This window comes from Haliotis asinina, chromosome 15 (assembly GCF_037392515.1).
Source record: "Haliotis asinina isolate JCU_RB_2024 chromosome 15, JCU_Hal_asi_v2, whole genome shotgun sequence".
NCBI lineage: Eukaryota > Metazoa > Mollusca > Gastropoda > Lepetellida > Haliotidae > Haliotis > Haliotis asinina.
Window position 1 is genome coordinate 30,898,270 of NC_090294.1, and position 119,285 is coordinate 31,017,554.

Consider the following 119,285-nt stretch of genomic DNA (forward strand, 5'->3'; position numbering starts at 1 on the left):
TCACCGGAATTAAACGGTTTATCCGCGAAATGAATAAGAAACTTGCTCCTGCTGACATTTAAACTGAATTGTCAATCATGATGGAAACATAACGAAAACGAAACCAAATATTCATCTTTTAGAGAAACCAGAAGTCAATGACTGGCGGGAGTCATACTTTTAATTTCAGATGTACTCAAGACTTTCTACAGTGGTAGAAACGGGTACGACCACCATTTGCGTGAAGCCCAGCTACACATCTTCGTTTCATTGATACGATGACCATGCTTATGGACGCTGGCAGTATCTGAAGCCAGACTTCGTTGCAGAACGAGTTCCAACTCATGGACGATTAGACCCCGCTGAAACCCTTCTCCCCACACCAGATCCAGAGACATAACAGGAAAGTTGTTTAGCTGAATCAAATTCATGCTATGTTCAGCCGATTAAGGGCGTGCGTTATCCAGTTGCAAAATGTGAAGACGTCTCTACATCTGCCAGCATATTGAAACCGACGGTTGATCTCAGTATCTCCGCTGCGTACGTTTGAGCTGTAACTCGACCACGACAGATGTGTAGATGTGTCTGCCATGACTACCAGTCCCTCTCCAAATCATGACGCTTCTACCAACCCTGCGGTTTAGCTGCTGAATGCAACAGTCAGCGTTGCGTTTTTCACTCCGGCACCAGACTCTGATTGTTCCATCTGCAGGACTGAGATGAAATCTGGCGAAAAGAGCACCGTCTGAAGATTCAACACATCTATGTAGACACCACATGTTATGGGTGTCTCGGTGTAAGTATCGGGTCGATATGGGCTTTGTGCGCACGCAGCCCTAGCTGACGGTGGCACTGTTTGGACCCTCTAAGTACTAGACAACTTACCCACATATAGTGGTGTCTGTTCTGGACGGTAACGTGAACCTGTTCCTTATATGAGTGATCTTGGGCCGGGATAAACGTGACTTTAGGTAAAGGCAAACAATAGAGTGCTGTTCAAACTTTAGGTGTGATTTTGGCACACAGCCGAATGATCTGTCAAGATGTTGAGGAACCGTCACATTTTCTCTATTTTTAGGCGATTTGGTGGTTCACGTGGTCACACATCAATGCACGTACTTCTCTGTGTGCATCGCGTTTATATGTCATAATCAGATTACTTCAAGCACAGTTGGGTTCAAATTCCGTTTTCCAAATTCCATTATCAGTGATAACAGAGTGGTGCCTTTCTAATACATTCCATTGTAAGTACATAAATGAGTACATATATAGTTAGAAATGGGTAAAAAAAACATAAGTGAGTGAGTCAGTTTTAGTTTTACGCCGCACTCAGCAATATTCCAGCTATATGGCGGCGGTCTCTAAATAATCGAGTCTGGATCAGACAATCCAGCGATCAACAACATGAGCATCGATCTGCGCAATTGGGAACCGATGATATGTGTCGACCAAGTCAGCGACCCTGACCACCCGATCCCGTTAGTCGCCTCTTACGACAAGCTGATTCACCTTATATGGCAAGCATGGGTTGCTGAAGGCCTATTCTACCCGGACGGGTCTAAAAATCATAAAAAGCGTAATACATAACATGCAACATCTCCAAACGGAAAACTCTAGTGACTTCCTTCAGTTTTTCTGTGTAAAGTAGAGATAAAGGTGGTTTATTGAAAGAGTGAGTGAGTGAGTTTAGTTTTACGCCGCACTCAGCAATACTCCATCTATATGGCGGCGGTCTGTAAATAATCGAGTCTAGACAATTCAGTGATCAACAACATGAGCATCGATCTGCGCAATTGGGAACCGATGACATGTGTCAACCAAGTCAGCGAATCTGACCACCCGATCCCGTCAGTCGCCTCTTCCGACAAGCATAGTCGCCTTTTATGGCAAGCATGGGTTGCTGAAGGCCTATTCTACCCCGGGACCTTCACGGGTCTTATTGAAAGACAAAGAGATGATGTGTAATTGCATCTCACTCCGAACCAATGGATATTCTCAGTATCTAGTAATTATCAGTACTTATGAATCATATAATATAATGAACCTAACTGGCCATAGTGAACTTGCTTGTGGCGTGTTTATGAAAATGAGAACAATAAGAATACTGATACTCAGGGTATAACGGCACCCGGGATCAACTTGTCGAGTCTGCTGTCTCGGCATTCACAGCTCTCGACCAGTATTGTCTGTATTTTTGAAAATTATTATAAGAATATCAGTGGAAAACTTTGATGAAGTTTGAAAGGATAATTTGATGTTTTATGTGTGCGTCGCGGGTCATAGCCGCTGATAATGTGGACTGTAAAATATGACATCAGTATGAGATGATGTATGGCCGAGGGGTGAAACAACTCACATCGTGGGGTGACATGAAGTCGCCAATATGAAGATGCCTACGTCACGGAGCAGGTAATGCATGAGATGTTACGGAACAGGTAAAGCACGAGATACTACTAGTACTACAACCAGAGAAGCACTGAGAGAAGAAGCGCTCATAAATGAGCACAGAGGAATGAAGTAAGGGATGCGTAACGGATTGGGAAATACATCCGGCGACATGTGGATGCTGTACATCCTGAAGATCAAATTCGTTCACACTCATTCATAAATATGACTTTGGACTTTGATTTCTCCATATACGTGTTGGACAGAGAAAGACAACTACAAAGTTGCTTCTTGATAAATGTTCTGAAAATGATAATTCTAAAACACATTCTTTTGGTTCTCAGTACTTGTATATGATCACAGCAATGGGCTTTAGTGTCTGTAGGGAAAAGGGATTAGCCTATTTGTCAGTACTTGTATATGATCACAGCAATGGGCTTTAGTGTCTGTAGGGAAAAGGGATTAGCCTATTTGTCAGTACTTGTATATCATCACAGCAATGGGCTTTAGTGTCTGTAGGGAAAAGGGATTAGCCTATTTGTCAGTACTTGTATATGATCACAGCAATGGGCTTTAGTGTCTGTAGGGAAAAGGGATTAGCCTATTTGTCAGTACTTGTATATCATCACAGCAATGGGCTTTAGTGTCTGTAGGGAAAAGGGATTAGCCTATTTGTCAGTACTTGTATATCATCACAGCAATGGGCTTTAGTGTCTGTAGGGAAAAGGGATTAGCCTATTTGTCAGTACTTGTATATGATCACAGCAATGGGCTTTAGTGTCTGTAGGGAAAAGGGATTAGCCTATTTGTCAGTACTTGTATATCATCACAGCAATGGGCTTTAGTGTCTGTAGGGAAAGGGATTAGCCTATTTGTCAGTACTTGTATATGATCACAGCAATGGGCTTTAGTGTCTGTAGGGAAAAGGGATTAGCCTCTTAGTCAGCACATTACTTTACCCATTTTAAACAGAATAAAAAATACAATGCTTGATCTGTAAGCTATCTCTTGTAAAATCTCAAGCAGTAATGAAAATGTTGTCTTTCTTATGAACATTATGAGGCAGTATAGCCCTTCTCTGAACTAGTATACCATGCACAACATGCCTGAATAGGTTATTGTGTATATTCTATAGTAAGGTATTCTCAGCTCCTCACAGAGGGAGGTATCGTATAGGAATGGAAGATTAGATTTAAACAACATTGTCATTATGTTGCTATAGTGACGGACATGGTAAGCAATTACATACTTAAATGCAGAAACATAGGTATACTTGATAAATATATACCAATAATCACCAGTATCATAAATCTGAGGTTAATCCCACTTAATAAGACGACAAATCGTAGGGATGTATTTCTTCCTCCAAGGCTGTATCGAATGCCGAGACTATGGATGCATGGTAATTCTGTCTTTCAAAGAAGCAAGTCTAGATAATCAGACAGTAAGGACTACATTCTATTATCTAATATTTTGTAGAGACATGCGCAAGTCTAGGATGTATTTTAAGTTTAAGAAAGTAGGAATGTGTTGAGTCACAGAATATACACGCCACTGTGGGACAATTTATGTTTCCTCAACGTGGAGTGGAGTGTTTGATTTTGTATTACTTTCACTACTTTTCTGAAGAGGACTTTTCTTGGGTCCATTATTCCGAGAGTAATTGCTTGCAAGGAATATAATCACCACCGTGTAATTCGTCCACTACACATGGTTTAGATTTAGGTTTAGACCACGAGTAACCAAGCACAGGTTGTAGGCGAACAGTACGTCCAAATAACTAACTGGGTTTTTCCACATTTATCTGTACAATTTATGTATTTGATTTGGGAAAGTGTGAAATATCTGTTAAAATAAGCTCGGCCTTACTACAGTTATGCAAATTAGTGTGCCATGATATCGTGTTATCAAGGACACTTTTTAAATTAAATTTTTAAATTAAACTTAGCTTCATTATTAACGATATCTGTCTTAAAAATAAGAATTTTCACGCTGAAACTATTAAGAATGTAGCTACCACGGAGTCTATCACTATATAAAAAAACAAACAAAAAACAAACAAAAAAACAGGTAGAAGGGGTCGTCTCAAAAGCCAAACCTGGACGGGTGAAGCAGACGATGGATGGGGTCGGACTGGGGGATAGAGATAACTGCTAAGATATAATAACCCTTTAGGGGAATTCAGGTACCATGCTCTTTTACATATCTTACATATGTAATAAATCATAAATATTTTACATAAACTTCATGAAAAAATCCAGGTAAGATGTTAATCAATAGATGAGACATAATCAACACACATAACAAAGCACACAATATCTTTGAGATAACCCCTGGCGCCAGTCGGCAGCACGTGCTTTCCATGCCAGTTGAGCCGACTCTCCGTCGTCATACCTGGCTGAGCGACCTAATTGCAATCTATAGTCTGATCTATTGTTTTCAGCAGCTACTTGTATTTTTTTGTCCGATTGTGCGAGTAAACATGCTTTTCTGGATGCTTTAATGGATAGAGTAAAAGCCGAAAAACACCTTTTCTTCTATTTCCGACAGTACTTTAGTATGATTACACAATGCCATTTAGAAAGTGGTCAAATGTAACATATGTTATATTTGGGATTACATTTTCTGGGTGAAGTGCAAATTCTAGTACTTGAGTCCCATCCGGGATTCGAACCCACACCCTCAGAGTCAGGCACATAATCGCACATTTGACCACTTTCTAAATGGCATTGTGTAATCATTATTGATAGCTTTCGGCCGTGGGAGCCGAATCAATTTAACACTTGTCCCGGATGGGACTCAAAAAGCATTAGAATTTGTATTTTACCAAGAAAGTCTAATCACAAATATAACATATTACAGTACATTAGAAGCGCTATATAAATACAGTCTCCATCAAACACACTGATATACCATTTGAAGTAAAGCTTCAAGAGTGAAGTAGTAGTATTAAAATGCGTTGACGTGTAAAGTTGTAGCATATACAACATAACATGTAAACTGTTCATACATCTACTTTTACTATTCTACCCCAAAACAAGCATAAAATAGTAACACCGTCTAAAGCACAGAACCACAGAAAAGCGTAACTTTAAAAATGCCGGTATTTGTGTTTCGTGTGATCACCCGTAAACTGCAACGTTGCTTAAATTGTCGACCAGTCTTTATTATCCTGAAGCGACCTGGTCGGTTAGGAATCAGGAAGGGATACCCATTCCCCTAACCCGGGAGACTATGTATACTATGTATATGTAGATTATCCCTGCCCTAACCCGATCAGTATCACGTACTCAGTTGAACGTCTCCTGTATTCAGTATGTGACATATGACCATCTTTCAGTTTACATCATTCTTTTTCATCGAGCGAATGTCACTGTATAAAACGCAAGCCTGATTTAGACAGCGGAGTAGATAAATAACAGACAAATATTCCTTATGAAATTGTAGGCTTACTACAATACCCAGCTGCATATTCCAGCTCTGTGGCAGCGGTCTTAGTGAACTTAGTCTCAGTAGTTTGTGTTACACTCCTCCACTGAGTCTAACCAGGGATAATCTACAACGTACGCTCCCTGGTCTAACAAAACCTAGTACCAAGAGGTCGCGTGCGACCTATGACTGTCCAATCAAACGCGAGAAGGCAGAACGGATTTAACCTATCAGGGTTTGTCGGGACTTTATAAAATCCCGTGTCACAAACACTGATCCCTCAGTACACGAATATTCGCATAAAACACTCGTAATTGCATTTGGCCTGAAGTATATATGATTAGGGTTTATTGATGACATGGTTACCATAAGCTAATATTTCCGCAAGCGTACACTCTTGAATATTGACAAACACGCTATTTTCAGTGACTGTTTACTCACCGCTGACAGCGTTGTATCGTGCTCCATGTGCATCACCTGGAAAGGATCGTATGGAAAATAGCATTCAGAATCGTTCGGGTACAAACCTTTCCGAGGTAAAAGTTCAGAAGGTAAGTGCGAATGTCCACTTTCGCGCAATTGGTAAGCTGAGCTCTGATCAATCTCAAAGGTTACCAGACGCGATCCCCTACTAGGTTTTGTTAGAAAAGTACTGAGACTATGTTTACTTAGACTGAGGTCTGTAATTAAGCGAATCTGGTCCAGACAATTGTCGAGAGTTTTTGTTAATATAATTGCGATGTCACGTTGATTACACTTTTCATTTTTTGAGTTTATACGTTGAGTTTGGTTGTAACTCCTATCTTGCTTAGGATTTGCAGTTCCACCTTTTCAGAGAATGGGCTGGTTTGTATTTACACTCGTCCGTCTGCTAACAGTCAACTGACCTCGTCAACTCATTCCTCAATCAGTACATGAATAAGAATCAAGACTGCGGTAACTGTAGACATTTAGTTGATATGTGAGTGAGTTTAGTTTTACGCCGCACTCAGCAATATTCCAGCTATATGGCGGCGGTCTGTAAATAATCGAGTCTGGACCAAACAATCCAGTGATCAACAACATGAGCATCGATCTGCGCAATTGGGAACCGATGACATGTGTCAACCAAGTCAGCGACCCTGACCACCCGATCCCGTTAGTCGCCTCTTACGACAAGCTGATTCGCCTTTTATGGCAAGTTGATATTTTAGATTTGTGCCTCCACAATATTGTATTGGAGATCTGTACTGTCATTCAATATATCATTGAATATTTAAGACTTGTCCGAGTTCTATTTCGCTGGTTTAAACGGGGCTCACAAATCTTACTGTCACGGCAATATTTTAAACCGTTAAACAATCCAGTGATCAACATCATGAACATCGATATGCGCTATTGGGATACAATGATACATGTCAACCAAGAGCCTGAACATCCCATCCCGTTGTTGCCTCTTACGACAAGCATGATTTCTGAAGAACTTGGATCTTTTCGGACTGCGTTTACCGAAACAGATTGGATATTTCATGAGTTTCTTGTCTAGTGACTGTACGTGTCACTTTTAAACTTATTAAAAAAACATATTGACACTTCCACAATGACACCCGTGGAAACAATGTTTACAGACGAACCAGCACATGGGACAGTGTTACGTGGTTTTGTGTGACCATTCAGTCAAGACTAAATATCTTCAACCCCTTCGAATTCAGACAGTTGATTTTGCGACACTGTTGAAGCGACGTAAAATCACAGCTGCAACAACATTGTCATTCATACTGTTTACAGACAATTTTCAGAAGACATGATCCACTTCTCAACAATGGTCGTGGCCTGCATGCTGAGATGGTGGAGCGCCTCTACGTAGCCAGGTCACGGAGACAAGTACACTTGATCTTGCATAGTAAAGTCAGACGTAGCGGTTCCGCAGATTGGAACCAGAACTCAAATCCGGTACCGCAAGTAAGTCTGGCCCTGACTCGCATATCGCAAGCTGGCATGAGCCGGAGAAACCAAAGGGAACCGGAAACCAGCTAAGTACCGGAAGTAGCGCCTCGCGAGACAATCCCTATTACTAATAAAGATTTTCCACCACAGTTTTGCCTTGTGTAGCAATGGAATTTGCTCCGCCAGATACCGGAGACTGGTTCTCCTCTGGCGGAGTTTTAAAGTCTGTAATATTAACTGCCGGGATAACGAAGCGTGTACCTAAGCATTGGATTTGACCTGAGAAACATTACTCTTGGCAAAACATTACGTGGAAAACCTTTTGTGTGATACTTATCGCCTGTCATGCCCTTAACAAATTACCAACCGCCGAGTGACCATTTCAAATTGGCTGAATTTATGTCCTGCGTGGAATACACGTGTATACTTTCTTTTGCCCGGTTGTTGAACTTCACTGACAACTATATGTACAAACGTAATAATAACTTTAAGGATCCTTGTATGTGTAGAGACTTTGATATATGACTACAAGGATACATACAGATGAATGACATCGAGGAGCCATGTTAACTCATATGTACATTCGTGAGCCATCGCATTAAGAAAATGACGAATGGGAAACATCGACAGGCTTTATGACACCATCACTGTTTGCTATAGTTAACTTACGTGCCCCATCGACGGCTCAAACTCTTGTTTGTTGTTGTTTTACGCCGCCCTCAGTGTTATTCCAGCCACCATACGCGAGCGGTCAGTAAATCATCGAGTCTGCACCAGACAATTCAGTGATTGACATGAGCAATGCTGCTGTACGGAATTTGGAAACGATAGCACATAGAGCGTCAACGACCACGACCACCCGTTAGTCGCCTCTTACGACAAGTATTGCTGAAGGCCAGTTCTGACCTGGTCGTCCTGGGTTAACGGCATGGGCAATGAAGATGAATCATGGACAATACGCATCTTACACGGACTCGTTGAACATACGCGGGTACATTTCGGTTCTATTACACCTTCACTGTCTTACAATTTCCCTATGATCGTTCTGCCTCCTCTGTAGAGGGCACATTGGCCGTCGCCTGTTGTCGGTCAGCCTGTCCACAACAGCACAACTGTCTGAACTCCTCCCGGAATCGGGTGTTGAAGTATCCGTAGATGATTGGATTCTGGCAAGTGTTGCCCATAGCCAGGATGATGGTTATCACAAAGTTCGATGACGTAATGGACTTCGTGTACACCCCAAAGAAGCCGATGACATAGAATGGCAACCACATCGTCACAAACATGAACACGATTAACACGCTCATCTTTATAAGTCGCACCTGAAGCTTGTTCCCACGTGTTGATCCACGGAGCTGACTCCTCCTAGTCGAAGTTCGCACCATGTGGAATATCTTGTAGTAGAATATAGTTAGAACTATCAGAGGAAGCATACAAAATAAAATCCCCATCGAAATCAAATACACATCCGCGTGAAACCCTTCCTGCCACTGGATTCCACAAAATATGTACACGTTCCCATTTTGATGGATACTTTGTTCAGACTGCGCAAGCGCAATAGGAAGCGGAAATGTTATAGAGATGGCCCACACTCCCGAAATAATCCAGCATGCAAGTTGCCCAGACATGCGCCTTCGGTGGGAGAAACAGATGTATGTGTAGCGCTCTATTGAGATCATCATCATTGTCAGTATGGAGCACGTCCCAGCGATGAACTGGATGTAGGTCACGAGTTTACAGATGACGTCACCAAACTCCCAGGAAGTTGTGACGCGCGTGGTGGCGATGAAGGGGATGCCAGACGCCAACAGGAGGTCTGTGAAGGCAAGGTTGGCGATGAAGAAATTGGTGGCACTGCGTAGTCTTCGACACTTTAGAATAACCAGCAAAACCTGCAAGGAAACAGACACGGTGGACTTAATTGTACTTTATACAAGTAAAATTATCATTTGCAATTCTCCCAAAAACATGCTTGGATGTTATGTTGAATAAAAGTCATACATGAAAAATAAACATCATCTACGTAATTGCCACAATCATTCAACATTCACAACATACCTGTGGACCACAACAACATACTACAGTTGTTGCCTGACATGGCGTGTGCTGGGCCCCTGACACATGTAGCTTTTATAGAGAGCGGTCATATGGGCTGCATGTGCCAAGTCCCAGGATGTACCTGTCAGACCACAAGTAAGGTGGGCTGTCTATGCCAACATCAGTGAGTGCTGAAAGTAAGGTGCAGTGTTAATGACAAAACATTTTATCCTGTGACACGTTATCACTGACATAAAGTACAGACCCGTGCAGCTATATTGGGACTCTTGACGTAATTTCCATAGACTTATAGAAAAACATATGTACAGTGCCGAGAACTCCTTTAACATGGCGGCCTATGGGATTGTGTATTGTGCAACCATACGTAAGCTGATAAATATGATGTCATTAGTTAAATAGTGGTCAGAAAACTGATGTGAAATGATTAGCAACCGTTTTATTCGTTTTTTTAGGCCATCGGCCCATGTACATCTGTGAACATGCGCAGAGAGGGAGGATTTCACATGCCTGCACACCCACTCTGGATCCGCCTATGCGGGTCTGTAGCTCTCCAGCAGTAATCCATAGAAAGCACTTTGTGTGAAACAGCGTAGATTCGTGCAGCAGCTCCCAGATACAATGCATGTGATGGCGATGTACTAGGAAATACGTACATTCAATACGTATAATAATCCAGCTTCAGCAATATCACGACCGGGGACTGCTGAAATGGGTTTAACACGATGTATCCATGTGGGCTATCGAACCTGAGTGTTCGGCGTGACGAGTGAACGCTTTAACCACTTGGCTACCTCACCGTCCCTGGGGCTGTGTTGAGAATCAGTACAGACTTGTGACCATTCTAAAATATATTCGAAAATTTGACAAATACTATCAAAGGTAAAGCATACCACAACTTCTTGAAGACATATGTCTACCTTTGAAGTAAAATATGTAATGCATATTGTACTCAATGGCAGCAAAGGCAAAAGTATTTTCAGAAGAGGAAGATTAAACCAGTCAATAATTGGTCATCATTTTCACGTATACGTACTGATCATTTAACCTTTGAAGATCTAGAAATGTGCATCATGTGTCATTTATAGCATTTCATTGTTAAACAAAATTATTGAAACTCTACAAACATTCTCTACATTGAAACTGATGGTCCCGTGTACCATCGTAGCTCTGTAGGTAATACTTTATCTAAAGGTATGTCTGACTATTCGACATATACACGGTCAAGCAGTGTAATTCTCGACTGCAAACTTGGTGTTTCTGGTTGATTTGTGCGTGGCAACATATACTTCAATGACAGCATATCTGTGATCACAAACACTCATTCAGTGTCCATTCGTTGGACGATACAAGGATGGTGGTGCATGGAAGTCTTTTGTCAGAGCCACAAGACTGTTTAATTACTGGCATTGACGACAGCGAAACCATGAATAATGGTACAAGAATAATGGCATTCTGGGATCGTCTTGTGAAGCTTAAGGGTGGAACACAATACCTATCAGCACCATGCCTGACACTGCGGGAAATTGGGTGTGTCAGAGAGTACACACGCACGGAATGGTCGTGACACGGGAAACAAACACTGAAGAAGGAAGTCAGCTGCTTGCCCCAAATATTGCAGAAATTACACATTATGCTGTTGTTTCTAAGGTGATACTGACACAAACTTACTTATCACACAGAGAAATGTATGGCCTGACTCAACACTTAGTTTGTTGTTGAACGCCGGACTGTAGAGACTTCGATATCAGACTGCCACGATATATACAGATGAAATGACATCAAGGAGCCATGATAACTCGTATGTCTATACACGAGCCATAACATAAAAAATAAATGACGAATGGAAAACATGGATAGGCTTTATGACACTATCACTGTTTTGGTTCAGTTAACATAGGTTTTACGGTAGCACACAAATGTTTGTGCCCCGTCGACGGCTCAAGTTTTTGTTTGCTTTGGTTTTACATTGCACTCGGCAATATTCCAGCTTTGTGGCGGCGGTCTGTAAATAATCGAAACTGAACCAGACAACCCAGTGATCAATACGAGTATCGTTCTACGGAGTTCGGATGCGATGACATGTGTGAACCAGGTCAGCGAGCCTGACCACCCGATCCCGTTAGTCGCATCTGATGCTACTGATCATGAAGACCAGTTCTAGCCGGGATCATCACGGGTAGACTCAAAACTATTATAACTTAAAGCAAAATTAACAGTTTCAGGTTTTTCTGTACTGTTTCACCTAAAAATGAACTAGTTTAAAAAGCGTGTGATTTTCAAGACGTAAGGACCTAATTTTATTCTTGTTTCTGTCAAATTATCATCGACGGGTTTTGAAAGTGTTATATTTACGAAAAATTAATTACAACTATTTCATAAACTTTCAAAACACATATCCTTGATATACGGATAAACTCATAGTTTTGCAATACATGTTTTGAAACATTATATCATTAACAAGTAAGAAACTATTACATATTGCTTGTAAATACGGGGCTGGTGTCATCCTTTCACCAAGTGTTGCTATGAAATCGTTTTGATTAACATGGGTCATGTTCCTTGCGTTCACAACCATATTTGTATGATATGGAAAATATATTTCAGCATTCAGTATGACATATGCGTTGTGGCATGTAATAATGCCTCGGCTTGGTGTGGTACATCAGGGGGCGTTGGGGTAGCCTAGTGGTTCAAGCGCTGGCTCGTCACGCCGTAGACCTGGGTTCGATTCCCCACATGGGTGAAGCCCATTTCTGGTGACACCGCCGTGATATTGTTAAAAGCGGAGTAAAACCACACTCACGCACTCACTCTGGTGAGATAGAGGTTATGCCTATGACGTACAACAGTGATCTGATAGGAGCATGAGTAACATGTCAAGTCAGAGTTGCATCTAAAATGTCACATGCCTAACATAAAAAGTGAAATGGCATAATCCCATTTGAATTTGGTGGTCTGCAAGAATTGAAATAACACAAAACACTTACTTACATATAATGATACGGTTTTGTTAAAACAAGCGTTCATCAGAATTACAGGTGTCTTGTAGTTAAACCTTGACAAACAAATTTTAAACCTTGTATTATTCGAATCTGCCAATCTCATAATTTTTTGCAGTAGGTATCTGAAGAGGCCTTCGTTAGAGATCTGTCGGCTGCCAAGTGTATTTTGGTACTCGTTCTGATAACAGGATGCGTTAGTTTGTAGAACGTTTGTGAATAATACTTGCCTGTACGCTGAGGTGTAAGAGTGTTGAGGGGAAATTAAGTGCCAAGTATAGAACTCTTACAGCAGAGAGGTCTTAATTGTACGTTGCCCGCTGTAATGACCCGTTATAAATCACACAGTGCCAGGGACGAAGATATACTATGGCTGTCAGACGCATCTCATTTGACTTCGTCCAGGCATAATAATCTGCTGCACGACACACTGACCACGTGACCTGCTTCCGCGCATATGTTCGACCGGAAGTACGATCACACTTATGATGTCACTTTTTAATACGAGAGGCCTGTTTAATACGAGAGGGCTCTTGTGTTTTGTCGCGATCTGCTAAGGGCGATTGCATTGTTTTCATAAAAGCCCTTAATTAAACTGGCTTCCTGATTGGAAGCATTACAAACCTTTCGTGTATTTGCCCTCGTAGGCCAGGATACGATCATGTTTTCGCGGACGCCTGGACATATCACTGTTACATGGCGGTTCATATTTCATATTCATTTAATATAATCGGAATAACAATGCGATAATAATCGTATAATGAGCTGTTTTGGTTTTGACACATTTGTCAGACATAATCATGTGTTACTGGTTCTGAATCCAGCACTAACTGATGGTAAGATTCATTCCGGGTTAGGAGAGAATGAATAGAAATTCGAAGATAAAATTTATTCAATATACTTGAGATCCCGTCATTTGGACCCTTGATCTGGTGCTCACACATATGATGTTTAGGTATGTAGTGGTTGTAGCTGATACTAGTATTGTAATTATTAATAAACTTATTAATCTAGATATGACTGTACATTCGGCACTAAGAAACCTCTTCCGCCACCTCTTGTTGACAGGATAACAATCGCGCAGGACCTTTATCAGCGATACCTGTACAACAAGTATCCTCTGGACTCACCAGGCCGTTCCCAGCTACTGCCGCAACAAATATAATGGTGAGGACAGTCACTTCAATCTCCGTTTGGCCTGAAAAAAGAAAAGGTTTAGCTTTAGCAACCGTGCAGGGATTTATCGTCGTTATGACATATTATTTTGGGGATTATACGTTCGCTGCAAAGGGTTTAAACCTTTTTAACCTAACCTAACCTATTGGAATCTGTACTTCAGCGAGAAAGCGTAATCCCAATGTAAGCTATACTACCGTCTGTTCCAGAGTTTCTTGATCAACCGTTACCAATGCTGCGGTGTCGTTTTATTTTCGCTGATAGCTAATTTGATAATGTTCAACGATAATCGGTTTATACTTTCTTTTTCTCTTAACACTGGCTATTACCATAAACGGCTTGGATAACTGTTTCCAATACGTGATGTTTCATATTAGATTCCCATAGCGACGTTCGTGCGTGACCAAAGACGACTGATGTCTACTGACTATGTGTTCCGTTGAGGTCACTGGACGTGATTTACATTCGAAGATCCCCTCTGACCCCAGTAGTCCTGGTGCAGGAGATATAGAGCACCTGCACACTTCTCAAATCACACGACTCTGTCTGCCAGACCACGCACCCCCACCCCCACATTAGCATTTACATTAGCAAGAACGGAGACTCTACAGGCTGCTCGCCCCTACAGACTTACAAATCTCCAAGTGTCTTTACAGTTGAGCCAATTACACTTGTGGAAAACTGCGATTAAAATCGCTGTGACAGGGAAGATGGTGTCAGTGTATTTTATGTGCACATATGAACCTAACGTCCCGCCAGCATCTGAATCCTAACACTATCACAAGCAAGCTGCATACCGTACATTCATCTTTCATTGTCATCCCACAGAAACCGACACGGCTTGTGTGCTAGTCCCTCTCACAGTTCCTGAACTATATCATTTCCACTACAGTTTAGCCGTCCATGTAATGTTAAAGCCCTGAACGAACTAGTATAGTATAGTTTCCTCAACTTCTGAATCTTTGGTCTCAATGTCTACTGCCAGCAGGAAGAGGAGTTGGGTCTTGGAGGTTCTGTAACTGTTATGACTTCATATCCCGTGGAGCACTTGCTTTGCACCAGGAGTCTGATAACTCGTAGTTGCCAAGAGAACGTCCTATTGACTCGTGTCGTATTTCAATGCACATTAAGCTTAAGAATTTATGAGAAGTTCCCCCACAATGACATCTATCAAAATGTTGCAAAGAGCCTTTGTGTGGTATTTTGTTACTGCCATATTTTTACTACATTATTCTATCGCCCAGTCGCTTTTTACGTGCTTAATAACGCGACAAAGGCAATGTGATATACGGATGACAACTTGTTAAATTATATTCTGATGCTTCGTTATAAAGTCTTATATTGTTGTGAAGCAACAGTGAAGTACTACGGCATAGGAGAGTCTTATAATGGATGTATATTAGACTGTAGGACTTCACTACTGTTTGACAGCGGTATCTGGATTCATACGCAAACGCCTAATCGTGAAATACAGACGTTGTCACCCAGAAAACATCTTGCTGTTGTTGTTGTTTTTCATCAACTTCTAAAATACCAACGAAACAGAATACTTGCTGTTTATGAGTTTTGTTACTGTTCTAGTACTGAGAATTCAATGCACAATGAACGAACGGTATCTAAAACAAGTATGTCGACCAACATTAGTCGAACAGTAATCTTACAGTAACACGCATTTGGTATCATTCCTAGGTGATCCATAAACATGATAGTCGGAATGCTGCAATAACATAGCCTGCTTTCATCTGGGATTTCTCATGCGGGAAACGTATTTTGTAAGTGTTAACTTAAGTCGAATTGTCAGCTTTCACCTGCGTTCTATTCCATATTTTAAATGGCATGCAAATGAATAAGAGAACACGCGAAAGGACAAGTGTTCTTTACTGTTCCATGTTTCCATGTTTTGCACTGTGTATGAAATTCTGGACATAAATAAAGCAACTCGTGTCCTTTCATATACTCCACTATTCGTTTCCATCATTGTATCAACAAACCCCATCCGCTTTTTTCCTCCTTTAATATGGGGTATCAGAAATTAATTTTGCTGTTAAATCTAACATAATTGAAAACCTCAGAACTAGAAAATGGAGCAGACAAAACCTCACCTTTCCATTTGCTGTTGAACTCGGACAGGAAGGTAAACACAGTCTGGTTATCGCTTGGGTCAATGAGAACAATATCCCCCATAGTGGTAATACTTCAGCAGAATGTCACATGTATATCTTCCACTGTGGTCATTCACGGACAGACTGACCAGCACACTGACGATCCCCAGGACATTCCCTGTCTGTGAGAAACATTACACAGCAGATTGGTTCGTGGGAGAGCGCGGTGGGGTCCTCGTCTCCGTCAGCACAACGGGCTGCGATGAGAGGTGTGTGCTACACAAGTTGATACACCGTCCTCCCACTCATGAGCTAGCATCGACAATGGGGGTTGGGCTTTAAATGTGTCTGAATTCCCAACTGCGGTTTACTCTTTCATGTATCACTTGCCCATCTAATTACGTTTATAACACTGAGAGACATTATCACAGACGTCACCTAGAGGTACTGATTAACATGGTGGTCTTAAGAGAGGCAACAGTATGATTCAGAAGCCAGAACAACATTATCGGCGTCAGTTTTTTGTTCGCATTATTATCTCTGTTCTGATATTTGAACTATATTGTTCTGAGACAGCTCCCCAGGACGTGTGTTTTGATAGGAATGTGGGTGGGGTGCTCTCAGTCAGGTCCATAACTATAATAATGTGGAAATTTGAACTTCATCGCCAAAGACCAGGACACATGGACACATCCTCTACCAATCACCTAGGTGACACCTTTATCTACAACTGCTATGTGTAAATGAATAAGGCAAAGTGTGTTCTCCATGGTAAACTATGGCACACCATCTCAGTGGGCTATTACCAGTGATTATTTTGGATTCGAACAAGCAGAAACACACAACAAGGAATAGTTAGAATTTTGGTGGCTGCGAGAATAAACACACACAAGCGCGCGCACGCACACACACAAATCTATTCGGAATGTCGGCAAAGTCGTAGAAAATATCCAAAATATCCCAGCCAACCAGTGTGATTAATTACGTCCTTGTTCATGTAGAGTGAAAGGGCGGCCACACTGAAGGGAGCGTTGCCTCTGGTATTGAGATGAGGCCGTTTGTTCATCGATATAATTACTATTACAAGAGGATATCTAGTGTTTCCTGAAATTTCAAACTGCAGTGGAAACGGTTCGTGTTCCAAAGGGCGTGAAACCATGCTACCATGATGTCATTCTACTTCCGTTCATCTTTAGTCTCCCGGAAGTGAAGTACCGCGGGGGATTTCAACATCCTTTCATATCCTTTAATACTCATACCTCGTATTTGCTATGTGCTTCACAAACCCATTAGCACAAGAGTGTAATGTTTGTGAAGTCACTAAAGCGTTATCACTTTCATGAAGACATCTAAAGAGCTGGCCTGTTGACTGACTAGGAATTCAGTGTTTAATTCAAACAAGGAACAAAGAAATCATTGTCCATAAAGAAATTGCGTTGAAAAGGTGATGCAAGTCAGTCGCTTTCTTATCTTGAACAATCAACATGGCGTGTAGGGAAGAAAATCTGTACATTAGTTTTGTCATTGCTCAACTTCACTGGGGGAGCGATGACTAAAATTAGAGAAAAAACAACATTCTATATGTCGTTACATGGTTTCTCTTTGAAGGTGCAGCACATTCTAGTGGGTTTTAATTGTTATTGGAATCGTGACCTTTAGATTTCAAAAACAGTCATCTCTGTGTAAGTTTTCAACACTTACTAGAGTGAAACGCGTATTTTTCAATGAATATCCCATGGATAAAATAAAGTGAAGATGTTCAAACAATACACTCACCTTTTCCACTTCGTCTAATGTATGCTGATATACATTGTAGCCGTTGCTATACCGACGAGGTTTACATCCACACAAACAGACGCTCTTAAATCTAATAAACCAACCGTATCTCCATAGATGGTTCTCAGCTTAATTTTAACAGTCATCAAAATTCTAAAGTTCATTTTCCGCATAGATTAGAGTTCCAACTTCAATGGGCAGTGGGGTAGCATAGTAAACGTAATATTGTTTAAATATTGCTAAAAGCGGCGTAAAACCATACTCACTCACTCGTTCAAAACTACTTTGTATGAATGGCCAATATTAGTAAGACTGCCGCAGCATAAATCCACAGAAATGTCATACCAAATACATTTAATAATATCCTCATTAGTATAGTGATATACGTACAATTCATAGATCTGTTCACGTCATGTACTTTGAAAACGTTTTCGTGGAACGTTTAATAAACTGGATTTGGTGCTAAACCCTCGTTTCCATGATTGTGTTTGACTTGGTCGACATAGATCTCCAAATGTATCGTATAAATCGTGAGACATAGTCGTATAACTAGCACGACGTGCCTATGGTCAGTGAGTATTAGCTGTGTATAAATCAAGTTTGGAAGACGGTCAATCACGCGACAGGTTGTGAGGGGTGTAAGCAGCACAAGAGGGGATGACGGGTGCTGTCCTGTGTCACGGCATGTGTGTAGACATGGCAAGTCATGTTTCGTTACTAAATTGCTTAAATGCTTGTATAATTCTGAAGACTTATTGAGGTTCTCTGCACATTACATGCCATTTAAAAGACTACAAAGAAATAATGCCATGACTTATACCTGAACCGTACGCATTTAATAAGCTACATAACCGTTGAAACAAAAGGTTCTAAAAATAAACTTGGTAACTGGCGTCATCTATATTGACAGGTCACATGCACGTACGGAGACACACTTGACAGTGTGACAGGTCACATGCACGTAAGAAGGCACACTTGACAGTCTGACACGAATGGAGGCACACTTGACAGTCTGATAGGTCACATGCACATAAAAAAAAAAAAATAAGAAAGCACACTTGACAGTCTGACAGGTCACATGCTGTTACCATTCTGTCCATACAACCCCGAAAATCTAACTGATCGAGAATTAATGGAGGAAATTCAGATGTTGCGCATATATACGACATTTGGGAACTCAGCAAATTGTGCACGGAATCAGTTTCCATACCCTAGTAGGTTGCCATACCTTGGTGCCTTTAGGTCTGAGACCATATAACATATGCGCCTTATCTCACGTTAAACAACAAGCCATGAAGGATATTCATCATGTGCCAAGAAGCGGCTGACGCAGTGACACAATAAACGTTTCACGAGCAATTAGGCAGAGCCGCGATTGTGTTTACTGCGTTGTTGGGCTGTTTCACGACCTCCCAGGGAAGATAGCACGTGCGGCCGTAGAGAAAGTCAGGGTTTGTGCAAACTGTTCAAGTGGCAATAGCCATCGTTAATCAAATCAGAGAAGTATTGCTGCCTCTGATTCTACTGAAAACAACGTCACGTACAGCCATAAAGAAGAACTGGTGACTCATGGTGGTATACGTCACTGGCGTGGTGCATATTACATGACAGGGTGACTTTCTTGCAGTTTAGCTGCTAATTAACAGTTACAGATTCCTACACGCCATGCCGTGTTATAAGTGACAGCTCTGCAAAATGTAAGGGACGACTTACAGGATCAGATGGTCCGGCTCAATATGACTAGTTTCCTCGTACCTGGCGTTGTAAATCACTGCACATAATGCCATGGAAGCATACAGCAATACATGTTCACCAACAGGAACTAGCTTGACTTCATGTTACAACACACTAGTAACTAATGGTTATGTGCTTGCGTGTGTGTATCGTGGGCAATTTTATTTTTCGAAACATGATGCATACGTCATATTGTTGTAGATGTAAATGAACTCAGGTATTTCCTTGAAGGTACTATACCATAATGTATATGTAAACTAAATATATCGTACGCTATAAACACTCTGTGGAGTAATGGTTACTTAATGTGGAAGTGTGAGTGTTCTATGTTTGATACGAGTTTGACACATCTAGGTAACTGTAGGTGTGTCGGTGCTGCGTGTTTGACACACATAGGTAACTGCAGGTGTGTTGGTGTTGTGTTCGATACATCTAGGTAACTGCGTGTCGGTGTTGTGTGTTTGATGTGATTAGGCAGCTAATTGTGAGTAGGCAGTCCTTGTGTGTCACGAAAAGCTACAACGTCTCGATTGGATCATCCCACTGGGGTGAAATGACGTCCGAGACAACTGTAACCCAGTGCTAACCATTGCTTACGTTTTCGACCTGTGCACCCCAGAATTATCTCACCGACACGAACTGAGGTGATGACAGAAGATGGACAGAAGATTATCTTCGACAGCTCTTTTGCCTCAGATTATGTCTAAATCATTTCCCCGCAGGACTATATCTCACAGTTAACTCATCTGGTCTTTTACCACGCCTTGCTATAATTGATAACATTTCCAACAGGCGTAAAACGTCTCTCGCTAACTCCCATTGCGAAGACATGTAAGGTAAGGTAGCTACTTAGGTACAAGTGTGCCCTGTCTATTGTTAGCTGCAGTGCACCATGTTGCTTACCTGTACAACACGGCAGGCTGTTGTCGCCTGACTGGTGTATACCATTCACATGCATTCTAATTAACCACTGAAGTGGCCCACTTAATCCCTGAACCTGTGTTATTCGATGTCTTCAGTTGTATTCTATTGTTCTTTGCAGAACTAATTGTATTTACCTCGCAACCATCCTCAAGTACATGCCTCTGGTTTGATGCCTGCTTGTTGCTGACGTCTATGGAGGTGAACGTGACATGTGTCTTCCGGGCAATCCCAAGAACTTGTCTAAATTCGATGGTTTGTGATTTAGATAAGGTATTTTGAGTTTGAAAGGCAAATACCCGATCCATTCCACTGACAGTAACAGGGCTGGCACTTACTCCAGAACACAATTCCGTTTGTATTAGGGCCGAAAGTCCGTTTTATTGTAAAACAGAATCAGTGTTAACAACAATGTGAAATAATGCACCTAATTTTGTTGTGCAGTTCCAGTCTTTAACACGAAAATATTCATGTAGTTAAAGTTTTTAATAGTAAAAGTAATTGAAAACCTTATACTTTGTCATATGCTATTGACAAAATATGCTGTATGTTCGCCAAATGTTAATTAAACTAAACATAAGCAGATATCACAAAAGATAATTAGTATAGCTCTTTAAAGGTAACTATTACTCCATTTCAGTCAAAGGAAATGCGCATGGGTAGAAGCACCTTTCCTGAGATACAATATGTTGCCTCGTCATATGTCGCCTCGTCATATATTGTGTTGCAACCACCACCGTCTTATGGGCCTGTATAAAAATAGGCATGCCCTATTTAAAATGGAAATGCTAATTATAACTCATGAAGTAAAAGTACAGACTGTGTCAGATACTATATCGGAACCAGCTGTAAGGGAAAGTATGGTCAACGACAACTAAAACCATGACTCAAAATTATACAGTTACCAAATGAATACATTCAGATGAAATGAGATCTGAAAATATCACTGTTGAAAATGTACTTCGACTAAAATGAATGTTGAAATACACTTTCAACAATAATATTTTTTGTTCCCTTTCTACAACAAACAATGCCACCAAACTCCCTCCATCAAACGTAACTGACCTCCCAAGCCGTCTTGTCATACTGGGAGAAAGGCAGCAAGTGATCAGTATTCTCACTTTCCCTATTCAACATCCAGTTATAATGTTCCTGATCTCCAAAACATGAAACTTAGAGACAAGGACACATACCTGCCATTTGCACTTGTTTACTGTGTTTAAGAACTTTTGACTAAGTCTTGGTTGTAAACAGATAATGGAGACAAGTGCCAGCATCTGAGACACGGCTTGTTAAAGGAGTGTATTTTTTCCAGATCCGTTTACAACACGTATTAATATTCTGTACTTGAAACATGAAATTATAATTATGACAAACGCAACCGCAATACAACAGGGTGTTTTCTGGGTACCCTTCCACCCTGATCTCTAAAGGAAGTAGCAAACCAGGAGGACTAGCTTATGGAAACGAGTGAAAATATGTTGCTTTGATGATTTACAGGCTAACATAACCAAAAACCCTGTAAAACCTGCATTGTTGAATTACACACAAGCAAGTATTTTGTAACTGAAATTAAAATGAAAAGTTAGATATCATTGTATCAGAAGTAAACGTATTACATATACAAATACAGTTATATGGGCAGTTTTCCACCTTTAGCATTCACCGCGGTCATTATCGTACTGCCAGTTCACATATAGTCTGATAGTTGATAGTTGATGCTGATAGTCTCACTTATTTTATACACATATGAGTTGGTTTTGGTTATTATGGGATACTTCAGATAATATCGTCAGAGGATTGTGTCTAGAAAATATTATTTAATCAGTCTTTCTAGGTACTTTAATAAAATGTGGTACCGGTGAACACCCGGTCTTCCACAACCCATGATTGTAGTAAGAGGCGACTAATAGGAACGGATGTCAGGGCACGTATCATCATATTCCATGTGCGTAGATCGCCGCTCATGCTGTTGATCACTGGAGTGTCTGGTCCAGACTCACTTATACATATCGCGGGAATATTCCTGAGTGCGGCGTTAAACAACAAACCAAACCGCAATTTGCCAACAGAGCAAACTGGACCGCGGACCACGAAGCGCCTGTAAAATACTGCTGACTGACTCGTGACATACTCACCTCTGGGCTATTGGAGATGGGCTGCACTTGCAATACCTGTAGGACCCGGGATCCCGATTCAATCCCTTGTACTACCGCCTGTTCTGTACATCTTTAACAACAAACGTGTAAGTTACGAATCGAAACATTAATTGGCTGCAAAAGCGTGCTTTCGGCGCACAGCTCACTTCCAAACATACTTTCTAAGGTGAGGTTTTACTTTTGTGGCCCAGTCGGTGATATGAGACTCACTAATGAGCGAGAAGGAATTGCTGACTGTCTTGGAATTTGAATGAAGACGCTCTGGGGATCCAGACTTTTAATTCCCGGGGCACAGCTATACTGTAATTGGAATAGGTTATTTTCTCTCTTACCAGATTGCCGTCTTGGTGCAGTGGTTAGAGCGTTCATCCGGAGAGCGGGGAGTTCTCGGGCTGGATCCTCGACGGCGACTTGTCCACAGATGGTACTTGTTCGTGACTGCCTGGCGCTCTGCAATACGCACTGTTCGGCTCGGAATCGGTATATTGTGTCTGAGTTAGGTATTCATGCTTAACTGCTTCATGGTAGCAGGTATTGTTATCATACTAGACATGTGTATAGCTCCAGTATCCAGTTCGCCAGTTCAGCTGCTCAAGTACGCTTTGTCTTTCGCCCGATCACTGGATGTCCATCACAACGGCACATCGTATTTTCAATCTCAGCTCCTTGGGGAACCTACTAGGCGCACCGAGTTAACATGGCTTTCACATCCTTACGAGGTACCCATTCACAGTTGGGTGGACTGGGGTACTGGGGCACTGGGGCACAAAAATCACAGTACTTTGTCCATGTTTACTCCAGGTTGCTGTACCCGCAACTAGGTGTTTGTGTGGCCACCACCTGGTTATCTACCAGCAGACAAGTGCAACACTGAAAGAGTCTGCACACCAAGTTGACTCCAAGGTTTTTTACACTCGGTCACAGGTGGGCTCGATACCAGCACCTCCAAACTCGCTGGATTACTAGCCTGGAAATGGTCACAATAAGGACTTGTCGGCACGGGGTCGGTATATCGTGTCTTAGGTGTTCATGCTTAAATGTAGCATGGTAGCAGGTGAGCTAGCAGGGCTAGTACACGCTACCACACATACACACGCTTGCACGTCGTATGAACCAAAGGTTTTTAAGTACAACGTTATACACAATTTTGATTTCACCCCTCTCTTACCAACGAAAAAGATTATTGACAATGTGGAAACGTATCTGGATACAATTCCTTGCCAAGTTGGAAATGTCTTTCCGCAATGGCACATGACATGTATCCCTAACATTGAGCATGTCTGTGTGCATGTGTACGATGGATGGATGGATGGATGGATGGATGGCGGGTGGATGGATATGGAATATTTATGAAGATGCAGATATTTATTCAGAATGAAAACTTATGTCACATATAATTCCAAATCAAGTGATGAATAATAGATTGAACGAACGAACAGTCAGCAGTACAAGAAACTAGTGAACAACCGAGTTATTTATATAAAACTGTAATTCCAAAGAGAATTACAGAGCATTTAATGTCCTCTCCCTGCATTCGCATATTGATAGGACTATCCAATATCTGGATGGCGTTTCCCTGGTCGACAGTCAGCGCATTATGTGACCTATCGATCTATCATGTGCATGTATAGATCAAGGTATCTTTGGTGAGGTTTTTTAGACACGTTTACTGTATTTGATTGAAATTCCTACTGAACAATAATTTAACTTTTCCGTGTTCAAAAACGAAAGCTAGTTATATGTGTGTAGGACATTAAAAATCTTACGGCGAAACTGATTCCGGTCATCGTCCAAGAAACGTTAACGCTGCAATATTCCAGTAAGAAAGCGTTGACGTGGACTGATATAATGAATGACGATGACGCGTAAGTCACGTAGCCTGGTTATCCGATCCATTAAGTCCACAATGAAACACGTTATGATCGGGGGTAGACTTGGTCTTTAGTAATCCATGCTTGTCATAAAAGGCGTTCGACGGGATCAGGGCTGGCTTGCACAAAGCGGTCTTAGTGCTACAATGATTGTAACTCTGATTGTCCAACACAGGCTTAAGACAGTCATACGGCTAAGATCGCTTTGTGCAAGTGGGCCCACTTGACTGACCACATGTCATCATATCCCAGTTGTGTAGATCGATGTTCATGCTGCTGATCACTGGAATGTCTGGTCCAGGCTCGATTATTTACTGTAATATTGCCGAATGCGGCCTAAACGTAACTCACTCACTCACTCCACGAGTATCGAATTCAGCACTATTTACGAGTATTTATTAATTGTGTGTGTCCAAGCAGCCCACGAGTGTTCCAATAACACCATAGCTGCAGATGTGGCAGCAACAACATTGGGGAAACATCCAGACCACTAAGCATTCGCATCAAAGAACACATCAACAAACAAAGCAGACAAAAAATCAGCCATTTCGGAACACATCACCAAATTTCCTGACCACAAATCAATTGGGACACTATCAAAACACTCTCCAGCAACAAACATGATTACAAGCAGAGAAAATTGGCAGAAGCTATTCACATCCGCAGAGACACAACCCTTCCATAAACAGGGGTCAGTGTATATTTCTACCTAACCAATTCGACACTTGAATCAACAAATATTAATCTCTGGCTTCCGTCACTAATCCTCCATTAATTGGTCCCCTCAACGCTGTAATCCCCCACCCTCGCCCCTGGCTTCACACTAATCACTGGTTATATCAACAGCTCTAGTTATATCGTTTGATGTTTTTGTTATCTCATCTCCTCAATTATGTTGTTGTTATTGTTAATCTCCTCAGCAATATCTCATGTACCTGTATATAAACTGTTACACCTTGTCCTCCCATATGCTTGAAAACGGTATAAGAATCCATACCGAAACGTCGCCATTGTGAAAATAAAGAAGTTGATCATCTATAAAAGTTGTTCCTTCATCTGTTGTACTGTTGTCTGTGCTGTCAACAACAACGTCGCCTACCTGGAGACCACACTGATATATCCGACATGCCGCCGACTCAAAGTAAACCTCGTGTGATGCCATTTTAGCGCTGATCGTGTAAAATTATATGGCGCTTCAGTTAGTGTCCGAAGATGTTGCTGTGATGTTGATTATATATCAAGTGTAGTATTCACCTCTCTCTCTCTCTCTCTCTCTCTCTCTCTGTGTGTGTGTGTGTGTGTGTGTATGTATGTATGTGTAGGTGTTTGTGTGTTTATTTGTGGGGTTTGTGTTTGTGTGTGTTTGTGTGTGTGTGTGTGTGTATGTGTAGGTGTTTGTGTGGTGGGTTGTGTTTGTGTGGCACTGTGTGTGTAGGTGTTTGTGTGTTTGTGTATGGGGTTTGTGTTTGTTTGTTTGTTTGCTTGTGAGTGTTTGTGTGTTAACGACATAAAAGGAGTGATCCAAACCATCTTCACTTAACGATACATAAACCGCAACACATCCATACCGTTACGATATGATGTGTGGTTTGTACCATCCTTGTCACAACAATGCGTCTGATCATCGCTAGCTGAATACATATTTTGAAAATATTCAAATGTCTATAAACACCAAGGAAGATGAACGTTCGAAATCGGGATGACAAAAGGTGTGTGTGTATATGTTTAATAAGGAGCTGAATGGGTATATCATTGATCTTCATCGGACTTGCCTTGGAGGTGATACCATTTCAGTTCATTTATCCGAACGTTTTGAGATGTAACTTAATTCTTAAAGCACCATTTGATCAATTCAGTCCGGAAGTTGAGCGTCAATACTCGACCAGACAGGGCTGCCACCGTCACCTGCAGCACATACAGTCTACATCGTCCCAGTGTTATAAATATTACCCGAACAAGGGCCACGTGAAGAAACGTGTTGACACAATGAATGATAAACAGTCGATGGTGCTACGGAAATAGTCGTGGTTGTTGAAGTATATGCGCTGGCGGCAAATGATATCAAGATGGAGGGGTATAAGAGGCGATGCACTTTGCCAGCTGAACTTTATTTGCAACTGCTCGATAAAGCAGTGTCTGTGAAGACAGCATTTCATAAACATGCGGGTGGGCGACAGCGATTCATATTATTCAACACACCAGAGTTCAATAGCGTGTAGTCATGACGAGATGCCACATTCACAAAAGACCAAAAACAGGGAGCCAAGAAAACATATATTGCTATGGCAATATTGTAAACATGTCCTATTTATCACAACACGCGTCAACAAGGCGAAATCTGTGACGGCTACAGTAAAGAATCAGTAATATCCGGCATCGAAAGTAAATGAAGACTTTATCGTGCCCTCTAGCCAAATGACGAAAGAAACTAGGCCATAATCTGTACTCTAAAGACTAACAGACATCGTGCCTTCCTGCGTACCCCTCATGTATCCCAAGGTTACATCGTGTCATGATATGTACCCCAAATCTAAGGTTACATTGTGTCATGTGGCATACCCAAACCTAAGGTAACATCGTGTCATATTACGTACCCCAAACCTGAAGTTACATTGTGTCAAGTTGCATACCCAAACCTAAGGTTGCATCGTGTCATGTTATGTACCCCAAACCTAAGGTTACTAAGTGTTATATTACGTACCTCAGTCCTAAGGTTACATTGTGTCATGTTACAGATACCAAACCTAAGGTTACATTGTGTCATGTTACGTACCCCAAACCTGAAGTTACATTGTGTCATGTTGCATACCCAAACCTAAGGTTGCATCGTGTCATGTTATGTACCCCAAACCTAAGGTTACTAAGTGTTATATTACGTACCTCAGTCCTAAGGTTACATTGTGTCATGTTACGGATACCAAACCTAAGGTTACATTGTGTCATGTTACGTACCCCAAACCTAAAGTTACATTGTGCTATATTACGTACCTCAAACCTAAGGTTACATCGTGTCATGCTGCATACCTCAAACCTTAGGAACATGGTGTTATGCTACAGACCGCCCGTATTGTGCCATGTTTGGCATCTCACCGGGAGGCTCTGGGTCATATTTAGTAACCCTGCCCTCAAGCATTGTGTCATATGTTTAGTATCTCTCCAGCAGGCATTGTGTCATGTTCAGTATCTCACCGTAGGCATTTTGTGTAAAGTACCACAGGCATTGTGCCATGTCTATTATTAATTCAACAGACAGAGTGTCATGTTTAGCATTTCTCCAGCATTTATATGTCATATTTAGTATCCGTCCAGCACGCATTTGTCATGTTCAGTACCCATCTTGGAGGTACTGTGTCACAATTAGTTTCTCTCCGGCAGGCATTGAGTCATGCTTAGTATCCCTCTTGCAGGCACTGTGCCATGTTTCGTATCATTCAGCAGGCATTGTGTCATGTTTAGTATCCCCAAGCAGGAATTGTGTCATGTTCAGTGCTCATCTAGGAGGTATTGTGTCATATTTAGTTTCCTCCGGTGTGCATTGTGCCATGGTGAGTATCCCTCAAGGAAGCATTCTGTCATGTTTAATATCCCTCTAGTAGGCAGTGTGTCATGGTTAGTATCCCTCCAACAGGCATTGTCTCTGGGTCAGTATCCCTCCAACAGGCACTGTGTCATGGGCAGTATCCTTGCAGCAGGCATTGTCTCTGGGTCAGTATCCCTCCAACAGGCACTGTGTCATGGGCAGTATCCTTGCAGCAGGCATTGTCTCTGGGTCAGTATCCCTCCAACAGGCACTGTGTCATGGGCAGTATCCTTGCAGCAGGCATTGTCTCTGGGTCAGTATCCCTCCAACAGGCACTGTGTCATGGGCAGTATCCTTGCAGCAGGCATTGTCTCTGGGTCAGTATCCCTCCAACAGGCACTGTGTCATGGGCAGTATCCTTGCAGCAGGCATTGTCTCTGGGTCAGTATCCCTCCAACAGGCACTGTGTCATGGGCAGTATCCTTGCAGCAGGCATTGTCTCTGGGTCAGTATCCCTCCAACAGGCACTGTGTCATGGGCAGTATCCTTGCAGCAGGCATTGTCTCTGGGTCAGTATCCCTCCAACAGGCACTGTGTCATGGGCAGTATCCTTGCAGCAGGCATTGTCTCTGGGTCAGTATCCCTCCAACAGGCACTGTGTCATGGGCAGTATCCTTGCAGCAGGCATTGTCTCTGGGTCAGTATCCCTCCAACAGGCACTGTGTCATGGGCAGTATCCTTGCAGCAGGCATTGTCTCTGGGTCAGTATCCCTCCAACAGGCACTGTGTCATGGGCAGTATCCTTGCAGCAGGCATTGTCTCTGGGTCAGTATCCCTCCAACAGGCACTGTGTCATGGGCAGTATCCTTGCAGCAGGCATTGTCTCTGGGTCAGTATCCCTCCAACAGGCACTGTGTCATGGGCAGTATCCTTGCAGCAGGCATTGTCTCTGGGTCAGTATCCCTCCAACAGGCACTGTGTCATGGGCAGTATCCTTGCAGCAGGCATTGTCTCTGGGTCAGTATCCCTCCAACAGGCACTGTGTCATGGGCAGTATCCTTGCAGCAGGCATTGTCTCTGGGTCAGTATCCCTCCAACAGGCACTGTGTCATGGGCAGTATCCTTGCAGCAGGCATTGTCTCTGGGTCAGTATCCCTCCAACAGGCACTGTGTCATGGGCAGTATCCTTGCAGCAGGCATTGTCTCTGGGTCAGTATCCCTCCAACAGGCACTGTGTCATGGGCAGTATCCTTGCAGCAGGCATTGTCTCTGGGTCAGTATCCCTCCAACAGGCACTGTGTCATGGGCAGTATCCTTGCAGCAGGCATTGTCTCTGGGTCAGTATCCCTCCAACAGGCACTGTGTCATGGGCAGTATCCTTGCAGCAGGCATTGTCTCTGGGTCAGTATCCCTCCAACAGGCACTGTGTCATGGGCAGTATCCTTGCAGCAGGCATTGTCTCTGGGTCAGTATCCCTCCAACAGGCACTGTGTCATGGGCAGTATCCTTGCAGCAGGCATTGTCTCTGGGTCAGTATCCCTCCAACAGGCACTGTGTCATGGGCAGTATCCTTGCAGCAGGCATTGTCTCTGGGTCAGTATCCCTCCAACAGGCATTGTGTCATGGGCAGTATCCTTGCAGCAGGCATTGTCTCTGGGTCAGTATCCCTCCAACAGGCATTGTGTCATGGGCAGTATCCTTGCAGCAGGCATTGTCTCTGGGTCAGTATCCCTCCAACAGGCACTGTGTCATGGGCAGTATCCTTGCAGCAGGCATTGTCTCTGGGTCAGTATCCCTCCAACAGGCATTGTGTCATGGGCAGTATCCTTGCAGCAGGCATTGTCTCTGGGTCAGTATCCCTCCAACAGGCATTGTGCCATGCTTCGTATAACCTAACAGGCATTGTTTTATGTTTAGTATCACAGAACATGCATTTTGTTATGTTCAATATCCCTCTAGCAGGCATTATGTCATATTTAGAATCCAAGCAACACGTTTTGTGTCCCAAAAAACAGGCATTGTGTCATATTTAGTATCCCTCCAACAGACACCGTGTCATGCTTAAGTAACGTTAACCCATATTGTCAGGGTCAGTATCCCTCCAACAGACATTGTGTCATATTTAGTATCCCTCCAGTAGTCCCTGTGTCACTTTCAGTATCCCTAAAAAGGCATTGTGCCATGTTTAGGATCCCCCCAGCTGGCACTGTGCCTTGTTTTGTATTCAACTGTAACATTGTCTCTTTACTAGAACTATGCATTGGCAAATATGTTGTATTGAAATAGGGGTATGCGTATTGCAATAAATTGGGAGCCTCAACGATTGACGGTAAGTGACACTAATTTAATATGGCGATCTTATTTTCTGCGTAATAAGTCTCAAAGATATATGCTATCATTCTGATAAAATTATCTCAAAATTAGGTTGCTTTGTCAGATCTTCTAGTTTCTTTTTATTAAAAAATGGATTACAGTATGCCGTGTTGCCATTGAATAAAGAGGGAATACTTGAGTTATGAATGAAAGTCTATGTAAGTTATAACTGAAACCATAAATATAATACCAAAAATGTCATGGATGTTCTTTACCTATATAATATACATGTTCTCAGGAAGAATATTACGATACACATCGTACATCATATCGATGTACCGCTAACAGCACGCAGTCCTACGTTTTTCACCACCATTCCCCCGGCCAGCACTAACCATCACAATGTCCAATGTCTATGCGCACAATGGGGTCCTTGAATGTGACGAAAACCTACGATCTTGGATTCAAGTTCATTTCCGAGCCCATTGTGCATCTCCTGAAATACTGTTTATGAAGGCGATTATTTCATTCACTCATACGAAATCGTGCTTTATCTTAAAAGTGAAATTACCGACTCATAGTAATGCCGCGTCAATACATGAGTACGGTGTGACATCTTTTTATCCCTCGTAATTACAGTCATGTTAGCACGGCAGCAAAGTTTCAGTTTAATCATTAACCTCGCTAAACAAATACTTTAGTTACCTAGTGTTTATTGTGTCTGCGGAGATGTGACAGAGCACCAACACAAAGAGGACTTGTTCCAGGTTCGCTGACTATGTTTTGGCTCAAGTCAGATGCATAACGAAGTGATCACAAGAAACCGATCAGTGACTTACACTATAACGGGGACAGGTTCGATACTTATGACTACTGTTCCATGTGTTCGTTCTAAGACTAGGTAAAAGGAAACATCTTCACACAAGGGGACGGAAGCCACGGTACACCGATGATCATAGTCCCATATTGACCTCGGCATTCCCTGTATGGTCGGGGAGTTTAAACACTGATTCGGTACATTACATTTAGCGTAGTTCAATATGAATATGTGAACAAATTGATACTAACAGCAGTGTTAAGTACGTGGAAACATGTTTATGTGTGAAATGAACGCTTGTGAAACAAATTGATCTTTCCGTACAGGAACAATAACATGCATTAGCAGTGTTTAATGAGTAGATGTAAGCATAGTGAAAGTTGACTTACACTAGTTGAGGCACCCTCCTATTATTACAAGAGGTTATCTAATACACTTGATTGTGTTAAGGATGTTCCCGGAGAAGGAGAACACCTCTTTCTCACCTGACGCCATGAATCAATGATTTTAGAGATTCCTTGAAATAGTTTTCACTACAAATTTGGCTTCTGTGTTTAAGCAATCATTTTCGGAGAATATTTGAGATTAAATATTCTCTTGTATTGCCGTTTTATGCATACGCAACTTTACACTTTAAATATGTGTACTCGTGGCAGGTGTACAACAGACACCGTCAACCACCGTCCTCAAATATTGCTATCAACAACATGTTGTTTCCGGTCGGGGAAGTCAGAAAGCATGGTTGTAGACATAAGGACGACCTTTCTAATGACGGAAGAACAAAGGCAACTGGGATGATTAGTGAAGATCTCAGAAGAGAACCATCCGTTGATGAAGGACACGAACGAATGGCCATGCTGTGAAGGGTATTGCTGTGGAACCTTCATCACAGTAGAAACATGAACAGGGTAAATAATTCACAAAACCAGCGGGATGGGAAACGGTGCGTGCGTCATCAAGGTTTAGACCATTCCGATCTACTGCAATCAGGGTCATTTATGTTGCATGAACAAATAATCCCTGAATCCATCAGCTTTAGTGGCTTTCCTAGCAGTGGAAGAATAGGAGAATTGTCTTTCTGGAATCACATTAAAACATGATCAGCTGGAATCCCAACATCTAAATAGACTAGCATGGGTACTCTCTACTGTGGCAAGGTACAATCTGACGTTGTAGGGGTAGTCTCCGTAGAGTATAAATGATAAATTATGCCACACGCCCCGGTGGAAGAGTGATTGCGTGAAAACAGACCGATTAGCACTGGTCGGAAGTACCTAATTATTGTTGGACGAGGAAATCCATTATACACCATGAAACTTTCATGCATTTTCCACCGACGCGTGACAGACACACGTCCACTTATCCCCAACAAGTACAATATCTAAACTAAGTGGTAAGTAAAAGACAGGGTATGTAAGAGAAGATGAGATCTAAACTAAGTGGTAAGTAAAAGACAGGGTATGTAAGAGAAGATGAGATCTAAACTAAGTGGTAAGTAAAAGACAGGGTATGTAAGAGAAGATGAGATCTAAACTAAGTGGTAAGTAAAAGACAGGGTATGTAAGAGAAGATGAGATCTAAACTAAGTGGTAAGTAAAAGACAGGGTATGTAAGAGAAGATGAGATCTAAACTAAGTGGTAAGTAAAAGACAGGGTATGTAAGAGAAGATGAGATCTAAACTAAGTGGTAAGTAAAAGACAGGGTATGTAAGAGAAGATGAGATCTAAACTAAGTGGTAAGTAAAAGACAGGGTATGTAAGAGAAGATGAGGGCGTGATGCACCTTGTAACATTCCTGATATCACCGAGTGTCTCCGATGTCGTGCAAGAGGTGCTTCACGTTATCTGGTCAAACCGAGAAAAAACGCCACACCGACGTAACATACGAACGTTTAACTCTTAAATAACATCATTCAGTTGTTCGGTTACAGTGCCGGTATTTTCTACACAGCCTGACACGTGACTGACATGCTCGAATACCTCGCTACTGCGAGGAACTGGCCTCAACCATCATACATGTCCGAATGTGGCCGTCGTTCTGATCTGTCGCCGAAAACTTCAGTGAGCTATAGTCTTTGCCTTCGTTATGCCAGTACTTAATCATGACTAAACAAGCCAACGTATGTCGACATATACGAGGATGAAGGTAGATATTCGTAGTGACAACTGCTTTACGCATTCATGTAACCCTTTGTTTACAAAATATGTAATTAATGTTTAATGTTTTGATGTTTAGAATCTCAGAAATGAATTCTGTCAGGAAAAGTAATTCTTTGATCCATTTGGCTTTTGTGCTAGTGAATCTTGAGAGGTCGTACCAACATGTCATAAACATAAGCACAATTTCATTTGAAATTTACAATGCGTGAAATTCTGGTCAAATTTATACGATGTATGCAAACAACGAGGACAGACAACTGGACAAGACGCATGTATCCCCAGAGGCATCAACTATTCTCTCCCTACATGTGGATCTGTGTCTTTATGCATATGAATTAGAATTTCTGCTGGCAGTGTCAGGACAGGTTAACTGAGCTAAGTAGCTTAGCGTAAGCTTACGTTTTGTCGGCGGACTAATATCGTTCAGTAATTATCAGTTTCCTTTCACTGATTTGGACACCTGACCTAGAACTATAAATAGACGAGTGAGACCACCGGGTCTGTTTCTGTTATGCACATAAAGCACTAGAGGGACTAAAGAATCACAGGATTGTGTAGCTAAGGAAAGTTTCAGATGTGCTTATCCAACACATACATAAGCACAACAGGAGCCTCCGCCCCAAGGCTACGTTTCCCCAAGCTCTACGACTGTCCTAAGTCAATGTTACAGTATAGGAGACACGAATATTACGAGAAAAGCTGTGAGATTTTAGGCTTACGAGAACTTTGTAAAACGGAGCTCTGGCGTTTATACTGTAGAGCCATTGAAGTACACCGGGGTGTCTCCTTTACCAAGATCCTTATGCATTTCTACTTAGCATATCTTTCATGGTGTTTTTGAACTTTGGATGTATGCAAACAGGGCAGGTGGGCCTAATGGTTAGAGCGTTCGCTCGTTGATTCCCCATATGAGTACAATATGTGAAGGTCATCGCTAGAAGAAGAGTAAAACCTTACTCACTCTTTCATTTCCAACCTTGTGGTCGTCATGTAGAATCAAGTTCAAATAGAAATTTGCATACTTTGTGGATATATGTTACTGCTTTCCAGTCGTTCATACGTGGTTGCCAAGGCATACACGTTTGTTCAACTTTGTATCTTAAAGTGGCTACAGGCGACCCTTACAGACTTCGTAAAGTTCACACATCGTAAAGTTCACACATTCAGAAAAAAATCATACAAGGTGAACATTAGGTCTTTGCTGTCAACCTTCACAGGACCCGCCGGTGCTGGTTTACTTGCTCGAGACATAGAGGAGAGCACACTGTGTACCAGCATAAAGTGTTGTTTGAGCAATACTTAGTATGAGTCATCGTTAAAGAACGAAAGGCTCAGTACGAATACACATGTGGGCACGACTGAGTTCTCATATCAAATAAAGAATAGCGACAAACAAAGTATTGTGAATAATTCTTTATTTTATTATAAAACATAGTGTAACCATTAAACTTAAAACCCCAAATATAGTAAAAGAAAGGCAGATGTTATATACCGAAATCATTATTTTTACGTCATATTGTGACACAGGTTGTATTTGAGATTACAATTCCACCACAGAAAGTCGCGGTTGATGAGCGGGTTAGGCGTCTGACTTTGTGTGCTGGTGATTAGGTGCCTGGATTCGGATGGGACTGAACCCAACAAAAGTACCAGAATCTGCACTTCACTGAGAAAGTGTAATTACGAATACAACATATTTTATATACTTTGCTATCATGTACCATAGCAATACGCACGAATGATTATTACAAAATATAAGGATGTAGATCACGAAGAGAACATATGTTGTCTTGAATAAATACCTTCAGCGGAATTCCCTTATATCGACCCTCGTCCTTAAAACATCAATTCCTTGGTGAAACAATGGCTGAACCTCTGTTGCTGTAACTATTACTTTCACAGTTGCTGTGACCAGCCATCCGCGATTTGTTGCTGTTTTCAGCACACTAGTGACATTGTACATCTGGCTAACTTGCGGGATTGTTTTTCCCAGTATCCATAAACACACAAAGCAGCTGAAATATATGGCACAAATTGAACATGGGAATACAAGCACCGTGAGCACAGCTGTCAAGCACTTCACAAGTCCGTGCTCATGTACGTGCGGTAAATGTACTTTGAACTACCTGAAGATGCATCAAGATCAACATCCTCGTTTTTGGCATCATTAGTGTCGCATTCTATTTCAATTTCAAGGATATCACGTGGTTCGGTAGGATCCTCCTCATCCGACCAATCATATGCCCTGGATGAGGTTTTGCGTTGTAAGGTTCCATTGGGAACGATGTCGTCTTCTCCGACGTCCGTGTTCATAATCTTACTGAATGAATGTTCACTTAGTACCTCTGCATTTGTCAATGGATCAACGTTTTCTTCCTTGCTATCAGTTGATGTATTGGTTTTAGAAAGATGCTGCATGTGCAGTTTTACTCCATTCATGTGATCCGTGATGTTCAGGTGACTCCGATCAGCGAACGTCATCTCTATGGGTGCTTTCTTCTTCCTCTGCTTTAATCGTCTATGTGCGTTTCTGCAATGGCGTGGCAAGGTAAAGAGGTCACATAAGATTATCGCTCCAATGATTGAGAATGAGATGATGACGGCAGATGACCCCACGTACGTAGCTGAGGGTCTCGAGTCAGGGACGCTGATCCTCTTCAGCTTTGTCTGGCGAGCTTTAAACACGCCATTCATAGACTGAAGTTCCTTAACTTCCTCAGGAACTGGCTCGGTCGTGTTTGGATCAATTGACTTCAGTTGTGTGCAAAACAAACTTGACGTCGGTTCTGCAAGATATAATTTATTTCTCTATGAGGCGTACATGGATTATTATAAACTAAAACGAATCCAGCTTAACAAAACATCGACTGATCAGGTTTTGTGTGGCGTGTTACCTACCCACTCCGAAAGGTAGGGTTTGGGACTGCGCTTTTGCACCAAGATCTTACTACTCGTGGTACCAACTGAGTACGGTAGTGGTTGGTGAACAGTTTCCTCCATCAACATCTGTCTACTCTCACTGCAAGTCAACATATGTCTACTCAAACTGTGAACAATGTATCACCTGGTGTGGTTGGATCTGGTGTTGTCTTGTACTCCTGTGTGATGATCCCGATGGGAGAGACGGTATATCCAGCCTTTAGTCGACCTGGAGACAGAGGAGATAAGTCGTAGTGTACATAACTTGTGGCTTACTGTTGATTACAGCACTGAGAGCAGTCTGCTCATAACTGACAGTGATGTTTACCTGTATTTCACGGACAGTGTTTCAAGACGGAAGTACAACTGACGTGCCAAAGCCCTCTGCCATCCTGATGCCCTAAACAACGAACTGGACCATCTCAGAAAGACATTCACCACACTCAACGGTTACCCTCCCCAGCTCGTCACAGCCACCATCAAAAAGACCCTCAAGGACCGAGAACCCCGCCTCAAGCCTTCTCCATCACCCATCAGAGTAACCATACCATACCTTGGCCCCATCAGTCATCAAATATCACGCCTCATCAAGACCAAAGCCAGCATCGATGTCACCTTCTCCAGTGGCAAGACCATCAAGACCTACCTAAAAGCCAACGGTAAAGGACCCAGCTGTGAACACCCTAACCCGAGAGGATACATCTACCAGATCCCTTGCAACTGTGGTGACCTATACATTGGAGAAACGCTGAGACCTATCAACACCAGAATGAAGGAACACCAGACCTCCGTCAGCAAACTCGACCAGAAATCGGCCATCTCTGAGCACATTCTCAAGAACCCTGCACATTCAATTCGATGGGAGGACACTAGGATACTATCTACCAACAACAATAACTGGCGCCAAAGGAACCTGCAAGAGGCCATCGAGATCCGGAGACAGAAACCAGCAATCAACCGTGACCAAGGAGTGTACCTACCAAGTGCCTGGGACTTATTGATAAATTAATCTCATCTATCTGTCTACATTCTATCTATGTAATTCATGTATATCTACCCGTGTACATCCTTATCTACTTGTATTTGTACATCATCACCCTCATGTAAATCATGTACATCATCCTTAATCCCCAATCATGATGTTATGTCATCCTATCATGCGTAATGTATCACCATTGGCTTCCATCCGTATCCCCAACCATGTACATCGTCCTTATCCCCTATCTGTGTCATGTAAACATATCCTATCATCTGTATGTATTACCTTTGGCTTCCATCATTGTTATCATAACTGTCGGCTTCCTATCAGTGCTTGTTTATACTGGCTTCCAGCTTTCGTTAATTCATTCCACTTGTTACTTTGTTATTGTTTTACCTGTACATATAAATACACCTCTGTACCCCCATTCTCAGTCACCTGATGAAGGAGTAAGCATTAACTCCGAAACGTTGTGTTTTCATGTAAAGAAGTTGATATCCATAAAATCTTCATTCTTATGCCCTTCAAAGACTTGAAACTGACAGTGATGTTTACCTGTATCGCATGTACGATGGTAGTAGTCGAGTTCTTCATCGCTCTCTGTGTACCTGATTCCACTGGTGTAACGATCCACGTCGCTCAGTTGGCAGTAATGTCTTTTACTGTTGTATTCAAAAGAGCGGCAGGTGAAGTTGGTCTCGGTCTCACAGAGAGTTTTGCACTCTTCAAGATCCACGCCAGAAGGAATCTTCAAGTTGTTGGAAATGACGCTTGAGTGGTTATGACGTACGAACGTGCACTCACCTGCAAGCATTTGAAAAAACACAGTAACGCTGGGATGGACTGAGTATAAGTGTAGTCATAAATTCCAACACATGATACAGTAGTGTCTGACGATGTTTCATATTATGCACATTTATGGTTATAAATCATCTGTGAAAACCACTGATAATCGTAAACGTTGAGAGTTAACCACGTACGTTCATGCATACTAGCATGCACACACTTGCACCCGTGCCCGCGACCACGGACACACACACAAACACACTTACAAACACACACACACGCACGCACGCACACGCGCGCGCAGCTAGTTAACTACCTACGTTCATACCTTATCTACAAGTATACACTCGTGCCCACGCACCACACACACACACACACATCACACTTAACCACCCGCCCCTAAACGTCAGTATTAGTACAGTAGCTAAATTTGTAATTATGTTTCAAGTCGGCATGTTATAGCTCACTGGCTTCAATTCTCGGTACACAGCGAAGCAAGACTAAATTCTAAAACCTTCTTTTATATATTTGTCTAATTTTCAGAAGGGAAATATACCTTTAGTTGAAACGTGTTTGCAAATAATAGTGATAGTTTTATAACTTTTACAAAATATGTTAGTGTGTATTTGATAATTATGAAAAATATGCCTATCGCTGATATGATGTGACCCGCCATTACAATTATTCTACATGGCGTTGTTTGAGTGTTTATAGTTATTGCTTTAGAAACTTCTTTCACATACACCTTTAATTTTAATGAGGAGATTATACCGTCATGTGAAAGGTTTTTGCAAGCAATAGTGATAATTTCGTAACGTTTGAATAATTGTTAAGGTGTATTTGAGGTGTGTGAAAAATATGACATATCGCCTATCTGATCTGATCCGCCATCGATGCTCGTGATACTTGGGTGTTTTAAAACCATTAATATTTTTCTTTCTTGTTGATCTTAACTTTTGACAAATCGGGAAAGGTGCTTTCAAAGCTTTGTGATAGTTTAAACCTTTCTGTTTTGAGGAGTGCGTGACAGTGTAATATTCTGTCAATGTCCGTGCCAATCCTCATATGCAATAACATATCTGAATTAATTTCTAATTTAAAAAATGTCTCAAAGTAGACTCTTTCCTTCAACCATTCACAAATATTTCCTATTGATACAAGAAACTGGGCGAAGTACTGTTACACGCAGCCGAAGTTGCGTGTCTGCATGACGAGGCACACACTAATTAGTACAAATGGTAAAGAAAGCAAGCGAGTAACCTATCCCTGCTGTAGATTATCTCTTGTACAGGTATGGACACACACACACACACACACACACACACACACACACACACACACACACACACACACACACACACACACACACACACACACACACACACACACACACACACACTCACACACTCTCTCTCTCTCTCTCTCTCTCTCTCTCTCACACACACACACACACACATCCCCCTACACACGAACGCGCAGAGATTTAACCATGTATGTTCATACCTACAAGTATACACACAGTGATACGCACGGTACTCTCACAGAGTTAATCGTGCACATTCACGTACAGGCATATATACATAGTTTTAATCACAGATAGGCACGCACAAACCCGCGTGCCCCAAACGCACGTGCACACACACATACACACACACTTAGGTATATATCGCTATAACGTGTATGAGGTATAACTTTCCTGACCACGAATACCTGCATACACACAGACCTCACCTTCCTGAAGCTCACAAAGTGATGGGAGCGGAGAAGTGCAGTTCTTAGGTGCCCACCAATACGGCATCATGGTGACAGCAGAGGCACAGCCAAACTTGGGGACCGGTAAGTCTCGGAAGTAGGTTGTCTGCCAATTTGTCCATATCGGTGTATCAGAATTAGTCCATAGCCATCTGCCATCTTCGTTCTTCTTGAGGCCGATCCAGAATGTCCAGTCTCTGAGGATACAACGACGGAACCATCTTGAAAAATGTTTGTTGCGAACATTGGTGTATCCAAGAATGGATGGCCATCAACTGCACGGAACAATGCTCAGCGTACTTCTATATGAACAGCAACTTGCATGCAGCCCAACCTTTCCTTCCTCTTGTTGGGACATGATAAGACTAACCCTCTATAGACTAACCCGTAGAAAGAGGAGCCATATCCTAATAAACTCATGAGCAAAAGAAAGCGAACACTTTCTGTTTTGAATTTATGGCAAAGTTGTTCAAGTTAGTAAAATACTTTCAGGCCGAAACGGTTCTCACACACACTGACTATTCATGCACCCATACGCCGCATGTTGGTTGTGTAGAAGCACGTGAACTGGCGAAAAATGGCAATTACGGAGATTTTGCACAATGCTTGTCGAGAACTGGTATGAAAAGGCAGCGAATCGGTAGCCATACATCTTAGCTGACAGTACATCACAGAATTTATGCCACGGCTAACAGCGCAAGAGAGAGAGAGAGAGGGCCATAGATATGAGGCAGATGGGCATTAACAACAGCCATATTGCAAGGATCCAGAATTGTACATTTGGTACCACCACCAGGCTGTTCCAGCGTTACCGGCAGAGTGGCAGCACCCAAGACAGGCCACTATCAGCCAGAGTACGTGTGACGACACCACAACAAGACCGCCATGTGCGTGCTCCCCATCTGCGCAACATTGCCGTCAAGGCAACGGAAATGGCGGCAACGACTCTTGGACATGTCATCAGTCGACGTACCGTGCTACTACGCCGACGTTTACGTGCAGCAGGTATCAGAGCTCGACGTCCACTGCAGGTATGGCATTGGCCCAGAAACATCGTCGTCGTCGGTTTCGGTGTTTAAGGACTGTACGTCGCTGCCTGGTACGATATTGGCAGCGAGTGGTGTTTATAGACGAAAGTCGATTCACTATGTTTCATGATGAAGGACGGGTGCGGGTACACCGTCGTAAGGGAGAAAGACTAGCCCCGAACTGCGTCCAAGAAGTGCATCTTTTTGCAGGATGTGGTGTGATGGTGTGAGGTGGAATTAGTGGGAATCAACATACACGATTGGTCGTAATACGTGGAAACTTGAACGTTGAAAGATACAGAGATGACATTCTTCAACCCTTGGCAATACCATTTCTTCGTCAGCAACAACAGGGAACACTACTGCAACCCGACAACGAGAAACCACTCACAATACGAATTGTCCAGAACTTCTTGAACGCCCAGAATATCCATGGCCAGCACGCTCAATGTACTTTAGCCCCATACAGCACTTGTGGGATCACCTCAATCGTCAGGTGAGAAGACGACACAACCCCCAGCAAGCAGACAAGAACTTCCCAGGAAAGAGTTGGATAGCATTCCGAATTACGTCATTCGTCGGCTGGCGACATCGATGAGATGGTGAGTTTGGGCGTGTATGGCTGCCAGAGGTGGTCACAAACGTTACTAAGGATGCGTATGCGTGATCAAAGACTTGAAATGACTGAGACATTCCATGTTTGACTCCTGTTGTCACTGTAAACATTAATATTCCTACCCCTCTGTCCATTATACATGACACGCGTTCTTCATCTGTGATGAGTTTCTCATAGACACGAGTACTGTTGGTGCAATTGTCCCAGATGCTGGTTAAATTAAATGTACTGTGGCTTAAAACAACATATGTTGTGGTTTGATTTTATCGATCATTAATAAGGGTGTTCACTTTCTTTTCTCCACTAGTTTAGATGAAATGCACTTGTCAAGAAACGTACCCTTCCAGTTGTATGGTAGGAAGAGTGGATATGCTCCTTATGACCGCTAGATCTCCCCCCATCTCACGGCATGCACTCGCCGCGTCCCCCCAGGACAGTCTCAGGGGGTTAAGGACGTAGGACCGTGCAGATTCGTATTCCTCGTCCATGCCCCCGACACCTGAAGCAGGGAACACGTACATGGTAGCATGGCGATCTCACCTGAACTGGAAGTCGAAGCCATTTGTTTTGAACAAGAAGAACATTTCCCGTGTACAATTAATTGCGTTCAGTGTTGGACCTTTAGCTTTCTTATCAAACATGTCTAAATTACTCTTCATTTTAAGGTTAAAAAATCTGGGCTGCTATATACATTGTACTTAGAGAAGATGTCTGCAATCTGGTTCACGAAAGGCGTCTTTTGTATTCCTGTGTCGCTACTGATGCCTCGTTATACAGATCATGCAGGTACAAGTGCATGCACGTAGTTTAAACTTCTCCTCGCACCTACACGCTGTGTATTGGTCCTACACACTGAAGATATTTAACCATAATAGACAACAAAGTGTAAACTGGACCGAAGGCTGTCTTCTGTTACTGCTGTTATTGCTGACACCTCTTTCGGGTATGGTATCGGGTAACATGGTTTCTTTGGCACACATTGCTTAACCATTTCCTCAAGCCAGAGTCTGAGCACTCGATCCTGTTAGTTGCCTCCAACGACAAGCATGGGTTGCTGGGCCCAGATTTTCGAAGCTCACTTAGCGCTAAAATAGTCGTAAGTTAATGTTAATGGTGTAGCACTTACGACGATCATAGCGCAAAGAGAGCTTAGGAAATACAGGCCCTGAAGACCAAGTCTAGCCCGTATCTTCACGGGTCTTGGCTGATGGCGTTTCTCAGAGTGTCAAGAGATAGCCTTCTATGGAAGTGTGTTCATACCCAGTTCCCCGGGTATGTCGACCATTTGTAAACTCTCTCTGCAATGTGCAAGGAATGAAATGTTATTTCACAGTTCAACGATTTTCCTGGTTATGGATGACTAACCTACTGAGAAGTCACTCTGTAGTGTTACTTAGGACATCACCAATTGACAAGTCCACTGTAAAGAATCATATACATGGTTGGCTAAGAGTCGAGGAAAGTACGTTTGCAACACAATTGGCCATTACGTTAGTAAATTGCTTATTATACTAACAATGTGCCTGTTGTGATGTATCCAGCAGTTACAAGAGAGCTTTTCCCTGGAGCCACTTTCTTTGGGCAAATATGAATCTTTTAAATGAGGACATTAGGTATAGTGAAATCAAGGATGCACGGGCACGGCCATGATTCTTTGATGCACATCACAAAGCCTTTCTTCAGTTAGGGATTTTAATGTGTGTAGCTGCCCGTCAAGGTTAGAATTGGTCCTCACCAACTCATGCTTGTCGTAAGACTAACAGGATCGGGTGGTCAGACTCGCTGACTTGGTTGATGGATATCATCGAATCCTAGTTGCGTAGATTGATGCTTTTGGTCAGTCGAACGTCTGTCCCGAGGGCGTTAAAACGACAAACTAACGTACAAACGAATGTACGTGGCAGGATGACCCGACTAGTCCTAACACTTGGAAAAAGATCTTCCCTCTCCATGTTTTTCTGGAGGACAGTTATATACCCTAAGTACACCTTCATGTCGGGCACTACTAAAACAGTCCTGCTTTTATTTACAACCATACTGTTATAATCATCATATTTATTTCACGAAATAATTTTACACTTACACACGAATCTGCTATGTACTTACTGTACAGTGTGGTCCATTCCCATGGATCAGCTGTACACTTATTGTGGTGCAGTGTGGATAACAGCAGTGGATCAGTTATATACCAAATGTACAGTGTGGTACAGCTAGTGAACATTGTAGTTCACGGGCATGGATCATCTATATACCTAATGGAAAGCGTGGTCCACAGGCATGGATTAACTATATACTTACTATATAGAAAAATCCACAGCCCTGGATCATCTATATACCTAGTGGACAGTGTGGTTCCCAGCAGTGGATCAGATACATACTTACTGTACAGTGTGGTCCACAACCATGGATCAGCCAAGATGAGAATGAGAGACGCGCGCATGATGATGGCCTTTCGTCATGCGCAGATGTATGATCTAGTCAAGGCATTATTCCGGGAACCCTGAAACTATAGGAGACGCCATTACAACAAATAACCTTATACTTTGCAAGTACCTACATTAACTGACATGTTTTGTGTGATACAGTGTGGCCTTTCAATCACTAATTAGATGAGCCCCGTATACTCGCGGTGTCAGTCCTGGAAAATACTCTACAATGCACAATGATAAACCCATGCTTGGTGTGGTATTCGTCCTCCGTCATTGTCCCATTGTTCAAATTCTCACCCCGAACATCGATGTATCTGCAAAATAGCTCAGATAATGTATATAGGGTTGAGACCGAGGATAAAGTCTTTTAGAATTCAACGCAAAGTCAATAAGAACTAAAAGTGTAAGAACTGAGTTGGTTGTTTGACTGCCAGACCGTTGTGTGACGCACTTTTGGCCTTTAATTTAGTTCTTGGATTTGCCCAATTTAATGTTCGACAATAAATTAAACTTTGAAATAAAATTAATATTATGTTTTTGCTATTGTTCTTATTAAAGCCGAGAACACATGTATCGTTTCATAAATATAGCAAGAGCTCTCAACGCAAAACGTACTCACAGATTAAATGGAAATACTAAAAAGCGTTCTTCAGTAAACTGTGTGAGGAATTTGTGAGTTTAGTCACAATAACTCGGTCATTTAATAGTCATAAAATGTCTTTTAGAAATGCCAAAACAACTAATCGCCTACAAATAAGGAAATAAAAATAATCACCACTTGACTTTTCAGCGACCTGATGTACGTGTATATGTGATAACCACCTAAGCTGTGCATAGCTTAATGTATGTAATGATAAGGCAGGATAAGCTGGTTATATTGTCGTTTTGAAATATGTCTCAACATCACTTTTAACATGTATAAAACACTGCTTACCGTTAGAGTATGTTAGTTGAGAGCAACCTGCATGTGGTTTGGAGGGATGACGTTCTCAGCACTCGTACTATGCATTGTTTAAACCATTCAGGCCACACTATACAACCAGCTTCATCTCTTATTGGTAAAGACGACAAGCTGTATACCAATGGATCAATCTGCCACGCTTTCTCTAGTCAGATCAATATCTCATCGACAGAATACTTAATATGTTTATAGCAAAAGGAGACGTTCTTCACGGCAGTCGATGGCATACTTCGTCCCCTATTGTACAGTCATTTGTACCTCCTCGAGCCATCACCCTGCATCCGAATGTATATGACTAGTCAAACTGTATGCAATTACCGCCGAGAAAAGAAATCTCGACTATATCAGTTAAGCACATGCTGTCTCAACACAGAATTCTGTCACAAACGCTTAGTGTTCGTCAGAAATAAATATTTTACAGTTGAAATGAGGAACTGCATTTGAAACACTCACACAAAATGCCAAGGTCATCTAAACAGAGACCGCAGAGGTTAAACTCATAAAACGCCAAGATCTACGGCATTATAGCATCATTAATACTCTTACGCTAATTCATAATTCATTCGTAAGTACTTCTTAACCCTTAAGTAAAATATATCAACAGAATCACGTAAACTGGATTGGACAAGGCACTCTTTCATTAATCCAAACATATATTCTAAGTGCCTTGTATTAAAGATTCAGTATTTCCCAGTCATAGAAATGATGCAATCCTGGTGCATCCAGTGTTGCAATAAATCAGGAATAGATGTCAATTTACAGCAAACGGTACGATAAGCTGTGGTAATGACTTTCCGGCGACTGTCTCACTTGGCGGATGTATAGTCTAACGGCCTGCAAAAGATAGTGATTGTTTCGACTGTGAGAGAGTATTGTTGGTTCCGTTACTACAAGTAATCTGATACAAAGATGCCAAAGGCACCGCGTGGAAACACTCATTGTTCATGCTCATCCTACCCATGTTCTATCCCCTGCAAGAAACTAGACTTTTTAAAACCTATTCTGTGTAGAGCACAAAAACTATTTGTTTAACCTACGGGGGACTATGGCTGTCTCTGCCATGCCAAGAAAGCATTTGCTACTGATTATGGGGTGTGACTAGCAAAACAATATAGTGCCAAGGGCGCTTGATGGCAACAATAGACGGTAGGCTTTACTTTTCCTAATCATCAGATAGTCACAGGAAATGTTACGCAAGTGTACTGCTAGCAAATCAAATACTCTGTTTTTATTAATGACATTGTACATAATACTTAACATGCATTATGTTGCAACAGAATTATTTTGAATGGCGTATCAATTTGTTTAGTAATACAAATGTTGACACGCGAAGCATCCCAACGGATACATATTGTCAGGCAGTAAACACCCATCAGCGTACGGAATACAAACAAACGAGCATGTTCATAAATGGGCGTACTGCGGAGTTGCCTCTTTACATGCAAAGAAACCTGGATGATTATGGATTATCCATCTCCAGTGGTATCTGGTCCCCAGTTTTAGTGGGTTACTCCTTAACTCTAAAAATATGCCTGAACAACAATTCCGAGAACACTAAATCCTACAACGGCAATATTATGTTCACAGCAATACCATCAACAATATGACTCGCTTTTTCATCTGACCAATCGCTCATTTACGTGACTATGTGAGGTATCTTTGCGGCCCCTTTAAAACGTGCCTTTGCCACCAAGTACAGACATTGTGAGGAAAGTTTCAAGTTGTAGTTTAAGAACTTCATTCTTTCTGTTTTACTAATAAAGTAGTGTCGGAAACAGAAAAATGGTCTTAGGCTGTTACCCTGTATCCCTTAAATTTACACAACTGCAAACAGGATATGTGGAAATAACTCAGTTCGGCCTAACTGGGCATTCAGTAGGATGCGTAAGAGGATATCCAGAAAATCATGTCCACTCGTAAAATCGAGCAAATCAAATAAGAATAGCTGCTCAAAACAATACAGATGGGCAATTTGGTCCCTCAGCCAGGTATGGCACGAAATGAATGCGCTGCCTACTTGAACCCGGGGCGATTTCAAAGATATTTTTAGCTTTTCGTGTGTGTTGAATATGTCTCATCTATTGATTAATATCTTACTTGTCTTTGAAGTTTATGTTAAGATATGTAAATGAGTATGATACCAAACAGCATCGTATGAAATCTCTCAAAATATATAGATCGACCGGACTGGATATTGTTATAAAATTATGTTAGAACATGTCGTGTACTTCCCTACCTTAATTCCCCGATAGAATTATCATATCTTATCTGTCACATCACTCAACCCGATCCTATCCATCGTCTGCCTCACCCATCCTGGTTTTGCTTTTGAGAAGACCCCTCCTACCTGTTGCTTTTTATAGTGATAGTTAGTCTCCATGGTAGCTACATCTTTAGTAGTTTTAGCATGAAAGTTACTTTTTTTTACAACAGCTATCGTTTATAATGAAGCTAAGTGTAATTTCAAAATGGGCATTTAAAAAGTGCCAGTGGTAAAAATAAATACAATATCATCGCACTCTAATTTGTATGAAGCCATGGTTTGTTCTAAATAAGTCACTTTGGAAAAAATCCGCATTACCCATTTCTGTACTTATCTCTTCTCAGTAAGTTCCATTTTCACGTTTCCTGTCTCCTAACCACTGGAAGTGTAGTTAGGCCGAACATATTTAAACCGATGTTTCACATCCTCGCATATGAACTACATAAACTGTTGAGATAAACGTAACAAAAACAAACATAGTTTATTTGTATTTCCGACAATACTTTAGTATTTTCTTAGCACAGGGTATGTTCATTTCATAGCACGGGGTAGTGCTAGTCTAGTGCGAGTCGTGCATATAGTTCTACCAGGTATGAGAGTAGTGTATATAGTTCTACCAGGTATGAGAGTAGTGTATATAGTTCTACCAGGTATGAGAGTTGTGTATATAGTTCTACCAGGTATGAGAGTAGTGTATATAGTTCTACCAGGTATGAGAGTAGTGTATATAGTTCTACCAGGTATGAGAGTAGTGTATATAGTTCTACCAGGTATGAGAGTAGTGTATATAGTTCTACCAGGTATGAGAGTCGTGTATATAGTTCTACCAGGTATGAGAGTAGTGTATATAGTTCTACCAGGTATGAGAGTAGTGTATATAGTTCTACCAGGTATGAGAGTAGTGTATATAGTTCTACCAGGAATGAGAGTCGTGTATATAGTTCTACCAGGTATGAGAGTAGTGTATATAGTTCTACCAGGTATGAGAGTAGTGTATATAGTTCTACCAGGTATGAGAGTAGTGTATATAGTTCTACCAGGTATGAGAGTAGTGTATATAGTTCTACCAGGTATGAGAGTAGTGTATATAGTTCTACCAGGTATGAGAGTAGTGTATATAGTTCTACCAGGTATGAGAGTCGTGTATATAGTTCTACCAGGTATGAGAGTAGTGTATATAGTTCTACCAGGTATGAGAGTAGTGTATATAGTTCTACCAGGTATGAGAGTAGTGTATATAGTTCTACCAGGTATGAGAGTAGTGTATATAGTTCTACCAGGTATGAGAGTAGTGTATATAGTTCTACCAGGTATGAGAGTAGTGTATATAGTTCTACCAGGTATGAGAGTAGTGTATATAGTTCTACCAGGTATGAGAGTAGTGTATATAGTTCTACCAGGTATGAGAGTAGTGTATATAGTTCTACCAGGTATGAGAGTTGTGTATATAGTTCTACCAGGAATGAGAGTCGTGTACATAGTTCTAACAGATATGAGAGTCGTGTATTTGATTCTAACAGGTATGAAAGAGAATCGTGTATGCAATTCTACCGGGTATGAGAGAGAGTCGTGTATATAGTTCTCACAGCCGTTGGCGTCGCGAGTATAATGACAGTAAGAAGAGTGTTCAAGTTCATATGTTTTTGCAGGTGATATCATGCGGTGTAAGGCCGACATTTTGCATTTATCATGCTATGATCGAGTTGGTACTGCCTGAACAAATATGTGTTTTGATAGGTGTGTTTTTTTCTCATATTATTACTATTATTGCCATTGTTATATAGACGTTTGAGTATGACACTGATCAATGTTCACCCGAAGAGACATCGGCGCCTGGAGAATATTTCTACAGAAGTAACATCGGATAATTCTAAGCATTTCGTATTCTTTAGATTACAACTTACACCATACATTGCCAGCAAATAACTGACTTGTAGCATCCCCGTTCCTGCACACAGCCGCCCAGGAGAGGATTTAGACTACCAAAGATAAAGCCCGCGATTCTAATACGTATTATCTAACATTCTGAATGTTTTGCATACTAAATGGACTCTAGCTCGGGTTTTCTTTGGCAAGTAGTTATTTGTAGTAACAAGCAAGTAATCCAAGTGACATTTTCCTTTTTGGCAAGTAGTTATTTCTAGCAACAAGCATGGTGACAAACAGATTTGTCCAGATAGTCAATGGTTTGGTTTAAAGGCGTGTTGCCTTCTCAACGGGCAACTGCTTAGATATGGCAAGCTACACAAATACTGGCAAGAGATGTTGGTTGCTATCCGTGGTCGTCTATCAGGTCAGAAAACATGAGCAAAGCAGTGACGTTTGGAGCCGTCTATGTTCAGACTGGTCAAGTGTTACAACTCTCAGAACCACACAACCTCATCCCCCTCATGCCATCTGGCGAGTTAAAACGTCGTCGTTTGGCCAACAGAGATTCCTGAAGTCGGCATAGTATATAGTTGTACAACTATTCAGACGGTCCTTGTTGTATCCAGAGCTTAAAGTAGGGCGTTTAGCATGGAGCCATTACGACGTCACTAAAATATGAGGCCATGGGAAGGTTCCACTGGTCGGACAAGGTGGACATATTTTGTTCATGACTGATGGCCAAGGTCGTGTTTGGTCCCGCAGAAACACACAGACAACGAGATACATTGAAACAATTGGCGGAGTTTGCACCAGATATCTACACTGTGTTCGGTTATCGATATTTGTGTGAATTCTTGAGGATTGTATGCCGGAATCTTGAACATGACCGCACCAGTTAACCCCATACAACCATTGATATTAGAACTACAAAATGAATTCATGTTTCATGAATAAACTACATTTTTTTTTTTTTTTTTTTTTTTTTTTTGCGCTTGGATTTGCCATTATTCGTACCTTGAGTGTCAGTCTAACCAGACAGTGAATTTGGTCGGGGTTTGGATAAGTTCTTTTGCTGTAGGTAACATACTGATGCTATGAAAAATATGCGGTGGTGCGATGACTTTTCCCCAAATTCACAGGGTGTTCTTTAGAAAACGTTCTTCCACACCCTCGACATTTCAACAGTAATGCGTGTGGTACAAGTACAAACTGATATGCGTTTATTCATTGTAGAATCTCACGCAGGTAATTTAATTGTTTTGCCATTTGTTAATTATTGTGTTCAATTTTTTTATCAAGCGTGTGATAGCTGGCAATCTCCTGCTTAGACACAAACACATATCACTGAGACGGATAATCGCGAAATCACGCACCACGAAGGACCTAATCACGTCAATCTGCCGTAGCCCAGTATCCAGGTAATGACAGATAATTAATACACGAGAGGCGTGAGAAACATGAGAAAGATCGTATCGTTATGTAGAAATGGAAGAAGTGATATATAGGCATCATCAATGGCCGTCGCTGGTGGAACATGCAACTGTCTCAATTAGTGCAATTCTGAAAGGGGCTGAAATTCTTTGCATGTCTTCAAAATTGGAACATTCTGTTTAATGATCAGAATGTTTGAAATATGATCGGCACTTTAATCATGTAATGTAATTGAATATTAGGATTATATACACCAAGCTAAGGTTTCATCTTGCCCAACACTGTTGTCTCATATGCTGAATATACACACGGTGGATTATCGATCTCACTGATGTACACTTTATGAATATGTATGAATGTTCTGAGATAATCCTGAATGGATTTGCATAAATTCAAATGTTTACTATGCCAAGGTAAGAATGTAACCACAGAAGTAATGGTTTTCGAAGAGATTGTAAAACAAGAGCATAGACTACGACAAGTGACACTAATGGATAGGCACATGTTTCACAGAATTGTGTTAACATAAATACACTGAAGGAAGACGTTAAACTCTACGTTATGGGGTTCCGGTCATGAAGGAAGACGTTAAACTCTACGTTATAGGGTTCCGGTCATGAAGGAAGACGTTAAACTCTACGTTATCGGGTGCCGGTCATAAAGGAAGACGTTAAACTCTACGTTATCGGGTTCCGGTCGTGAAGGAAGACGTTAAACTCTACGTTATGGGGTTCCGGTCATGAAGGAAAACGTTAAACTCTACGTTATGGGGTTCCGGTCATGAAGGAAGACGTTAAACTCTACGTTATGGGGTTCCGGTCATGAAGGAAGACGTTAAACTCTACGTTATCGGGTTCCGGTCATGAAGGAAGACGTTAAACTCTACGTTATCGAGTTCCGGTCATGAAGGAAGATGTTAAACTCTACGTTATCGGGTTCCGGTCGTGAAGGAAGACGTTAAACTCTACGTTATGGGGTTCCGGTCATAAAGGAAGACGTTAAAGTTATCGGGTTCCGGTCATGAAGGAAGATGTTAAACTCTACGTTATGGGGTTCCGGTCATGAAGGAAGACGTATATATGTCATTATGTGGTCACTACCATTCATATTGCGTCGTGACTACAAATTCTGGTATATTATTGTGATATATATTGACACGTGTAGGTCCGGGTTAGAATACTGGCCTTGAGTAACCCATGCTTGTCATAAGAGTAACAGGGATCGGGTGGTTAGACTCTCTGACTCGGTTCACACGTCATCGGTTCCCAGTCGCGCAGATCCATGTTCATGCTCTCACTGGATTGTCTGGTCCAGTCTCAATTATTTACAGATCGCCGCCATATCGCTTGATTGGCGAGTGGTTTGCGTAAAACTAAACTCACTCACTGTCATATAAATGAACATAAGATTGCGTTGTGTTTAATACACTGCATTATGTGTGTAGGTATAGCTGTGACTTGCTGTATCTTGCACAACAATGACAAAATTGTACAACTATTTCTAGGTGTAAAAGCGTTTTGTATAATATGTAAATGCGTTTAATCTTAGTATTAGTAGTGGCGTAGACGTGTCGTACTGGAGAAGTAGTTGCAATAGTATTAGTAGTGGCGTAGACGTGTCGTACTGGAGAAGTAGTTGCAATAGTATTAGTAGAAGTAGTAGTTGTAGTAGGAGTAGTAGCAGTAGCAGTAACATTGGTAATAGTAGCAGCAGCAGTTTTGCGTCTAATGGTAGAAGTATTTGTGTAGTTAGGCATTAGTCATTGCATAGTTTAGAAGTATTTGGGGGCAGTATTACTGGTTTGAGCCAGTGACATATGCAAGTATTTGGATATTATGAATATACATTCTGTAACATTTGTTTTAATATATGTTATTGGACCTTCATATATTCTTCTCCCTCTTATGCATATCTTGTGACAAGAATAAACAATCGGTGAAGACAGTCTGTGAAGTGAGAGTCCTGTCAAGTGGGAAATTAGCATCAGGTGAATACGGTCACTGCAGCTGTGAAACAAACCAGCATGACAGTAACAACTGAAGGAGAAATGTGAACTAGTGCGTGTAATCTATGCTGTGTCGACGCCATAAATTAATTATAAAGTGACATTGTCTTTATATCTCGAGGGTCGAGATGTTATGTCCACGTTATATCATTAAAGATAAAGTCCCACACTCTTACTATGTGCTGATAGTACAGAAGAGACAAGCCGGTAGCAGTAGCAGTAACAATAGTAGTAGTAGCACTGATACTTCATGTGTTGGTCAGAGCTAGTTCTTTGATAAAACAGTTAATGTATATACAAAGAATTTAATTAAGCACACATCAGTACCCTCGCCATGCGGTGGAAGTCACATGTTCTGATATACGCATGTTTACATTGTTTCGATTACAGAGTCTGGTCTTGTATAATCGTATACATCGGATTTAAAATCTAATTCATGGATTATATACATATATGTAATTGCTGTTGTTCATAATGTTATATTTCCCTATTTTTGGTCGTGAAGCTTTATATGGAAACATATTCTTCTCATGAACAATTCACATATAAGAAAGTATACATTACAAGACAAACCAAGACTACGAACAAATTCTCCACAGAAAGTCTTTCTTTTTCATTTGGTACAGGGGTTAACATATAACTTACATATAAACACTTACCGAGGTAAGGGTTTGAGTTTATGTTTGGGATGTTTGCCGTCTTGCCGCGAACACGTTTTTATCATTACTATTTGATACTATTTCCTATAGGCATTGTAACAATAAAATATGATTCATGAAATGGAAATTCCTTGTCATAATGGAAATAGTTTAATTTAGTTTACAACGTCAACTTTCGTTTTCTCATGGCGACAATCCAGCAAATTACACGATACATAAAATAGATCTGTCCACATAACAAGAAGCAGAAACTCGTCTAAATATGCGTTTTGATAGTATGTTGGTTTGGGTTGCCGACTAACTTCACTTGGATGACGTGCAGGTCTGGGACTTAAGTAACGTATCCCCTGACGTAAACTGTTATTACCCAGTAGAACGTCATCGATCTAAGATGCACTGGCAAGGCTGTCACCCTACGGACACATGGGACATTTCTTGTGATTAGAATGTTGCATGATTGTCTTGCAAACTTAGCATTCACGGGGTGTTCATATAAGTATCATTTAAATTCATTTTCACTTTGTTTCCAGTCTTGTGAGGTTGATAGACAGTTATTCCCAATGCACCAATCTTCAGAATTTCCCTTGACACTGCATTTTACATCTGAGAAATGTCGGACCGTGTTCAATAGCAATTATTCATGCTTGTCATCATGGCAAAAATGATTATTAGGTTTCTATAATCAGAAGGCGTTCATTTATTCAACAGTGGCAAAAGAACGTGTTATTGCCAAGGCACCAATGTGGTTTCATTGTTCTAACAGTGTATACAAGACAGTTATATACAGATAGCATCCCAGACTGGTTCACACATACAATTACTCCTCCCCAGTTGAAAATACTGAGTAATAAGCATGCATTTTATTCCACTTTGTTTTACCAAGTGCCGGTGGGACAATCATGCAAATAGCACGAGTGACTTGGTAGTGCTTAGCAACTACGACAACGCCTGATTCCAATAGTATCGTTTAGATAGACGCAACTCTTCCTCAAAGAAACCCGACTGATGTACAGACTATGGATATATGGATATAGCAGTCTCGTGGTATTATTGAGATAAATTACGTGAATTTATTTTTTTTAATTTTTAATGTAAATTACCCAGCACCATATTGATGTCAACAGCAACATTAATAAGTAGACAGTACTTTAAAGGGACACAACATTCGTGGTTGCAGTTGTGTCCTTAGCTAGTGTTACAAATGAGAGTAGTCGCCCTTTACCCACCTCTCTGCTGACCATGTGGACAGGGTTTGGTACATTCGTCATCACTATGTCAACATTAGTCGTAACATCTATAGCATCGGCTGTTTCATACGAGTCTTTCCGTCTCCCGGGATCTAAAGCAAGCTTAATGGCAAGCAAAGATTTTATGTTGAATGTAACGTTCTAACGTGGTGATGGCAATTTCAGGCAATTGTAGAACCTGATTTTGAAAACACTCATGATATGCTTTGCTGTAATCCTTATCAAAAAAAGCCAGGAACTTTGTTGGCACGATCGCGACGTATCATAACAGCTGTTTGATCATCAATCTTAATTTAGCATCTACCATGTTATCTTCAACGTTGCAGTAGTAACTAGTTCAAAACACGCAACACTTGACACAGTGAGATGATGCTTGAGAACAACGAGGGTCTATTTCAAACCTGTTCATGCGTAAATGAAATTCAGAGTCATCGATGTTGATACAAATCATCCGAAATTAACTCATTTATACTTACAGATATGTGAAGCGAGCTGAGGCCAAGGATTTGTACACAAACCTTCCATGTTCGACATACCCCAACCAGCAGTGTGTTAGGTGTGTGTTCAACAGTATGTTCAGCTCTGTCGTATGCTTCAGGAATTATATCAGTGTGGGGATTCTAACGAGTTCATAACATGCATTGATTGACATGAAATTAGAATACTGCAGTCAATATTATTCCCATTTTATACAAACGACAGAACTGATTGCCTAATCTTCCTGGTCTTAGCAGGCGATTTGGTCGTCACTTGGTGGCTGGATACACACACGCAACAACCGCATCACCTGAATGCTTTTGGGTGGGTGTCCACGCAACGTGTATTTGTCAGCATATAAGGTACTGAGCTACTTTAGAAACTCATCAGTGGGATAAAACGTTTAATCTCCGTGATAAATGAATAACAGAACTTGTCCCTGCTGACGCTGAAACGTTCAATCAAGATGAAACACAAAGAAAGAAAAAAACAGTCATTCATCTTTTAGTGCAATGACAGGGATCACATTTAACACGCACTGAAAACTGTCAAACAGTCAAGGTCAGTAACAGGTAGGTCGAGCAGACCCACCGCAGAACAAGAACATTGTTTTACTTAAGTTCATGTTGTTCATAGCAGTATGGGGTCGTCTTTGATCTGCCGCTATATTGAGAAAGACAGTTGTTCTCAGTATCTCCGCTGTGTACGTTTGAGCTGTAACTCAACCACGACAGATGTGTAGATGCGTCTGCCATGACTACCAATCCCCACCCAAATCATAACGCCTCCACCAACCTTGCGGTTTAGCTTCTGAATGAAACAACCAACGACACCTTTTCACGTCGACTCTGGACTCTCCCGTCGGCATATCCGAGATGATATCTGGACTCGTTAGCAATCGCCGTGCATCAAGGTACTGATGATCGTCCTTCTGCCATTTACAACCAGTGGTAGTGTCTGTTGTGGACGCTGGGCTGAACCTGTTCCTTACATAAGTGAGGACGAGGTAACGATCTTCATCCTGGATCGTGACATATGGTTGCACTGGGTGTGATCGATCACTTACTGCGCCAGTTTGTCGTAAGTGGCGATTTTATATGTATGGCAATTAAACATTCTGGTCACTTAACCTGTAGACAAACCAGTCTGGAGAGGGCATACAGCTCTTTCTCGTTCAACAGCTGGTAACGTGACGTATAAAAAGAACAATTACGTCCTATCACGGTGTGACTTTGGCAGACAACTGAATAATTTATCAATGTGTTGTGAAACTGTCACATTCTATGCATTTCCACGCTATTTACAGGTGAAAAGTGATTTTCAGCGAATGGAGGGTCACGTGATCAAAGTGAAATGCACGTGCTTCTCGGCGTGCATCGCGTTTATCCTGATTCCTCGAAGTCAGATACCTCCAAGTATAGTTTGGCTTCAAAAGTCGTTTTTGCATATTCCAGCGTCGTATGTTTCTAAAGTAGTTACTATAGTTGCTGTAGCCATGCACAGTGATAATAAAACTGATTGTAGATGTATTTGAAATTTGTCACGTACAGTCGGCATGAGGTATCTCTAGGATGTTGAATACTTTCATATCCTCTTTCCAGCTGAATATCTTTGACAAACACATGACTGGTTTTCCTGAATATGGCCTGAGGTATGACTAACTGGATATTAATTAATGTCATTGATCTAAAGGACTGACAGTATAAGGTCATTTTACCTACAGGTAAAGAGTAAAATGTAAAATACTTTGCATCATATAAGGTTTATCTACTTCCAGCATGTACAGTTATTGTAGGTATGCAGTCGGTTCCATCAACGTAATGGTGATTTAAGACAAGATTCTATAAAGTCATAGCAAAGAGTACTCACTCACGTTTCTTGGTGATCAAGAAATAGTGATGCCTTTTCAAGGTTTACAGCTTTCTTTAATATCATTTCGATGACGCCAAACATAGTCCCGGTAAAATCTTCAGTTCATGTTCAAATCCACGCGTGTTTGTAGAAGTGTCCCAATAAGACGAACACTTCTGGAAACATTCACACATTTAATCTGTGTTTGTTTATCAAACAACCAAACTACTAGAACTAATAAAACGTGTTGTTGATTTCAAAATCGAGGATGATTCCTGAAGGATGAACAGAGTTGTAGGAATGGAATAATATGGCGAGATGGAGCTAATTACAACTGCCATTTACAGGGGCTAATATCAGCTCGTTTCTCTGATTGGGTGATACGTTAAAACAAATAGGGAAATGGCCCACTGTTTGGCGAAAATAATGAACAGCAGCCATTTCTCTTCCAAGTGACCAAGGAAACATGACGCTACGATATAGCTATTACCGCTAACAATGTGTCAAATCATTTGCAGCGAAATTCTTACTTCACGATCAATGAAAGGAAAAACCAGTATCGTTCCATGAATGAATTTGGCAGTTCCTTTGCAGGGAAATAAGACTTCATTTGTGAAGAAATTTGGAAATTGGACCGAAGATAATTCACTTTGTAATCAATCAGTTCATTGTCTCTTGAAGAGACCTGTGAACGTCTCGGTCCAATTTGCACGCACAACATGGTTATGCAGTTTAGCCAGGGCGCTTGAGGGAAACAGGTTTGTGTGCTTGTCATTCAACTGCATTACTGATGAAATACCAGGTCATATTGGCAGATAATGTGCTGTAATTACTCTAGTTTTCGGTGTGTCGGTTTGTCACAGAAAGAGGTCGGTGTGCTTCAAGGGGAATTAATCAGCGCATTCCAACGTAAAACATCCATTATGCTGCTCTTCAGTTGTAAAGAATTTAGGTGAGGTATAATATGTTTACGAACCGACATAGCGAACGTTACCACCCAAAGCTGATACATACACTACTTACTTCATTGAGCTTGTCGAGATTGTCAAACTAAATGATAACTGAATTACAATACAACATGATGCTCGTCTATAAAGCATTATTTTACTTTGCAGTTGTCTGTGTGATAGACACGGGATCTCGTATGTATAATTTTTATGCTATAAATTGACCATCCACTTTCACCTTTCTTACAACAGGGCCCTGTTTCAGACTTATCAAGCCATAAGATAAGGGTATTTCGTAGATTATATGTCAGTCTACAAATGCAAAATGGTAAAATATTCCAGTGATTAATTTGTCCCGTGCCTTTCAGGACATTGCACTGATTAGTGTCTGTTTGAGTCCGGCAGCGCCAACTAGCATCACAGGATATGTCAAGCCGACTGATACATGAATAATTTACATTGGTTCAAATCAGGCGGCGATGGCTACACGAAAACAACAAGCCGGTGTGGTAATCAAGACTTGCTGCATATCTACGAAGTTAGAGGAAAGGTATTGCCATTGTGGTAATTAAACATTAATGTCGACTATAATGTGTATGCAGGTTACTCGCACGTGGTGCAGGCTTCCAACTTTCTCGGCATCCAACCTTAGCTTACAGGACATCGTATGTATGGAAACATAACTCTATCAAATGTTGTCACCTCTATGTGATATGTTTCTGTCAGAAGCTGACCGTTGATTTAATTAGACGTCCAGTTACAATTGCAGCATGTATAATTATTTTCTGGTTTAGGTTTTGTATCTGTGATTCCCATGTTCTGGGTACGACACCATGTTTAGAACACGAAACTTTATCGTTTCAATAAATTACCGCAGTCCATGACCCTCACAGGTATAGTGCGTGTGAAATGTGAACGCAGCATCTGCCCACATCTGGCACGCCAATGCAACACAACTATATCCGATTAAGCACATACCTACACTACAAGAAAGTTGCAAAGAGACTCAATTCTGATCAAGCACATACACACACTGCAAAACAGTTGCAAAGCGACAATATTCTGACCTAGCGCATATATACGAGACAAGACAGTTGCAAAGGGACACAGTTCTGACCAAGCACACGTATACACTACAAGACAGCTGCAAAGGGACAAAATTCTGACCAAACACATATATACACAACAGGAAACTTGCAAAGGGACAAAATTCTGACCAAGCACATATATACACAACAGGACAGTTGCAAAGGGACTCAAATCTCACAAAGTACATAAATACACTGCAAGAAAGTTGCAAAACGACAACATTCTGACCAAGTACATGCATACATCTGTTTGATTGGCAGTTTAGAAGTTGGTGGATAATAGAAAAGTCTAATACTTTATGGATGACAACTTCTTTATTTCTATGACGCGACGTTTCGGTATAGCTTGTTATAGAGTTTTCAAGCAAGAGTAAAGCAACACAGCACAGAACCAGCTATACCGAAACGTCGCGTCATAGAATTAAAGAAGTTGTCATCCATAAAGTATTATACTTTTCTACATACAGACACTACAAGACAGTAGAAAAGTGACAATATTCTGACCAAGTGCATACAGACACTACAAGACAGTAGAAAAGTGACAATATTCTGATCAAGAACATAAGTACACAAGACCGTTGCAAAGCGGCCATATTTTGACCAAGAACAAACAAACAAGCATGCATTACAAGACAGTAGAAAAGTGACAATATTCTGACCAAGTGCATATATACACAACAGGACAGTTGCAAAGGGACTCAAATCTCACAAAGTACATAAATACACTGCAAGAAAGTTGCAAAACGACAACATTCTGACCAAGTACATGCATACATCTGTTTGATTGGCAGTTTAGAAGTTGGTGGATAATAGAAAAGTCTAATACTTTATGGATGACAACTTCTTTATTTCTATGACGCGACGTTTCGGTATAGCTTGTTATAGAGTTTTCAAGCAAGAGTAAAGCAACACAGCACAGAACCAGCTATACCGAAACGTCGCGTCATAGAATTAAAGAAGTTGTCATCCATAAAGTATTATACTTTTCTACATACAGACACTACAAGACAGTAGAAAAGTGACAATATTCTGACCAAGTGCATACAGACACTACAAGACAGTAGAAAAGTGACAATATTCTGATCAAGAACATAAGTACACAAGACCGTTGCAAAGCGGCCATATTTTGACCAAGAACAAACAAACAAGCATGCATTACAAGACAGTAGAAAAGTGACAATATTCTGACCAAGTGCATACAGACACTACAAGACAGTAGAAAAGTGACAATATTCTGATCAAGAACATAAGTACACAAGACAGTTGCAAAGCGGCCATATTTTGACCAAGAACAAACAAACAAGCATGCATTACAAGACAGTAGAAAAGTGACAATATTCTGACCAAGTGCATACAGACACTACAAGACAGTAGAAAAGTGACAATATTCTGATCAAGAACATAAGTACACAAGACAGTTGCAAAGCGGCCATATTTTGACCAAGAACAAACAAACAAGCATGCATTACAAGACAGTTGCAAAGCGACAATATTCTGACCAAGTGCATACAGACACTACAAGACAGTAGAAAAGTGACAATATTCTGATCAAGAACATAAGTACACAAGACAGTTGCAAAGCGGCCATATTTTGACCAAGAACAAACAAACAAGCATGCATTACAAGACAGTAGAAAAGTGACAATATTCTGACCAAGTGCATACAGACACTACAAGACAGTAGAAAAGTGACAATATTCTGATCAAGAACATAAGTACACAAGACAGTTGCAAAGCGGCCATATTTTGACCAAGAACAAACAAACAAGCATGCATTACAAGACAGTTGCAAAGCGACAATATTCTGACCAAGTGCATACAGACACTACAAGACAGTAGAAAAGTGACAATATTCTGATCAAGAACATAAGTACACAAGACAGTTGCAAAGCGGCCATATTTTGACCAAGAACAAACAAACAAGCATGCATTACAAGACAGTTGCAAAGCGACAATATTCTGACCAAGTGCATACAGACACTACAAGACAGTAGAAAAGTGACAATATTCTGATCAAGAACATAAGTACACAAGACAGTTGCAAAGCGGCCATATTTTGACCAAGAACAAACAAACAAGCATGCATTACAAGACAGTTGCAAAGCGACAATATTCTGACCAAGTGCATACAGACACTACAAGACAGTAGAAAAGCGACAATATTCTGATCAAGAACATAAGTACACAAGACAGTTGCAAAGCGGCCATATTTTGACCAAGAACAAACAAACAAGCATGCATTACAAGACAGTAGAAAAGTGACAATATTCTGACCAAGTGCATACAGACACTACAAGACAGTAGAAAAGCGACAATATTCTGATCAAGAACATAAGTACACAAGACAGTTGCAAAGCGGCCATATTTTGACCAAGAACAAACAAACAAGCATGCATTACAAGACAGTTGCAAAGCGACAATATTCTGACCAAGTGCATACATACATTACAAGACAGTTGCAAAGAGACAATATTCTTATCAAACACATAAATAAACAACAAGGCAGTTGCAAAGGGACACAATTCTGACCAAGCACATATATTCACTATAATACGCATTAGAACAGAGACTTGCCGCTATAAATCATGCAACAAAAAACAGACACTACGTGTAAATCATACACATAGCGCTGACAACATAATGTAGGAAATATTTGCAGGAGCGTCAAAATATAATAATTTAAATGCATAGCACTAAACGTAGGGCACGTGTGACAGAGACAATAGAGGGCGTATAGATTGGTAGGGGATCATGTAATATATGATATATTACCCACTATAAAACCAAAACAGTGATACGCGTTGATAGCAACCATCCTTTGTAAGAGCGTGCATGTCTGTAAAACTTCACAAAACGTACCCAAATGTCTTTACGTGCCATCACTGGATTTGACATTCTCAAGGAAGGTCGATTAATCTCTGCGGACCAATATTTTTGTCAATCGTATCGATTCCTTTCATCATACAATTGCGATTGACTTGATTTCGTTAATTAGTTTAAAGTAAACTAGCGATGGGACGTCTGCAAAGTGCGACGCATCTGAGTTGCTGGAAAGTGGCATAAAAAATATGAAACAGTCATCAAGAAATGTTGACTTTGTGGTGTCCCGGGTCAACGGTAAAACTACACGAACGATGGATCCCAAACAACACGCCTGTGACATCACAGAATACTGTCAGTGCTCATCTCCAGAGGCATACAAGGTTGCGGCCTGCAATGATTCTAGACCCTTCTCAGAAAGACAATATGTCAAGGACATGACTTGTGCGTAAACGTCACAGACCGTGTTGACTGAACGAACGGCAAATAACTACTGCTGAAATTTCTAATCAGAGGTGTTGACGTTTCCTAGTAGCACCAACTGAACTTTGTTTCTAGTGTTCATCCTGTAGGATACACAGCCCACCCTGCTTGGAACAGCGGTTCCTTCCTTGCTGAGAATGAGGCTTAATTCTCCACAATCTCAGATCATACAACAACTACCAAAGTAAACATTTTGGGAAAATTGGAAATCATTAAACTATAAGTCTTATATTTAAATCTTATAGTTTGATCTCTGTAGAAAGAAGTCTATATTGTTATCTGTAACACGTCTGTTTGTATTTCCACTCATCCTGTCCTCATACAGCAAATCATACAAAGACTTATGAATAACTGATTTTATAACCTCAGAGTAAGCCAGTATTTCCTGTTTGTCCGACGGTAGGACAGAACCTTTAATGTATTAATGGCAATTGTAAGCTCGAATAGAAAATGCCATAATACGCATTTTGGTAGAATATTTATTTAAGTCCAGTCTTACGGTTTATCAGATTATAACTTGACGTCGTTAAAAAGATCTAAAAGTTAAAAAGTATCTAACCAAATTAGCATGTTCCCATTGTAAATCATTTCTTTCTGACAAGTTGTTTGAATACTTTTCCACGGTTATCTTCATTTCACATGTTTACATTTCTGAACATACACAGTGAGTATTTGTCATACAAATACCATGATTGTTTTCAATTGTTATTTAAGATATTATCTCAGAAAGGGTAATGTGAACCTTTGTCTCTACGAAGCAAACTAATCTCCGTTTTGCAGAATAGCAACATGGTTCAGTGGCAGAAGAAGTAGTTCTTGTAACATTAAACAATGTTTGTACAACAAATCACCTGTTTCATCTCTTTGGTCGTAGCCACAGGAGTGGTCAGATTCGTGAGCACAAGAGTGATAAAAATCTACCCTCCGCCAAGTCTCACAAAGAGTGAATCATGTAACACAATTTGGATTCAATTGTCGATTTGTTACTCAAAACTACAGAACTGACTGTAATGAATAACAGACAACACAGTGATCTCTCTCTATATGTCTACAGTGTATTAAGCACAAAGTGGTACAAGGAGTACACAGCGAAATGTAATCTATTTAAACAAACATTTAAATTCTAAGAAAACCCTCTCTTTCAGTACGCTGAAAGAGGCCATATGCCTCATATAGTGTTCAAAACATATGTTATAACACACGTTAAACAAACACATATTATGCATACTATAACTGCGAATGTCGACTTACTGGGTCAGTGTATACGCTATCATGCCGTTTTAACAATATTCGAGTCATGGTGGGGAACTGAAAAAAGTGGGTTTTGCACTTCCCTACTTCACATTATTTCCCCAAAGATGTCATTATGCGCTGAGTATACCACATCTACTGATATATCATAAACCGGATATGAACTAAACAATGATGTGACCGCCTTGGCATAAAAACACCTAATGACATCCTATCTAAGGCATGACTATCTAAGATATGTTGGCTGACAACTTACCATGTACTGTTCTGTCCAATTCAATCTAGCACGGCCATCTGGAAAATAAGCACTGGTTCAGTTTTAGAAAAAGTTCATATTTAACTTACAGTGAGATCGATGACAAATCGCGCACATCAGTAAAGTGAATTGAAGGATGGATTCCAGTTGATGGCACAAACCCGTTTTCTGCGTCAGAGAGCTATTATGAAAGTGAGAAACGGCGTGCGTATTGTTGGGCGACCAGGATCAGCGTGGCTCACTCTATAAACAGTCGGTGCAGGATTGCTGGATCGATAACCAAAACTATAAGACAGGTGAAAAAAGGCAATCTCTCGCGTAGCTCCTAGGTGTCATTAGTTTTTTTATGCTGCAGTAAATACGAAACTAATTATAATCCATAAATATTACCTTTACATGAACAAGAAGTGCGAAACTATGTCGAGTTGGGTCACCGTTATGGGCAGAAAACCATTCATAAATAAAAGAACAATTGCCTGGAAGCTTGGATTAATTCATTCGCTGTGGTTATGAGGACGTGGATGTACGAAGGTAATGGATTATGGCTATAAATTATCTGTCAGACGGTTTCTAAGGATAAAATGTGTTTCTCTATGATAGAACTGACACCCATAGCGTTTATCATTAAGATGTCAGTTCGTCACCGGGAAACACATACGTGACGTCATTGTTCAAATAGTTTTGTGGAGAATGACAATGTGGTCTTTGTATACAGTATGGTGTAACACAAACACGTCCTCAGGATCCGTGACGGGATGACCTAATTATCTTTGACTGCCTTGTATACATTATGACGTAACACAAACACGTCTTCAGACGCGATGGCCTAATTATCTGTGATCTGTTACCTGTCTGACTGTCTTGTATACAGTATGACGTAACACAAACACGTCGTCAGAATCCGTGACGGGATGGCCTAATTATCTGTCATGTGTTACCTGTCTGACTGTCTTGTATACATTAAGGCTTAACACAAACACGTCGTCAGCATCCGTGACGGGATGGCCTAATTACAGTATGGTTCAACATTATTGAGAATAGCTAAAGCGTTTCATATTATTAAACGAGAACAAATCAGATAAAATTGAATGTATTGTAAAAGTGAACTGACCTTTTCATGTTGTGTAGGTAACAATTTAATATTTTATCAAGTCTCCTTGAGCTTCACGGCACAGTCTAAGACGGGTAGGCATACTTCCTATCAGAGAGGTTAGTGTCTCGTGAGTTATGCTGTCCCAGTATCGGACCACTTCTCTCTTCACGTCTTCAATTTTTGTCAACCCCTTTTGATTCACACATTCCTTCATCATCCCCCAAATGTTCTCAATGGGATTTAAGTCAGGACCATATGCAGGAAATGGTAATGCAGTCACATTTTTCTCCTGAAACCACTGCTTGGCATGTTTTGCGGTGTGTTTAGGATCATTATCTTGCTGCAAAATCCAGTCATTTCCATAAAACACATGTGCACTTGGAAGGAGAAAATTATCTAATATGTTAGTGTAGCGTTGACTAGTCAGATTTCCCTCAAACACACACAGCGGGGTCGTTCCTAATAAGGATATCCCTCCCCATACATGAAACTTTGGGCTGTATTTAGGTCGTCGATACAACGGTGCTGACGCAGACTTTGTCCATATTTTCACATTATTGGGATATACCCATATTGAGCTTTCATCAGTAAAAATCACATTTTCCCAGTCAAAGTTTTCATGTGCCAAACACCACTCAACACGCCTGTCTTTATGTTCTTGTTTCATGAGAGGAGAAGGAATTCCAGTCTTTTTCTCCCATCTAAGATCAATCAAATTTCTTCTAACTGCAGATTTTGATACAACTGTTGATCCCCTTTCTATCATTTCATACCTGATGTTGGAGATGCTTGCCCTTTGCTTTTTAGACGCTAAAATTCCCAGCCGGACGCGATCTGAGAAGTCCAATTTTCTGGGGCTCCCTGCTCCTTTCTGGTGCCCCAAATCCTTTCCCTCTTTAAAATTCTTCCTAATCCTATACACAGTAGAAAGAGGAGTTCCTGTTCACACTGCCAATATATTTACATCATCAATTCCTTGATTACACAACTCAAAAATCAACCTTCTTTTATCTTCAGCAGACATTGTTGACAGTGCTGAGGAAAATGACGTCTGCTACAAATTCAGGGGAGGTAACTCTAATTGTACTATACTCAGTAGGCCAAGATGAGTTACCTCCCGTATACCATTACTTAGTTTTAAGTATCAGTGAATCAGTTGAGGTGTTAGGATAGCTCAAAGTAAGAAGAAAAATTCTCAATAATTATGAACCAGACTATATCTGTGAAGGGTTACCTGTCTGACTGTCTTGTATACAGTATGACGTGACACAAACACGTCGTCAGCATCCGTGACGGGATGGCCTAATTATCTGTGAAGGGTTACCTGTCTAAGTGTCTTGTATACAGTATGACGTGACACAAACACGTCGTCAGCATCCGTGACGGGATGGCTTAATTATCTGTGAAGGGTTACCTGTCTGACCGTCTTGTATACATTAAGGCTTAACACAAACACGTCGTCAGCATCCCTGACGGGATGGCCTAATTAAGGTGTGATGGGTTTCCTATCTGATTGTATTGTAGATATTATGGCGTAACACAAACGGGTTACTATAGGACACTAATCACGGTTTCTGGCGTGCCAAACGGACACAACTCACACTCACATACAGTTAACGGGGGGTGGGCTGGAGGTTGGGATGGGGGATGAGGATGGATAGAAATTCACATACAGATGTAGGTGGGTTGGATAAACCCTCACAGATTTTGGTAGGTCTGCCAACACATACAGATGTAGGTAGCATGGATAGACAAGCAGATAGAGGTGAGGTAGATTGACAGTCACAGACGGGTAGAGTTGAGGTAGACTGACAATCACAGACTTGAAGAGATGAGGTAGAGTGACAGTCACAGACAGGTAGAGCTGAAGTAGACTAACAGTCACAGGCAGGTAGAGGCGAGGTGGACTGACAGCCACAGACAGGTAGAGGCGAGGTGGACTGACAGCCACAGACAGGTAGAGGCGAAGTAGACTGAAAGTCACACACAGGAAGAGATCAGGCAGATTCATCACCACAGGCAGGTACAGGCGAGGTAGACTGACAATCACAGGCAGGTAGAGGTGAGGTAGATTGACAGTCACAGACAGGTAATGGTGAGGTAAACTGACAGTCACACACAGGTAGAGGCGAGGTGGACTGACAGTCACAGACAGGTAGAGATGAGGCAAATTAATAACCACAGGCAGGTAGAGGCGAGGTGGACTGACAGCCACAGACAGGTAGAGGCGAGGTAGACTGACAGCCACAGACAGGTAGAGGCGAAGTAGACTGAAAGTCACACACAGGAAGAGATCAGGCAGATTCATCACCACAGACAGGTAGAGGCGAGGTAGACTGACAATCACAGGCAGGTAGAGGTGAGGTAGACTGACAGTCACAGACAGGTAATGGTGAGGTAGACTGACAGTCACACACAGGTAGAGGCGAGGTGGACTGACAGTCCCAGACAGGTAGAGGTGGGGTAGACTGACAGTCACAGAGAAGTAGAGACCGGAATGACCACTGAACATACAGATGGAGGTGTGAGGGACACGCGGTAGATCATTGTCAGATGGAGGTGTGAGGGACACGCAGCATATCATTGTCAGATGGAGGTGAGAGGAACGCACGCTAGATCAGTGTCAGATAGGGGTGAGAGGGACACGCGCTAGATCAGTGTCAGGTAGGGTCGAGAGGGACACGTGCAAGACCAGTGTCAGATGGAGGTGTGAGGGACACGAGCTAGATCATTGTCAGATGGAGGTGTGAGGGACACGCGCTAGATCATTGTCAGATGGAGCTGTTGCATCCAATAGCCATATATCAACACTATACCTGAGTTTATTAAAGCAACGGCTATTCCAGGGTGTTGAACCTGGCTATCTGTCAAAGCTCACTGGCTGGGAGTGTTGTTCACTCTGTCATTGACGGAAAGGAAAGGTGAGTAGATTAAGACATCAATACGTAATGGTTATATGCAGGGGTCTGCCAGCACATTGTAGCATGTGTGTAATAACGCAGTATCAGCTGCCCTGCACTTTATACTCTTCTCAAAGAAAGCTAGGAAGAAAATTAGTGGGTAAACAACGCGTTTCCTGTCTGATGCAGACTCAAGATTTCTCACAATGCTTTCCCATCAATCACTATCCGGAAGTTTTGAAATTAGATCCGAATATGACTTCCAATGTCGCTTTTCAATAAACTGGTCTATGCAGATCGCCATCGATTTTCAAATAATCACTTCCTATGACATTTATTGAGAATTCAAGCGAGGCCTACTGCCCTTCTGCCGTGTCAGAATAACCTGAAACAAAGCTATCCATCAAGTGTGAGAGTGGTCATACTCAGACCAGACACATAGCCAGTGGTTGCGAACACAAATCAAGCTCCGTCCAGATTAGTTGTGAGCATAAGTTGCTGGGTACCCAGTAGAAAAACGAGAATAAAACTGAATAGATCCATCTGCAATCTCTTATACTTTTTAATTATTTGCTTGAAAAATGCAAACTCTGGACGTATGATATTTCCATATGCCTGTTACAGTCACATTGTGATGTGAAAGTTATTAAGTCATATTTCATGAAATGACTGAAATATACTCATTGTTGTTACACAAAATGACTCGAAGTGGTTGACCCTCTGAATTTTTTAGTCATTATAACATGACTATCTGACTATAACATGTCTACGTCATTGACGTACAAGAATCGGTGGCATTTGCTGCTGGAGTTGCAGAACATGTATGCTCAATATAATAGATGAAATTCTCCAGGGTAACATTACGATGTGAAAGTACGTTACCAACCTTTGTCTGTCAAAAATAAACCAAACAAAAAGCCCAAACACAACTGTTTAAGCTTTACTTTTGAAGAACACAGGTAGACCCATCATAGAGACAACTGAACACACTATCTGCTCGATACAGTCATTTCAGAACAATTCATTTCAAACAATGATTTTTACAGACATGCTTGTATCAGTAGTGCCAGTACAAAGCCGTCTGCCCTGGTACTACCAGAACTCTGGTACAAATTAACCCCTTATGATACGTCAACATAGACGAAGCAAGGGCAGAAGTTGGAATATGGGTGGTATTGAAGTTAATTCGTTTTGACGGCATCCTACTGTGTACTAATTAAAATCCTCTATTGTGAAGTAAATAATTTCATAAACATTGAATTAGACAAGCATTGAAGCTAATTTGGTGAAGCGACAAACTGACAACTTCAAACCTGACATATACATAGAGAGATGCGAGTACTAAAATCATACCATGTGTATATTCTCTTGTGTTTAGATGCAATCATCATTACTACTAGTAACTGCTAAACAGTCGAGTATTGCCAAGTGCACAGGCAAATCATTGACAGGACCGTCCCTTGAAGCCGTATGTCTTCAATAACGCGCCGACCGCGCCCAGGTTTCCAGGCGTGTGTTATATATAAGCAGTTAATGAACGATTTATTGAATAATGTTACAAAGCCTAAAAAGTACACCCAAAACCCATGGGGTTGAACAAACATGTATATTTGCCCTGAAGGAAAGAACCAAATGAGCATTTAATTATCAATAATTTGGTTAAGATGAGGTTCAATTTGTCTGTATATTTAGCATTACTCTCTGGCGTAGCTTTGCGCATTTGCTGTCTCACCGAGGCGCTATTCATCAAGCGATTATAGAACTGACTTTTCCTCTTGAATAGATATTTATTTGTGGCGCTAGAGACATCCAAGGCTTATACTTAACCGGTAAGTCAACTTTACGTGTGAGGACATGGGGGTCAAGTGTGTTACTTTAACTGGAGTAATAGTGTAGTACTTTGTGACAGTGACTGCTGACGCAAGTCACTCCATCACCAAGGAAGGTTCCATGGGGGAGCTGACAACCTCTCAAGGAGAGTGCTTGACTGACAAATGACACTTTAACATTATGAGTAAATGGTTCGATCTGGGACAAGGTGTTGACATACATATTCCCAAATGCGCTGTTGTGTATTAATAACAAATGGCATGTTTGATATACATTTATTCCCTTCGATGTAACTCTGATTGTTTTAGTTCGAAAGTATCCATAACTTCATTAAATCACCGGTAAAAGAGAATAGAGTTTATATATACTTGGTGTTTGTTATGATTCTTTAAATCCACAAACACGATAAAAACACTTGAACAAAATGGCTTGGACGTCAGCTTCTGTACTGTGAGGATCATGGCGATATGCCCACAAGGTACATCAAACACACTACATACACCCAATATACTGGACACGACAGGTACATCAAACACACTACATACACCCAATACACTGGACACGACAGGTACATCAAACACACTAGTACATACACCCAATATACTGGACACGACAGGTACATCAAACACACTACAAACACCCAATATACTGGACACGACAGGTACATCAAACACACTAGTACACACACCCAATATACTAGACACGACAGGTACATCAAACACACTACACACACCCAATATACTGGACACGACAGGTACATCAAACACACTACATACACCCAATATACTGGACACGACAGGTACATCAAACACACTAGTAAATACACCCAATATACTGGACACGACAGGTACATCACACACACTACATACACCCAATATACTGGACACGACAGGTACATCAAACACACTACATACACCCAATATACTAGACACGACAGGTACATCAAACACACTACATACACCCAATATACTGGGCACGACAGGTACATCAAACACACTACATACACCCAATACACTGGACACGAGCGATACATCAAACACACTACATACATCCAATATACTGGACACGATCGATATATCAAACACACTACATACACCCAATATACTGGACTCGACAGGTACATCAAACACACTACATACACCCAATATACTGGACACGACCGATACATCAAACACACTACATACACCCAATATACTGGACACGACAGGTACATCAAACACACTACATACACCCAATATACTGGACACGACAGGTACATCAAACACACTACATACACCCAATATACTGGACACGAGCGATACATCAAACACACTACATACACCCAATATACTGGACTCGACAGGTACATCAAACACACTACATACACCCAATATACTGGGCACGACAGGTACATCAAACACACTACATACACCCAATATACTGGACACGACAGGTACATCAAACACACTACATACACCCAATATACTGGACACGACAGGTACATCAAACACACTACATACACCCAATATACTGGACACGACCGATACATCAAACACACTACATACACCCAATATACTAGACACGACAGGTACATCAAACACACTACATACACCCAATATACTGGACTCGACTGGTACATCAAACACACTACATACACCCAATATACTGGACACGAGCGGCACATCAAACACACTACATACACCCAATATAATGGACACGACAGGTACATCAAACACACTACATACACCCAATATACTGGACACGACAGGTACATCAAACACACTACATACACCCAATATACTAGACACGACAGGTACATCAAACACACTACATACACCCAATATACTGGACACGACAGGTACATCAAACACACTACATACACCCAATATACTAGACACGACAGGTACATCAAACACACTACATACACCCAATATACTGGACACGAGCGATACATCAAACACACTACATACACCCAATATACTGGACTCGACAGGTACATCAAACACACTACATACACCCAATATACTGGACTCGACAGGTACATCAAACACACTACATACACCCAATATACTGGACACGACAGGTACATCAAACACACTACATACACCCAATATACTGGACACGACAGGTACATCAAACACACTACATACACCCAATATACTGGACACGACAGGTACATCAAACACACTACATACACCCAATATACTGGGCACGACAGGTACATCAAACACACTACATACACCCAATATACTGGACTCGACAGGTACATCAAACACACTACATACACCCAATATACTGGACACGAGCGGCACATCAAACACACTACATACACCCAATATACTGGACACGACAGGTACATCAAACACACTACATACACCCAATATACTGGACTCGACAGGTACATCAAACACACTACATACACCCAATATACTGGACACGACAGGTACATCAAACACACTACATACACCCAATATACTGGACACGACAGGTACATCAAACACACTACATACACCCAATATACTGGACACGACAGGTACATCAAACACACTACATACACCCAATATACTGGACACGACAGGTACATCAAACACACTACATACACCCAATATACTGGACACGAGCGGCACATCAAACACACTACATACACCCAATATACTGGACACGAGAGGCACATCAAACACACTACATACACCCAATATACTAGACTCGACAGGTACATCAAACACACTACATACACCCAATATACTGGACACGAGCGGCACATCAAATACACTACATACACCCAATATACTGGACACGACAGGTACATCAAACACACTACATACACCCAATATACTGGACACGACAGGTACATCAAACACACTACATACACCCAATATACTGGACACGACAGGTACATCAAACACACTACATACACCCAATATACTGGACACGAGCGATACATCAAACACACTACATACACCCAATATACTGGGCACGACAGGTACATCAAACACACTACATACACCCAATATACTGGACACGAGCGATACATCAAACACACTACATACACCCAATATACTGGACACGACAGGTACATCAAACACACTACATACACCCAATATACTGGACACGAGCGATACATCAAACACACTACATACACCCAATATACTGGGCACGACAGGTACATCAAACACACTACATACACCCAATATACTGGGCACGACAGGTACATCAAACACACTACATACACCCAATATACTAGGCACGACAGGTACATCAAACACACTACATACACCCAATATACTGGGCACGACAGGTACATCAAACACACTACATACACCCAATATACTGGACACGACCGATATATCAAACACACTAGATACACCCAATATACTGGACACGACAGGTACATCAAACACACTACATACACCCAATATACTGGACACGAGCGATACATCAAACACACTACATACACCCAATATACTGGGCACGACAGGTACATCAAACACACTACATACACCCAATATACTGGACACGACAGGTACATCAAACACACTACACACACCCAATATACTGGACACGACAGGTACATCAAACACACTACATACACCCAATATACTGGACACGACCGATACATCAAACACACTACATACACCCAATATACTGGACACGACAGGTACATCAAACACACTACATACACCCAATATACTGGAAACGACAGGTACATCAAACACACTACATACACCCAATATACTGGACACGACAGGTACATCAAACACGCTACATACAGCCAATACACTGGACACGACAGGTACATCAAACACACTAGTACATACACCCAATATACTAGACACGACAGGTACATCAAACACACTACACACACCCAATATACTGGACACGACAGGTACATCAAACACACTACATACACCCAATATACTGGACACGACAGGTACATCAAACACACTAGTAAATACACCCAATATACTGGACACGACAGGTACATCACACACACTACATACACCCAATATACTGGACACGACAGGTACATCAAACACACTACATACACCCAATATACTAGACACGACATGTACATCAAACACACTACATACACCCAATATACTGGACACGACCGATATATCAAACACACTACATACACCCAATATACTGGACACGACAGGTACATCAAACACACTACATACACCCAATATACTGGAAACGACAGGTACATCAAACACACTACATACACCCAATATACTGGACACGACAGGTACATCAAACACACTACATACACCCAATATACTGGACACGACAGGTACATCAAACACACTAGTACATACACCCAATATACTAGACACGACAGGTACATCAAACACACTACACACACCCAATATACTGGACAGGACAGGTACATCAAACACATTACATACACCCAATATACTGGACACGACAGGTACATCAAACACACTAGTAAATACACCCAATATACTGGACACGACAGGTACATCACACACACTACATACACCCAATATACTGGACACGAGCGACACATCAAACACACTACATACACCCAATATACTGGACTCGACAGGTACATCAAACACACTACATACACCCAATATACTGGACACGAGCGGCACATCAAACACACTACGTACACCCAATATACTGGACACGACAGGTACATCAAACACACTACATACACCCAATATACTGGACACGACAGGTACATCAAACACACTACATACACCCAATATACTGGACACGACAGGTACATCAAACACACTACATACACCCAATATACTGGACACGAGCGATACATCAAACACACTACATACACCCAATATACTGGGCACGACAGGTACATCAAACACACTACATACACCCAATATACTGGACACGAGCGATACATCAAACACACTACATACACCCAATATACTGGGCACGACAGGTACATCAAACACACTACATACACCCAATATACTGGAAACGACAGGTACATCAAACACACTACATACACCCAATATACTAGGCACGACAGGTACATCAAACACACTACATACACCCAATATACTGGGCACGACAGGTACATCAAACACACTACATACACCCAATATACTGGACACGACCGATATATCAAACACACTACATACACCCAATATACTGGACACGACAGGTACATCAAACACACTACATACACCCAATATACTGGACACGAGCGATACATCAAACACACTACATACACCCAATATACTGGGCACGACAGGTACATCAAACACACTACATACACCCAATATACTGGAAACGACAGGTACATCAAACACACTACATACACCCAATATACTAGGCACGACAGGTACATCAAACACACTACATACACCCAATATACTGGGCACGACAGGTACATCAAACACACTACATACACCCAATATACTAGACACGACAGGTACATCAAACACACTACATACACCCAATATACTGGACACGAGCGATACATCAAACACACTACATACACCCAATATACTGGGCACGACAGGTACATCAAACACACTACATACACCCAATATACTGGACACGAGCGATACATCAAACACACTACATACACCCAATATACTGGGCACGACAGGTACATCAAACACACTACATACACCCAATATACTGGACACGAGCGATACATCAAACACACTACATACACCCAATATACTGGGCACGACAGGTACATCAAACACACTACATACACCCAATATACTGGAAACGACAGGTACATCAAACACACTACATACACCCAATATACTAGGCACGACAGGTACATCAAACACACTACATACACCCAATATACTGGGCACGACAGGTACATCAAACACACTACATACACCCAATATACTGGACACGACCGATATATCAAACACACTACATACACCCAATATACTGGACACGACAGGTACATCAAACACACTACATACACCCAATATACTGGACACGAGCGATACATCAAACACACTACATACACCCAATATACTGGGCACGACAGGTACATCAAACACACTACATACACCCAATATACTGGAAACGACAGGTACATCAAACACACTACATACACCCAATATACTAGGCACGACAGGTACATCAAACACACTACATACACCCAATATACTGGGCACGACAGGTACATCAAACACACTACATACACCCAATATACTGGACACGACAGGTACATCAAACACACTACATACACCCAATATACTGGACACGAGCGATACATCAAACACACTACATACACCCAATATACTGGACACGACAGGTACATCAAACACACTACATACACCCAATATACTGGACACGAGCGATACATCAAACACACTACATACACCCAATATACTGGGCACGACAGGTACATCAAACACACTACATACACCCAATATACTGGACACGAGCGATACATCAAACACACTACATACACCCAATATACTGGGCACGACAGGTACATCAAACACACTACATACACCCAATATACTGGAAACGACAGGTACATCAAACACACTACATACACCCAATATACTAGGCACGACAGGTACATCAAACACACTACATACACCCAATATACTGGGCACGACAGGTACATCAAACACACTACATACACCCAATATACTGGACACGACCGATATATCAAACACACTACATACACCCAATATACTGGACACGACAGGTACATCAAACACACTACATACACCCAATATACTGGACACGAGCGATACATCAAACACACTACATACACCCAAAATACTGGGCACGACAGGTACATCAAACACACTACATACACCCAATATACTGGACACGAGCGATACATCAAACACACTACATACACCCAATATACTAGGCACGACAGGTACATCAAACACACTACATACACCCAATATACTGGAAACGACAGGTACATCAAACACACTACATACACCCAATATACTAGGCACGACAGGTACATCAAACACACTACATACACCCAATATACTGGACACGACAGGTACATCAAACACACTACATACACCCAATATACTGGACACGACCGATATATCAAACACACTACATACACCCAATATACTGGACACGACAGGTACATCAAACACACTACATACACCCAATATACTGGACACGAGCGATACATCAAACACACTACATACACCCAATATACTGGGCACGACAGGTACATCAAACACACTACATACACCCAATATACTGGACACGACAGGTACATCAAACACACTACATACATCCAATATACTGGACACGACCGATGTATCAAACACACTACACACACCCAATATACTGGACACGACAGGTACATCAAACACACTACATACACCCAATATACTGGACACGACCGACATATCAAACACACTACATACACCCAATATACTGGACACGACAGGTACATCAAACACACTACATACACCCAATATACTGGAAACGACAGGTACATCAAACACACTACATACACCCAATATACTGGACACGACAGGTACATCAAACACGCTACATACACCCAATATACTGGACACGACAGGTACATCAAACACACTAGTACATACACCCAATATACTAGACACGACAGGTACATCAAACACACTACACACACCCAATATACTGGACAGGACAGGTACATCAAACACACTACATACACCCAATATACTGGACACGACAGGTACATCAAACACACTAGTAAATACACCCAATATACTGGACACGACAGGTACATCACACACACTACATACACCCAATATACTGGACACGACAGGTACATCAAACACACTACATACACCCAATATACTAGACACGACAGGTACATCAAACATACTACATACACCCAATATACTGGACTCGCGCGATACATCAAACACACTACATACACCCAATATGCTGGACTCGCGCAGTACATCAAACACACTACATACACCCAATATACTGGACACGAGCGATACATCAAACACACTACATACACCCAATATACTGGACTCGACAGGTACATCAAACACACTACATACACCCAATATACTGGACACGAGCGGCACATCAAACACACTACATACACCCAATATACTGGACACGACAGGTACATCAAACACGCTACATACACCCAATATACTAGACACGACAGGTACATCAAACACACTACATACACCCAATTTACTAGGCACGACAGGTACATCAAACACACTACATACACCCAATATGCTGGACTCGAGCGGTACATCAAACACACTACATACACCCAATATACTGGACACGACAGGTACATCAAACACACTACATACACCCAATGTACTGGACACGACAGGTACATCAAACACACTAGTACATACACCCAATATACTGGACACGACAGGTACATCAAACACACTACATACACCCAATATACTGGACACGACAGGTACATCATGCACACTACATACACCCAATATACTGGACACGACAGGTACATCAAACACTCTACATACACCCAATATACTGGACACGACAGGTACATCAAACACACTACATACACCCAATATACTAGACACGACAGGTACATCAAACACACTACATACACCCAATATACTGGACACGACAGGTACATCAAACACACTACATACACCCAATATACTAGGCACGACAGGTACATCAAACACACTACATACACCCAATATACTGGACACGACAGGTACATCAAACACACTACATACACCCAATATACTGGACACGACAGGTACATCAAACACACTACATACACCCAATATACTGGACACGAGCGATACATCAAACACACTACATACACCCAATATAGTAGGCACGACAGGTACATCAAACACACTACATACACCCAAATATACTGGACACGACAGGTACATCAAACACGCTACATACACCCAATATACTAGACACGACAGGTACATCAAACACACTACATACACCCAATATAGTGGATACGACAGGTACATCAAACACACTACATACACCCAATATACTGGACACGACAGGTACATCAAACACACTACATACACCCAATATACTGACACGACAGGTACATCAAACACACTACATACACCCAATATACTGGACACGACAGGTACATAAAACACACTACATACACCCAATATACTGGACACGAGCGATGCATCAAACACACTACATACACCCAATATACTGGACACGACAGGTACATCAAACACACTACATACACCCAATATACTAGGCACGACAGGTACATCAAACACACTACATACACCCAATATACTGACACGACAGGTACATCAAACACACTACATACACCCAATATACTAGGCACGACAGGTACATCAAACACACTACATACACCCAATATACTGGACACGACAGGTACATCAAACACACTACATACACCCAATATACTAGACACGACAGGTACATCAAACACGCTACACACACCCAATATACTAGACACGACAGGTACATCAAACACACTACATACACCCAATATACTAGGCACGACAGGTACATCAAACACACTACATACACCCAATATACTGGACACGACAGGTACATCAAACACACTACATACACCCAATATACTGGACACGACAGGTACATCAAACACACTACATACACCCAATATACTGGACACGACAGGTACATCAAACACACTACATACACCCAATATACTGGACACGACAGGTACATCAAACACACTACATACACCCAATATACTGGACACGACAGGTACATCAAACACACTACATACACCCAATATACTGGACACGAGCGATACATCAAACACACTACATACACCCAATATACTGGACACGACAGGTACATCAAACACACTACATACACCCAATATACTGGACACGACAGGTACATCAAACACACTACATACACCCAATATACTGGACACGACAGGTACATCAAACACACTACATACACCCAATATACTAGGCACGACAGGTACATCAAACACACTACATACACCCAATATACTGGACACGACAGGTACATCAAACACACTACATACACCCAATATACTAGGCACGACAGGTACATCAAACACACTACATACACCCAATATACTGAACACGACAGGTACATCAAACACGCTACATACACCCAATATACTGGAAACGAGAGGTACATCAAACACACTACATACACCCAATATACTGGACACGAGCGATACATCAAACACACTACATACACCCAATATACTGGAAACGAAAGGTACATCAAACACACTACATACACCCAATATACTGGACACGACAGGTACATCAAACACACTACATACACCCAATATGCTGGATTCACTATACACAATAGGTGCAGTATACACAATAGGTGCATGGAAGAAACAAGCTACATCAAATATTCTAGACACAACAAGTGCATCAAACACACAGGATACACCCAATACACTACACACAATAGGTACATCAAACACACAAGATACACCCAAAATACTAGACACAACGGGTCCAATATTACCGGTAAACTAGTATATACTGAATCAATCACTGACATACTGCATTTCAGTGCATTCTCTTGACGAAATCAACATTGATCACAAAACTCATGTGATAGCATTACCTTTATCACCATGTTCGCAAAACACTTTTGCTATACTTCAGTTTAACATTGCACTCTAAGGCTCTTTATCATTATATGTATCTGCAAACTAATGCCATACAACCATACAGAATGGGGGCGGGGAGATTGAAAATATGGCGTAACAGCAACTACGATGTTGATGTCGCACACAGAGAGTCTTACCGAACTTACTAGACACCTGGCCCTGCATCAAATATACAGCAACGTATACCAGGTATGCCAAGGTGGTGAACAGTGATGCTTCCAGGACTTTTGATGATGAAAGAACGGGACGTAGTATTTCTATTACAACTGTAGGTATGCATATACTGTATTCATTCATCACTAGTGTGTTTAGTAATATATTATTCTATGTCATTTCATTTTAAATATTACTAGCATGCAATTCTCAGCTCGTCGCTATAGTGAATGTACTAACCTGGTGATCCTCCGCATCCAGGTGTTGTGTCACGTAGCTGAGACGACTTCCACCGTCTCAGCAGCGCTCCCAGGTTGTTACAAACGATTGATTTAATCATTTAACCACACTATAATACCGGCATAACATATTTACCATTCAATCGAACACTGCTGCCGTTCTGCAAGAATACGTGCTTCAGTAACTGGCTTTATGGCCATTAGAACAGAATGAGTAGTTGGCGTTAATATGGCTTCAAACTAACACTGTTGTTTTTCTTGTACATTTATCACTGTTTAAAGACGACATTCCTCATAAATCACAAGGTCCTTATTAAAACTATGGCATATCAATTCAAACTAATCATGGAAATAAAATTCTTGGAATATTAACATTGAAGTAATGCCTTACTTATTGTCCACCACAACGATAAGTCACGTGGTAATATCGTTTTATTGTTGACGATTTGTTACATGGTTTGTTGCAGAAAGTCAGTAAAGACTAAGTTATTAACGTTAATGTACAGCCACAATCATCGAGACTGGGCAACCATAGTCAACTTGGTTTGGTAATAAGTCAGCACAGTAATTGAAGCCGGCATTGTTACTGAAGTAAGAGAAACTGGGCAAAATGTCAGAGAAATTAATGTATAACCACAACCAGTGAGGTTTGGCAACTTGAGCTCACAATAAGTCAGTATAGTTCCTGGAGTTTCTGTATAACCACAGCCAGCAAAATTTGGAAATATGCCAATGGTATAATTGATGATGGTGTTACCTACAGTCGAACTAACCGACTATACAGCACAGGTCTTACAGTCGCTGTATAACCACAGCTAGCAAGATTTGGAAGTACGGCAATGTTATAATGGATCATAATATGCAGTCACAGCCAACTGGCCTAGCAATAGGTCACTATATAGGAAAGAAATGTAATTATCTTACAAACATCCCATCAACGTCCCGTTTAGAATATTGCCCTTCAGTAACCCAGAGTCGACTAACGGGATCGGGTCGTGAGACTCTCTAACTTGGTTGAATATGTCATCGGTTCCCAGTTGCGCAGATCAGTGCTCATGCTACTGATCACCGGGTTGTCTGGTCAGACTCAATGATTTATAGACCGCCATACAACTGGAATATTGCAGAGTGAAGCGTAAAACCAAATTCGGTCAGTCAGTCCCTCACTCACTCTTTGTAGCAAGTTCAAACTGAGAGTGACATGAATAATTCCTTTGTGAATTTAATTTTGTAGTAATGATTTCTTGCATTGCTTTGATGGCGTCTGTTTCTCAATAGATAGGTCACAGATTTGTTTATAAGATGACAAAAACAAAATAATTAATGGATCATTGAGAGATCATTGACACAAGAGGCGTTGGAATTGAAAAAAAACCCACTCAAAATCGTGTGTTATCCTTCATGAAAAATACAGTATATCCAGCAGGTGAATTATCGCCATGACATGTTAGATACACGTAGTGCAACCATAGCATGTGACCGCAGGGACCCTTGTGCCAACTAAATACAGTCACACTAACCTTTCTTAAGTGCGTCAGCTTGCTGTTCAGTCTACGTCTGGTTCCGCTTTGAATCGGCTCGATAATCTACACGAACGAACTTTTAAAACAGTCTCGTAGGCAGATTTGAAAACAAGCCGCTTAATGAAATGGCAAGATTCAGTATTGATCAACCTTTGGCGGTGACTGCCAATCGCTCTAAATGATTGAAGACAGTATATCAAAAGAGCAATTACACTTTTACTGAAAAAAGTGTTAAAAGGATCCTGTACGCAGTTAGTAATTAAAGTAGTGCATTAATGTATTGTGCATACATTCTTTCACATATATAAACATACATGTGTGTGTGTGTGTGTGTGTGTGTGTGTGTGTGTGTGTGTGTTTTTATGTGTCCATGTATATTTGTGTGTGCGCATGCACCTTCACCTTCTTTTAATTGATGTAGTAAAACAGCTCGATGGTTTATTTCAGACAATCAGTGGTCTCACTAATTAACTCTAAATTAATTGGGGGTAACCGATCAATGTGTTGATAGTAGATTAAGTAGGCAATCCATTGACTTCTGCGATAGACATGAATCGTCGACGAAGTAAGTGTATTCATTGTTGGAAGGCTTATCAAGCAAGCCATATCAGTTTGTAGTTTGAAATGTTGGCACGTCTCACGCTTGATGCGGAGTTGCTACGTAATAGCACACAAACAGTTACCAGCAATTGTTTAGAATGAACGCCGAGCAAACTCAGTCATATGAGATAACAACCAGTCAGAGACTCAACTTGCATCAATACTTGCTAACAAGGTACATAAGGTTGGAACAGAACACGCTGGTATATACCGTTTACAGATATGATACATTGGAATAGGTTGACATTGAGAGCATCAGAAGACTGTGATGCTCACATGGGGGAAATTGAATGTTTTCTGATCCATGGAGATACATGAAAACGGTTTGATACTTACTGTGACAGGGGTGTTGATTAATGTCTCCGTTGTTAGGATCTAGCTGTTGTTTCTGTCCATGCCATCAACATTTATATCTCGGCATTTGGGGCAGACTACAACGTACTACACAGCGGGAGTGCGATGCCGATTCGTTTAACAGCACCACCGACGTTGCACGGTTCGTGTCGCAGATGGCATCTCAAGTGAATCTGTTCTATAAAATGTTAATCACAATTCTTTCTGGTCTTCAGAGTTACTTTAAAACAGCGCCATTAGTGGGCACATTCACGACCACTGGTACATTAGACGGTCACCAAGAGGACGAATCAGGGGTAGAAGAAACAATACAATTTGAAAAAAAACCTGGATAGGTACACATGAAACAAGCATGTGTTTAGACCTCTCTTACACAGATATGTTTCGATTCAAGTCTGTGAGTGGCATTTAGGAGTGATACGCATTACGTTCAAAATTATTGATGTCAGGTTCTGTACTGTGAGCACCAAGACGTCTCAGGTTATGCCCTTACTCTTAATCTCATCCATCGTCATTCCTTCATTATTCTACATCGTGTTCTTATTTCACACAGGTTGACATCCATTATTTACCATTATGCTTCTAAGAGTTATAGTTAATAATGCATACAATGCATTATAATAATGCCTCCAAGGGAGGCAACTGGGAATGGTGTGACCACAGATTGCTGGCCAACCCGTGCACCCGATATCGGGAGATGTGTTAACTTCAGTGACCTGGTTCTGCTTGTTGGATAATGATGATGAATGATGACAATTGTCATGGATATACAACTTCCTTTATTTGAAGGTGACGTTTCAGTTTAGATTCTAATGGCGTTGTCGAGCAGGTCAGTGACAACAGAGCAGTGGATATTCATTCCAACTGCTTCAAAGGACACACCTGAGTCATGCATTCCAATAGCTCGCCATCCCTGGTCTATCTTCTCTATATGACAATAGCAGAAAAAACGTGTAGCCCATTCTGATTAAATACCGACATGTGGTACGTGCACAAACTGCGCATGTGAAAATTCTTGGGTTGTTTTCTGGACATGCAGGTGTATTTAAGAGACATTTCCACCAAGTGCATTTGCAGCAATTGCTTAACTGAACATTTGTATCATACATATCATCCGACACAAGCTAAACATGAACATAGTTCTGTTAGCGATCAACATATTTAGGAGTGCTTAACCTTTCCAGCTGTATATGCATGTGCAGGGAAGGTTTACACGTGTCATTCTGTTAGCAGGACAATCGACCCAGAACACAAAGTAGTGGTAAATCATATATCTTCAAGCGTTAACCCCTCAAGTGAGTGGACTATCGCTTCGACAATAAATGTTCAAAGTCTTATACAATTTGTGAGAAAACATTTATCAAATAATATACATCACTCGGGTTTTAATTAAGTCTAAGATTTACCTATCAAATGGTTCGTCAGGCAAGAAAAGACATCTTACAACGAGTGGACAAATCTTAAAATAGATGTCTTTTTATGTATTTTTTCTAGCCAGGGGCCATGACAATGTACCTCGTGTGGGTCCCGATACCGCTGTAATTGGCATCATCCCTAGGAACAGGTGACAATCAATGTTGCCAGTATGTCAACTTAATGCATAAGTCAAGTATCTGAGAATTGATCAGCGCCATCAGTTCGTGGTGGATTTGTTTATTTGGCATTTAAAAGCGTGAGGAGCATTCTACCCCAAACGCGGAATTTCAATTAGATCTGACGTTGACAAACGATGACTGCAAACTATCCATCATGATTATCTAACTGCATCTGAGTATGTTTCTGTTTGACCATGTCATAGACAAATATTTATTTGATTTTGAAGAATTTTTATTTGAATAAACTAGACAATAGCAACTCGGGTAAGATGTCACAGACTGGCATATGGAGCCCTGGTACTGGTTCAGGAAGCTGAGACCCATGAAGATCCGGGGTAGGATAGGTCTTCAGCAACCCATGCTTATCGTAAGAGGCGACTAACGGGATCGGGTGATTGACTCGCTGACTTGGCTGACACATGGCATCTGTGCCCAGTTGCGCAGATCTATGCTCTTGCTGTTGATCACTGGATTGTCAGGTCCAGACACGACTATTTACATACGACCGCCATATAGCTGGAATATTGCTGAGTGCGGCGTAAAACTAAACTCGCCCACATCAGGAAGATGAAATAGCAGTTACAAACAAGCTTACATATGAATGCCTCTACAGTAACTGTAGAACTCTACAGTTCACACAATACCAACACAAGAAGAATAACAACACAAAGAACACAGAGCACCTGCTGTGATGGACATTATAGTGCTTACCCACCCGACACTGTATCCAGTACAAACTATTGGTACTGATTTTCAAAGCCTTGCACAAGACGGCACCAGTTCACCTCTCAGGCCTTGTGCAAGAATATAATTAAGGTCATCACAATAACACTTGCGTCAGACTGTAGTCAGATGGACCAAGACATTTGGTGAAAGGTCTTTTCAGTTTGCTTTGGGAACACATTATTTCTTTGATCAGTAAAGACATTCAGTACTTTCAAATGCAGATTAAAAACTATTTTTGGCATATGGAGTTCAACACACAGGGGCTTGCAACGCTAAAACTGCCATCAGGATATGTACTGCCATTAACGTGGTCTTAGCACTTTATGAAAGGAAAGGGATGTAACGAGGTCACCACATTGCCATTGACGACCTTGGCCTTGACCTGTCCTGCAAGCCGCTGTGCATCCTTCAGCAGGCATGTAATGTTGATATGGAGCAACCCTTTGACGTTCAATGTGTGATTTTGTAACTAAACTAACTTTATTTTCACTTTAACTACCGAGTTGTGGCATTAGAGGCACGTGTTTGCTTCCTTATTATGAACAATTTATATATGTTGTTACATACAGGTATGATACACTAAATGATGATTAATACATATCGGTTGGTTGCGAAAATAAACTCACTTTTCACTCATTTAACCAGTAGATTGAACAATGTTACACTCATGTACATTGTGTTATTTTTTTTCTCAATTTAGGACGTTGCTTAAAATGATACTTTCTTGTTTTTGAAAGTTTATTAGTTTATTGAATTGGCTGGTTCATTTTGTGCATTTCCATGCTTCTGCAGTAATAGTTGTTGATATTTCTATTTTCCTTTCTTCGACTTAGGTAGGGTAAGTAAACAGAAAGTGAAATTCATCTCCAATATCGTTTGAGTTACAGCATAATCTGTCGTTGGGAGATGTCTTAAACAGTGGAAGGCAATGGTTTGAGGTTCCGAAACTGAGCAGCGCCCTCCGATAATGATAGAGTAATAAATTCAGATGGGTTTCGTATTTCAATTCAGAGTTCTCAAAATGCCACTCATAACTTTTTTGAAACTTTTTCTGTGTTTTATATATCCAGATTAATATCTTTCAGTATGTTTTCAAAAAGTGCCTTTAAGACTACTTTTATTGTACATGTTGTACCCGTGTAGCCCAAAGTTACCTCTCTTCACTTTTGTCAAAAGAATCCTTAAATGAGGCAAACCAATCACAGCCAGATGTTACCAGATGTTAACAAATGTTACCATTAGAGAGCACTTTGTAAATACGGTGAGGAAATTTAGAGGCCTTTCCCGCTTTAAAAACTGATGACACAAAAGAGTAACATTCGTGATTTAATTTCAATTTGCAGTGGAGATGTCCCCAGTTCTCCATAAACCACGAATGAAAGGGTGTTTTTTTCTCACTGAAGTGGTTACAGTCTCGTTACAGGCTCTCGGAAAGTTATATTAGGCAGTGAATTTGTTATACAGCTAAAACCTTGTCTATATTCGAAATGCTATGTTAGTACAATGCGCCATCTCCTAAACATGGCCACCCAGTTCCGTGACGGCGGCTCCACAGTCGAACTGGAACCTCGTGATCAAAGATTACTGGTGATGGCCATCGCTAGATTAGATACTTCTCGGAAAGAACATTTGCAGTTTTTGTAAGAGTGAGTCATATTCATTATTGACGTATTTCTGCTTTTCAGTTTACGTGCATGTGCACGCATGCAGCTGTCTTTGCTAAGGAGTCTTCGCGAGACTAGTCTAGGTAATCCGAAAGAGCCTTCTTTCCTCCATCAGTGCGTATTGCGATCCCCCGAAAGCATTCATTTCACACACTTCGTGTTTTGGGGAGAAAATCACCTTAGACGCCTGCATTCAGGTTTGCACAGAAAATTAAAAGGATCGAATCAGTAAAACGTTCAACTTTAACATTTCACATACTATATGTACATCGTCACATACCGTTTGTATATAGACCCATATTTGTGAACGAGAGACGATAATTGTATCTCTGCTGCCTCGGAATAAAAGAACAATGTTTAGCTACTTATGTACGTGTAGTATGTCAAAATAGACACTGACAAACTGCACATTTTTAAAAACTGTAATACCATCCTGAGAGACGCTGTGACACACGTTCCTTACAGCAACACGTGAACAGCGAGAAAAGCGTGACTTCTGTGCACTGGAGATGGATTGGATGATCCGCCATCTCAGGATATTCCGAAAATGGGTCACAGTTAATTACATATGCAACAAAGTAAACTACAGTTCGGGATTAAGATATTCATATTAATCTTTACTAGTTCAAAATAATGGATTAGAAGACAGACCCCTCTTCCCCTGATATGTTTTAGTCTCATCGCAAAATGTTACATATTTGCACTGATTCACTTTATTGATTCTGTAGCATGAGATCTCCGACTGCAGATGTGGAAATCTGGCATTTTTGGTATATTTAATTGGTATGATATTTTTTCTTTGAATTCCCAGTGATGAACAGCAACAAAGTGAAGTGAAATTGTTATGGCTAATGAATTACAAAGGTTGCAAAATACCCTTTTGAAATTCATTCCTAAATTAGTCATGCTTCGGTCGAATACACACTGGGGCTTTGGAATGTTCTTTCATCTAATCCACGCAACAATATCATCATCGACGGCGACATTTCGTGGACGATCACCTCGGTATGGGTAGTGTGTGCTACACTGGGTAACGTTAGAAAACACATATGAATTATATATTAATGCCAATTGGGAAAATATGTATCGAGTCGATGATAAACTGGAGTATATCGGATCTGTAGATTACGTGCTTGTCAGACATTCTTACCCTACAATTATTCGTTTCAAAACATTGAATTCAGTTATGGTTTGATGCCTACTGAAACCTCTCACTTGAAAATGTATCCTAAATGAAGGAACATTAATGCTCCCGTGTGTGTTCCGCGTTAGAACTGATCCTCAGCAAATAACGCTGGTGGTAACAGGCGACCTCGTGGACGTGGTGGTCAGAATCAGTGCGGTTATATTACTGGAATATTGCCACATTGACCAATAATCAGATAAACAAACAAACAAAGCATGAATAATGATTTCACTTTTGTCAAAGGTAGTTGATAAAGAATTAAAGTAAATTGGTTTTGTTTTTACCAGGAAGTAGGAGCAGGGGGTGTTCGGGCTATTCACCAGGTACTATTTTATGTCCCTCGATTAGCCTATTTTGAATGCATTTTTACAACATTTCACACTGTTGATAAATAGAGATGACAAGTCTTTATGGATGATAAACTTGTTTATTTTGACAAAGGTGAAGTGTCGGTGTGGATTCTTATACACTTTTCAAGCATATCAACGGTATGAGAATCTGTACCATTGTCAAAATAAAGACGCTGAAATCCACAAGATCGTATTATCTCTAGAATTCCACTCAGGCAAATCACTGTTGATAAATGTCATTAATCCATGTTTGGGTATGATTAAAAACATGTCATGTAAATGCCTAATCCTTTTGAATGTGTATTCCAATAATACGCCTGTAGTTCTTCACAGCACAGTTAACATCTTCACCGTAAACGGTATCTGGATAGGTGACATGAAGATTGTGACGTGGCTGTTGGGTTCAGACCTGTCCAAACAGCTTGCAGATATCACACGCTGCATAACCATACTTCTTTCCAAGAGTAAACAGCTTACTTAGTTACACAACAAATAAACCATCGTGTCTGTTTCTTTTCACCATTGTCATAAGGTTTCTAATATTTGAACATCTGTTAAATGTACGTGTTTAAACATGATGAAATATTCAGCTCTTCATGTTCAATAGAAGAAAGCCTATACACATATTGAAATACGACCTACATAGATAGGTTCATTGAAGAAAAAATACAATTGCTTGATGAGCCATCCTATCTGGAACGTTTTTACCCACTTTCATTTTTTCTGCATCTGTAATCGTTCTGAAAGGAAATTATTATAAGCAGTCTATCGAAAACATTGAAGGATATGAACAGGTGCTAAATGTATATTGTCAGATGTCACTCAAAATGTGCAATTGACATACGCACGTATTCCTTTCGTACGAAACAAAGATAACAGTGACCCCAGTCTGAGTTGGTCATGTGTCGGATAGTATTGCGATCGTAATTGAGATATTGTCATTTACACCTGTACCGAAAACAGAAGCGTGCGATATTATGCAGAGCAACAGTGTTCGATGCAGCTTGTATTGGGTGTTTATACTGGATTTTATTATCAAGTTATCTATTATCTAGTCAAGTACAAATAGCAAAAATCTACACATAATTGTATAACACCGCTCAGGAATACATAATTTCGCTTCAATTCGTTTCGATTCAATAACGGTATGGTTACCCTACTTCATCATATTGCCTATCCGTACTTAATGTGAGTGATAGCATCTTCACAAATACAGTAGGGAAGATAGAAATTGGGACATATACTACAAAAAATAACATTTACGTCTTGAGTAAGGAAATGAGTATTTTTAATCACTCCTATATATGAATATGTACGTTACGACAATGTGTAGCTTGTCGACGACTAAGAATATTTCACTCTATTTGGGGAAACAACAATATTACAATGTCTCTCAATAACTGACTGAGGAAGGAATTCAACCACAACAATCTTCTTACTATCAATCACACCTTACATTCTTTTACAAATCTTAGAAAACCATAATTGAATCACAAGCCCATGTGAGTGATTTTAGTTTTATCCCGCACTCTGCAATATTCCCGCTATATTGTGGCAGTCTGTAAATATCGAGTCTCGAATACTCGTACCCTGGTGTGTGTTGTTTATTCCCTGTAATGGCGAGGTCCTGATTCCTAATCTGCATCTCAGGATGCCAAGACAAGGTCAAGGCTGACACAACAGGCAGGTGATTACACAATTGAACCGCCATACGTGTACTTTGACGACCAAGGTATCTTTTGTAACTACTCGTCTCTTTCCGTGACCTACAAGAAGACTCGTATACCTCTCGTACGCCATTATTGCCAAGAATCGTGGTACACCAATCAAATCACGCGTAGTAAAACGCATTTCAAAACATGAAACTGGCGGAACCGTTGAACTTTGAAACTTCGCTACACTATACAAAGCACAATTTAAACATAAACTCTGAGCTAAAAGATGAGCTAAAAACTTTCAACTCTGAAACATATTTGCAAAGGGAATGACCGTATTGTTATTTAGCCCACGGGATGTAGATATTCTAAGAGCCATGTTTGGAAATTCAAAGTTAGCTTTCGTTGATAATAGTACTAGACTATTTTCATCTTCATGCCCGTTTGCGCTTAGACAGGACCCAGTCGTCAACATGGCCACGAGAGGAGTACGAGACGCCATCCGGCTTGGCGGAATGACACGAGTAGTTACGAATGCCGAGGTAGATTTACGAGCTTACTTGAATTTTCATGAATGATTCAATGTAACGTGTTTATTGATTTTATGTGTGCATTCAGTACTAGTGCACTGAGTAATGCAATGTTCAGATTCTATATTATTTATAACATCATGCTTCGTTAAAACATCCTGTTTGTGGTGATCATGGGCATGGTTTGGGCCGTGTTCCGAATGATAAAGATTGGGGGTGGTCCTGTAATGAAATGTGATTCCAGATAAATGGTGAGTTACGATGTTTTTACGAGGGACCCAAGCGTTATCATACATTTTCACAAATTAAACAATGGTGATCACTAAAGTGTCAAAATCAAGTCTGACGTACTTGGGGCAATACCGAGCCTACACGGATAATTGATCGGAAGTTTGGGGATATTACCTACGAAACCGTTCTTTTTCTGACAGCCATTATATCCAGACTGCCTTTTCGTATGAATATCGACTATGATGCTCATATATCATGATCCTCTACTTCAGTGGGCAGTCTGTAAATGGTGGCCACACTACGGTGGGACGTGATACTTGTTTAATTAGGCCTACGGAAGAAAAATTCATGAATCTTTGAACAAAGATGTCATAGAAGTGAGTTTCGGAGAGGTTCCCCATGCATTCTTCCTTCCTGTGTGCCGATGAAAAAGACATGTTAATTAAATCTACAGGAGTCGGATTCCTAAACTGGATTAGGAGGCCAAATCAGATTCCATACGAAGCGCTCCTTAAATGTCCAACAAATGTAATACTGAGTCTCATAAAGAGGGGCGATGGTGGTTCACATCTGCCACCGACCTTTGCAACTAAAGCTGTAGGGTGTGGGTGAGTTAAAGCACGCACCTGTTGTGTGCCTGACATGATACATCTAGTACTTCTTGTACACCTATAGAAGTACTGGCTACGGTACCCCATGTTTGTAAGAAAACGACTCTGTGTCACGACCATCTGGTCTTATTTGGAACTCTGCCTTTGGCTGACTCTGGAGGAGCGGTCCATGTAAATATCAGTCCCATCTTCAGACACTTGTGAAGAGAGAGAGAGAGAGAGAGAGAGAGAGAGAGAGAGAGAGAGAAAGAGAGAGAGAGAGAGAGAGAGAGAGAGAGTTTTCAAGTTTTCGAAGAGGGGTAGGGGTGGATATCGCACCCCATTGAACCTCCCATGGTCTTATTTCTAAGACGTGTTTTAAGACTGGGCCAGGTTTTGCTGTTGGTGTATAAGTCTCTACATCATTCCCGACTTCCAGTAATTGACTAGTTTAGGAGACAATTAGGAACGTGATATGTGGGTATTATTGACAGCGGGATTCTAGTCGATCCGTCACAGCAATTACAGTACGCCTTGATATTGACAAAGTAATGATTACACTTATCAATCTCCAGCACATTTGTCAATGATTGTTTGCGTCACTAACTGTATCCACTAAGGCGTCGACACATATCGCCAATAGATATACATTGTATACCCATATCATCACCAGACCTTATTGCCAGAAGCACATGCTTATTTCAAACACACAGCTGACTTGACCAGGGCCTAATGTATGACAGAATAGTCTACTACAAACTCAAGTGTGCAGTTAAGCGACCATTAAAATCAAAATATATTGATTGTTGCTGAGGAGATTTATAATTAGCATGATAACAACGACCTTGGCAAGGACGGTGTGGTTGCAGAAAGAGAACCCAGCATCTCTTGTCATATCATTAATATATGATATCTTAAGGATAGGAAAGCATACACACCTGAAAATATGATATACTAGACAAGTTAAAACATGAAATAATAGTGTTTACTTGCTTTACAACCAAACATACGCAAGCTTACATACCTGTACAACCCAACATGCAGGGCTTACATGTCCTATCTGACTACAACCCAACATACGGGCGCTTACATGTTATACTTGTTGTACAACCCAACATACGGACGCTTACATGTTATACTTGTTGTACAACCCAACATACGGGCGCTTACATGTTATACTTGTTGTACAACCCAACATACGGACGCTTACATGTTATACTTGTTGTACAACCCAACATACGGACCCTTACATGTTATACTTGTTGTACAACCCAACATACGGACGCTTACATGTTATACTTGTTGTATAACCCAACATACGGACCCTTACATGTTATACTGTTTTACAACCCAACATACGGACCCTTACATGTTATACTTGTTGTACAACCCAACATACGGACCCTTACATGTTATACTTGTTGTACAACCCAACATACGGACGCTTACATGTTATACTGTTTTACAACCCAACATACGGAGGCTTACATGTTATACTTGTTGTACAACCCAACATACGGACGCTTACATGTTATACTTGTTGTACAACCCAACATACGGACGCTTACATGTTATACTGTTTTACAACCCAACATACGGTGGCTTACATGTTAACAGGCGAAAACACGCCTCCAAGGTTTTGGTAGACAGTGTAAAACCGGAGGAATTTCCCGACCCCGATAGTTTTATATTGTCTACCCAACCGAGGAGAAGTGTTTTCTCTGGCATATATACTGTCAATGATGGGTAATTACAATGCAGGTGATCATTTAATGACGCTACATAACAATAACTGAAGCGCGCGTAAAATCAGTTTTAAAATCAATCAATAAGCGCGTTAATGACAGAAACCATAACTAAATTTAGATAATTACACCACGTTACCTTTGTCGGTCCGGTGGCCGTGTGGCAGAGCGTCTGCTAGGAATCTGGGACCTGCGGTTCTAATCCTGTTTAGCAGAACGTAGGTATTTCGAAGTTTCATGTAACATCTGAATGTTGAAGTTCATATAAGGTTAGGAAAAGCAAAACCTGGGAAGAAGTCTTTCTAGCGAAAAGTAAAACCCGTCCCTCCAAAACCAAAAAAAAATCCTATGCAGTTATTCTGTTAAAACAAGAGACAACCTAATATAAAGTGAGAAGCATACTTCAGGTTTATATACCTGTTATACAGCCCAATATATACATCTTATACCTGTTGTATAACCAAATATACGGAGGCTTACATGTTATACCTGTTATACAACCCAACATACGGAGGCTTACGTGTTAACATACAAAATATTTACGTTTCGTTCTTCTGAAGGTGTTCATTGTTACTTGCAATGGTAGCAAACAGAATTTAACGTGTTCATCCCCATAAGTCACTTTAGGTCACCATAGTAGAACACTTCATAGTTAAATGCTAATTCTTCCTATATCAAAATAAATGAAGGTTGCGATATGCAGGTGCCGTTCATGATGACGTGAACGACAGATCCTGTTTCCCCTTTCCGGCTAGGGTAACTGCAAAGTACTGGTAGACTCAGACAAACACCACATGCTTGCTGACGGTTAATCTGTGTTTTGTTAGGGCGGTTGATGAACATATAGCTAGTGCGGGTTTTTAAGTTTGCCCTGCGAGTCATTTAAGCAGGGGTGACACATAATATATGCAGATTTCTAGTGAGACAACTCCAGGGCAGTGAGCTGTGGTGTTTCAACATGTCCAGAGGCAAGTTAAGTGTACTTTCCTTGTTTATCACATTAACTCCATCATAAAATATATTATTTTATTTAATTAACACTTGAAACGTGACTGCGGCGATTAAATAATTTTGTCTGTTTGCGTGATCTTACCGTCTGAAAGGAACAAGTAATTATTGAATGAAAATCAAGCACGACAGACAACAATGACTCCATCGACTGTATCCAGTAAATGAGTTTGGGAGCACAGGATCGAGCACAGCTCGGGTTCTCGCGACAGAAAAGTATATTAATCATAGAATGGCGTTACTAGTGATATATACTTTAAACTTTCACATTTCTAGGCTGCAGGAACACGATGGCACCATCTAGCCACAGTAGGGGTTGGTTTGGGCTGTATGCTGATGGAAGGAAGGATATGTTGTCTGTTTGTTGGAGGGATTGGAGGTTATAGGGTGCGGCTACAGTCGTTGGGTAGAGTAGAAATTCACTCTTCTCTAATAAGACAGAATATCCATATTTCATGTTATCTTTAACCGTTCTTCCTCATTTTCTCATCACCGTGTTCACAGTTCCCTAAATCTGGAATCTCCTGATATCTCCATATGCTCCTACACCCTTCGATCTTTACACCCCCTGTTGTATATCTTCTCCTACTGTCTATACCGGCCTGTTGTGTTCATCCAGTGTTGTGTACTCTCAATGTTGAAAACATTCCCACAGTTATATTCTCTTATGTCTATATTACCATATTACCTACACCCCATGTTGCCTACATTTCCTGTTTTCTACATATCATCCCTTGATTCGGGACAGTATCGGAGTTGCTTTCCGATCATAAATATCCTTATATGATCTTTTTCTATGGTGGAATATGTGTAATACACATATTACGGATACAAGATTAATAATAGACGCAAGTAGAAGAAAGCAAGAGTAAAGTCTTACTGGTGGTAAGATGGTGATCTGTAAATAATCGAGTCTGGACCAGTCGGTCTAGTGATCGACAGCAAGTGACATGAGTGTGTCACGCTAGTCCGCGAGCCTGACCACCCGACCCCATTAGTTGTCGTAAAGACGAGCATAGGTTACTGAAGACGAATTGCATGCCGGATCTTCACAGGTGATCTTTATGTCCAAGTAGGTATACATCTGTTGGTGGTCGTGTCACTGGAGAGCACAGCACGTGATCATTCAACAATGCACTTTCGTGAAACCGCTAGTGTATGTGATATATGCAAACCATTTTGTCAATCCCGTGCCCTGCTGTGTATATCGACATTGACTCACATTGCTTTCAGTCACCGCGCGAACCCCCATGCACGTTGTGAACGTCACGAAATAGCATCAAGTCAAATAAAGTCCTAAATAAGCAATATCAGTGAAGGAAACAGTAAATTCGAAAACGAGTATATCTTTAAAGGTCGCGTGAAGTTAATGTTGACGTTAAAGCTGTAAACTGCTTCTTGTATTAAGATTTATTATATGTCTTTAACATGACAGATCTGTATTACACAAGATATCCTTGTATCCCGCAGCGGCCGTAACGAGAAACCTTCATTACTATCGCCACAATATGTCGCGTTTGACTACTAATTCCCTGTTATTATCGTTTTTATTTTATTTTTGTGTAATTACACATGGTATCGAGGCTACTACCGCATACAGTAGAGTTTGTCTTGAACAACGTCGTAAATGTATTTTCTGAAATGTCAATAATCTCCGGAAAGAGAAGTACGTGTGTTCTGTGTCTCCTGTGTTACACCACAGGTGGAGTAGACATTGCTCTTCTCCAGGTGTATATCACGTAGTGATGGTTACACGTCAGGACATGTGGACAAGATGTCAATGATACTAGCGGGGCAACACATGTAAGTATATCACAGGTGTCAACCTTACTCTGCAACTTGTTGTTTATCTGGCTTTAATTAACTTACCCTTAACGTGGTTTACATTTAGTGTTGACGTGTTCCAAACTCTAGTGTTAACGTGGTTTACACTCGGAATTGACGTCAATTAGACTAACTGTTGACATGGTTAAAAGTCAGAGTTAACGTGGCTTTAACCCAAGTTTTAATGTGCCACTTTAACATCTTTAAAAATGGCTTCGTAATATACTTATTGATTATTTTATGTAGTCCAAGTAACTTGTAGCGTCCAACTTATCAACGTACAGGGGCAAGATAGCTCAGCTGGTAACACACCTTCAAGCAGATCCGTAAAACCAGTTATTTACGGGTGCGTTTAACATTGTATCTGTGTAGTTTACAGGTCATGCTATGTACCATTGTGTATCCCTAGTGATAGTGCTGGATTGTTACCAGTAACGGACAGGTTTATGAAGACCTCATTAAACAATGATGTCTAATCTTTAATGTGCCAGTACTTGGTGGAACTCGCTAGAAACATTAAATAACAATACCAAATAATTAATCTGTTTCTGATGGGTTCAAATCGTTTGAAACATTAAACATTAACTTTCCAGTACTTGGTTGAACTCGGCTGAAACATTGGTGGTATATGATTTCACATTCACGTGAAAAATCGTTATCGTGTAATATATATCTACGCGAAACATGAATAGCGTGTAATCTAGATCTACGTGAAACATCGATAGCATGTAATATAGATCTACGTCAAACATCGATAGCGTGTAATATAGATCTACGCGAAGCATCGATAGCCTGTAATCTAGATCTACGTGAAACATCGATAGCGTGTAATATAGATCTACGTCAAACATCGATAGCGTGTAATATAGATCTACGCGAAGCATCGGTAGCGTGTAATCTAGATCTACGTGAAACATCGATAGTGTGTAATATAGATATCTACGTGAAACATCGATAGCGTGTAATATAGATCTACGTCAAACATCGATAGCGTGTAATATAGATCTACGCGAAGCATCGATAGCCTGTAATCTAGATCTACGTGAAACATCGATAGCGTGTAATACAGATCTACGTCAAACATCGGTAGCGTGTAATCTAGATCTACGCGAAGCATCGGTAGCCTGTAATCTAGATCTACGTGAAACATCGATAGCGTGTAATATAGATCTACGCGAAGCATCGATAGCGTGTAATATAGATCTACGTTGGGTGAAATGGGGTACGTGGCTAAAATATTTCGCTCATTTCACGACCTTCATGCATGTGTATGTGTGACTGCTTATAATAACAGGTTTTATAGTGCTAGCTGACTGGGATACCATGTCGCAGTTGAGCATGAATACTTCACTTAGACACATTATACTCCGAGTCGAGCGCCAGACAGGGATAGGAACCATGTTTTAACTTCTTTTTGGTATGACTCGGGCTGGGCATCCAACCCACGATGGATCCGCTCTCCGGGTGGATGCTGAAACCACTGTCCCATGGAGACGGCCATATCTAAGTGAGACACCGATAGCATCTTATAAATATCTTCATGAAGCATCGATAGTAAGTAACTCACAGCTATATGGAGAGTACCGAATACCCCACAATCTAGAGTCAGTGCGGGTAACAGGGTACATCATAGTACTGAATGACCCAGCATCTACAGGCAGAGTTGTTACCAGGCCACAACACAGCACTAAATAGCCAAATGTCTAGAGTGAGTGAGTGAGTTCAGTCTTACGCCGCACTCAGCAATATTCCAGCTATATGGCGCCGGTCTGTAAATAATCGAGTCTGGACCAGACAATCCTGTGCTCAACTACATGAGCATCGATCTGAGAACCGATGCCATGGGTCAACCAAGTCAGCGAGCCTGACCACCCGATCCCGTTAGTCTCCTCTTATGACAAGCATAGTCACCTTTTATAGCAAGCATGGGTTGCTGAAGGCCTAGTCTCCCCCGGGACCTTCACGGGTCACACCGTTTAGATTCAGGGTGGTTACCAGGTCACAACACAGCATCGAATTACCCAGCATCTAGAGTCAGCGTGATTGCCATATTATTTCACAGTGCTGAACAGTCCAGCTTCGAGAATTAGTGTGGTTACCAGGCTACAGCACAGCACTGAAACATCCACCATCTAGAGTCATTGTGGTTACCAAACTACAACAGAGCACTGAATAACCCAGCGCCCATGGAAGTCCTTGATATCTGTAATATGCATACAACGATTTAACTCTTTTGAGATGTATTTATTTTTATCACTTGAGCTGTATAATTCGTTGCTATTTTTTCTCTACTTAATTTTCTTTATTGTGTAGCATGGTGAGGACCAGCGACCTACGTGACTTATCTTGAAAAGCCATGGTGCGAGAGCGACTTGAAATACAAGGAAGTAGCTTCGCATTTTTCTCTCAAAGGTTTCAAAAAGATTGTTTTGTTAAATAAACTCAAGGACTCTAATTACTGTTTATATTGGCAAATGCATGAAAATGCCATGTTCATATGGTTCTGGGAGTTTCGTTTGTACTTATTCATAAGTAGAAAATAACAACCCCGATAACGAACGCTGAGACGCCCATTTGCCTTATCATTTGCTTTGCTGCTGTTATAAGTCACCAATTAGCCTCATTTTTCTTCTGCGGAGTCCATAAACCATGAGAAAGCATTGCAAATTTGGCCGAAGGGAGACAACTCGATTTTTCACCCTGTTATTTAACGAAGTGTACATACAATATCCCACGTTGTCCAACAAAAGACAAATGTCCACGTGACGAGATTGATCGTGAGAACAATGAAGTACCTGTGCCAAACTGGAGTTTCCTGTTATCAAACAATAGGATTTAACATCTTCCATTCCCACTTGATGAAGGTTGGCATTATTCTTATCCTGACTGAGCTGAGTATGTCTCTGTTATAATGGCATCCTAGTACGTTCGCTTCACTGTAATCTGGTGACAATGTTCTAACGTTTAAGATAATGATTTCGAGTGCATGTTGAACAAACGAAGAGCGGCAAGTACTTGCTATGGCTGCACGTAAGTACTGATGGAAATAGAAAAAAAGTTCCCACTTATTTCTATAATGTATGTAGTTAATATGTGAAAGTGGGATAAATCAGTTAATGTAAGTCCGGCCTAAGTTCTGCTTTAGTTATAGGGAGATGGGGAACGTGAAAAAGTACTTTACTGAGGAGAGATTGATGCAGAAACGAAATATGCAAATTATTTGGAACAGAACATGGCTTTACTATGCGATGATATTGTATAATAAAGGACACTTTTATGTGCCCATTTTAAAATTAAATCTAGCTTCATTATAAACCAAAGCTGACGTAAAAAGTAATAACTTTAATACTGAAACTATTAAGGGTGCAGCTTCTATGGAGTCTTACTATCACTATAAAAAGAAATAGTTAGGAGGGGTTGTCTCACAACGATGGTTAGGCTCTGACTGTGGAACACAGGTATAAGCTATGGTCTGTTTACCCCCTTGATATACAAACCAATAATAACGATTTGAATCCATAATCGTGTATTAAACAACTTTTATCCTTCGTTTTCACTGCAAAACTGACTCTCAGATAAAGTAATCCGTTAGGGGAATTACACTGGGGAAATAGGCGACATGTCATAAGAATTTACAAATAATATCCAGTCCTCTCGATCTTCGTCTGTCATACCATCTATATATTTTGAAACATTTATTACGATGGCTCATTTAATCTTTTCTATGTTTTCTATGGGTATCGTACTCTGTTATATATCTCAACTTGAAGTTTATGTAAGAAAGACAAGTAAAAAGTTAGATGAGACATATTCGACACACATAGAAAGCACACACCATATCTTTGCGGTTTCCTCTTGTGTCTACAGACAGCACGTGCATTTCATGCTAGGTTAGTCGACGGTTTGTCTTCATAGGTGACGCCGTTATTGAGCGAATTTAGTTTTACGCCACACTCAGCAATATTCCAGCTATATGGCAGCGGTCTGTAAATAATAGGGTCTGGACCAGACAATCCTGTGCTCAACTACATGAGCATCGATCTGCGCAATTGGGAGCCGATACCATGGGTCAACCAAGTCAGCGAGTCTGACCACCCGATCCCGTTAGTCTCCTCTTATGACAAGCATAGTCACCTTTTATAGCAAGCATAGGTTGCTGAAGGCCTATTCTACCCCGGGACCTTCGCGGGTCAGTGCCCTAATTGCTGTCAACACTTTTGATCTATTGTTTTCAGTAGGTATTCGTAATTTTTCTGGATATCCTATTACGCATCCCACTGAACGCCGAGTTAGGCAGATGTGAGTTATTTCCAAATATCCTCTTTGCAATTCTGTAAATTTTAGGGATACAGAGTAACAGTCTAAAACACTTTGTATTTTCCCCTATTTCCGACAGTTCTGTAGTAGCTGGAACACACACTGTCTACCAAAGCATGACCCTTCACAAAACAATATACAAACAGCAGCCAAACCTCACCTTTGTCAGGTGATTATCATTGTTGCCTTTTGTTGATGTATGGACCGTTCGGCACGCTCGCCACTTCACCTGTGTCATTTGCTGGTGTATTTAAACAAAATTCCCTGACTGGGAATAACAGCGTCACTGGGATCTCTATATATTGTCCTTTCGTTGTGTAGACAAGGTCGATCGGATGCTAGCACAGCTGTTAGGGCGCTCACTCGTATCGCTCATACCGCGGTCGATTCCCCACATGTCTAAAATCCATTCAACAATAACATAAAATTGTCGTCGCAGTGGTTATTGCGCTGGCTTGAAGTTTTACGTTGAATTACAGCATGTTTAAAGTACCTGTGATTCAATGCCAAATCATACGTGTATATTGACTTTTCATATGAATTGTGGAAACATTTCACGTGAAGAAGTTGATTCACTTTAATATATTGCTAGACCACCTTGTGTTGCCGTGTATTGATCTGAGTCAGCGTCTGTTACGGTGTGTGACGAGTAACAGCTGCTGTAATCATCCATGTCCATCAAACAGCATGTGAGACCGTCTCCGGCATGTCTCAGCAGCCAAGGGAAGACACCGTGAGTATACAGCGCACATAGAATGCCAATGTCTTGCATGTGTGTAGTGTGCTCACTGCACTTTATATATGTTCTCGTTATAACATGGAAAGTATTTTGGACGAGGATTCAACGAGGATTTTAACCATAAATCAGGTGTCGCCTGCCCTGATTGTTAATGACGCCCTGTCGGTCAGCCATTTGGTGACGTGGTGGTCAGTTTGCAGAGAGGACACTGGTGAACATGTCCATTTCTGTATCGTCTCCTGTTCCCTCACTGCCAGCCAATTGCGTGTGTACAACAGTCTCACTGGAACTTACACTGACGTAGAGGGAGATAGTAAAAGATGATACATGTACACTTCGGTAAGAATGGTGAAAACGTTCCAGCGAGATCTGATTACCAAGACTGCATTGACAGTCACAGACACGTGTCATTAGCGCTCAATAGTGAGGGCACGTCTTGATTTTCAAGCCCTTGTTTCTGGAATATACATCGATTGTCATACATCACACCGCTGATGTTCCAGGCTTAAATTTCAACTCTTGTCGGCATACCATGAGATAGCTAAGACGCAAAAACAACGACACTCACCATTCATCAAACACCTAGCAGTGTGAATGACAGTCAGCATTCAACATACAGCTATATATACCTTATGGCAGTGTACAACACACAACACATACGAGCTGAAATGGGGCTGTACAATTAACTGTTTTATACGATTGTGCCATTGCACCAGTTAACAAATAAACATACTTCGTTACCCATTCTCGAATAGCGAGTTCTTGACGAACATGAGGAAGATTCAGAATGGAATGTTCATTCACCCATATTGAAATGGTTCAAGATATGATTTCATACGTAAACGGTTATTAGTTGGACTGTGGAGAGCAATACTGAGCTAGTGTTTGTGAAGCTGTTTGTGTAATTGCATCTTCCCTCCCACGGTCAGCAGGGTCTCAGAAAATATGTATCCATTAACAGCTTGAGCTTGATAAAACAATGATAGTACTAGTGATATGGACTAACATACATAGTGCTTGAGCGTTTGTCCAGTAAGTCTTCTGTAAAGACAACGAACCACCTGTGGAGACAGAACAGGGACAAGCTATGTGTTCATTTGTACGGAGGTAACTGGAAACATGGGCTAACCAGTGGAGAGTAGGGGGTCACAGTTGTGTCCCTTGGCCGTGTCAGGATGCTATAACTGAGGTTAGCCTTAAGCATGGCCTTGTGTGTTTTGACATCATAAACTTCATCATTGATTTATCTACTGGTAGCAGTTTGCAGCCTGTCACACTTGCTGACAATAACCGAACATCAAGATATTGGTGCCTGTCCGGCTCTGCGTTCATATTTGCATACAGAGTTGAAAATATTGTATTCATTGAGACTAGGATTTACATTCCAGCACATGCAGTGTTTTCCACGACGGTCAACTGAGAATCAAGTAGAGTACTGTCGTAGACAATATATATAAGGACCCACGGTAATATTCATTGAACCTGCAACGAATCAAGAGACACTGACATTTCACACATCAATCAAGACAACTGTCAGTGTGATCACTACACTCTCTAAAGGTATTACTGAAATATGTACCATAGTACTCACACTGGACACTTCAATATCAATACTGGGCTGCTCTGGACCCCCACGTGAGTACGTCAAAGTAACACTCTGCCACAGTTTTAACAAGAAGAGAAGTCAAGTCACTAGCATCAGGGTCAACTATGTCTGGTGGTTTCATCAACATTCAGTGCCGAATTATGGCTCTTCAACACCCCGAAAGTTTATAATTCTCTTATATACAAGATCCACGCTACACAGATATAAATATAGTCATACTGTATATGTTGAGGTTAAATATGTTACACAAATTACCATTATGGAAACGTATTAATGCCAAAGTCCCATTATGTTTTCATAGGTATCAAAGCTAACACAACAAACAAATGCGCATTGTGCCCACAGCATCACAACACGTTTGGCGTTGTCACAGTGTGAACCAGGCACTGAACACTTGCTGTCTTGTGTATTCTGATCGATACATGGTGAATAAATTATTAACTTGACAAACACATAAATCGCCTAATTTATATGTTGTATTTGAAGAGAATACAACATGAACGTAAAATTATGTTGGATTTCATACAACACCTAGCTTATTATTGTTGTTCTTCAGTCTGTTGTAGTGAATGAATGTTGTATTGCGCTCGACAGTTTTCTAGATTTACCACAGCGGATACTCAAGTACAGTATGCCTCGTTTACAAGACACACCTGTAGCGAGAACAATGTCTTACGATTCAGAGCACGATGACAGACAATATGTCAACCTGTCTCAGCACCCTCTTCCTTGAGGTCTCAACAAGGAGATAACGATGGGTGGCACTGATAGATGCGTTATTTTCCTTTGTAGTAATTTTGATTTTGTTATTTTCAATATCGTGCATTCCCTTTTTGAGTAGCACCTGACCCATCGAGATACTGGGACACTCGTCCTGGAATTGTCCTGCCAAGTAGTAAAGGTATGAGTATATATTCATGACTGGAGGCTAGATACAAATCGACAACGATCACATTATACATTTCAGGTCGCCTGTGTTCGTGAGAGAGAGAGTGATTGCACAGATAAACATACAACTCCCTTGGGCTTGTCGTTTATGGAAATATAGCACATATTGAACCATTATACATCGCATGTGACTGACGAGGTGAGTGCATAGTCTGTTCAGGCTTAAAACTTGGTACTGTGCTGTTTAGTCTAAACATTCGACTAAGTCCTTAGCTTGTACACATCAATATAGAAAGTATTGGTAACTAAGGTACGTTTACCCCCGTCTTTGGTAAAATTCATACGACCTCGTATCAGATCAGCAGCGTCTATTCATACTTTACATTGTCTGCATTAACTATAAATATAGCGGATTTTTCTCAGCATTTGTGTGTAACGTGTGACTGAGGATATATATGTATTTCTTCCTTCAAACCTAACAGTAATTTGAACATCGTCATAATTGTGCACGTAAATAATAGCTTTAAAATACTTGCTATTGAAGTTATAGTAATGAACCGAAGACAGCAGCTCTCTGAGAAAACGCCACTTGGTCACGCAAGTCGCCTAATGTGTAGGACATGTAGATGCGTTATCATACAGCCATTGACATAAGGCCCATTACAAACACCGTATGTGACGCATTGGTTTAGGCCATACTGATATCGGCGTGTCAGGACTTCGGCAAGTCGAAAAACAATGGACCGAGCGTAATAGAACGTGTGCGGGGTTTTTCTCAGAGACTGAACTAATATGCACCGAGGACAGAAACTATTAGGTTTTCTGACAAATATGTCCTTATGTTTAAAGATGGAACATTGCTCTTTTTCAGTAATCGCCTATAGTCATATAAACATGTTTAGCCAACTGGAATCATTTCTGTTCCTCTTAAAATCAATCGCACATTGGTTTTATTTCAAATATCCTACACATAAAAAGACAAACCATGGAATAGTCAAAATTTGTTGGAATGAAAGGAAACGTCGGTGGAAACAAGTCCAGAGTTTCAAGTTAATTCCTGGCTACAACCTGAGTCTGAAAGTGGATTGTTTAGACTAGTCTGGGTATTTGTAAGTTCGTGTTGGTCCCCAGACTGCCAAAGGAATCAGTCGATTTGGAAGCAGAGACATTGGGGTGTATGTCCTCCCTTCCAACATGATATCGACAAGACACCTTTCATTTCAGAGTTTCAACGTTTGTATGGCCGCATGATTAAGGCACACACTCCTCCAAACGTGATGCTTCCTGTTCAAAATACGGGGCAGCATGGGGTAGAAGCAGAGACAATCGTATTACCAACTGGACAGGGAATGTGTCATGAGGGTAGTAGCTTCAAAGAGGAAGACACAGGGTCATAAATAATGAGAAACACATTTTAGTTCTATTCCAAACGTTCTATTAAAACATGAATAATGTTTAATATATATGGCAAGCTGATGTGGCAGAATAATAACCATGTCGGTACTGTTAACACCAAAGTCTTCCCTATACTAATGGAATTAAGATTTTGATCGTATATGGAACTCTTGAGCTGGTCCCTCTGTCAAGGTGATATTCCGACTACACATGTACGTCCGCCAGCAGGATAAACCTTCATATTGACTGGTACCAGAGATGTCATACTTGCTGACGTGGATGTTGCATGTCATCGTATGGCGTAGACAGACTCACGATGCAATCACTCTGTTGCCCGGTCCGGGCACAATTATGCATTACACAAAAGTCAAACTAAACAAAACGTCCACCATTCCATGATTGTTGAACAAGAGGCGTTCTTATGACAATTCCCATTCTAAAACTATGTAACCAAAAGCACAGTGTACAGGTAAGAAATATCACAAGTTATCCGTGACAGTTTCTTTGTAATATTAATCGTGATTAATATCGTGATTAATCTTGAATGGTATAAAACAAATATGTTCAGATTCAAATCTATAACGTGTTAAGTGTGCATGCAATGTTTTAACCCGGACGTTACCTCGAGATATTCGAAATAATCATTCGGCACAGAAACAGTACAAACGTCAAACATGAATGCATTTTCGTTGCAATCTGTGCACAGATTAGCTATTAAAATGTTACAGCCAGGATCAGGCAAAGTAATGGTCGACAAAATGAGCAGCTACCACTAATATGGAGTGTTAGTATGATCCCGTAATGGGATACTTTTCAATATGATATGCACGTTCAGAAAATGCTTGTCCGCTTGTATGATATAGTAGCTTGAACCGTTCACAACCAGTAAATGTGCAGTAAATAACTCAGTGTGTCTAGCTTGTCAGTATATGCCGGTTGGTAGGTAGTTGACTCTGAGGTATATTGTGCAGATATCTTGTCTTGCCATCATGTCTTCATCCGCCCAATGTTTCAGAAAGTGACGTCATGTTTGTTGTGTGGCCGACCCTCCTCATCCTCATCCTCATGATAATGCTGCTGATGGGACTAGTGACACTGGGTCACGTGGTTACTGCCAGACATCCACGCTGCCATCTGTGTACTCTCATCCCCATCTCCACTGTCTGCGTCGTGGGCATCATCCACGTTTTACATTACGTCGCTCTCCTCACTCTGGCATCAAATGATCCCGATGCGGAAGTGTTGAAGGCAAGGCTACAGTGGGACTACACTTCCATCGACATAGTCGTCCTCGCGTTCCTTTGGAGATTCTGTGCCATGTCGAGTCTGACCACAGTTCAAACAATGAAAGCGTTTGTGTATTTTGTATTGGCAGCTGTGGGAAGGGTCACGATGAAGTCGATATTTCCCCAAAATCAGTTGCTGGGTGTGGTCCTGCAACAACACAATGGGTTGTTTAAATACCCGCTAATGAAGACATTCTTGTGTGGCCTATCTGTGGAGTACTTCCTGTTCTACCTGCCTGCGTTCATCACCATGTGCATGTTCTACTACAGGAGGTCAGTCCAGAGTCCCAATGAGACCTGTGCACAGAATGGTAAGATCATGCTTATTTGGCTGTAGTCTCTCTCATAGTCGCTGAACCGCATTATTTTCCTTTCCACCCAGCCCTTTCTGCCATACCAAAGCAAGCCTATATGCGCATTTCCTTCCCTTCCCACATCACTTCGACTCAAATCTATTTGAAAGGAATTATACAAACAGAAAATTCTAAAAGTTTTTAGTAAAAATAAATCGCTTTCTAATCCCTTATAACAAATGATACGCCCTGTGTGATGGTCGACGAGTGTTGACCAACTGTTAGGTCCTGAATATATATCATTTTGAAAGAAACAAAATCAGTTGTATCACTGGATCGCTTTTAAGTTCTGCTTTATGCTGAAAAACATCAATGAAATTAAATGAAATCAATTTAAACCATGTACATGGTGATGCTACTTTAAAGAGCTCTTACTCCTTATGTTAGCCTGCTCACTTTATTTGCAAGACAATAATTGTTTAAAATATTTCATTATCAGAAGACCCGACTACTGGTCCTGAAGTGAAGTTCCATCACGATATGTGCAACAAGTGTGAGACTATGTCACCGTTACTGGACATGGTGGCGGCATGCATGGCACTGCTGCTGCTGCTGGTACGGCCGTTCTACATCTTGTCTTGCTACCTTGTCCATGGCATTCCCATGGACATGATTACCACATACTGCCTGTTCCCATTCTACTTCGCTGTGTGCTCTGTCAACATCAACGTAAAGGGAGACAGATCACAAAATCCTCACAGCACCGTGCCTCCGGTCCTTTCCAGGGAGGTACCAAACATATACGTCAAATAGGCAGAATATGTTTGAAAATATCCTAACAAAGAAACCATAGGAGGTAAGATTCGGTAAGAACATATGACAATATTATGAAGACAATCGTCAGTGTTTGTTAAAAGGACTGGATGACAAGGCCAAGGACCTGTTTAACTTGTACAAACTAACGCCTTGAAAAGAATTAACGCAACCAAACAATGACAATAACTTCAATCATTTGTATCAGGGACACAGCGTTAGTATTGCCTGAATAATATCTACTGTCATATGTATGTAACATGTTTGTAATGTTGAATGATCCACATTACCTTCGCACAATCGATATGTGACTAACCACACTATTGCGCTGGAAACATGACAGTGTTAGACTCTGGCTGGCTGAAGTTGTACCTTGATGGTCCAAAACGTCTAGCCAATGGGCTTGCATATTAAGTGGTCCTCCACACTTCTCACGTGTATATATGTGAGTCTTCCATCAATGCAATAAAGGCCAATTCAATGTCTACAATATTGGCATAATCACAATGTGACATGTAAATAATTGTGATTTGAAATAAAATATTTTTTTACAATATGCTAAGTTTGATGAACCTTGCAAAGAGCAACATTGGCGCTGTGGCATTTAAGTGTTTGTCTTTGGCCTGACTGAAGAGTGCAACACTGGTGATACGGCCTTTGATCTGACTCCAGAATCTCAACGATCAGTTCAACGATCAGCTCAGTTTCAACAAAAACAATGTTGTTATTGGATTCTGATGTCAAATAAAAGTTCTAAAATGAACTTAAGTTTAATGACATAATGTCAAGAGTGAAGCCCATTGGTTGCTCTTGTTACAGTAAATACTTTGTCGTGACAAAAGGTATAATAAATCCCCTCAGAACCAGCAAAATATAACACTGGCATGTCTTAACATTTTCAATATTATGCATTGAGCAGGCAAGAGCGAGATAAGAGAGGCCTCTGGTACAATGCAGCAGAATCAAATCTAAAGTAATGGGTCACAAATATAATTATTATAACAAAGACAACAAAGTCTTAGTTTGAGAGAAACTGTTCTACTAAATCTTTCACAGCGAGCTTTCTCGAAAGTAGGTCGAACGTTGGCGATGACACAACTCCAGTATATCTGTGATGGTAAGTCCGTGTGTGTGTGTCGTCTACACATCAACCAGCCTTTATATGCACAGTCACAGATTAACTGCTTCGGCCTCGTGTTTACGAACCGTAGCAACACACTCAACGGGAGAGGGCCTAAAGGGAGGCAACTCTGGAGCGCTACTCTTTTAAAAGGCGTGCCGCTAAAATACTATTACCGCGATACGAAATGTGACCCATAATGAGTATCACTGAAAACTCTAAACAGTGTAATCCAATAATAACTATAATTTCATCAATGATAATATGAATTAAGACATTGAAGATTCACTTAATTCTGAAGGGTTCATCTATGGAGAATCGATTAAAAAAACGCAAGAAAAAACCCATACATTAGTCCACTACAAACATTACATGTCCATCCAAACAAAACACAACCGAAACAACATTAGGAAATAATACTTGTTTATTTGCACCTCAGTTATTAGTTACCTCTCCAAACAATACATTCCCAGTGGATGTGGCAGTGACAAACCGATTACGCAAATGACGTAAGACAATCTGTCGATCTTCTGCGTGTGACGTCACACGTGGTCGACAAGGACGGAGGCGGTCACCTGTGGTCACCAGTTTGATGGACACGTGTCTGAAGATTATGGATGGTCTGTCGACTGCATCCCATAACCCTCGCAACATCATTGACGGACGTTCCCGTATTCAGCATGCCAATGGCACGTTCACGCTGAATGTTTTTACAGTCCTGGCATTGCAAATTAACGAATAATTAACCATAACATTATACGCTGCAACCGTGAGATCAATTGCACGTGTATCAATAGGTCATGTGACTTGTGGCACGTGGAAACGTGATTTTAGCGTGCAGGGCTCTCGCACGTGCTACTTAGGCCCGACCAGTAAAATGAATGTGTGACGTAATACCCTTGACAAAGCATTTACCCATGGCTTATTTCATGACACACAAAGTTGAAAATATCACACCAGTAGTACATATATTGCACTTACACTTTGGGCAAAATAATCAAACTGTCCCTTCTTGATTGTGTTCCTCACAAACATGCCTTTCAAACTAACAACCACTTTGGCGTCACTGTCATAAATCCACCTTGTGCTTATATCACTTCTTCTGCACATGTAATACTCACAGTACAAACTTCTATATTACAACTTATTATCACACCAGTGTTGTTGTTTTGACTATGGTTAAGCCTTAATGCTGTTCAGTAGATCCCAAAACAACAGGTGTACTGCTAACAATACAGGCCAACACAAGCAAAGCTGAAATTCGAATTCATTTACTATCTCCATTCTCCAGAATGACCAGACCACACATGGTAGTATGAGGAGTATCTGAACTGGCAATAAGCGAGCACACACTACCGAGCTTGCAGACAACAGATTACGAAAACCGATCAATATCTAAAGCACTCCTGCATGGCGAAAAGCGAACTACGGAAGACGGTCAGCATTCAACATCCAACCTTCAACAAGTAGTCAAGAGACTCTGAATGACAGTCACCATTCAACATTCAGCCAGTGGACAACAGACTGTGAATGTCAGTCACCATTCAACATTCAGGATTCGTACAACTTACAGCTTGGTGACAACAGACAGGTGTCGACAGGGAACGCTATACCGTTTCTCAAGGTTCATATATAGTCCAGCAAATCGGCCCTGTGACTTTTATTACATCACTATAGATTCAATCATTAGTCTTCAGCAGCGGTATTAAAGATATATTTTCTTCTTCTTTACCGTAGAAGAGAATGTTATGGAGATAAAAAATTAAATAACTTTCATAAGTATCAAAGGAGAGTTCCTGACGAGATCTTCAAAGGTCACTCACCTTTTCAGCCTAAAGCCATGTCCGTGTAATTTCAAACTGCATAACTGGGTTCCTGTGATGTTCACTAAATACAACTGTTTAGAGACAAGAACATTTTTTGAAGTCGACAATTAAACGACAGTCTGCGCAATTACTTCAAAAGTATCCGAATATTTTCGTTTCTTAAATGGTTTGTAAGAACATACATGCATGAAATGTAACGTACATTACTGCCTCACAGTACAGCTCTGGAAATATGAATTCTCAGATAAATAACTGCATTTTTCACTTCGACAGACACAAGAAATTAAGATGGGATACACGCGACATAAATCGTTTCAAACAACCTTAATTTTCAAATCGGCAAATGCATAACGTACATTCCTAACATCTATTAAATCGCGAGTTCGGGGAATAAGCTCGCTTGGCAAGAGGTATGACTATACCAACCCACACAGAACACAACACCTGAGTAAAACAAACAAGGTGTTTACTACACAGCAGTCACGAGATCATGTATTACATAATCATTCGATAACAGTACGGGTACAATTAGTTACTGTATTATAGTGATCAATCAGCTTTCAAAAAACATAGACATCATAAGTAGATTCGTTATACATTCTACATTAATCACGACACACATTCAAAAGTATACAACGCTATGTCATTGTTCAATACTCTACACATCAAGCCAGAAGGCGTTTACACTATCTACATTGTACACAGTTACAAAACAGTAAGCATTCATAACGTAATACAATAGATGAAATTTACTAGACAGCCACCCCTTGATTTGTGACTGTCACCCGAAGTATATATCTATTCCAACTATCACAGATAATCGCGTTTACAGGTAAACCTTACGATAATGCTGTTATTGTGAACCTGGGGTTATGTCATTTAGAAGGACCAAGGCATCGATGGCCAGTCGTAAGTATACCACGAAGGTATGCGTGGCACGCACGTGATTTGACCAGCGTGAACTACAAACAGCCGTATAGACAGATACATGCATTGCACCTTGGCACCTTTGGAGATACTGGTCACGGATTAAGTCCGATATCACTGTGACCCTTGACAGGTTTAACATTGAGGAACGTAGTCAGCTGGTCTGTAAAATTCCAGTTTTCAATAACACATACCATTATAAACTTTGGCCAATTTTCTCGTGTTAATACATCTATGTTTGATACAGTCTACAATATTCATTATTCATTCGTTACGCACATTTTAAAACCTGACTATGACTATTCTATTTTTCTTCCTTTGAAACACATTTGCAATGTATGTTACCATCTTATGTATTCTTATGCCCACATATACTTTCAGTATCTAGAATTACATTTTAATGCTACATACAAACAATGACGCCAGCGCCATGGTGCGGCTATGCCAGAATCAGCACCTATGGTAATAGCTTTAAGTGTTTACATTTGAATTCATGCATGGGCTCGTGTGTATATTTTGAGCGATGTTGAAGATATCAGTTCGTTGCTCTGAAGCCTCAGAACTCTAGGTTATATGGTGGGTCAAAATATTGACTTGAACAGATGTCGATGTGAGCTGGACAACGCCAGAGCAAAAACTCCAAACGCATTGGTATCGTACATTTCAGTAACATACATTCATTTCTGTTAACAATCTCGCCATATCTGTTGAAACTCGTGATGGATTGAGCAGAAATGTCGATAACTATGAATGTTAATAATAATCGTGAAAGTTAAATTTGTATATATTTGTTTACTTTGAAATTATGATAATTGCATGCATTACGCCCTCAACCATAGGCATAATTCAAACAGGGACAGAGTTTAAACATGCAAAAATTTAGGATCAGTCAGGCTTCTTTTCACAGCTCTTATTCATGGCTACCTCAAAACATTGGTTTCATATTTGCATGTATCTTAAACAGTGTCGCAAATCCCTCATATATTGTATTCACTTGGTGACAACTAGTTCAATTTCACCACGTGAAGTTTGATTTTGTGAACTATGTTCTCTTTAATTTTGATGATATGTTCACTTTGTATTTTTATGTTTTGAAATATAGTTTTAACAATTGGTATAACTTTGTGATTATTGTTCAAATTGATTTGATGAATTTTGTTAACTTTGTAGTGTTCTTAGGCAATGAACGATGTTCTGTCTGATATGGATATATTTAAAGGCCAGTATCAGCTGTCATATATTCACCGTGACTAATGCGAACGTTCAGGTCAAGTATGTACTTCATCCTAAAGGTGGACGTATATTACATTATCCTGGTATTGAGTAAAGGATCACAGTTACAAGCGGCTGTCCTGATACTTGGAACACCGAGACTGACATCCCTCTGAAGACCACACAAGCACCACTGTGACCACCATACCCTGATGTTCACTCATTCCTTTAACGGTTCAGCTAGTTTGAAAATATTTGACTGCGTCAAAAATAATAGAAATATACTATTTCTTGCCAAAACGTCGGCGTCTTTTTGTGATTGTAAGCATTTTCAGCGCCTTTTCACTTTCCTCCTTGTTTTAGGAGTTTTTGAAAAAAACGTCACTAAGAACTCACACAAGGTTAAATGCACGCACAAGTAAGCAAAAAGCATACGGTATCGGTCATTATGATAAGGCAAGCATTGTATTAATTTTGTCATTCTTTTTGTGTGGAAAAGAAGGCCTCATCAATACAGACGCCAATGTCATGTCATGTCCTTCCCGATCACCAGATCAAAACCGATAGAAGACCTACGTTAAAACGAGCCTCTGACACTTCCATAACCGACCATGGCATCCCAGGAACAGTGGGAAGGAACAGAAATTGCATGAAATAATTGCTCTCAAACTAGTCCAAAATTCTTAACAAAATGCGCAAATAAATTCTTATTTCGAAGAGTGTAATTTTACATTTCAATTAGGTATTTACTGAAACTTAGATGTGTTATCATCAAAATATTATTATTACAGTACATTTATTTTATATATTCATAAGTGTAATAAGGCTTTTGCAAAGGCTTTTGCTGAATTTTAAATTGATATACAAATCCTAGTGAACAACCCGCGTGACACGCGTCCCTAGTGTTTTGATGGCTAATTAATCAATTCACATCAAATGCCTTCCGATAGATTAAGAATGAAATCACATACAGTCCGTTTGATTTCATTTGAGACCGTTGAATTGCTCACTAACACAAAATCTAATAATTGCAACAAAACCAAATTTTGCACAGTCATGTGAACTCAACAGACCAACTTTGGTGATGTGTCTCACAATTTGGGACACCCGAATAAAAAAGCCTGGTGGGCATGGTGCACGTGTGAAATTGACACGTATGATTTGCTCGGCAAACCAGACATTCGTGATTGCAGTCAGTACCTGAAACAATGAGATTAAGTCAATTATTTGCACAGTATTTAACTTTTTTAAAAACGAAGGTGAAAGGGGTAGGCCTCAATATGCTTTAGCTAAGTATCGTTTACGAAATGCATGTGGAGTTTGGATGACGGAAGGGAAGTTAAAAACTATCTTGAAAAACTGTACCTGTTCAACCTGCACGGACACATCTGAGGGGACCGTCTCAAAACCTACACGATGTGAGAAAGTCAATTCATTTCAACAACAGCTGGTTAGAAACGCCATGAAGTCCCTATATATAAACGAAATACCTTTGTCTCTCTGCGTATTCTAAAAAAGCATATGGAGGCAAATCATTCTTTGGTCATTTCAAAATATCAGTAATGGAAGTTGCTTCACAAATTTGGTTTCCGCTACAAAACAGTACACTGTGCGAGAGGTCTGATATTGTTCGATTAAGAAACCAGTACTTATGCACAATTCTAAAGAAACGTACAGAGGGTTACGAGCCTGTATATTTGGACGAAACATGGGTAAATGCTTCCCATACCACAGGGACACAATGGTTCACTAGCCCCTCTTCAGAGTCCTGTGCCAGAAAATTACCACATGGCAAGGGAGAGCGACTGATTGTGCACCATGCTGGTTGCAAGAGTCGGGGATTCCTACTTGGCTGCTCCTTAGTCTTCAAGGCAAAATCTAAAAACAACCGAGACTATCATACCGAAATGAATGGGATGGTTTTCTTAGAATGGGTACAAAATCAATTGGTACCAGCACTGCCCCCAAAAGTCTGATTGTCATGGATAACGTTCCATATCATGGCGTTCAAGTACCTAATACAAAGGCCCCAACATCTAACAGTAAGAAGGGGGACAGGATAGAATGGTTGCAAAACAAAGCAATATCGTATCCAGAAAAAACAACCAAACCTGTTCTGTATGACATCATAAAGTAAAAATAACAAACCTGTATTTAAGGTTGATGAGTACCTTACAGAACATGGTCATTCAGTTTTGTGATTGCCACCCTGTCATTGCGATTTAAACACAATAGAACTCATTTGGGGTATCAGGAAATCGGATGTTGGCAGGCAAAATGTAACATTCAAACTTCGGGATGTACAGACGATTGTTCAACAGTCAATAGACACCATCAAACAGGAAACATAGCAATAGTGCGTTGAGAAAGTTGAGAAAGAAATAGAAAGACATCATTGGGAACAAAGTGGACCGGACCATGTCACCATCAAGCCAGTCGTCATCAGGGTTGACTCTGACGACAGCGACACCGATTCGGACAACTTCTGGAAGTGGCAACACTGACGCCCATTGAACATCTCAAGTGGTAACCACATAACGGCTTTTGAGATGACCCAATCTTCACAACACACGTTTGTTGATTAGCAGCACTGGCTCGCCAGTATATTACTCGCCAGTATATTACTCCCGGCAATCCATGTACAGAGAGAGACTAAAAATAAAATCATGTGCATGTATCTCACTTTTAGTGTTTATCAAATTTACAACTTTATGCGGGGCATTATAGGGGACCCGAGGTCTAATATTGCATAGTTGGCTGAAGAATTTACCACAGCGTAGGACACGTCTGATTTTCAAATTCAGTGAGCCAGTTAGGTGAGGGGAAGCCCTGACTGAAGTCATGCTTGCTTGACCACGAAATAAGCATCTGCATCGAAATGTGACATCACCTGCACTACAAAGTTGTTCATCCAAAAAGGTTGCCCTCGACTGAATCTCCAGCTTCTAAAGCTCAGTTACGCACAAGATGTGATTTCATGCGAAACCGGTTATAACATAGTAGGTCACAGTAATGGTCTGGCATTCATGAAACTGTGGAGTGAGGGAAAGTTTCTGATACTGAGTTAATTACATCTTCTCTGGAACGGTGAGTAGGCTCTGGGAAGATATGGATTCATTTACAGCATTGTATGACTAAAATACACATAGTGCTTGAGTGTATGTCCAGTCAGTCTTCTGTGAAGACAACGAACTACCTGGGAAGACATCCCTGTGAACCATCTGTGAAGTTCATTCGCATTAAGGTCAGGGGTTATGTGGACTGGAGTGATGGAGAGCTTCTGATATTGGGTTTATTGTATCTTCTCTTGCACGGTGAGTAGATGTTGAGAAAATATGGATTCATTAACAGTGTTATATGACTAAAATACATATAGTGCTTGAATGTACGTCCAGTCTTCTGTGAAGACAACGAACCACCTGTGAAGTTAGTACAGAACTATGCGTTCATTCGCATTGGGGTAGGGGGAAATATGGACTGAATTACTTTCGGAAATAGAACAAAAATGTTTTTATTTTTCCTTTTTTCTCATTTATATCTTCAGTTTATGTAGTTAATATGTGAAAGTGTGAAATATCTGTTGAACAAGATTCGGCCTAAGTACAGTCTGAGTGGAGATTAGTGCAGAAACTGAGCAATGACTTTTTGTTTTGAGTCCAAGGTGACGTATTTGGGAGAGACCATGACTGTATGTAAATTAGTCTACAATGATAGTGTATTTCAAATGACTCTTTGTACTTGCCCATACTAAAATTAACCTTAGCTTCATTATAAACGATAGCTGACTCAAAAAATAATACCTTTAATGGTGAAACTATTAAGGATGTAGCAACCAAGGAGTGTCACTATCACTATAAAAGGAAAGAGGTAGGAGGAGCCGTCTCAAACAGTGTGTCACAGACAGTCGGGCTGAGGTCGGGCTGGTCGGACTGAAATAATATATCCTTTAGGGAATTAAACTGGGGAAGCATCTTATGACAATGTACCAATAATATCCAGTCCTGCCGAGCATCCGGTAGTCATGCCGCACGCACGCACGCACGCACGCACGCACGCACGCACGCACGCACGCACGCACGCATACAAAAAGATGCGTAACGTCTTAATCAACAGACGAGACATAATCAAAACACACGGAAAGGAATATAACATCTTTAGGATGACCCCATGTGACAGCACGTCTGCAGCACGTGCATTTCATGCCAGGTGAGCCGACGGTGCGTCGGCATACCTGGCTGAGCGACCTAATTGCCATCTATTGTATAATGCCCAGTTAAGCAGAAGTTGGTTATTTAGACATATCCTATATCCTAGACATGCAGTTAGGGTTTTAGGGTAACAGAGGTGCAGCCAAAAAACACTGTTTTTTTTCTATTTGTGACATTACTTTAGTTAATGGAGAGTTGGTTCACAGTCGCCTCTCGTGTCAGGATGCTATCAGCATAACTTACATCCAAGACTCGCCGTAAGCATGGGCTTATATGTTCCGTCACCATAAATGTCTTTTATTTTCTTACTGGTAGCAGTTTGCGGCCCCTTACACTTAACTAATGAACGTGTATATATGCCGAATCACCAAATGACATTAACCGGACATCAGGAGATGGTGCCTGTCCGACCCTGCGTCCATATTGGCATATGGAATTGAATATGTTGTATTCTTTGAGGTTAGGCTTTACGTTCTCAGCTCATGCAGTGTTTTCCGCGACGGACAAATGAGAACGGACGTAGACAATATCTACTCATGGAAACAATTAAGGGAACACGCGAGTACAATGGTTCCCTTGTTTATTTCCAGAGTTCCATCCACAGTGCAATGCATACTTTGTGAAGAAACCTGGAAAATACACGTGTACTTTCATGCGTTCCCTTATTTAATTTGTTTCCATGAGTATATATAAGGACCCACGGCAATATTCATTGAACCTGCAACGAATCAAGAGCCACTGTCATTTCACACATCAGTCAAGACAAATGTCCATGTGAACTCTACCCTCTCTAAAGCAATCTGGACTCCCACGTGAGTACGTCAAGGTGGCACTCTGCCACAGTTATAACAAGAAGAAAAGTCAAGTCACTAGCATCAGGGTCAGCTATGTCTGGCGGTTTCATCAACATTCAGTGCCGAATTATGGCTCTTCAACACCCCGAAAGTATATCATTCTCTTATATACACAATCCACGTTACACAGATGTGAATGAGTGGATACGGTCGACAGGGAAACTAGCACATAATTGAGACGAATAATACAAAAACAAAGAAGACGGTGAGTTCAAACTTCTTCAGTTGGTTACGCAAGACATGACGAAAAGTATACAAGACATAAATGAGGTGAACAGATCCTTCTCCATACTACTTCATACCAAATCAAGGCATCGGCTGCGTAAATTAACTCATACTTTACAATGTCTCCATTACATTTATAGTATATTTTTACATTAACACGTTTGCAACCAGATTAATAAACAGATAGTGACAATCTCAAGGAAACTCAGTTTTGTTGCATCTAAATTAACTTTTGAGTTTTCATTACACGGCAGGGAAAACCTTACAATTTAATCCTTCAGCGGACGATTTTTCCCGGACACCAAACGCGTCAAGCTGGTGTCCCTCAAGGGTCAGCCCTCTGCCCTTTCTTAATGATATTGCCGACGATTTAGACTCCTTGACAAGATTATTTGTTGATGATTCGTCTATTGGTTTATCTCATCATGATAGTCTCTTTCTTGAAGGAGAATTGAATTTAGACTTGGAAAGGCTGCGCGCTTGGGCTAGGCGGTGATTTGCAGCAATCCTGGTAAAACTGAGGCAATTATTTTCTCCCTGCATAAGAATGTTGATGCACTTAAATTCAACTTTAACGGGGTTCGTGTCAAAACACGAATCATAAATATTTGGGTATAACATTTTGTAAATGGTCTGTCCATTTGAAAATATTGTAAAACCAACTTCAAAATGATATCTTCTGTACGTAAACTCAGTTTTTGTTGGTGTTCCAACATGTCCTCGACGAGATACCTTTCATTTCAAAGTTTCAGCGTTTGTATGGTCAAAGTGCCAAGTTCTAGTAGACTAAATATATAGACAATGACTAAGTCACACACTCCTCCAAACTTGATGCTACCTTTCAAAGTACTGGATATTGGTATTGTTTGAATAGGGATTGTGCCATTGCCGTAGTTGCCTGGGGGTAGTTGCTTCAAAGAGGAAGGAAGACACGGGGTAATAAATAACGAGAAACGAATTTTAGTTCTCTTCCATACGTTTTATTAAATCAGGATCAATAGTTGAGAAATATGTCAAGCTGGAAAGAAAACTTGTCCGACTATAAATCCCAAACCCGTACCATAACGTATAGAATTAAGATTTTCATCCCATGACGAACTCTTGAACTGGTGACATTGTCTCTCAAAATTCGGAATAATCATTCGTGACAGAAATAGTACAAAAGCATCGCTGCAATCTGCACTCAGTTCAACTACTACACAGTAGCCGCTGTAAATGTTCCAGCCAGGATCAGGCAAAGCAATGGTCGACAAAATGAGCAGCTACCACTAAAATGGAGTGTCAGTATGACCCCATAATGGGATACTTTTCAATATGATATACACGATCAGAAAATAGATATAGATAGATATAGGTGTAGGATATTTATATAGCGTACATATCCACGCAAAGTGCATGCTCAAGGTGCTGGTATTTTCCCGTCGATCACTGGATGTCAATCTCAACAGCACATCGTATTTCAATCTCAACTCCCTGGGGAGTATACAACTCTTGCTGCCACCAGGGGCACCGAGTTTATTGTGGCTCTCTCATTCTAACGAGGTACCCAGTTGTATGCACGTGTTCATGTGGCCACCATCTGGTCATATACCAACGGATTCGTGGGTTCTTTTACGTGCACAGGGTTGTTTACTCTAAACTAGGAGTTGTGACAACATTGAAAGAGTCTGCACACAAAGTTGACTCCAAGGTTTTTGCACCCGGTCACAGGCGGGCTCGATCCCGAAACCTCAACCTCGCTGGG

General features: G+C 40.9%; 3 protein-coding genes across 4 annotated transcripts; 1 reads left to right on the top strand and 2 right to left on the bottom strand.

Annotated features, from left to right (window-relative positions):
• Positions 1-8,093: 8,093 nt before the first annotated feature.
• Positions 8,094-16,237, bottom strand: LOC137265958 (somatostatin receptor type 4-like). The gene is made up of 3 exons (XM_067801445.1): positions 16,055-16,237; positions 13,907-13,974; positions 8,094-9,611 (listed from the first exon to the last, which is right to left on the bottom strand). Exons 1-3 carry the CDS (start codon positions 16,134-16,136, stop codon positions 8,754-8,756), a joined length of 1,008 nt encoding a protein of 335 aa, XP_067657546.1. The 5' UTR covers positions 16,137-16,237; the 3' UTR covers positions 8,094-8,753.
• An 18,486-nt stretch (positions 16,238-34,723) lies between these two features.
• On the bottom strand, positions 34,724-100,482 carry LOC137266437 (uncharacterized). Of its 2 annotated transcripts, XM_067801935.1 has the most exons (8): positions 100,310-100,419; positions 63,443-63,480; positions 43,788-43,911; positions 41,745-41,904; positions 39,741-39,958; positions 37,779-38,027; positions 36,390-36,473; positions 34,727-36,111 (listed from the first exon to the last, which is right to left on the bottom strand). In XM_067801935.1, exons 3-8 carry the CDS (start codon positions 43,843-43,845, stop codon positions 35,405-35,407), a joined length of 1,476 nt encoding a protein of 491 aa, XP_067658036.1. In that variant the 5' UTR covers positions 43,846-43,911; positions 63,443-63,480; positions 100,310-100,419; the 3' UTR covers positions 34,727-35,404. The 2 variants fall into 2 exon arrangements, with proteins under 2 accessions (XP_067658037.1, XP_067658036.1); XM_067801936.1 differs by lacking the exon at positions 63,443-63,480 and having other exon boundaries at positions 34,724-36,111; positions 100,310-100,482.
• Positions 100,483-100,816: 334 nt separating this feature from the next.
• Positions 100,817-107,725, top strand: LOC137266003 (uncharacterized). Its single transcript, XM_067801501.1, has 4 exons — positions 100,817-100,882; positions 103,462-103,581; positions 105,793-106,374; positions 106,856-107,725. Exons 3-4 carry the CDS (start codon positions 105,804-105,806, stop codon positions 107,167-107,169), a joined length of 885 nt encoding a protein of 294 aa, XP_067657602.1. The 5' UTR covers positions 100,817-100,882; positions 103,462-103,581; positions 105,793-105,803; the 3' UTR covers positions 107,170-107,725.
• The last annotated feature ends 11,560 nt before the right edge of the window (positions 107,726-119,285 follow it).

What these genes read in the sequence shown, in the direction of transcription:
- LOC137265958 (XM_067801445.1), bottom strand. Translation starts at nt 16,136, where the DNA reads ATGGGGGATATTGTTCTCATTGACCCAAGCGATAACCAGACTGTGTTT. An exon ending in GTTCAACAGCAAATGGAAAG is followed by an intron (nt 13,975 to 16,054) that starts GTGAGGTTTTGT and finishes TTCTTTTTTCAG; the next exon opens with GCCAAACGGAGATTGAAGTG. An exon ending in CAGTAGCTGGGAACGGCCTG is followed by an intron (nt 9,612 to 13,906) that starts GTGAGTCCAGAG and finishes GTTTCCTTGCAG; the next exon opens with GTTTTGCTGGTTATTCTAAA.
- LOC137266437 (XM_067801936.1), bottom strand. Translation starts at nt 43,845, where the DNA reads ATGCGCGCGTCTCTCATTCTCATCTTGGCTGATCCATGGTTGTGGACC. An exon ending in CCTACCATACAACTGGAAGG is followed by an intron (nt 39,959 to 41,744) that starts GTACGTTTCTTG and finishes TTGTATCCTCAG; the next exon opens with AGACTGGACATTCTGGATCG. An exon ending in ACCAGATCCAACCACACCAG is followed by an intron (nt 36,112 to 36,389) that starts GTGATACATTGT and finishes TATATCTTGCAG; the next exon opens with AACCGACGTCAAGTTTGTTT.
- LOC137266003 (XM_067801501.1), top strand. Translation starts at nt 105,804, where the DNA reads ATGTTTGTTGTGTGGCCGACCCTCCTCATCCTCATCCTCATGATAATG. An exon ending in TGAGACCTGTGCACAGAATG is followed by an intron (nt 106,375 to 106,855) that starts GTAAGATCATGC and finishes TTTCATTATCAG; the next exon opens with AAGACCCGACTACTGGTCCT.